The sequence below is a fragment of the Alosa sapidissima genome, chromosome 14, assembly GCF_018492685.1.
Source record: "Alosa sapidissima isolate fAloSap1 chromosome 14, fAloSap1.pri, whole genome shotgun sequence".
NCBI lineage: Eukaryota > Metazoa > Chordata > Actinopteri > Clupeiformes > Clupeidae > Alosa > Alosa sapidissima.
In genome coordinates, this window is record NC_055970.1 from 23,126,783 (window position 1) to 23,270,494 (window position 143,712).

Genomic DNA, 143,712 nt, shown 5'->3' on the forward strand with positions numbered 1-143,712 from the left:
CGTAAAACCCTACACGTTACCTTGACACTTAAAACAAATACAGAAAAATATTAGCTTTGAAAAATAGCACATTGCTATAGGATGCCACGGGACCACAACTCGGCCTTGTTCCTGGATGAGCTCAAAGGAATTTGAGACAGGTTATTTCCTGAATGCTATGTACCCTGCCATGTGGCCTTGGTGCTGCCCTCTGAACAGACTCAAGCTACTGTTTTACCCGGTGGGATTACAGTGCCAGCGGAAAGCTTTTCACTTCTTAACGTTTTCTCCCCTCTAGCTTTCTCTCTTCTATTTTACCGTTTCTGTTTCTCCTCCTGGCTTGCACACACGCCACGCCTTTTGCATTTCAATTATAGATTGGCATCGTGGTTGCCTTTCCCCCCTATAATCCATTTTCCCTCAACAAAGGTCAGAATCTGCTTAGCCTGTGAAATCAGTATGTAGCCTGTGATGGCATAAGGGGCTTGGTGGGGCAGAGCCTGAGTCTGAAGGGTTGGCACGACGTGCCCTCTCTTGCCAGCAGGGCACACCTCACTCTCAGTGAAACCTGGCCCGGACTCTCAGTGAAACTCAGCCGCACCATCAATCCCTTGGGGTCCAGTGTGTGCCAACCAGTGAGCGGGAAGTCTCAAATATGCTCTTCAAGAAATACAGTAAAATGCTATTTTACGAATTATTCAAGTAAACTCTGTGCTGAGGTACTTTGAAGCCTTTTGATCAAAGGCCGTTTTCTTGCTGCATCTGTATTGCTGTCCAAAGCATTCATTGGAAAGTAACATTAGTTAGAGGGGCATGCATCACTTTCTGAAGACCTTAGTTGATCTGTATGGTCCAGATGACATTGGAGTGGAGCCTCTGGACCACTGAGTAAAGCTCAGAGTGACATAACCAAGAACCAAAGATTAAGCTGTCAATTACATGGGTGAGTGGAAAGCACAATAACGAGCAATTACGTCTGAGCAAGTATCGCCCTCCACGAGGCAGAGAGTAGCCCTCCTCCTTACACATGTCCTTTGAAGTCAGTTCAGTTTGACTTTTATTTTGATGCATTGCGGTGAGTAACCATTTCAAACAGTGTCTTTTTTCCCTCTCCCAGCGAGGACACATGTAGGGGTAGATTTATGTCTTTGATGTAATTGAGGCTTTATCTTTGCACAGGACTGAACCTTGATTTATTTCTACGACCTCCAGGTGTCTGAACTGTAAAGAGGAAGGAGGAGCAGGCTTTTGAGATCTACCTTTTTTTTGTCCTCAAACTTTGAATTAAGGAGGCAGAGATGAGATCTTGACTGCTGCTTATTCATCTCTGACCTGTATTTTTTTTTTTTACCCACAAGCTCACATATTCTTTTGGGACTCTGACTTCATGGTTTGATGGCTTTGCAAGTTAAATGAAAGTGTTTTTGTACAGTTCAAATGAAATTTGCAGTGATTTTGTTTTGAACTGTGCCTACTCATCGGAACAGTCAAAGGGAAGGGGTTCTGTCACATGTAATATGAGACTATACATGAAGACCTTCATTTTAAACGTAATTGAACTGCCATTCAGTTATACACAAACATAAATGGACATATGGATATTGCCTATTGGGATCTAGCATTGTTAAGGCCACTTGCAACACATCCATTATGATTTATGGGTCATAAGGGAATTAGGCATGCATATTGGCTCAAAATTATTTGAGTAGCCTCACTTTCTACACAATCAATCATAAATAGCTGATTTAGTCATTACAGTTACATATACATTTCAAATTACTTAACGGTCCAAAACATTGTTTTGTGTTGAGACATGGCAGTCATATGTTTGCCAGTGTCTGTAAAGGGACTGAGATAGCTCTGCCTCTCCCAATGGGAAACTGGCCATGTGTCTACTGATGATAATGAGGCCACTCCATGCTGGAGGAGCCTTCCAAAATGACCCGGGTCCCAAACTCCCTTTATAGCACCAGTAATCAGCCCCACGGGGTGCGGAATATCACCCAGGACATATGGCAGCAGCAGGGGTTGGGTTGTATCGCCATCATGCTGCACCTCTGGGATGGTGACCTCAGGTCTTTGTGACTCCTCTTGAAGTCCTCTGGAGGTCTGATTAATCGCTCCTACATTATTTTGCTTTGTTGGACAAACAATGGAAAAGGTGACAGATCACATCTTTGTTTTTAGAAATTGCCATAATTATCTAGTCCTCCATCTATTTAGGAGAGGTACGATGCAATGATTACAGCCATTACTCGAATCACAGGAGACAGTGCATTTATTTAAATAAATAAATAAACATATATACATGTATGTGTGTGTATCTTCTCTTTGGTTGAGCTAAACTACATTTTGATGTATTTATTTATTCAACAGACAATTCCCCACATATCATTTAAGTTAATGCATGTGCGTTTTGTCTGCTCATAAGCTAGTTGATACTCGCTCAATGCACTGACTGGTACTGATTTACACAATGCACTATTCCAATAGATAACCTCACATAATCGTGTTAAGGTCCCATGAACTGGCTCAACTAATAACTGAATTGTACATCAGTTATAAGTACTTGGCTGGTTTTGATTAGGCTAGATTGTGTAACATTATTTAGGGTTACTAACATGTCGTAACACGGCATATTGTACTTCCTGTTAAATGGGAATGCTGACTTGAGTCTGTATGAATCTTCAGCTGATTTACGTTCTGGTTTTAGAGGCCTTTTGGTGTGCTGCCATGGTCTCTCGAGGCACAGAGGGAAGCTAATGGACCTCCTGGATCTGTGAGATCTAGATATTGACATTTAATCACCAATTAGAGGACACTGTAATTACATCCCATTAACAGGCCCACAGGCTTCACTCACGTCTCCCTCTCCCAGAACAGTTCCACTGGGTGGAGGCAAGAGACCGAACATACTCTGTCATTATAGTATGTGCTGTGTATGTGCGCTATTTCCGTGTTTAATGTGATATCCATGTGTGTGTTACCTTTAATACGGGAGTTGAATGAGAAAGCTGACATTTTGTATGCTAATGATTCTGTTGTAGAACTTCATTATCAACTTCTCCAATCTCTGTGGGAAGCATGAACCTTTCCCCTTTTAAGACCAAAGTAGTTTTTTTTCAGTTGAGTTCAAATGGGAAAAGCTCAGTCAGCTCTACACAAAGCTCATAATTTTCATCCAACGGAAATGGAAGCCAGCTGTTTTTAGAAAAATGTGCCACTGCTGGATTAGCCAGCTCATTAGCTTCATAAACCCGCGAAGCAGCATGAATGAACATACCCCTGCACACCACTGAGGAGGGCTTTAATGCACACATCCAGTAATTGTTTCATAACAGCTCACTCCCACGCAAATAATTATCTAAATTGAAAGTGATTTGGTGCAATTTTCTAACCCCATTTCAGTTTAACGTTAGATGTTGTATGTGTGTTTGTTGTTGTTTGTGTGTTCCTGCACAGGGCCCTCCATGAAGACAGTCTCGTCGCCGAAGCAGGACAGCGGCGAAGAGCCCAAGTCGGACAAGATGCCCGACAAGGGCAGCGAGAGCGGTGCCTCGCTCAACGAGCTCTCCACCTCCAGCTCGGAGACGCACTCGGAGGCCACGTCGCCCCAAGATGCCCCGCTGGCCCTGGCCCAGGTGCTGAGCGTGGGTGGCTCGCCCGCTGCCCCCTGCGGTGCCCTGCACTCCGTCTCGCGGCCACCCAGCACGCTGACGCTTGGCCGCCCGCCCAAGAAGGGCTCGTCCGTGCAGTGGATGGAGCTGCCCAAGGAGGACCTGCAGGACAAGCGGCGCAACAGCGAGCTCTTCCAGTCGATGAGCAGCGGCGTCGGGGGAGCAGGGCTGAGGGAGGGCCGGGGTGGGGGCGGCCTGGGCCGCAGGAGGGCCACCGAGAGACCCAATGCCGAGGAGGAGATGAAGCAGTGCATCAGGGACTTCAACAACATCAAGATCCCACCCACGTTCCCCGAGCGCAAGAGACAGTGGCAGTCGGAGCTGCTGCAGAAGTACGGCCTATAGAACAGAGCCTCAGGACTACAGGGAGAACAGGAAGAGACCTGAATAGAAACAGATAGGAACAAGAGAGAGGAGAACATTGGTGTCTGAGAGTTCCTCTTGTCCAGTGTTCCATTCATGTGACTGGGACTTTTTTCTTTCTTGCTTGTCATGATTTTGAACTTTCTTCTAGGCACAAGTGGAGTTCCGACATGATAACCACTTTTTCAAGTTCCTCTGGTCACGGAGTGGGAGTTTTAGAAAAACGTAGAAAAGTACCCTAGTTCCATTTCACTTATTAAGCTCCAACACTGACAGGACTGTATTGAGCATACTTTTTACAATATTCTGGAGGATTGACCCTTTCAAAGCATAGAGCAGGGAGGGTTTTTTTGTTGAAAGAGTAGAAATTGCCTGAGAGCGAATATCTTCTGACAACTTTTCAGAGAACCCAGAATTATGCCTCGAGGCCTCCCTACTAGCATCAGACAGCTACTGCAGAGAAACCTCAGCTCACAGCACTGCAGACGCCAATGTCTTGGTCCCATCAGACTACCAGAGCCGATGTCTTGAGTTCCACTCAACTTCAAACGGGTGTTTCAACTTCTACAGGGCAGACGGATTGGTCTGTTTCTGTCATAAGATGTAGATCGAGTACAGACCACTCTTAGAACAGGTATAGAACAGGACACCTCAATCACTTTAAAGCACAAAACACGTATGGACTGCATTTTCTAGAGAACTGGGCATGATTTTGAAACCTAGGAGTGTTTTGGCTGTCATGGAAAAAGGTCAGGTTCACATTTCTGTGACAGCAGCATGACAAGCTTAGCTGATGGAGGTGAGATTGTGGAGTGCGTGGAGAAACTGTTGACAATGAGCCAGAGCATCAGTGAGCGCTGTGAGGACTCTTAAGTCTCCAGGCACCTCACAGACTGCTCCTCTTGGTCAGCCACGAGACCGTCAGACATAGCAAAGATAAATAAGTGTTTCTGAGTCACATGCCGTGACTACTAGTGTTATCAGACGTATATGACGACTGTGTGTTTATTTATTAACTTATTATTCATTCATTTATTTATTTATTTATTTCTGCAGAAGTATTTGATGATGTTGAGATAGGTCTGTCCATTAATGGCTGTACATGTTTGTCCATGTTTATTTATCTGTTGAGACAGACATTGTTTTTTATTTTGAGGTGTTTTCATATGTCACAGTAGTGCCCGTGATGTATTACTGAGAATAGAAAGACATATATGATCATGACATTGTGTGATATGATTTATGTAATACTCAATGAGAAAAAGAGAGAAAGGGAGGATGGGAGGGACAGCATTTTATCCAACTTGTCATTTGGTTCTATCCAGTAGCTCTTAGCTTCTTATTCAGATTTGGCTTGGTTTGAAGAATAATCATTGTTAACAACACTGTTACAGTAACAACAGCCATAGCCATTTAGGCCAGTCCCATATTTAAATTCAAGCACACTTCATTAAGCTAATCAAAACAGGACTGATTTGCTGCTTATCTGAATTGTCTGAATGAGGCAGGTCAATAGGAGGCTGCAAGAAAAAAAAAACTCTCCTGTAGTATTGAAGCTATGATTTTAGGAGCTAATCAAACCATATAATAATGCAGTTGCAATCATACTTACGAATATATTGTATAACAGAATCAGCTTAGGTTGACAAAATTGGAAACTATTTTAGGTACCTTGTTGTGCAATATTCATTATTTTATGTTATTTGTAACCATACAATGAAACAATGTGGCATACTTTTACAAGTAATCATTTCATAGACACATTGTTTCTAAATAACATACATAAAATGAAAAATGTGTGCATAAAGTCAGCACAATCTGCAATGAATTTCTTGCTCGACTGCAATGCTGGAGGCAGGGCCAGATCAGGACTGGCAAAGTACCCAAGGAAAAGAGCCATCTGAGAGATGCCTAGAACCCAGACAAGGTGCTCATAGAACCCTGTTAAGACCATAAGCACACATATAGACATTACTGGCCAATGCACAAGCCTAATGTTCCCCATGCTGAATGTGACACGAGTGCTTCTGTTCTGCTGTACGTGTAAAACAGATGCTGAGAGTACGATTTAAGACATGTGCTTCAGTCCGTTGTTATCAGTTGTTTGTTTGTTTGTGTTAGTTTGTTGTTGATTTGATCCTCTGTCCAGTAATAAAAGTGTTGCGTAAACATGATAAAGCTGCCGTTTGAATGCTTGCCATGTAGTGCTATTGGGTGCTATTTAGTGATATAAAGCCTGTGAGGTTAAAACAAATAGTTTTACTTTATGCTCATTGGCTTCAGAGACTCAACAACAATGTCCTGTAGATGAAGCAACACATTTATGTTCAAAAATGTCGAGTGATCTTTACGATGAGAGTTGTGACTTCATGAATGTATTGAACAGTGTGTTCCCATTTTAGTGCAGCATGAGGCATCAGAGAGAAGCAAAGCACGGGCGATTAATTAATCCTGCACTGAGGAGTCACAAGAGGAAACTTTCAAACAATGGAGACAAGGGGCTCTCCATATTATTCTGTCTGACAGCCATTCACAGACACAATTGAGAGCAGGCAGACTTGTTTGGAGTTTGGCATTTAGATGAATGATGGAATGATGGGGCCTCGAGGGGGGAAAGGGCTTGCTTCATTCATCATACGCTCGAGACCCCTATCTGTATTGCGACGGCTTCAAATATCAGTTCAAATATCTCCACAGTGAATTACGAGGCCGCTGTTAAAAAAAAAACACGAAAGATTGAGAGAACGTCCCCCGCTATTCCCCGCGCATACAGTCGGAGTGATGGGGGGCGTTAATCCAAATGGGCGAAATTTGAAAACGCCGCCTGCCACTTTGATTTCATGGCCTCTTAACAAGACCACATGCGCCAGTGTGACAGCTGAGATGGTCCCTAATGAAAAACAGCCCATTTCCTTGGCACTAAAACACAGATCTGGCGGGCGGCTGGAGGAGGAATGTGTGATCGTGTTTGGGTGGAAAACAAACGATGAAGATTCCTGCACCGTTGTTCCCATATTTCCATGGCAACTTCAGAATAAGTAGCTCTCTATGCACAATGAGAGCGGCTCACGCTCTACCTCTTTGTCCCTGTCTCTCTCGTCTCCTACCTCTCTGTCTCTCCATTATGCCCCTCTCTGCTTCTATCTTTTGCCCTCGGTACTTCTCTCTCTCTCTCTCTCTCTCCCTCCCTCTCTTTTTTCCTCTCTCTCCCTGAACACACGCTTGGGCGTTTTTTTAAAACACAAACCCCTCACGTCAACAGTCACGGCAGCCCTGTGTGGCGCAGGGGAAAATGACAGCCATAATTATGAGGTACTCATAAGCTTATCCATCATGCTGCGCAACAGACAGGGGAGGCCATGCAAGCAGTGTGTGAATACATTATGCATCGCCTACAGTAGACCACTCACTGATCTGTAACTGCGATGTGCTGCTCAGCCAACTGTGACATTTGCTCTAAGAATTATGTGCGCTAAATGCGCTCATGCCACGTTTAGGTATAAAATATGGACAAGGGAGTCATCACAAGCAAGCGCATTGACAGGTGCACGCATATAGCTTCTGGATGAGAACGCCTCATTCTTTTCTATAATGGCCAAATTTGCATGAAACTCCAATCAAATGAATTTGAATCAAATGAATTCTTGAGGCATGCAGGAACCCTTAATTTCTCCATCACTCTATGTGAACAACAGATGGGCATATGGGGCATGAAATGCAGTTGCGTGCTGTCAAGACTTTTTATTCTTTGGTTAAGCATCATAGACTGGGTAGCCTCTGCATCGGTGGACACTGATCAAATGTAAACTGAAGTGAAGTGAAGTTGGACAAGAAGCAATTTATTTCTGACAGTTCGTGGAGTACATTTGCAAAAGATTGAACCCAGCTGGTGGTGCAGTCCCCATAATTCATTTTCTTCTAACTAAAGTGTGATGGTGAATTCACATGCACTGGTATTAGCTTAAAGGCTGCTGGTTTTTTCTGTGAAAATGTGGATGGAACACACTTCAGCAGGTAGGGCTGAATAGACCCGCTGCCTTACAGTCGCCTTGCTGAGTGCCCTAGTGAAGGTTGAGGACTGAAGAGCTGTCGCTGGTATTGATCGCGTCTACAGTAAAATAATGTTGAACAGCCTCGGTGGGGTCTGCATTGATCTCAATGGCTCAGATTCTTAAATGAGATGAATTGCTAAAAATGTGTTCAGTTTACCAGGCTTTAAAAACCACTTAGAGGGTACCAATTATTAGAAATTATTGAGGCATTGAATAAATGTCCAGCATAGATAGAAGGTCGGAAATGGTGTGTGTGTGTGTGTGTGTGTGTGTGTGTGTGTGTGTGTGTGTGTGTGTGTGTGTGTGTGTGTGTGTGTGTGTGTGTGTGTGTGTGTGCAGGGGGCGGTAGTACTGTAGGTTCAACCAGTCTGAAATGCTGTGTGCATTTGTGTGCACAATATAAAGAGAACTCAACTATCCCCACAGAAAGCTGGCAATATACCTGTAGCAGACAGATGATGAGCAAAATACACAGATAAACAGATGAGGAAGTAGAGGCCTGTCTGGTTCAAATGAAGACAGCTTAATGGCTTAGCTTCCGCAGCACTTTGCTCTGTGTAGCAGTAAGCAGTAGCACTCCATGCACAAATCACAAAACGGAATTGTCTAGAAAGTGCTTCCCTTATACACAAAGCTTTAATCAAAACTCTATCCTGGGGCCCCATCCAACTTCTCTCCGGTCAGCACTTTTGCATGCGAACCGCTGCTGGGCTGAAGAGGAACAGTCGAGAGACGGGGAGGGAATTAACAGTGAAACGAACACTCCAACAGAACGTCACTGGCTAGATGAATGGTCTGGTAACAGGCGGCGGCGGTGGCAGCTGCCAGATTTGAGTGCGTGCCTCGTCTGGCCCGCGCTCTCAGCCTGGGTGGCAGCCTGCATTAGGTTCTGCGCGGCAGAGATTGGGGGCTTAGGGTGGGATGGTGGGCTCTGCATTGCGCAGTCATACATGTGTCTGCTTGAGTGCAAAATGTTGTATGTATATATGTGTGTGCGTGTGTGTGCGTGTGTGTGTGTGTGTGTGTGTGTGTGTGTGTGTGTGCGTGTGTGTGTGTGTGTGTGTGTGAGAGAGAGAGAGAGAGAGAGAGAGGGAGAGGGAGAGAGAGAGAGAAAGAGAGAAAGCTTTAGGATGTTCAGGTCTGTTTGTGTTTTGCTTCTGTATGTGCGCGTATGCATCTGTGTGTATGTGTGCATGTGTGTGTGTGCATGTGTGTGTATGCATGTGTGTTTGTGCGTGTGTGTGTGTGTGTATGCATGTGTGCGTGTGTGTGTATGTTTGTATGTATGTGTGGTGTGTGCGTCTGCGTGTGTGTGTGTGTGTGTGTGCGTGTATCTGTGTGTATCTTTGTGTGTGTGGTGTGTGTGTGTGTGTGTGTGTATGTCTGTGTGTGTGTGCATGTGTGTGTTTGTGTGTATGTTTGTGTGTGTGCGTGTGTAATGTGCATGCTGAAAAGCTGCACCTCCCTGCTGTACTGCTGTGCTCGTGTTTCCGCCGTGCGCCCTAATTGAGCTCAATGCATCTGAGCACCGAGCCTCCCACTGATTAGTGCCACCAAGAAGATAAGGCTGGCATAATGGACTCCCAATCAGCGTGCCATTCATCTCCAACCAAGCTGGACACAAGACCGTCTAACGCATCCGCATCCTGAGTGCCTGCAGGGGACAGGCTGTGTGTGTGTGTGTGTGTGTGTGGGGCGGGGGGGTTGGTCACTGTATGCGTCTGTGTCCCTCACCACCACTGTTCAGACCACAGGCTTCAGTTGCAGCCTTTCAGTGAGGCAGCAGCTAATCGGCCCCTTACGCAATTAAATTAGCCAGCAGAACTCATTTGCCTTTTCTACGCGGTCCTTCACGGCATTTAGGACGCAGTTCTAATAACACCGTTCTAAATGGAAGGAGAGGGAGTTTGAAGAACTGAAATCAAACACTAAAATTCTCACAGGCCCATTTTAGGTTAAAAGGCAGTAGCTTACTCATGAAAGCATTAGTTGATGTCATTGAAAACAGATGTGAGATTGGTTTGTTTCAGATGCTCAGATGTAGTGTACATACAGTATTTGTTGGCACTCGCAAGCGTACTCCCTGAGCAGACATCCTGCCTCTAGCCAAATGATGTGGGAGAGGGATGTTTAACAAAAAGTTTTATCTACACTATGTTGTAACTGAGTGGCTTTACTAAAATGATATACACACTGGTTTGTGACTGTGTTCTGTCAGACTGTGGCTGAGTCAGACTGACTCATCCAGATCTAAGCCAGATGAAAAGCCTCATGAAAAAGAACTGTAGAAATCTTACTGTATTTGGGGACAAAATGTTATAGTAATGTTACAGAAATACTGTAGATATAATATGAATCGTATAGTATTTTGGGACATACTACATGCTATAGAAGTACTATAAGACTGACAGGAACAGTATAGTTAGTCACAGATATTTCTATTCGCAAAGGATTAGGAATTAATGGCTTATTAATTCATACTGATGTTTTTTTTGTCTGTTTATTTTAATGAAGCACACAAAATTGCAGTCAGTACATACATCCAGAGCCTAACACTAACATTTGTATGCCTTCAGACATTTATTTTATCCATAGGTATAGCTAGTTAGATACTTTTGCTAAGGACGTTATGAAATGTTTAGGTTCAACTTAAGGTATGACTGAGAATGGCACACCATTATGTATGCTTTGGGAAATCCACCCCAGGTTCTTTCCCAATGCTATCTCACACAAGCTTCTAATACTATACAACTGGCACTAAAGTGGCCATCTGTAATACCCGCCTCCGCATGTCTATTCTACCCATGTTTCCACTGCCCATACGATATCATATTCAGTATATGGCCCTGTTTAATGCATCACACCATGGAGATAGATCCTCAGTTACGGGCCCCATCCATCTGTGACCAGCGTAATTGTCATTTCGCATGCCCTTTCCTCCTCCAATGGCCTGTTTATCTTAATTATGCTCATCCATCACCTCAGGTACTGTATCAGGGCGCTTCTCAAGGCCATTTACTGGATTTACTGGTATATTCCTCCGCGGACAGTTAAGTGGCCGGCAGGACCTAATTCTGTGCTGCTCGGAGTGGACTGGAGCATTTTTTCTCTCTCTCACACTCTCTCTGATAGGGTAAACTGCCATCGAAAGGGATTGAATGATGGAGTGTCAGACTATTTTCTCTGACAACATTCATCTCAATAGCCCTGTGGGGCATAATTCAAATGTGTCTGCTTGTACCTCGAGGACATTTTTGATCGGGAGAGGTAGAGAAAATGAATTCAGAGAGAAGGGCAGAGAGAGAGAGAAAGAGGTAGAGAGGGAATGATAGAGAATGATAGAGGGAATGAGAGAGAATTTCAAATGCAACCTCCAGTGTCCTGTCACTCATTTCAACACATAGCCTCAAAAAGTCTGTCCTCAATTTATTTGAAGTTAACCTGCTGTTGTGCGTTTCCTCTGCAAGATACTTGACAGGAACACCCTTTGAACTGAAGTCTGTGTTGTGATGCACAGCTGCCTTAGTGCCTAACTGTTTATTTTCCTGTGAACCATGACAAATATTTAAACACAGTCAGTCTCTTTATGTTATAGAGAAAAAGGAACCCCCCCAAAGCGCTGGCTGCAAAATCTGTTTCCTATTTGGAGAAGTTTAGATAAAAAGAAAAACGCACCTTTCTTCAAAAACCCAAACAATCTTCAGTGAATCAGCAGTCTTCCTCCACAGGACACTATCTTGGGATAAACGTGTGATTTGTTGCTATTGATTAAAGCACCAAGCAGTGGGAAGCCGGCCATTCTCCCACCCACTCATCCAAGAAACACACACACACACACACACACACACACGCAGAGTCTTTAAAGAATATTATGGGATGTGCAAATGAACCATTCCATCACAGGGAATTAAGCACCTAATCACTGAAAACTCCAACACATCCTTAAGGTACTCACTCAGTAAGCATTTTCAATATTTAGCCTTTTTAAATAATGACATGGGTGCCTTCAACTACCCTGAAACTTCACATACAGACTCACATAATAGTTTGATCCTGTCAGTGTGGATTTATGGCACTGCTTAGGAGCAAATGTTATTGTCCATTCTGGAGTTGACATTTATATTGCCAATGATTTCTGTCAGTAGCCATGGTAGATGTTATTTCAGCTCAATCTGAAAAGAGAGGCAGTAAGAGCCGGCTCTATTACTCTTGAGAGCTTATGAAATGTCTTGTTTTTGACCTTGATGCTATCTATGACAAACCTACCGGCCGAACTGATGTGGATTATTACTTAATGTCATCTTGGTTGACTGTGCCATTGTTAAATAGCTACCATTGTTAGGGTTAATACTTGATAGGAAAAACAACAACAAAAAATTTGCATAGTTCAGAGCAAATAGATGCAAGCAACTTAACCTGTTTCGTTTCATGTTTACTAGTTTTGTGTTCCCAAATGACCGCTGCATTATAACTTGTTACAAATCCATAGTAACACATATATTATCATCTAATGTTGTGATAGACCTTTGTATCAACTTAACTTCTATTGGATATTACCAGTTTTGAAGTTCCATTTGCTATTTATGGCCTGCAGGCCTGAGTTCATGCAAGTCAGAAACGGGAAGATACTATTGGGAAAAGGTTCCAGTGGGGGCAGGCATAGAAGCAAAGATGGGGAGTGAAGGTTTGTTTGTGTGTGTGTGTGTGTGTGTGTGAATGTACAGAAGCACACATAAAGAACAGTCCATCTGATCAATGGACATGTGCAATTTTATACACTGAACATTTTTTCACCCATTAATTTCTAATGGCCGGTTTTTTGACTGTGACACAAGGGTGTTCTAAAGTTAAATGGTAACACTTTACTTGACAGTATCGACAAAAGAGTGACCTGTCATGAACACATGACACTGTCATGACACATGAACTCTAACCCTAAAACTAACCCTAATCCTAACCCTAAATCTAACCCTAACCCTAATCCTAAACCTAACCCTAACTTGTTATGACAAAAACTGAATGATATGATAAAAATGATAAAAATTTGTTTTGTGTGTTCAGATGTCCTGTGTTAACAAAATCATGGAGCCTAATGATAGTCAGAATAAATTAACAATATTTTTGAGAGAAAAAAATGTAATTGTATAAACTGTAATACAACTGGAGGATTAAATCATGACAGACACTTTTAAAAAAGAGACACATCTTTGCTTTGTGACAAATGGTAGATAATTAAAGTCTTACGCAAACTGACTTGGCCAGTGCAAATATTGTAGTGTTCCGGTCAAGGACTCTTGCCCTTGTTTGCTTAAGCATCCCCAAACAATCGCCATGGACACCGAAGAAGGGCACCACCAAGAGAGGCTCAATTAGCGCAAGTGGTCCAGGGCCTTGACCTAATGAGAGTTTGAGGGCATAATGGCCTTTCAGACGAAAGTAATGTCCTAACCGTGAATGCAGTCAATGGAAAATGCCAAGCAAGCACAGACAATTAACTGAAGAATCACAGGCACTGCCAGACCAAAGAAAAAAAGAAAAAAGATTGATGACTTATTCAGCTCTCGCACATATTAATAAAAGGAGGATACGAAAAAAAGATTGTAAAAGTCAAACAGCACACAGTACAAAGATTTACATTCCCCCTTCCATCTTTATGTCCTGTTGAGCATTGAAATGCACACTGGGAGAGTTTCCTTTGCATGTGGACTGCTTGGGATTCAATGCACACTCGTGTAATCTGTGCCTGTGGGATGGGAGCCTCCTCAGGAGACGGACGCATTAACAGGGTGGCGTGTAAAAGGAACCGGTCTCAAATGAAAGATCAAAACAAAGGAGCGGGTGTCTGTCGTGTGGAGAATAGCCTTTGGTGGGACCCAATGAATGGAGTCGTTTGAAATGAGGTGTGCTGAGATGCAGTCTAAGACAAGACAAATGTGTTTAAATCAGTGCTACCTTAGCAGGTTTAGTTGCAGATACTGAAATAACAGAAAAATTATCCAATTTGTTTTCAGACATCTACACTGTAACACAGATAGTCAAGTCAAGTCAGGTTTTATTGATATAGCCCATTTCATACACAGAAAGGTAGCCCAATGTGCTTCACATAGTCATAACAATCACATATAAAAAAGCAAAATAAATAATTACACGAAAATTACGAATTAAAAAAAAAAAAAGAAAAAAAAAAAACAGAAACAAAAACCAGCACAGATAAAAACATGAATTCTAACAGACGGGTACAAGAGTGGGTTAGTGGAAGGCATCGTGGAAAAGTTTGGTTTTTAATCTAGATTTAAAAATGGAGATGGTGGGAGAGGACTTGATGTCTATAGGAAGACGGTTCCAGAGACGGACCGCATAGCAGCTAAAGGCAGCCTCTCCCTGCTTGGTGTGGGCGCTGGGTTGTACCAGTTGGAGTTTTTCCACTGATCTGAGTGATCTTGAGGGGCTGTAAGTTTCAAACATCTCTGCTATATAGAGAGGTCCTTGGCCATTTAGACATTTAAAAGCTAGTAAAAGGGTTTTAAAATCAATTCTGTAGGTCACTGGTAGCCAGTGTAGAGATTTTAAAATTGGTGTGATATGATCTCTTCTTTTGGTTCTAGTCAATAGCCTTGCTGCTGCATTTTGGATCATTTGAAGAGGTTTTATTGTTTTTTTAGGGAGACCATAGTGAAAAGACCATTACAGTAATCCACCCTGCTGGTAATGAAAGCATGAATAAGCTTTTCTAGGTCTACCGGTGATATAAAGTTTTTAACCTTCGCAATGTTTTTTAAGTGATAAAAAGCCGATTTGGTGACTGCCTTCATGTGGCTATTGAAGCTTACAGTAGGTCGCTGTCAATAATGACCCCGAGGTTCTTTACGGTTTCCGCTACCTCAAAACCATTCATTCCTAATAGTGTGGCAGTCTTTAGTCTCTGATCCTTTTTCCCAAAGATAATTACTTCAGTTTTGTCTGTATTCAGTTTAAGAAGATTTTTAGACATCCAGTCTTGAACTTGATTGAGGCAATGGAAAAGGGATTCAAGGGGAGCAAACTCATTGGGAGACAGGGATAGGTATAACTGTGTGTCGTCTGCGTAACTATGGTAATTGATGGAATGGTTCTTTATGATTTGGCCAAGAGGGAGCATGTACAGATTAAACAAAAGAGGACCAAGGATTGAACCCTGAGGGACACCACATGTTAGGGGCATAGGAGCTGAGGCATGATGACCAATAGATACATAAAAACTCCTATGCTCTAAATAGGACCTAAGCCAGCAGATGACTGAGCCAGTGAGACCCACACAGCATTCAAGTCTTTCTAATAGTATGCTGTGGTCAACAGTGTCGAATGCCGCACTGAGGTCCAACAGCATAAGAACGGCGGTTTTTCAAGCATAGTTATTTAGCCGAATATCGTTAACTACCTTTACCAGGGCTGTTTCAGTGCTATATATTGTCTAAAGCCTGACTGGTAGGGATCAAGACAGGATTTACACAGAGTGTTTTTGTACAGAGTTGTATTTGTAAAGCGCCTCTTTATGAATCAGATAGTCTGAGTTAACTTTTGATTTGCGCCATTTCCTTTCTGTTCTCCTACATTCTTTCTTTTGCAATTTAACTACTGGGTCATTCGTCCATGGAGCCTTCTGTTTACCGGTGGATTTTTTCCATTTTAGAGGAGCAATGTCATCCATTATATTTGTCATTCTTAAGTTAAAAACTTCCAACAGGTTATCAGCCGTCTTAAGGACTGGGCTTGTGGACTCAAAGAGTGCTTGCTCAAAAAGAACACAAGTGTTATAATTTATAGCTCTCTTTCTGATCATCATGGAGTTATTCTGACGATAGGGGGACATGCAGACTTCCATGAAGATACAGCAATGATCAGATAAAGCTAAATCCACAACAGATGTAGAGACAGTTACACCTTTTGTGATGATAAGATCGAGTGTGTGGCCCTGAGAGTGAGTGGGGCCCTGTATGTGTTGTGTCAGGTTGAAGGCGTCGATCAGAAAGTCTCTTACATGGGGGTTTTCAGGATTATCGCCATGGATGTTGTGAAATAAATTGTGGCTGGAACGGAAAGATTTTGCTTATTCTTTGAAAAACACTTTTTGAAAGAAACTGTCCAAACGGCAGCTGAGCAGACTAGCTGAAGAGGAGGGAGAAGAGTGAGAACTTGAATGCATACGAGTGTCTATCTGAAGACTGAGCCAAAGATTAGGAGGCCGTGAACAAATCTGTCTCCGAAGGTGGCTGCCAACAGGAACTTCTGATTCGATTAGTTTGTATTGACCCCGCGGAAGGCAACAACAAGCTGTATCACTGATTGCTAGCTTTTCTACCTTTCCCTTCATCATTATTAATCTCTCACTTCTGCTCTCTCTCGCCCACAGGTGAAAGCACAGGGGCAGCACAGCAGAGGTGCTGCAGCGATCAGATGCACTGGATAAAGTACAGCTATCGCAATGCAGACGAGGCCATAATTAAAAGCACTTTGTCGCTGCGGCTTCCTCCTGAATTTAAAGATATCGGTTTGATTATGATGAATGACGACTGGCTGCATTGCGATAACACACTTGGGCCCAAGTTTGGTGTGTGTGTATGCGTGTGTGTTTGTGTGTGTGTGTGTGTGTATGTGTGAGTGTGTATGGGGGGGGGGGGGGGGGTCTGCAGAATATCTTGTAAGATTTAATTTGGCAGGTTGATTCTGTCACTGTGTAGTGATTAATTTCGCGCTGAGTCAGTCATTCCTTAGGTTCTTTGATGGAGGAGGGGGGAAATGAGATGTGAAGAGAATATTGAATTCTCTCAACCTGCAGCTGGAGATTTGTGCAGATAGCCTACTACAGAATGATCCATGCTCAATTTAATTACTCTTTCTGCTCACATGATGGCCAATAAGTGTTTTTGCTAACAGGTAGTTAACATGATGGAAAGCATTTGGTTTCCAAACACTCTCAATCATTAAAACGCCATGATGATTTATAGAGAGAGAGAGAAATGGGCTGGTCTTTTCATCCTTTCATGTGTCCATCTGTAAACAGGACCCTGCCAGTCAAAATTCTAGCTGCTAAAGTTTATGAACAACATATAGTCTCCAAAGAGGAAATTCTCACTGAAGACTCAGAGCACACCTGGCTGCCGTAATAAAGTGAGTCTTTTTCAAGGGGTCATTCTTTCATCTGTGCAAAATAATTGGCAAAAAATTGTGTGTGCAGCGTGCGGTATTATTTTTCCTCCATCAAAGAAAAAAAGAGTGCCAGCAATTACGGTGCCCCAATGGCTGGCGTTGAATCGACTCAGAAAGAGGATGAGGAGGAGGGAAAGAGGATGAGGAGGAGGAGGATGGGGAATGAACTGCTCTTTGCACCAGTCTTTCTAGATTCTTCATGCCACTGCAGATTCATTCAGCTTCTACCCGGAGCCACGGTTCTGATGAGCATATTTTATGCATTCCTCTGTCATATACAGGCTTGGCATGTGACACATGGACTAGTGTTAAACACCGGGTTTTGTGGCTTGCCTCCCCCACGACTCCCCATTTGTGGTGGAGTGCTTTGATTAGTCATTCCAAAAGGTCCAGCCCTCAGCATTCATTTGTGTTTATCCACGGGACCATGAACATGTGATTCAGAAGTCGGTGAATAAACAGGATATTTGAAATGTAAAAGTATGGAAAATTCCAACATTCCAGCTCAACTGGGATTTAAAAAGGCATGACACAAATTCTGAGTGAATCTCTGGGGCTGTAACCATGGTTACGGTGGCAATTATGAACTACAACACAGTAATAGATGTGCCGACATAGCTGCATTATAAAACAAATTCTCTGATTGTGTAATTTGAAGTAATTACTCATTCACATGTTGCCAGGCTATATTTCAGATACTATTCTCTGGGGAAATCAGCCATTGACACTCACCAGAGGACTCTTTAGAATTCTTTTAAATCCAAAAAGTTTTCACAAGCAAGGCTTCAGAGTTAGTAAACACAGGCCCTCGTCTGTGTGGCGTGCTGGATCAGAAGGTGGGATTAGGGGTTTTTTCACGGCTAAGGGAGATGGCTAATCTCCTGACGCCAGACTGCGAAAATCTGCCGGTGACTGACAAGGAAAGCTTGTGTACCTCTTCTGCAGCAAATTAAAATTCGCTCCTGCGCTGGCTGGCAAGTCGCTCCATGTGGGGCCTCACGAAGGAAATAGTCTCCTCTCCAGAGAAGCTTCTATCACAATGGTGACATTATTAAGCATTCAGTGCCAGGAGTAATGACTTTGCTTCATAAAAAACATGCAATCATTACAGCGTGAGTCAGAGAGAACTTATTGTCTTTGTACAGTCACTATGCACTGGTAAGAGGATCCATTTTTGTTGTGTCAGAGGTTTTCCCCCTCAGCCTGCAGTCAGCTGTGCTAATGCCTTCACTTCACACTGGAGACCAGTCACTCATCACTACTACACACTACTACATATTCATTCATGAATACATTTGCACTAAACCATGTCAATGTAGTTATTGGCTGAAAGAGTGCAAGAAATGACTGAAATACTATCTGTCATTAAGATGGTCTGTTTGATTTTGATAATCAAGTCATTTCACTTGGGTTTCTGAAAAGGGTTCCCCCTGTTGCCTCATTAAATTTACCCCTGGGCAGCTTTGCACTTTTGAGGAAACACTGGAGGAAGATAACATGCTCATTCTCTGAGCTTTCTTTGCCCAGAGATAATGATTAAATATTTGATATGTCTGCTATGCTAACATTATCGCAGCCAGGAGCCAAATTGATTTGCCTTTTTTTTTTTAATTCGGGGGCATCTGAAGGTCACTCTTGTGTGTTCGCCACAAAGCACCTGCATGGCACAGATAACACAAGTCCATCCCGAAGCCATGGATGACCTGTGCTACGCCAGAGAGGAGTCACCTGCTATAATCCCGCCAATATGAATAATTCAAATCTCTTTTCTCTCGCCACCTTCTCCTTCACTCTCCCCAGGCGTCCCGGCCCTCCTAAGGAATAAATATAAATAGCTGTGCTCTTGAGGTGATTTCACAGCTCGACGGACTGAGCAGCTCTCTCTCTCTCTCTTTGTTGTGGATTAGCATGGGCTGACTGAGTGGCAGGCGCCTTGGTGTGGGGACGACAAGGTTTTTGGCAGGGGGAGCTGCCAGACTCGGGAGTGGCATGTCTCCTGCGTCCTGCTCCCTCACTCCCACTGCGGGCCGAGAGGCACAAGCTCATTTAGCGTGGCTGTCTCAGAGAGCACAGGAGGAAATGGAGGCGCAGGAGTAGTCTGACATTATCAATCCGGGACTCTCACCACGGGTCCTCCACCAACTCGGACTCGACACGTTTCTGTTTGTTAGAGAACTGTATTGCTGTAGAGAAATGGCTTCATGTTAGAGATATGTATGTTTTGGCAGATTGAGGGAAAGAGGGAAGTGGGAGATGTCCCTCAGAGAATACTATGAGAAATTGTGTGTTTTGATGTTCTGCCTTTTTTTCTCAGTGGACGGCTCTTCACCTTTCAAAAAGGATGCTGAAATGTAACAGTTCTTCTGAAATGCAACATTTAAGACGTTCACATTCATCTGTTGGTTCACATTCCTCAGACCTCAATGTGTCTAAAATCAGTGTTTAGCCATTGCATCAGTTCCATTACACACACAAATACTCTGAGGATCTGAGACAATGTTGCACAATGGAGTCTGGTTTAAAGGAAAACAATGAGACTGTAGGTTTCTGATGGCAAGAAATAGGTTACATGAAGCTAATCAATCTTCTTGAATTTCCCCCTGGGATCAATAAAGTATCTATCTATCTATCTTTCTATCTATCTATCTATCTATCTATCTATCTATCTATCTATCTATCTAATCCAATCACTTCAGTTAGTTGTTTGTACTGCCTTTCTTGAGGCAAATTATGCTAGTTTGTTCAATTTAGCAGTCTGTGCACATAGCCTCGCTTTGCATTGATATGGACAGTGTTTGATATGTGATTTGCATAATGCTTATTAGATAGGCTATTAGCCCATTTTGAATCCAGTGGAACAGTCTTAGACTATGATTATTAATGCACAGAATGTTGGTTTGGCAGAGCTCACAGGAAAAACAGCCTTGGGCAGAACTTCACTTGAAGGGGGCCACATCTACGTATTTAGCACTGAACAGATTCTATTCTAGCGTAACTCCTGTTCCCAGTGTCATTTTCACTCTCTACTTCCTTGCCAGAGTGAGCATGATGTGATTCCCCTGCCGGTGTCATCATTCAATAATAAAAAAAAGTGCACCCTTTGATTATAGCAATGGCTGGCAGGATCGCCTGCAGCCTTCACCTCTGATCAATGACCATTAGATGACTTAGCTAATCATCACCCGGCCACCCACGGCGATTAAACTTTGCCTGACGTATTTGAAATATTGAGCGATGCCTCTGACTGAACCCCACCCCAGCACTGATACTCTGAGGAGAGCTGTGACGAACGGGGTTGATGTCCTCCCTAATTTAGAGGCTGATTACTGCTCTGGTTGAGCTTGAATTGAATGCTTTCAAAAAGTTGGGTGAGCGATGTTGTTGTACTTGCCCAGTTGCCCTTAACCTCGAATAACTCCATAGATATGCCACTCTTTCTCTCTCTCTCTATGCAGCTCTCCCTCACTCTTCCCCCTTTTCTCTGGAACTGTGTAGTCTCTTTCTCTCTGCCCCACCCCTTTCTCTCTCTGTGGACCTCTCTCTCTCTCTCTCTCTAACACTTCATCACTGTGTGCGGAGTCAGAGGCGGCGTTTCATTCCACGCGGGCTCTCTGGCATCGGCCCACCACTGGCTGGCATCCAGCGTGGACGAATACGTGTGGAGACGCGCACAGAGCATCCAAGGGCATCAGTGTTGCACTGCTGGACCGACCTTGCAGCAAAAAGAGTCCATGCTGATGTTTCAAGTCAGCAAAAAAAGAATAAAAATGAAAACAGTGTATGACCCTAATGGCTGGTTTTATAGCCCCCTGTTTTTAACAGTGGTGAACATGCAGTGGATTGTGAATACAGATACCCCATCTGACCTAAAATTAATTTACCCAGAACTAATGGCTAAGGGAGGAGCTGAATTTGCCTGTGGCATGAATCAAACCAACTGAAGTCCCTTGTTTAATCCTTTGTTTATTTGTTTTGGCTATTGGCTTTTCTGAATCAATGATTATGTGCTTGGCAAGAGTAACTCAAGTGGAATAAAGAGAGGGGGGGGGGGTAAATATTCTTCCTTTCTGTTTGTCATTTGCTTGACTTGAATTCCTTGAAATGCCCTTCTCCAAGCTTCACAACTACCCCCACCCCCCCCAAGCCTTTGCCCTCCCACATTTATGCAGGGGGGTTAAAGGGGCGAGCATGTGGTGAATTAAGATGCTAAATATTGATCAGCCACAACTACAAAGCCTCAGTCAGCTGTGTTTGCAGGGTGCTTCAAACCCGTCCCTAATGAACTTGGCATTTCCATCTTTCAGCAGGATATATGGTGGCATGGGGAAGTTATTTGTCATCGTGTTCCAGGGTCATACCACGTGCTCTTTATCTCTGAGGAGGAGAAATAAACATCACTGGAACACCCGATGAGTAAATGCTCAACCCAACCGTTCAATGCTAACCGCTAAATGTAGATAATCTCTGCTTTTCATTGTGCACTAGCATGACATGTTGCTGGGTGGGGTATACCCACCAGCTTTAGAACTAGCTAAAGGGGGCTTTATAAAGGGGGGTTAGTATTCTAATTCCTAGCCCTATTGTATTGTGCTGTAGGGAGTGATGATGGTGTGTGTGTATGCCCTGTCCTGTGCTACTGTCTTGGTCAGATGGGGCGGAGATGTATGAGGTGCTAAATGTAACAGAACTCAAAGACAGAATGTTTTCTGTGCTAAAACATTCATTGAGGAAACCACGGAACACTGTCTTTTGCCTTTTGTCCATGAAAAACACGTTAGCAATGTGTCCATAGCAGACTGCACACTGAACAGAACATTTTAATGCACAACATACCAAAATGGATAATTCTTGTCATGAACAGATTTCCCCGTTGCTCTGTACGAAAGGCAGAATGCACATCTCACTCTACAGTTGGCACTCTGTAGAGCAAAAGCAAAGCAAGCAAAATAAAGGTTTGAATAAACCATCCCTTCTTCCAGATATACCTCTTATGACTTAGTCATCATTAGTAGAAAAGCTTTGTGATGTTTTTAATAAGAAGTTGTTTATAGATAGATAGACAGATACTATCTTTATGTTTGTCTGCATGTATCCCACCCTTGGAGTTCATTCAAATGATTACTTCAATTGAAAAAAGCAAGGCTTTTTCTAACCCATAACCCACACTGCATTTGATGACACACGCCAAGACATTTATTTACAGCATCAGGAACAGCGGAATAATGGAACCGTAATTTTACTGCAAAAACATCTTACAATTCATATAATAGTGGCACACAGCATAATTCATACTTCGTGGAGAGAAATGCAGTTCAGCATAATAGAAGAATGTCCATTTTCCACGTGTTGCCACATTGCAGTCATATCTGAGGCTTGCTTCTGTGTATGAAAACTACAACTGCACACTCGTCATTACAACTCAGAGCTCTGTACTTCTAACACATTATCTCCAGCATATGGAAATGGGGCCCATGTACCGCTGGTGATTACAGGGTGTTTGTATTCAAATGAAGGCTTCTGTGTTGGCGTTAACTGGTTATTATGTGCTTCACTAATTCAGTTTCCCCAGACATTGACTCTCTCTCTCTCTGTGTGTGTCTGACAGAGAGAGAGAGAGAGAGAGTATGTGTGGACATTTCTAAAATTAATTCAAATGCCTGTACCCACCCAGTGATGAGTCCCAATGATTTTCATATATTTTCTGTCAAAAATGACAACATGACAGCTATATCTACATCAGACAGTGACCATATCTGATGTCCTCTCCCAACAAGGGACTGCTGTCAGAGAAGAATTCATTTAATGTAAGTCATTGTACATTAGGGAAATGGCTAAGCACAATGCATATTCAATCAAGAGATCAAAGAAATGTCTTCACAGAAACAACCGTGAGCACTGTTGGTCTGAGTGAAGCTGGCAAGGAGTTTGGAGGTCTCCTCGCCTACAACTCCATATGTTTCCACATTCTCTGATTGCAGGAAAGAAAGCGTCTGTGCTGTTACTAATTGTTTGGCAGCCATTTTATTGATTAGCGAAAAGAGCTTCGATCTACTTGACAGAGATGCTGAAAAATCCTCACTGACTCACAGCTTACTTCAGACTACCATCGTTTACTCTTCACAACACATTCGTGGGACATTATCACCATGATGACAATGCACTGCAGGTGCATTTCCATCGTAGCACATCTTATACACATATGGGATATTTAGAGTTAAGTGTTTGATGTTCATTATAAAAAGCACAAAGGCCATTACTCAAAAGGTATAACTGAAAATGGAATAAAAATAGACACTGCTTCATTATAAAGTATGTGCCTATAGAAACTAGGGCCTGTTGTGGATAGCCTAATTGTTTAATGCTATTATCCCCAGTGTTATACACTGTACTAAACAGTTTCTGCATCCAAAAGTTCAGGTCTTAAAATTGTCATAAGCAGGGCCATCTTTATGGCTGGGGCAAGCATTGTGTATTGCCCACACAAAAAAAGTCAAGATTTCTCTCTCTTTTTTTTTGGAGGGTGGTCAGCCCATAGACAGGTTTTTCAGTTGGGCGTCTGCATAGTGTGCAGCCTCAAACCCAGTTTGGATGTAGATGAGTGGGCTTTGAGTGTAATGGTAGCTAGCTGGTACATAGCTGTGCAGTAGGACTATGTGTTAGACACCCCAAAACTCTGACAATTTTTCACATAGATCTCTGTTTCTCAGTCACCGAGTTGGTACAAAAACAACCCAAAACAATTGGTGCTACCTGGCTCAAGTTTCTACAGCCAACAGCTTGAGGAGCCAGGCAATTTGACTGCTTTGCTATGTTGCCCACCTAAAATTTCTACCAGCCCACCCAAATGAAGTAGGCTAGAACCAGCCCTGATCATAAGCATACTGTGGTCAATAATATATACATGTATAGATTACCATAATAGCCCTCAGAGCCAGTCCCAGCATCATGGGGGGCATTGGGGGGCCTGGCCCGTCCCGAAAGTCTCCTGTGCCTGCCCTGGACAAGCTTGGCTGCACCAACCAACCCGACTTCCTAGACCAGGGGTTCCCAATCTTTTTTGGCAGGTGACCCTATTTGGATGTCACAGAACATTGGTGACCCCAATCATTCACAACATGTTGTGAGAGAGAGTGCAGCTCATCTCTGCTGTAACATTCATTTGAGAGTGGTATTTTCCCCAAATGTCCTAGCAAGCTAATTTGTTTGTTTGACTAATTTGCCTGTTTGCTTTGCTACTTTGTGCATTATTACCCATGATAATCTCATGGATGTCTAAGTTTATTTTTACAGAGCTAGATTGTAATGAAGGATCCGATTAGTTACTTAACTTGGATATAATGAGGGTTTTCATATTATTCCTTATGTAATGTATATAAATTGTATGTAATGTACAGGTTGATTGTAAGATACCCAATTGCTCAGTCAACCCCATTTGAATTTCAGGTGACCCCACATGGGGTCCCGACCCCAAGGTGGGTAAACAATGTACTAGACCTTACAATTCTGCTTAAAATTCTACCCTAATCCCTGAACAGAAACGGATTGATTTTGAGCACACATTTAATGTAGGCTATGGGTTGGTCAATATAGCAATTAGCAAATAAAACTTGTAAAATCTGTATAATTCCGTAGCCTATCAGAAACATTAGCTAAGCCTTAATGCAGCTAATGTCTCAAACTCCCGGCCCGCGACGTATGTCAAAATAATAATGTAATCCGGCCCTTGAGGGTATTTTTAATTGCGACAAACAACGATACTGATTAAAATAGACGATAGATCCAAGTACGGTGACAAATCTCATCGTACTCTCCTCCACTATTTGCTAGACATCCAGAGCTTGATTCAAACCCAAAATCGCTGCACAAAGTTTTCAGGAAATACTTGTATTACACGCGAGACGTGCATTTGTAATGACGTGCGATGCAGGCCGTAGTTTTGCACAAATTGAAGCAGAAATAGGCCTACACCAAATGTTGAAAAACGTTCACGTGTGATGAAGTCTTAGGTAGGCTATGTTATTCATCTATTCTGATTTTGAAGGAAAATATCCAGTTCTATACAGTCTATGAGAATATCCTTTTGGAGATTATGATCGATCGTCTATTGACAGTGAGTCTTTGCGTGTATGCGACGGTGTCCACTAAGCATAGGCTACCATGCTTATTTCGACCCTCTGCCCAACATAGCTTGGAGGTTGCAGTGGTAATCGTGATGATAGTGAAAATTTACCCCCTTCATAAACTTTTGTTTATACTCAAAGATTTTGACATTTACAGTAGGACTTTATCTCTGACCACTTTCAAGCCATGGCCTTTTGACATTTTGATATAAAAATCCAATGGTGTTACTCTCCATCTTACTTTCTTAACCCTGACGCCTAGCCAGGTTTAAAAAAAGTTATGAGAGGAAAATATTTTTATTTGGTGTGAAACACACACATAGGCCTGCCTGTTTTGTATGCTTTTTTGTTTGTTTTTATATAATTTGTATTAATATTTATTTTATCATTATTTTATTTATAAGCTAAGGTTGCTAGCACAGGTGTCTAAAAATAGATAAAAAGACTTGCACTTTCTGTTTGTAGTTTTGTGATTGAAAATAAAGTATTTGAAAAAAACATTGCATTTTAGGAAATAGCCATTCTTTTTTGTATTATTCTTTAACACTGACGTGGCCCTCCAATCAGATGACATTGGCAGAAGTGACCCCCAGCTCATTTGAGTTTGAGACCCCTGCCTTAATGGCTTATCACCTTTACGGAGAGGAGGCTAAATGCTTGAAACAGGTTTTAATGGCACAGTTTACTTCACTTCACTTACCACAGTCATCTGATGACAAATATGGGCTTGCAGATAGGCTATGTGTCATATTGCCTAGTTAGTAGGCTAGTAGTAGTTTCTGCCTTTGTTGGATAGCGTTAATCTTTCCTGTTTTTTCTTCTGACCTAGATGGAGAACACAGGGGAGCCGAATTCTCTGTAACTTTGTGGCTAACCCCCTTTCCCTCTATCTGTAAGAAAATGAACAAGGATTTGGCTTTTGTCTGTGGATTTATTTTCTGACACTATTATATCCAGTCATAACAACGTGTCTATTCTCTCCATACGCACCTCAGTTCTAAACATAAACATATCGAGTCAGAGACATTGAAGCAGAGTGGTTAGTAATCAAGGATCTTTACTTCTCTCTCCATATTTGTGCATGGGCCGCACCATTATACAACAATAGGTTATGTTGCTTAGATACAGTTAGGCTACTTGGCTACATTGTAGACGAGTAGACATTGTAGACGAGTAGGGTCTAGACATTGTAGCCCCAGTGTCTAGTAATGGCCTTAAACTAACATGATCAATTTATATTCCGACAACAGTGAACAGTGGATCAATTTCTGCTCCCCTTGGAAAAATATAATGCCCGTCTGTGTATTGGTATCTACTGCCGGGTCTGCTCAGGATCTTCATCAAAAATGGTCACAAAACAATGTTATATCAGGGGTCCACAACAGAAATAGGAGTAGAGCGTCCAAGCCGCTGTTATTGTGTCTCAGACTTCAAGCTCGATATTTCCATAAGCATCTTCCCTGTTCAGCAGACCTCAATATTTACAATGCTGAACTTACAGTGTTACTGGTTGGCAGGCAATTCCATCTTGTGTTTCTTTCCATCAAACAGACTAAATAAGCGCACAGACTCAGAGCGCTTTAGGCCATTATCTTAATAACTTATAAAATGCTCAAAAAGGGAACTCGTCAATTAACAAAACAGTAGGTTGTAGATTAAAACCCTTTTCCATTTTTGGGCAAATGTCATGCCTTCTGTCATACCTTCTCTTTTATCGTAATTGATTTTGGTGTAAAAAAAAATAATAAAAATGTAAAATTCAGTATAATGGTTTAACATGATATATTCAAATTTATATATGCAAGAGTCAGGAATAATTAGTCTCTGTGAGCACTTTAAAGGGAGCTTCTGTAATTGAGTTGTCAGTGTGGCTCTATGGCTCAGCAGGCATAGCCGTGGCCTAATTAAGGCAGAATGTTGAGGGAATACGCTTTATTCAAATGGGCTGCTCTTCTGTGAAGGAAATGAATATTTTTGGAAAATCTCACGGCACGGTGCTATGATTTGAAAAATGTTGATTCTGGTCGGTTCAAAGTGATCATGCTATGCCTTTGAAATCAGAATTTTCTTTTGTTTGTGTTGCTTAGCTTCTTGACATGACCCCCCCCCCCCCCCCCCTCATTTATTCTCTCCTGTCTCCTACTAGTTGTTCTGTACTCTGTCTCATTTATGTAGTGCCAAAACAATATATTTCATGTATATGTAGATGCCTCAATTTGTATGACTGAGTAAAGGGAATGAATAGGGTGAAAAATTGGTGTTTCTACCATCTGGGAAATCATGCTTGACAGCCGTCCCAGCTGAGATGCTGATATGAGTTGCACTTCCGTTATTTGTGTTCAGTTATTATTGGAAAGGTTCTGATGTCTTAAATTAAGTTAGTGCTTCCCCTACAAACTTCACAGCAGATTATCAGAATGACTCAGAGATTTAAATGTGATAACAGTCTTCTTTTCTCTGTTTGCGTTTGTAAATGCGTCAGACTCCATAATGCTATTTTAGAAAATGACTCATCTGAATGGTCACACTCACATGCACCCGCACACACACACAGAAATGTACACACAGTTTTGATAATGATGCATTCAATGAGGTTCCTGGTGGTTAATACTAAAATATCCATAGTAAATAAGACAAAACAACAATTATTGTTAACTATGCTGCTGGCTGTCAATTGAGGCAATCTGGACTAATCTGGACTGCACTACCACAATATCTCAACATACAATGAACAGGATGCACAGTGTGTCATATAGAGCACACATAACAGTCTATGCAGAGGGTCTTCTCATGGTCCTCCTCGGTCTCTATATTATCGTCTCCAAATCACTGCATTGGAACGGCATCAACCAGTTACAGCTGTAAATATGGAACTAATATCTCTAAATGAACCATCTGAACCACCTCCAAATGAACTCAATCTGAATTTTTGATGAATCTGATATGTGTGTGTCTAGAGTGGTTGAATGAAATAATGAGCGAGCTTAAACAGAGAGAACATCAGTTTGCTGAATGGCTAACAACAGGCTTTGGCACTCTTTCAGAACTTGCATTTTCAGGGAGAGTGAGAGTGCATCTCCTTGCGTGGCCATGTTCAGTCACAGCGTCATGGCATGGTGTGGTGCAGTGCTGAGGGGCTTGCATGCGTAAGCTGCGCGTCTGCTGCGGCTGTCCTAAGCTGTTACGATAACTCCACCACCAGCTGCGCCGGTGCCGCGGACCACGAAGACGCCCAGGCCCCTGACGAGCGGGCAGACAGGCGGGCAGGAGCGGGCGCTCTGCGTCAGGGATGACTGTCAGCTGAACTGGTGTGGGAGGGGAAGAGAGTGCCAGCCAACCAGGCTCCCACTTTTTGACTCTTATCTTCCCACACACAGACAGCCAGCCCACCATACTTTGGCTGAGGGGGTAGGGGTGCCTAGCTCCAGATTATATGTTTTAGTAAAGCTTCCATTACCCCCTGGCAGGGGTTCCAGCTACCCCTGACAGATTGTGGAGGTGTTTGAAGTGTCTTGCGGTGGAATGAAGGTGAAGAGAGGTTTAATGTGAATGAAACACTTCACTCAGTTTTCCTTTCTCATTCACGACACTTCAGGTTAAGACTACCTATCCTCTTAACCAAACAGGTAAGTCTCCATTGCATAATCATAAGCTTCTGGACCTTTGGAGTGGGCCAGAGCAAACTCACGGTTCATCACGCCTTGTAAAGACTCAATATTCTCTACATGTAAAACCTTCAAACCATTGCTTAGTGGGAGCCTTGCTAAGTCTCTCCCTCTGTTCTTATCTTCTAACTCGAGTGTGTCAGTGTAGTTCAGAAAAGCTCGGGTTTGAAGGAAAACGCTTCTTAGCAATACTTTGAGAGGCTGTGCAGACAAACGATTTAATTAACTTTATCATTTCCCCACATCTCTGTATGGCCAAACTACATTCAAACACATCAAGATACGCATACAATTACTTCAACAGATGTATCAGAAAATTACTCTTGTCAAAAGTGTATTTATTTAAAATGTTTGATTTGTAGGCTATTTCACCAGATTACACTAAAACACATTAAAACACCCGCAACATGCTGCTGGCTGTGTGCTCAACACTGCCAACTGGGTGATAGTTCTGGGCACTTCAAATTCAGTGAAATCATTAAAATGCTGCTGACATTGTGGGAAACATCAGGCATTTGCAAAAGAACCGCAGGACTGAACTGCTGTAAAAGCACATTTGCAGACCAACTACGTACATGAAAGAGCACATGGAACTGTTCCCTTTAGGATCCACCCCAGGTACCCTATGGGGATGGACTCGGTGAATGTGAATGTAAACATTCCGTCTCCCTGGAAACGCCTCCACACAGCCTCTGGGAGAGAGGGTCCTGTGTGGACAGTCATTAGCACCATTTCAAACAGAAGATGCTACAGGGAAGGATGGGTGCAACTGCAGTGATAATTATACCACATGGGCAAATGTGTGATGAAAATATTACTTTTGCATGGTACTAGAGCCTAACTCGACGAATCTGTGAATAAACTGAAAAAAATATCCATGTCTAAATATTAATAGAGATATCCCAGCTGAGCAATGAGTAAGGTGGGATATTTGCAAGGACAATTATTGATGTTAGGATTTAGATGATTCAAAGAATAGAAAAAAGCCCTACTGTTTACTTTTAATTTCATGTTACGTTACAGCACAAAGAAAAGGTTGTATCTTATTTATAACACTGTAGGACTAATTCCACAGAATTGTCTTCGGCTAGTCAAACCTGATGGTGAGGTCTTCTGTAGATAGTTAGATTAATAGTTAAATTGGACAAATACGGTACATACTTTAAAGGGGAGAACAGCTTAACCAAACAAATACAGGCTTGAATTAAGAATATGGCCTCACCACGATGGCTGGCATATTTGTGGTGGTGATTAGTGAAAATGTCACGTCTTAAAGGAAAACATGCCTGATGTGACAAAATGTGAATACTCAATCAAAAGGTGCAGGATTGGGTCATGATGTCACATCATGCATGTGACTACGTATATAACTCGGCTATAGAGTTTCAGGCTGCAGGCAAGAGCCATATTTGTCACGCTGGTGTACAGTATATAGTGTTAAACAAGGCAGAGCCATATAGATATCACTTTATATGGCTCTGAGACAAGGTACATTGTGTACATAGCACCATCTATAGTGCAGTAGGCCTGCCTAGTAAATCTATATAAAATATACTGTAGCTGTGTAAAGCATAGCTCATAAATTGTCCAGAAACCAAAAGTACTTTTATGGCATTTTTCCCACTGGCGTCAGTTCAAGTGTAGTGTTTGCACCTTATTTTCTTGTTGTCCGTTTTTGTCCACTGGCAAAATATTTATATTTAAAAATATTTATACTTGAACCCCATTAGATGTCAAAGTGAAGTGTCTAAACTAACCAATGTTTTTCTCTGTCCTTGACGTTAGAGTAGTCTGGCTGTCTCGACTCTATCCCACACAACTTCATTTTTCCATTCTATTGAAATTCTACTGTTTCACCCAAGCCTTTATTTCCTCCATTGACACAGAGAGAAGAGAACATCCGACAGTTATGAAAACCTCCTTGGCCTCATTTGATTTTGATTGATAGCAATAGACAGTGTGATTGACCACCTTCTAAAGGTCAGTTTGATTTGCATGATGGAAGTTGATGAGAGTGACAGGTTAAATTCCGCGGCTGGCTAAAAATAAATCAATTGGAGAAAAAAAAAGAAGAAAAAAAAACTCTGGAGCCCAACTGTCCATCAGCAGTGTGATGGCTTCCGTGGTCCTGTTAGCTCCTAATCCCAGGAAGGACTGTTGTTGGCTCCGGCAGGAGTCTGGCAGCGGCAGGACCAAACCCATGGCAGCGTCGGAGCGCTGTGTGCTTCTTCATTCATCATAACTCATTATGGGCCTAACAGCTGGTGACACTAGGAATGCAGCGTCATGGAGATGGAGCTCTTCATCCACCTCCATCTGTTTCAGCCCATTAAACCTCAGATGGGCATCGGGGGCCTGCCGTAAATGCCTTTCAACACAACAGTTTGCAAAGCCCAGATTTCTCCTTATTTTCTTCCTTTCTGTCTTTCTCTCTCTCTCTCTCTTTCTCTGTCTTTCTCTCTCTCTTGCCCCTGTTCCAATCTGTATTTCTCTCTCTCACTCTCTCTATTCCTCTGTTTTGCTTTTTTGGTGTATATACGAGCTGAATATCACCATTTTGACTTGTCTTGGTCAGTGGTGTTACCTTGGTGTTGCAATTTGATGCCTAATACTGTTCATTCCAGCGACAGCCATTTATAACACATTTAAAAAAAAATCACCTTTTTAAACATCATCTGTCTAATTAGTTAATCAAGATGTTCATTGTTATTCTAATCTAATGTTGTTATTCCAATTTTGTTGTATAATATAAATCTGCGTGTATTAGACTGGAGTTAAACCCCAATATTTTATCTCCATTTTCATGAATATTTCAACATATTAGAGTTGACATCATCACGGCTAATCAGTGTTTAAACAGGCAGCTAATGGTAATCGGTCCATTAAGGCTGTGTCTTATCCTCCCTTGCTAATTTATTCATAGGCACACCAGGAATGCATCCTTTGAAATACACAATTGACCTTTAGCTCTGCCCTCTCCAGTGTGGAACCCTGGAAATACCTCCTCCATATGAACAGGGCTCTGGCTCTGGGTGAAAACGCCTTTTAACTGTGGTGGAAAAGGTACTGTCTGGACAGACTGTCTGTCTATTTATCTGCCTGTCCATTGTGTTCTCTTCTGGATCGAAAAAGTGTTTTCTGTATCAGTTCTTCATGGTCTATTATTACTTGAAATTGTCGGAGGAGAAAGAGACATTTCTCATCTGTCTGAGCTTTATCAGGTTTTCTTATTGACAAGCTTTTCTCACACTGACCTGCACATGCCACTGTTTCAATGCCACTATCAGCTACTGCTCAGTACAGGCAGGGAGTGCTTGTGACCCTGAGATCAACTTTGTGCTGCCCATGAGTATAATCAACTCAGGAAATTAAAAAGTTTTTGTATGAAAATAGATTAGCAAGGATACAAGGATACAAGGAAGTTTATTGTCACATGCATATAGTTACTGGAAGTAAGAAATGCAGTGAAATTATGTCTGGTGTCAGCCTATTTGTGCATTAGCATAAATCTTTTCTGCTAAATGTATGACTTCAAATGTTACTGTTCCATTCAGTCTACTTTTCTGCGGGTACATTACAATTAGCTGCTATAATCTAGTCCCTTTTGATTTCAATTCAGCCTGGATAAGCCTGAGTGGCACTCTTGGCCAGAGCACATGCCAATTAGCATTGAAGACAGAAAATAGGAGTCTGGCTGGATCTCAGTTCAGAAAGATGGACTTGAATGGTTTGCCAGGCTGAGCTGATGTTGATGCAGTTTTTGAGACCATGGAAAACTGTGCAAGATGTAGCCTAGTGCAACATGCAGGTGCTAAACCCTAACATGTTTTTTGTTTGTTTGTATGTTTGCTTGCTTATTCCATTCATGATGAGACAAAAATTGACTACAAATTGACTATGCAATCACATCATCATAAGTGTCTTAAAGTGTGACCTGCACTGTGGGAGGGACGTTATTGTTCACTGCACTCAAGGGAGGCATGCATTTGGCTAAAACAGTGAGTCTCTGTTGCGTGTGGGAGGGGTGGGGGTGCACAGCTCTGTGCCCTTTGGAGATACACTATGCATGTGAAAACGGGTGTTATTGATGCAACTCTTTTCATTGTTCATTTTATCATTGTGGGTTTCCCAAAGGTCCAAGACAAATGCAAATGTCCAGAAAGCAGGACAAGCACATGTCAATTCTGATAGCGTCAGATGAAAGAATGCCTGTCCCCTGTCACTTAGCAGTTGTCTCTCCAAGAAGTGTGAGTGCTACAGCCACGCATACGGTCCTCTCGCCTACAGCCTGGGCGAGCAATGGCCGCCGGTGTGACAGCGTTCATCAGAATGAAGAAGATGTCCTCTGGGCCAAGGGTAAGGGTCTACGGTGACAAATCGACTTACACTCATGTCATCTGGCTAGTATCCCTGTCCAATCTCATTGCCATCAGATTAGATTCCACAAGAAGCAAAGTCGAGGAAAAAATTAGATATTTAAAGTGAGATAGAGTGAGGAAATGCGTTCCACTTATTAGTTATGCACATGAGGAGAGGATTCTGGAGGTCAATGGATTCATTGAAAAGGAAATTAATTCATTCAGTTAAATTTTGGGATAGAGCACCATTTGAGGACAAAACAGGTGCATCTGTGGATCTAAAAACGTACAGAAAGTAATAATAATAATAATAATAATAATAATAATAATAATACATTATATTTATAAGCGCCTTTCAAATCACTCAAAGACACTGTACAACTAAAAGGTTGAGGATGTTAAACAGCACAGACAGACATTACAAACACAGGAGACATTGGAGACGCTACACACTACATACAGTACAGAGGCACAGACACAGATGACACTGCACACCAGAGAACAAGAATACACAGACACAGGGCAAAGTGAAGACATTGTAAGAAAATAAGATAAAAAGAAGAAACCAGATAAAGAATAGTTGTGAAACAGTGGAATGGGTTAGGAGGCAGAGGGGAAGGCTATTCTGAACAGATAAATATGTGGTACAGTAAATACATTAAATAATAATGGACAATCCTTTATTAGTTTAAGTAATGTGGAAAGGACTCCGAACCATCACTGGCCTTGAAAGAAAGTCCCCTCCTATGATGAATGTGAGTAAAGCCCTCCCTGATTAACTTAATGCTTTTTATGCTCGCTTTGACATGAAAAACACAGACTATCTTGCACTAGCTGCAGCATGTGAAGCAAATGAGGATGCACCTTTCTGTGTCTCTGAGGTCGATGTGAGCAATGCCTTTAGGAGGGTTAATTGTAGAAAAGCTGCTGGACCGGATGGAATTTCTAACAGGGTTTTGAAATCCTGCGCTGCTCAGTTAGCTCCTGTGTTCACTTATATCTTTAACACATCATTGGCTCAAGAGATAGTTCCTACTTGCCTCAAGCAGTCTGTTATTGTTGCAGTACCGAAAAACAAAAGTCCATCATGTCTGAATGACTACCGCCCAGTAGCCCTGACGTCTACAGTGATGAAGTGTTTTGAGAAGCTTGTGAAAAACATTATCTGCTCATCCCTCCCTGCCTCTTTCGACCCCCTCCAATTTGCTGCAGAGCGAACAGGTCTACAGAGGATGCCATCTCAAACCTCATGCACACCACCTTAACTCACCTGGAGGAGGGGAATGGGAATTATGTGAGGATGCTGTTCATTGACTTTAGTTCAGCATTCAACACGATAGTACCTTTCACCTTGGTCACAAAGATGAAGGCCTTAGGACTGAACACCACCCTGTGTCATCCTGTGTCAGGATATTTGACTTTCTCACCAACCGTTCACAAGTGGTTAGAGTGGGGGGTCTGACATCTGACTCATTAACCATCAGCACTGGTGCTCCCCAAGGCTGTGTTTTGAGTCCACTGCTATACAACATCTACACACATGACTGCAAAGCCAACAGTAGTCATACCTCCATCATCAGTTTTGCAGATGACACAGTGATCTTGGGCCTGATTAGTAACAATAATGAACAGCTCTACTTGGATCAGGTTGATGAGGTGGCACAGTGGTGTCAATCTAACAGCTTGACACTGAATGTCAATAAAACCAAGGAAATGGTAGTGGATTACAGAAGGCAGCAGCAGAAGTACAGTTACACCCCACTAATGATCAGCGGGCAACCTGTAGAGAGTCACAAGTTTTAAATACCTTGGTGTCCACATTACTGAAGACTTAACATGGACTGTTAACACTCAATATGTTCTGAAGAAGTCCAGACAACGACTCTACTTCCTTCATCAGCTAAGGAAATTCAAAGTTTCTACATCCATCATGAAGGCCTTCTACACTTCAGCGGTTGAGAATGTTCTAACTGGTAGCATCATCACCTGGTATGGGAACTCCACAGTTAGAGATTGTAGTACTCTGCAGAGAGTAGTGCGCTCAGCTGAACGTACTATAAGAACTCAACTCCCTGCTCTACAAGATATCTATTCCAGAAGAGTACTCCTAAGAGCCCAAAAGATTCTGAAGGACTCTTCTCATCCTAACAATGGATTATTCCTACCGCTGAAATCAAGAAGACACCTATGTAGTCACAAAGCCAGAACTGAGAGACTCAGGAGAAGTTTTTATCTCCAGGCCATCCGAACTCTGAACTCACACTATACTGACTTTGCACACATTCACGCCTCAGCACTCTCAAACATTTCCCAACCCTGAACTCACACTATACTGACTTTGCACTCATTCACTCCTCAGCACTCATGACCCCCCTCCCACACACACACACACACACCTACATGACTTTTAGCACTTTTACATCCCTCTCCCTATGCTACAGACCTTTTATTTATTTTCTTATTTCATCACACGTCAAAACACACACACACACACACACACACACACACACACATATCTGACTTTCTCCAACTTTTGCACATCTCCATAGAACTTTTTATTTATTATTTTTGATTTATCCTCCATCTATCTACCCATGTCCTTGATTGCCTAGCCTTTCTGCCAACCCCCCACCCCCACCCCCATCCCCAACACACACACACTTACATCATCACTGTCATCACCTCACATACATACAGCACACTGCTTGCTACAGTAAGCCTCCTCTACATACTTGCTGCACACTGCCCCCCCCCCCCCCCCCCCCCCCAACATACACAGCACATTGTCTTCAGGATCTTCTCCAACACACATCCTCTACATACTTACAGCACACTGCCCCCACCTACCCACACACACACACTGCACATACACAGTCACTGCTCCACTCCCCTCCCGCCCACAAACACATCTTCACTGTCATCACTCACATACATCATACATACAGTACTCTGCTTGCAATAGTAAGTCCCTTCACCATACTTGCAGTATACTGCCCTCCCCCTCTCCCCTACATACACAGCACATTATTTCATCAGGAAGCTTCTCCAATACACATCCCCAACATACTTACAGCACACTGCCCCCCCAATACACAGCACATTGTCTCATGAGGAAGCTTCTCCAACACACATATTGCACACTGCCCTCTCCCCACATACACAGCACACTATCCCATCTCCCTTGCCACCCCCCCAACACACACACACCAAGACCCCTGGCAGTTGGGTTAGCCCCTTGAGCCGTGGATCTGCCCAAGGTTTAAGGGAGTTTTCCTTGCCCCGGTTGCTCTTGGGTGCTCCTTGTTGGTGCCCCCCCACCCCAATCCCAATCCTCCCCCACCTTTCTTATGCAGCCCTTGCCACTTAATCTACTAAACCCCTCTTCTACTGCACTTTTTACCCCTCCCCCCCCCATAAATGCTTTGATTGTGTAATAAACATGTTTTTTTCTTGGTATCAACGTTCATCGGTTCTTTCCATTCTGCAGATGGATGGATTTGTTTGAGTTTTGGAAGACTGAAGTAACAAAATAGAAGTCATTATTTCATAACAGCAACTCTGGCTGTCAGTTGCTGAAGTACCGTACTCATGAACTTAGGTTAACAATATAAAATGGCAAGAGGGCAAAGATAGCAAATAGTGCTTTTAGACATATTGACAGGGTCACGCCAGGCAGTAAGGAGAAGCTGAATGCCAGCGTCCATGTTATATGACTGTCTTCGTTGGGGCCAAACGAAGGAAATGTCACTTTTTTTACTTTACTTTTCCTTTGAAAACAGATTCTTCTCTGTATTTATGGAGACACTTGTATGTTTTCTCTTCCAGGAGAAATATGCAATCATATAATCTTCCAAAACACTGACAAAGACTTCTATCAGTCATAAAGCACAGTGGCACCCCTGACTCCTTCTCAGTAAACTAAAGGAATCCATTTTTGCATCTCTATCCCTATCTATCTCTATCTGTATTGGCCACTGGTGACCAAATCTCTACAAGCATCAACAGCATGCACTACAGAAAGGCTAAACATAAGCAGATGAAACTTCCTGAAAGAAGCTCATTTTAGGCATCATTGGTTGCCCACTGAGCCAGCATTCTAGCCTATCACGGTCCAGAGAGCAGGGTCCCTGCCACACTGTCTGCAGTGGCCGATCCAATAGGCTGTCCCTGAGGACTTTTTCCTGACCCAATATTGGCAGCTGCCTTTCGTGACACTTGAGTGCATTTTCCTGTACTTTTGGTCTGTGAAAATGCTACACAGATTTCTACTTTGCGAATGAGTAGATGTTGCGTTTAATATCGCAGTCGTATGCTGCTGTTGATGTAAGCTGCAGTAACACCTCTGTGGCATGGGTGATCTTTTCAGAGACATGAAACATTTTCCTTATCACACAGTAGTTTGCTTGCAATGTTGTTAAAGCGTGCTTTGTTGTTGGAAAGATGCGAAAGCGCTTGACTGCTGGCAAAGCTGTGGACTCAGCAGGTGAATCAGCAACTCTTAATCAGTGTGCAAGAGGCCACATCGAACGAGTGCTTGTTCTTTATCCCTGAGGGACTTTTTTCCTGCCAGTAAGAGTATATAAACACCTGAATCAAGTAATTACCCATGTAATTAAACACTTTGTGCCTGCGCTATCGCTGCATTTCGCTGAAATGGAAAGGTTTTCAATGAGAGCCAGAGAATCCTGGATAGTAAAAAAGCTGCAGAGTTTCTCAGAATTGCTTCATTGCATGTACTCCTGCATTATTTACTGAAAGTTACATTCATACTATCACTATTTATGATATTGAGCTCAAACCATCAGCTCAGATTCAGTTCCATACCACAAAGACAATGATATCCGTTAGGTTGGGCATATCATATCTACATTTTTCTTTGTTGATCCACCTCTGTAAATTTGATATTGCTTTAGCAACACAATATGGTCTGGTTATGTGTGTGTATGTAAGCACACAGCTATTTTTGATAGGCAGCAGATGGTTTGAAACAAGCATGCTATGGCACCAGATTAGGGTGACATTGGGATGGAACAAGGACAGGAGCATCCTAATGTGTCCAGTGTGTTACCAAATAACCGCAGGGTCAGAGGAGTGCAGGTCAGAGGGTATGGGCATTAGGAGAAATGGTGTCTGAAAGTAGAAACATGTTGTGTGAATGCAGAGCTAAAGAGAGAGAGAGAGAGAGAGAGAGAGAGAGAGAGAGGAGGTCATTGATGAGTTATTAGCCAGATAATGGGAAGGCAACCAGACGAGGCGAGGACACCTGCCACATTGTTACACAACATGTGACTCAGTAGCCATAAATGCAGAAGGACATTTCTCATCTGCATGGATGTTTTATAAAAGATGAAGGACAGCACAGCAGCTCTGTTATGTTTCTGACCCAAGCCATTTTTCATTTTTAGCATGATGACTGACTGATTGATTTTAATGGCAAATATGGTAATTAAACTGGGTATGGTCAAAGATACTGGGCAACACACCTAATAAATAGATTTTGAAAGTATACAACTGAAGAAATCCTTCCCTGCCTCCAGTGCCCTTCACCATGCTCTTAACACAACGGGAGCATTCGGCAGAGACAGAGTTGCCAAGTCCCTTTGTTATAAACGACTTTGGGAGTTGCGGGTTGGGCTTGTTTCTAAGATGCAGTTGCTTATTTTGGGGTGGGCCTGTTCCTTTTCTTCTGTTTCACTCCACTATACAAGCTAAACCACCAAAATGGCTCCGTTTGCCCTGTTGTTGGATCCAGAACACTGTTCCCTCAATAGTTTATTTTCCAAATAAATCAAGACTGCAAAAAAAAAAAATCCATTAATTCTGGAGTTTCTTTTGCTGTTTCAATATAAGAGACCGAGTAGGTGAAATACAGGAGAAGGACAAAGACTGAGAGAAAGAGAGTGGATTAAAAATGTAGCCTAACCTCAAGTTCAGTGTTCAGATTTCTGTAGGCCAAGTGTGAAATATGTGCACATTCAGATTTTGTTTAACAAATTGCAGCACCGTTCTCATCAAAAAGTTTTAAACTAGATGTACCGTATAGCGGTACAAAATATGACCGCCGCTCAGTCCTGTACAGCCGTTCCGCGAAAATAAATCACACTTCAATTTGTCTCCATATTTTACTCAATCCCCCACTCTTGAAACTTTTGTGTATGCTTGTTTGGCATGCCTGAGTGTGTGTGTGCGGCTGCACAGAAAGTAGCCTACTGGTGCTGAAAAGGTGAATAGATTGTAGAATAGCCAAAGAAGATGTAGCATTGTTATAAAACCTTTAAAATCTCTAAACAATCACAAGTAGGGCAGTTCATCACAGTTCATCCATTGCAACTGGATTGATGAAAGGTCACTTACACCTGCTACATTGTATTTGGGAAAAGCAAAAGGTATCAGCATAATGTTATTTATTTATTTATTTATTTATAAACAAAAACATCTCTGTCAGTTCCATGCCGTTTTCAACAGCTATCAAAAACAAAGGTCATTTTTGGATGGATGGATTTTTTGTAAATGTTTCTTCTTCTACATAAGATTTTAGTCATCTTTAGTTCATGTAATACTTTATTGTCAATGCACAAATTAAGTAACAGTAGTCTGAAACGTTATTGTTAATGCACAAATTAAGTAACAGTAGTCTGAAACGAAATGCTGTTTTACATCTAACCAGTGGTGCAAATAACTGACATGTCCAAATGGGCCTTGATGAAATGCGTCGCTAGACTGTTAATACACATTTTAACGGGCCAAAGTTGAAGAGCTGTTGTCCGTTATTGTTCGTGCAAATATAGGCTGATTCATGTTCCCTTGCATTGTGTAACTGAGGTCCATGGCTAGTCTGGCTTTACCCAGACCAAGCTCAATCTTTTAAGAAATCAAAAAATAAATAGCGGGCAGATCAGGCTGGGTTCACCCAGCCTAGCCCATAGGCACCCGATATTGTTTAATTTTCCGATTGAGATATCCACGCTCTGGCTATTCTAAATGCAAAAATGCATCAGGGAGTTGTTATGACAAAACTGTAACTAACAAACTAGATCCTAATAGAAAGCTGTTAGCTTCCCTAAGCTACAGGTAGGCTTATAAGGTAGGCCTATTTACAACATAAATTGTCAATAGGCTATGCTGGCGACACAAATAAAATCTCCTTTGGAAACCAATGGCTTACGCCTTACAGTATCAAGCGGACTTAAACTGGCATATCGTGGCGAAAAGTTGTAATAAAATTCACGCAGCTCCATGAGTCAAAAGCGCGAATGAAGTAGCCACTTCTAAATGGGACCCACTACACAGTAGCTTAAGGTATGTTAAAGCAGCCATAATGAAATGAAGGTTTCATTGGATACTTCACACACACGTGCTTTTTAATTTCACAGACTACAACTACCAAGCTGGAATCAAAGCACATCGATTCCCCTCTCACACCCTGCACGCACTTAAAACAAAATAAACAGGCGTCTCAGTCTGTAGGCTATGGCAAAACTGTATCAGACCGGTGTAACGTTGGTAAATCTTCCATTGCACAGAATGATTTTTGTAGCACGTGCAACAAATGACAGTCGAAAGATACAATTACAGTGCTGCTATCAATTTGCTTGGTATAACCGCATTTATAGTTTTCTACAAATGCAATCAATCAAATTGGCCTCCATCAGTGGTGGAATGTAACGAAGTACAAATACTTCGTTACTGTACTTAAGTAAATATTCCACGTATTTGTACTTTACTTAAGAGTATAGTGCATACGTTTGACTTTTACTTCGTTACATTTTACAGCAATTATCTGTACTTTTACTCCGCTACATTTTTACAACACCATCGTTCCTTTTTACGATACATTTTATGATCAGATTTTTTTTCTCTCTGACAAACACGTTTGTTTTACCAGGGGGCGGGGTTGCTACCACAGATTCTGGAGCGCTACGTGCCCAGCTTCTAAATCTTTGAAACATAAGCTTCTAGTCTAGACCAGGCAAAGCGTGAGCTTGTAGCCATCTGCATTCGGTAGGCTATATTCACCAGACCCATGGCTACACTGGACATGCAACTGTGTTCTGTGCCTTTCTCTGTCTGTTATATGCAGCGTTAGGGCGATCCTCTCCGATGAGATTGCTCTCCGCGGATCAGCGAAGTTACAGGCTATGCCCATGCTTCTGTCACACGTCTGATCATTTGCGGCACAAATGAATGAATGGTGCACTATTATAGAACCGCTGGCCGGAAAAAACGTAGCATTTTCCAGATTAGAAAATATTTCTTAATTGTGTGTGATCAAATAAAGATGCATAGCCTACAATTGGGGGGGGGGGGGGGGGGGGGGGGTAGAAATGTGAGCGCTCATTCAATGTCTATGTGCGTCTGCGCAAGTGAAACTGAACCTAATCATAAAGACACCTTTCTCAGCAACTTTTCTGTTCAATCAGCAGAATTGGCATTACGATCCACCCGACGTTTCCCTGGTCTACCCCGTTAAACTTCAGGCTCTCGTGTTTTGCTGAATGATATACTCAGCAGATCACCCTAGTAGATAACCAGAATTACCGTCTCTACAATTGTAGGTCAGAATGTAAACTGGGCCACAGATGGTAAGCACAATTGCATTAGCTTAAAACTATCTAGTCGAATATAGCCTAACCTAAAACTAGCTTAATTAAAATGCCACAGCCCATACTATTTTTTTTTTAGAATATAGATATTAAGAGAATAAATCATTATGCAAATACTTTTACTTTTAATACTTAAAGTACATTTAAAAGCAGATACTTTTTACTTTTACTTGTTGTCATTGTGGTACTTTTACTTTTACTAAAGTAAATATTTCTCTGTGTATTTGTACTTTTACTTAAGTACTGAGATTCAGTACTTCCTCCACCACTGGCCTCCATCACTCAACTAACTCTAATGGTAACATTACCTAGGTCCTTATTGATATTATAAGATTAACGTACCTGCAGTAAAAACCAAGCATGTCCGATAAACATCCTCAGATTTATTTTGGCTTCAAGAAGAGATGGAAATTACATTTCATGTGCACATCATCCTATCCTTATTAGACGTTCTCTGCGGTAAACTACACTCCTTGTATGAAGCGTCTATTGTTTTTCTAACCCACTTTTAACTTCCAACAAAATTACGTCTCACTGCAACGACGCGCCATCTAGTGGACAAACGACTACTTATCGCAAAAAAATGCGAATGGAAATGCAGCCATGATGATGATGATGAATATTTATTTTGGCTTTCTTTTAATCCTACTGAATTTGTAATTATGTATCGGCTGTTCTAATACCGATAGTATGGGGGTGCCTGTGCGTGTGTGTGTATGTGTATATGTGTGCACCGCCATCTATAGGCCAATGAGTGTACCGTCACTAAATGTACACATAACCTAATTTTTTTAGACCCCCCCCATGGATGAAATTCTACGAAACTTGGCATACCCCCAGAGAATGCCAGGGGGGGGGGGGGGTTATTTAGGAAAAACTGCTTTTTTTGCGGTTCGGGGGGCCCAGCACGGGGGGGGGGGGGGGGGGGGAGTGGCCCCCGGGGATGAAACAAAAATTTTCCGTAAAAGTCTAGTGGGGCTACATACCCACCAAATTTCATGTGCCCCGGTGGTTCGGTGTCGCCGGGTATCGTTGACCAAAAATTCAGGAAGTAGATGACGAAAAAAAAAAAAAAAAAAAAAAAAAACTTTGACAATCCCTATATGACCGCTTCGCTAGCGGCGGTCATAATAATTTAGCAAAAAATGCTTCAGAAATAATCTCATATAAAACCTTTGAATGGAAGTGGAGCAGTGTAATCATAGAAACATGCATATTTCCTTGCATATCTTTCATTAGTACATTAACACATTTGAATAAAAACCCAATAGTTCACCAAGGTTATCACCAAGGATCAAGGATATGCATTTTCAATTGAGCAGTATGCCCTACCACATACCCATAAAATGGCTCTGTCCCAAGATCATGAAGTGTCCTAGATGGTTTAGTTTACAGGCACTGTCTGCAGTCCTCGGAGAATCCCCACCTGAGAAAGGGAGAGAGAGAGAGAAAATTCATTCTGTGGACACTGATAATTAGGCCTAGTTGTGAAGAAATTTGGAACATCCAACTGCTGGGAATAAGTGTCACACATGCCCTCTGGTGGCATAAAAAACGCAGACATCCATAAAACATTTAGTGAGCTTCTCCCAATGCAATCCATTTAAAAATCACAGTATATTCAGTTTAAGCTGCATTCAGTGTTGTTCATCAAGCTATACCAGAACTTTGTATCTTAGTGAAAGAGATCAATATGTGAATGACAGCAATATTACCAGGAATATGTTAGAACGAGCTATTCTGCTTTGAGGGGGTTATTATGGTGATGCAGATTCGTTCGTATGGGTTAGGCTTATTGGTCTGCAGTCTGTATGAAACATTTTAGTAGTGGACTGATGGTTTAGCGCAATTTATTACCATACATACAGTAACAGCTAGGCTAGCTGAAGCAGAGCCAAGAAAATCAAGGGGCTATTAATTAGGCCTACATGACTTCCTTGGCTCTGCTAGCTGTTACCAGAGACTTTGTAATGAGGAGAGGACTCAAAAATCCTACATAGTGCATGGGGTTAGTTTGTAACGCCAATATAGGCCTATCCCACCCCTTCAGCGGCAAAAAAGTCGACTTGTGTAGGCCTACATTGTGCCAATCACGTTGCAGGCCTATGTTGTGAAGACATCGTGCCAATCATGTGCTGTGATCTCGCCGCGGTTGGTGTCGTGAACCCTTACGCACGAGCATTTAAATAAGTGCCCAAAAAGCGTTGCAATATGGCCGCCGAATGGAGGGACTAGCCTAAAAGGACTTTGCCTAGGCTATGTACTGTAACATTACTCAGCACCTGCAAACTACCTGACTAAAACAGCCTACCAACACCAAAGCATGCCTTGCTGCCTTAGCCTAAATGACAGGTCAGCTGTCAGATCATTAATTTTGAGTCAGATGGCAGAGCCAGGTTGAACAATAGTTGCCTTTCATACGAAATCAAATCACTGACGGCAGTATAAGGCTATGCCCCCTTGGCTACAGTTGCTCAAATGACACATCATTCAACTTTTTTGCTCATTATGACTGTTAAATTGTTATTTTGTCGTTGTCAGAACTGACAACTTACAACTTTGTAAGAAGACACATTCTGGGAAACTGATTCAGCGAGTAGCCTGTTGAATGTAATATAATGCTTACCCAGACAGTAAAAGATATTACCATGCCATTCTGTTTGCTTGTGTAGGCTATCATGACCGAAGTATGGGTGGCAGGTTTTTACCACTACGATTTCCCGTAGTGCGCAAGTTGTGCGCAACCATTCAGCCAGTGAGCGGGAGCTCTGAGCGAGTCGAGAGCTGTGGAAGATGGCGACGTCCTTAGGAGCTAACACATATAACCGACAGAATTGGGAAGATGCGGTATGCTGTCTTAATTTGACTGTTTATTCTTCTATTTTACATGGGCATATATGTTGGTACTCAAACATCCCTTTAGATTAAATCATTACGAAATGCCAGCTAGCAGTACAACTGTTCCCGACCGTAGGCAAGCATGGGAACTCCTGCTTATTGACTGGTTAGCAAGCTAGCTATACCGAAATGTTTTGAACATGGTTATAGAGAAACATCATTCCTTTAACTATGTAGTCTGTATGGTTGTTAAATAGCTATTGCTGTGCTTGCCTGACTTTACAGTCAACAGAAGTTCAACAGCACAGATATCGTTAAGCTAAATTGCTAGCTGTGCTAAATAGCTAGCCCCGGCTGATTAGTGATAGCCGTGTAGTGCTAATTAGTGCCTGAACTAACAACGGTGATAACGTTAATCAGGTAGAAGCTAGCTAGCTAGCTAGCTAATTATGTCTAGCTCTATGGCTAGTTGTGGTCTGATAAATCTAACACCAAGCTTATAGCTTGCTGGTGCAAACTGGAAATAGATGTCATGTGTGTGTTGAGTTAAATTCAGGTAGCAGCTAACGTTAACGTTAATCATGTCTGAAGGTAACAGGTAAACATGGTAACACTGGCCTTTTAACCCTTAACGTAGTTTTAACGCTTAAATGAGATAATCTGGCAGGTCATATCTCTGATTGGGTGTAACCATGCCTTGATTTAGCTGGCAAGTTTTTGAGGTCTTGTGTACGCCTTGTTTATAAGTTCAGCTGTTCGTGTTTGTCTACACTTGCATTGTTGCCAAGGCCATCTCTGGTAGAAGCTAGACGATAGATTTGCACACCATAGATTTGTCGTCACCAGACCCTTCTCAATCAAGTGTGGTTCTGGAAAAGGTTCATTGCCTTACGACTTCCAGCAGGGGTGTAACTAGCAGTGAAATCTTGTAAAGGAAGGTTTTAAATGCGGTTGTTCACTCAATTCCAAAGAAATACATGTCCATGCCAGATTAGCAATTGTATTTGCGTGCCCGTGTTTTAGGGTAATTGGAAACGGGCTTTAATGCCATCTTGGCCAGGCGGACCTGCATAGCAAATCCCGAATATGCCAAAAATTCGTATGGATATATCCAGGCTAGTAGTCTCTCAGTCTACAGGGAGTTACCCGGTTGCAAAGGGTGAGCGATTTGTAATATCTGCATAGTGAGACTGGAGCCCCAAACTCTTGAGTGCAGAGTGATGTAAGGAGACAGATTATATTTAGTCACACTGATGAGATGGATGTTACTGAAGAACCTACCGGGATAGAACTTGGATTGTAGCCATTCTTGTTACCAGTGTGTATATTGCAGTGTTTCCCATACATTTACTTTTTTGTGGCGGCCCACCACAAAATCAACATTGACCACCACACAATGATTTTCCAGGTTGTACTAAATTGTGCTAAAATCTGGTTAGCATCATAACCATGTTGTGCTAATTTGTTAAAAACTGTTGCATTGAAGTTAATTCTGCAAACCAACCACCACAAATGGAATTCAATTCTCTGGGAAACACTGTATTGAGTGGTTGATTATTGGATGAAACATGCAATGAGCTGTTGAGTTTATTTCTTGTTGAGACCTCTTTGAATGTGGATATCATAGTCAACACTTGATTTATTTATGGATTTATTTATTATTTTTTTCCACACAGGACTTCCCTATCCTCTGTCAGACATGCCTTGGTGAAAACCCATACATTCGAATGGTAAGTGGTTTATGTTTAGGGTTATTCCATGTGAAAACAGCCAATATCGGGGTATCATGTACATGACACCTCTCAGATTTTGCTGCAAAGCGGTAAATATAAGCCTTATGTTACCAAACAAAGGAATCAGTTTCAGGTCAATATCTCAAACGGATTGCCTGTGGCGTCCATTTGAATTTCGGGTGCCACGGCCCTAATTGACACATTGGAATTTCACATTTCATCTTTTGCCATTTTTGGAAGCCCATAACGTCTGTTCTAATAGTGGTAGAGGGCTGGAAACTGGTGTGGTAGTTCATTTTAGCCTGTACTACACAATGCTGGAGGCAGAATCAACATTCCTTACTGTTTGGGTGAGAGGTGGGTCACCAAAGTCCTAAAAAATGTTGAAGGCATGTGTGATTTTTCACTTTTTGGGTGGCCCTAGCACCACAATTAATGATCATATTTATTCTAAACAGGATTATTTGTTATATGTGGGAACCTTGCTCTTGCCAAAATGAATTTGAAGGGTATGGTACCACTGGTGGGGGTTTTATGGGGGTCCAAAAATCCTCTCCGGCAGAGGTTACTCTTTTGGAACCCCATATTTGGACCCCCAAATGACCATGTGGGCACTTGATGAATGGGAACAGGATTTATACCACATAAAGATACATATTTGTATACCTGATCTACATTCCAGACTTCTAGAAACAATGTCCAAAATGGTGCATTATGAAGAATAAAATTCATATTATGGAGCTTCATAGTCAAAAATGTTATTTCATTAAAAGAATGAACAAATATGTATCTTTATGTGGTATAAATCCTGTTCCCATTCATCAAGTGCCCACATGGTCATTTGGGGGTCCAAATATGGGGTTCCAAAAGAGTCTCCTCTGCCAGAGAGGGTTTTTGGACCCCCATAAAACCCCCACCAGTGGTACCATACCCTTCAAATTCATTTTGGCAAGAGCAAGGTTTCCACATATAACAAATAATCCTGTTTAGAATAAATATGATCATTAATTGTGGTGCTAGGGCCACCCAAAAAGTGAAAAATCACACATGCCTTCAACATTTTTTAGGACTTTGGTGACCCACCTCTCACCCAAACAGTAAGGAATGTTGATTCTCCAGAATTGTGTAGTACAGGCTACAATGAACTACCACACCAGTTTCCAGCCCTCTACCACTATTAGAACTGACGTTATAGGCTTCCAAAAATGGCCAAAGATGAATTGTGAAATTCCAATGTGTCAATTAGGGCCGTGGCACCCGAAATTCAAATGGACGCCACAGGCAAACCGTTTGAGATATTGACCTGAAACTTCAGATTCCTTTGTTTGGTAACATAAGGCATATATTCACCGCTTTTCAGCAAAATCTGAGAGGTGTCATATACATGGGCGGCAGAGTTGGCGTGGAATGACCCTTTACTTAAAACAAATGTCTAGACTGAAGAGTATCACGTTTATCCCATGCATGCATGCAGTTTATGTTGTGAATGCAGATTTGTGTTGTCTTTGATACATGTATGGTTGTTAATTTGTGTTGTCGTCTGATAGACCAAAGAGAAGTATGGCAAAGAATGCAAGGTAAGAACCGAAACCTGAACTACCTGCATAACGATCACTGTCCCCATTTGGCATTTTACTTTGTTTTTCTACACAATGGTGGTCTGTACAATAAGTGAGTTTGCTTTCATTGTCCATATTTTGATATTTCTCGTCAGATCTGTGCTCGTCCTTTCACGGTGTTCCGCTGGTGTCCTGGCGTCCGTATGCGCTTCAAGAAGACCGAAGTTTGTCAGACGTGCAGCAAGATGAAAAATGTCTGCCAGACCTGTCTGCTGGACCTGGAGTATGGTAAGAATTCATTGGGAATGACTTTCTTGCAGGGTTCCCACGGGTCATGGAATTTCTGGAATAATTATATGCTTGATGTGTGAATGTGCATTGAAATGTGTGAATAGCTGTCATGGCATACATTTATAAGTTGGGTTTTAGTGCCACCTTGTGGATTATTTTAAATTAGGAAATCCGTCACAAATTTCTATGGTACTTTAATTTGACGTCGGGTCAGTTCAAGTAGAGGTTTGCGCAGGACTGATTTTGCTCCCGTCCGCATCTGTAACATGATGTCCCGCTCCCGCCCGCTAAAGCCCGCATTCAGGAGGGATAGCCTATTCAGTTTTTCTTTCTGTCTCACGAAAGGAGCACACACCTGAGAAAGACTCCAGATGTCTGATTTTAAGTTTCTTGGTTCTGAATGTAGGCTAACAACTAAGGTAGGCCTAGTCTAGTGCCCTCTTCCTCTGTCAAGTTTTCGATTTCAAGTTTTGACAATGAGCAGCAGGAACGAATTGAACCCACGTAAACGACAATATAGGCTAGGCCTGCTATCCGTCAGTTATGCTTAAACCCTATTTTTTAATGCTGCCTAACAGAACATCCAGCTGAACTATAGTTATGTACACTACTTTAATCATTTCCATATTTAATTTTACGCACATATTTAATTTGTGGGAGTGCGGAAGTTTGTCCCGCACCCGCGAACGCGCCTCTCTCATCCCGCCCACCCCCGCAAAGAGCTTTCAAAAGTTGTCCCGCACCCGCGAACGCGCCTCTCTCATCCCCGCGAACGCGCCTCTCTCATCCCCGCGAACGCACCTCTATCATCCCCGCGAACGCGCCTCTCTCATCCCGCCCACCCCCGCAGAGAGCTTTCAAAAGTTGTCCCGCACCTCACTCTTTTGCGTCACGACCCGCGGGTCCAGACCTCGAAGTTCAAGTTTAAAGTAAACAAGGAAGTAGTAGCTGACAATCGTTTGAACCACGTTAACGTTAGAATTGAAAGGACACATTTTAATGTACATTTTCTTTTGCATTTATTTGCTGTTTTACAAATTGAAAATCACTGAACTGAGGATTTTTTTAGAAGCCATATATCTACTTCTGTCTCAGACGTTATGAATATGTTAGCAGTCTGTCTAGTTGGGCAAACGGTCGCGCAATAAGGACAGAACAATAGCCATCATCAGTTATATCACAACACCACTCAGAAACAGTGACCGCAGCCCCCAAAAAACGTTGTTATACTTTTAAAATAAGTTCTGTTTTATGAGCTGCTAATGATGTCATATTCCGAGGCCTTTGACACAGTAAGGAACTTCAGAAGCTCCCACAGAATACCAAGCGTGTCATTAGCGCCCCGGCAGGTCTCATTATCTCTGGGATCGTTTGATGGACCCCATCATGACCTGAAGTCATTTAAACATTCTTCTCTTGATTAACAGGCCTGCCAATTCAGGTTCGAGACACTGGCCTGGCCGTTAAGGACGACATGCCGAAGTCGGACGTGAACAAGGAGTATTACACGCAGAACATGGAGCGAGAGGTAACTTGAAACCAAGTACTACTCACCATGATTGTAATTTTGATACCACAGATGAATGAAGACCCAGTCCTACCAATTGTAGGAAAAATCAGGAACAGAGTTTTATTTACAATTGATAAGCATCAGAGTAGAGACAGAATGACTTCACCTAAAGATCTATCAGCTGCTCTAACTAGACAAACAAACAGTTAGGGTTTAAGTATCCTTCCAGGCTGACGGGAGATGCTGTTGGTCATCCCATCTTACGTGGACTACACTGAATCAGACTACGATTAGTGGCTACCTGGCAGTCCGGAGCAGGCAGCTGCTGACATAGCCATGCAGACATAATATTTCCGCTTATCTCTACTAACACCTATCTCTCTAACACTTAGATATACACAGGAACAGTACAGGAACAGAATGAAATAACAACAGTCATCTCATATGTGGTAGAACACATAGCAGAAACATCAGGACATAAACCACTTATGAATATAAAAATCATAAGTTCTGAATCCGGTAATCTCAACCAGCATGTGGTTCTTTGATGGAGCTTGCCTATGCGGTTCTGTGGATGTTCTAACACTTTTAGAGAGCTATTTTATGTGGTTAAGAATTGTGGAATATTTTTTTATCAGAATACTGCCGTGTGTTCTAGTGCAAGCTACTGTATTGAAGGTGGTATAATTGAGGAATACTCTGTGGAAAATGTAAATGTCTTGATAGTACTGTAGTCAATAGTATCAATGCCAACAGCTTTATTACTTGTAATGGGTGTGTGGTACACCCAAAGCAAGCAGCCACATTGTTGCTAATAGGCATTTGGAATAAGAGGAATACTGCAGTGTCTCTGCAGGCTGCTCCGTTGCCTCTGATGCTTTAACTGGCTCGGCACAGTCCCACGGTCAGTGCTCGGCCATCTCTATTGCAGCTCCACCTGTTCACTGGGATCTGGTTTTATGTGCACGGATTTTCAAGCCTCTCCTCTTGCACCTCTGCAATGTCTTTGATTATTAGCTCTTCAGAAAAGCGGTTTCATTAAGAAGGAGAATGTCTCATGCACTAAGTATAGCACCACTTACAACAAGTCTTGCTGATCCTAGCACTTACCACCCGTCTTGAACTGACACTCAACTGTTTGAAAACAGCACTCACTGATGCACTTGTTCTCACTGTACTCTACCGTTTTTAAATTGTCCTAAAATTGTTGAGAGCATTGCTTTAAAACTTAAACTGTTCACCATGTTGTTAGTTGCTTTGGTTAAAAATGTGTCAGCCTAATGTAATGTAATGTAAAAGTATATCTGTTATGCGTGGGTCAGCTGTTTTTCACTGGACTCAACTTTAGTAGCAGTGTAGGATAGTGTTGACTTTTCAGTAGCCCTTTTTGCCCTGCCTGCTCGAAGTGGGGTTATGGTGAATCTCTATTGCCATGGCATTCCGTAGGAAACATAACATACTCATGCTCGCTCACACTCACTCTCACTCTCACACTCACTTTACTCTCCTTATATTTTTATCAATGTAAATATATTCATTGATATGAGATAATGTAAGTATTCATTACCTATTGGTGCTTCCCTCAGATCCAGGGCTCTGATGGCACCCGTCCGGTGGGCTTGCTGGGCAAGGCCCCGGGCCACAGTGACATGCTGCTGAAGTTGGCGCGCACCACGCCCTACTACAAGAGGAATCGGCCACACATCTGCTCCTTCTGGGTGAAGGGAGAGTGCAAGAGAGGAGAGGAGTGCCCCTACAGGTCAGAGAGGGGAACACTTGGCCCCGCTACAAAATCTGTGTTTTTTTTTTTTTTTTTTTTTTTTTTTTTTTTTTTTTTTTACGCCTAGAGTTACTGACACTGAAGATCTGAAATGTTGGGGGCCCCTGTGTCAAAATGAGCCATTTGAGATGAAAGTTAAACGATTGTGTTGTGTTACATGTATATTCAGTAATCCTAGCTGTGAGTTTTATTGAGGTTGTTCAGAAGCACATGTATTCTCTTACACAAACATACGTCACAGACCACTTGAAGGTGCAAACAATATCAGAGTTTTGGTTGATTTGACCATCGGTTAACTTTGCACCAGGCATTTTAATTTGGATAGACAATAGCAATACATCATAGGAGTAATTAACGTCAAAAAATCTAGACTGGAGTAACTCAACATTTGACACCTCCGATATGTTTAGTGTTCTAAAGATGTCAAATAACCGCTATAGTTACCAAATTCATAGCCAAGGAGCCAGAAGTGAACACGCATGGATGACTATAAAAACTGTGCTTTCATTATACAACTAAACACAACAAATTACTTGTATAACCCTTGAGCCAGCTCCTTATAAACGCCCTTAAAGGCCCACAAATACCCGTATGTTTGTGTGAAAGAATATTTGGCCTGTTGAGTTGTAGTTTCCTGGAACATGAGCTAGGTGGCAGACTTGAACAAGATTTGACAGGACTCATAGGGCTATACAGACACAAGTACTATATCAGTATCCTGATTTTCACTGTTACACACAGTATTTACCTCTCACACACCTTACACAGTATTTACCTCTCACACAACTTGCATTTTTGTAAGTATGGTATGGTGCCCCACAATCACCCATAAACCCCCTTGTAGGCTACTGCTGTGATTCATCTGTATTTTTGTAAAAAATAATCTCATATTTGTCCTATGTATACCAAGTGTCATATTTGTCCTATGTATACCAAGTGTCATATTTGTCCTATGTATACCAAGTGTTGCACATTTAAATGGTTGCTGGTTCTCATGGGTTTCTGATGTGCTGATGTGTCCTTAGGCACGAGAAACCCACAGATCCAGATGACCCCCTGGCGGATCAGAACATCAAGGACCGCTACTATGGGTTAAACGACCCGGTGGCAGACAAACTCCTGAAGCGAGCGTCTGCCATGCCGAGGCTAGACACGCCAGACGACAAGTCCATCACCACCCTCTACATAGGAGGCCTGGGAGACAACATCACCGACTCCGAGCTCAGGTGGGGAAATTGTTTTGAATTTAATTTTTTCAATATTTATGCCTTGAGGTAATGCATTATGTACAAAGTGATGTATTGAAGGCATATTCTTTATTCTTGTATATTTCTTCTGCATGGGCTTTTGAGGATTTAGGTCTTCAATATTCAGAGGGAGATTGATATGCTTACATATTAAGTTTAAAAACAAATCAATTCAGAGTGTTGTTGGTCAGATATATAACTCTCTGCACAGAACATGGCGACATGTGTAGAATGAATAATATATTTATTGGCTCATTTTGTAGGAATTCTGTATTCTTGGCTTGCAAAATTGTGTTTGGGAAGAAAGAGTGAGCAGATGTGTTTTTTATGTTGAGATTATCTACAAAAATGTAATACCCTCATCTGTATAATGCTATCTCTCTCTCCTATCTCTTTTTATCTCTATCTATCTATCTATCTATCTCTATCTATATATCTCTCTCTGTCTCTATCTCTTTCTTGCTCTCTCTATCTATCTATCTATCTATCTATCTCTTTCTCTATCTCTTTCTATCTCTATCTATCTCTTTCTCTATCTCTTTCTGTCTCTCTCTCTCTATATATAAAATGTTGTGAATCACTCATTCTCTTCCATTGGCCTCCTGCAGGAACCATTTCTACCAGTTTGGCGAGATCCGCACCATCACAGTGGTGCAGAGGCAGCAGTGTGCCTTCATCCAGTTTGCCGCGCGGCAGGCAGCAGAGCTCGCTGCGGAGAAGTCCTTCAACAAGCTCATCATTGGTGGACGCAGGCTCACCGTCAAATGGGGCAGGTCAGTTCGGAGCAGCAGAGCAGCCTGTTATGTGCGTTAAATGTGGTGCTTTGTGATGAGTGGAGCCACTATGCTTGTTGATGTGCTTTAAATGTGCTACTTTCTGGGAGTCAATGTGCTGGGGTTGTTTTAATGCGCTATAAATGTGGTGTTTTGTGGAAATAAATCAGTCGGCTTATGTGGCGCGTGCCAGTGGGGAGTTCTGCCTCTTAACTGTGTGTGTCACTGTGTGGGTGTGTGTGTCTGTGGGTGTGTGTGTGTGTGTGTGTGTGTGTGTCGTGCTGCTTATTCAGGTCCCAGGGAGCCAGAGGGAGAGAGAAGGACCAAGATGGGGTCAGCGAGATGGGAAACAGGCTCGAGCCCGTACCAGGACTCCCTGGAGGTAATTGTGTGTTTTTGAGAGAGAGGGAGACCACAAAACAGAGTGTGTGTGTGTCTGTCTGTTTGAGAGAGAGGGAGACAACATGTGTGTGTGTTTGGTGTGTGTCTGTTTGAGAGTGAGGGAGACAACGAAACTGCGTGTGTGCGCACCACTGCATCTGTATGAGGATGTTTATATATTTATGTACAGTATGTGTGTTTGTACATTTGTGAGGGCAAGGGTAGAAAAATCATAGTCAAAGTTCAATCAAAGGTTGAATTGCATGTTTGTTTTTGTGTGATCTTTGGAAAACACTTATAAACACAAATAAAAGTGCCTTGCTCTGATTATGACTCACTCGTGGCTGTGCGTGCTCGTGATCAGTTCCACTCTGAGTCTTGAGAGGAAGCACAGAAGCAGTGTCGGATAAGGACACTGACCTCCATATGCATTGGTATTAATGGGGTATTTTGTGCCTCCTCAGCCCTTCCCCCACCCCCTGCCCAGGAGGAGGAGGTGCCTACCAACTACTTCAACCTGGACCCAAATACCTCATCGGCAGTCATGAACATGGCCATGCCCCCTCCCCCTGGCATACCCAACCCCCCACCTCCCGGTGCGCAGCTCCGTCCAGCCTACTATTACCTTTTTATCAGATTTGATCTGCATTTAGATGTGGACAGGGCTGATTTGACCTATTGCTTTGTGTGTGTGTCTGTCTGTCTGTCTAGGTTTCGGACCGCCATTATTCCATCCCATGGGGCCGCCCCCGCCTCCACCCATGGGCCTCAGACCTCCAGGCCACATCCACTACCCTTCCCAGGATCCTCAGCGCATGGGCACCCATGCCACTCGCCACGCGGCAGAGTAACGCCCTGCTCCATCTACCTCAGCCAGCTCGCTAAGTGCCAGCTTCGCACCGACCTGATCAAAGGAGTGTTCTCAGTCTGGTGCCATTTCTTCGGCTTCGTAGCACTTTCTCTGAGAGTGGAACACTTGGTGAGGGGAAAAATGCTCATCAAAGACTGAGTGGGTTGAGGTGAATCCTCACACTCGTAGTCTCTACTTGCCATATAGTCCATGGATGTGAGCAACATTGGCCAAATGGCTGCTGAATAGACTTCCATAGTAATAACTGTTGCTTACCCGACAGTTATAATGTATTGGTTTAACAAGAGATATCTGTTTTCACTTCTGCCACTGTCATCTTTGGACTGTTATTATTAGTATTAGTATTTTATGTATTATGATTTATTTTTATTTTTTTTATGTTTACTTAAGTTTTTAGTGGTATGTGCAGCTGCTATAAGTTGCTGTATGGATAACCTATGAGTAATTTTTCTTCTCAAATCACATCATGAATTAATACTCAAAATTGAGCAGTTGATCTTTGATGATTTGACCTTCAAATCAGCTCAGAATTGTTTAAGGTCCAAACCATTTTGATCTGTTTTTTTAAGCGAACACAGTACCAACATGTTTCAGCTGATTCACAACATGGATTTCCCCACTGTAAGTCAGGACAACAATTCACAAATGTAGACTCAGATCACACCAGTTACAGTCCATTTTAAACAATAAAATATTCCTTTCTATTTGGCAATCCAGCATATTTTTGGTGTCTCTATTTGGCAATCCATATGTTTGGTGTCTCTTTATCAGGATACTGATATGATATTCTGACAGAATACCATATTTCACAAAAATAAATAATGTAAAATTAAAGTGCCTTATATTCGTGTCGATGACCTGTAATGCATAGCATCAGTCCAGTGTGTCACACTTGCTGCCTCCTTGCTAACAATAAATTATCTCTTGAAACGCAACACAAAGGAAGCTTTAGGCGTCCACCTTGCACGGTAGTCCCAGATAGTGGTAGAGTCCGGAGCAGAACTGGGCATCTGAGCCAAGTGGGAATTCCAAGTGTATGGTTTAGTGACAAATGTGGGTAAGATAAATTTATTAGCTTATTTGCCGTCTACCCCGGAGTTGGATAAGGGTATGCATATCGTTCTGTTCTGTAGGTGCAATAATCAGTCTGTCCGCATTAGCTTACTGTATGCATCCTCATATCATACTCTGAGGATGACGGCAAATAAGCTTCTCAACAAGTTGTTGTGTTAACTTACCCAGCTTTGCCACTAAACCACTTGGAAATGCCCCCCAGATCCGCCCCCGAGTCACATGCTATCTGGTTGGCCTAAACTGATTGCATAGGCCCAGTCTCATCCAACTCACACACATCCAACACATCAGTGGCCAGTAGTGAGAAAATGCAAGCGCAGGTACGAGCCAATCTCAGTCTCTCTCGCCCCAGGACAGACGCCCCCTGGGGGTTGGCTGGCGTATTGTGACTGCTGTCTGGCCCGTCACAGATCTGAGGACTCCGGGGTGTAGTCCATGCCCCATCCCCGGGGCGCCCGGTTGAAGTTGGGCCGCGAGGCCATGCGTTCCAGCACGGAGCCTGGCAGGTTCTGAGAGTCGACCTGCTCGAAGTTGATCACGGGGATGACCCGCTTGCTCGCCATTTGGCCGCCAAATGGCATCGCCGCTCTGCAAGAGTGAAAGACAGAGAGAAGATGGAAAACGGAAAAAACCCAAGCTACTGTAAGTTTGCATGCCAATACATGTCTTTAATGCCTGTTGCCATGAGCCTACTCCTGGAGGCACAGGCCTCATTGTCAAAGCAAAGACCCTTTGCTTTTCCTTGAGACAATAGCAATGAATGTAGATGCTATGTAAAAAAATAGCATTGACCATTATTTCATAAGAGAAAAATATAGCTTGAGGGTGATATAAGTTGTGTTATGAGTCAATAATATATGTGTCACAGCACAAGGCCCTTGGTCAGTTGGACTTGAGAAGCCCATCCTCATCCCCAAGTAGCCTATATTGCTTAATATGCTATGCAGAGGAAAAACGGAATGAGTCTCCAAGGCTTCGTTTTATGAATCTCAAAAAAAAATTGTCAGGGTCTCCTTTTGTGTGGCTGTATTGGGTCACTGGAGTGACGCAATTCGGCGTGTCAGGGAAACTGGATCTGTGTACGCAACCAGACTTGAGGGGCTGACAGGCATGCGATGGGGGCTCCTATGGGTCATCTTTCCACAGTGGCCCCTTGCATAGCTGTGGATGACGCTAGTTGCCAGGGCCCAGATCTGCTTTCAAGCAGGAAGAGGGAATGGAAACAGGGCGCGATGCCACAATGCTAATTTAAGAGATAATGGTGATTATAATATGATAGTCGTATTCGGTCATCATCAGATCTATTTCAGGGGGATGGCCATGAGTGTGTCTTAATATGCCCAGAGCCTGTACTTGAACCATGGCCACGGCACTTAGACCACGACCAGTCTGGCTTTTGTTACTGGAGAGAAGACCCATGCAACTGTGATCATTAGCACTTGTTTTATTATTAGGCTGTCTTCTGAAGCTGATATTAAATGCTTTGACCTTAAATGTCCTTTGCCTTGATCTCCATACTAATGTATTATCAAAGCACTCAAAGGGATTCATGAGTTGGCAAGAAAGGAGGTGCAGGCCATAGCCACTGCTGTTTAATTTAGCCATCAAGTACAGTACCTTCCCTGAGGACCTCCAGAGCAGCAACTGGACACATCTAAAAGTGTGTCTAAAGCTTTAGCTTTGTTGGCTACACTATTTATCGGATACTAAAATTTTAGTAGTAGGTCATCTAATATTATGCTATGTTATGTATTCTATTGGGTTCATTACTTTTGGAATACTTTTGGAAATTGATGGTTTTAACTTTTGAACAGCACGTCTAATGTTTTAATGACATGTCTGTTGGCAGTTGCTCTTACCTGTTGAAACACCTGTAGTTGGAGGGTGGGAGTTTCTGTGGGGGCTCTGGGAGCTGGGAGCTTAGGGAGGCCACCAGGTTGTCGGTGCTCCCCAGGGCTTCCCTCCATGGGGAACAGTAGGACTTTGGGATCACAGTGGCGTTGAACTTCTCAGTGGGGATTTCCCTCAGAGGGCCAGAATATCCTGTAGGTAGCACAGTGAAGGTTGGAAAGCTCAGCTTGAGAAGGCGATAAAAAAAAATCCCTTTTAAATGTACTGTTGATTTTAATGATGGGGAATGTTGACAGGTTAAGGGAACGTAGAACTTCACTGAATGTGTGTCTATTTCCAACTCTCTGTGGAAAACATGCTCTCCATTATAGGATTCCTCGAGCACACGGTCCAGTACCTGGAGCAAGGACGTTTGGACATCCTTTCTTGGCCACCGTCATCTTGAGGGTGTTGACAAGGCTGGTTTTGCCAGGTATGATGTAGGTGAGGTTCTCCTTCCCCATCTCTGGCGGGTTCTGTGTCTGGTTCTCTGCGGGGGTCATTTCAGGCTGGTCCTGCAGAATCAGACAGCTAATGTTGATGAGTCATGTATCTAGTCAGCCTTGCATAGTGTTGCCGGCACTGAGGTGTGTCCTACAGAGAAATATAGAGACGTCTTCATCTCGACACTATATTGACAGTTTCTTCTTAATGAAATGTGTGTGTTCTTTAAAATATTAAATATTTGTGTTCAGTTGCAATGTGAGAAGCTTTAGCAGAATGCTAAGCTCCTGCTTCCTAGCCACTGTGCTACTGTTATCCATAGGTTTCAGCTCATAAATACATAGTAGGAAAACAGTGAGGGAGGATGGATGTGGAGAGTCTCTCCGCCATTAGTCCCATAAACTGAGGCTGTCATTTCTCCCGTGTGTCCTCTCATTCAGTCCCCCTGAAGGCCCCTACTGTGCTCAGCCATGCAGAGCAGCAGCTCACAGCAGAAAGTGAGAGCACAGGAGTCAGGATTTCATAGCTCGTCACGAGCCATAAAGCCAGTCCTCATAAATCTGGCTGACGTGCTAAGTAGGGGTTACGCAATATGTTCTGACAGGAGTTGACTGGATATCTGTAAGTCATGGTCCAAAAGAGTAATCTGATGAAAATCTACTGCATGTTGTGTCGTTTGCATTGTGTTTATTGTTGTATCAGTAGGATGAAAAAAACCAGCAGGTGCCACACCACAGCTACTCTGTTCATTCTCAGAATTATTAAGAGTGTGAATTCTAAATTCTCTTTATTAGTGCATACGCAAACTTATTTTTGATTGGCTCTCATTGACATGAGCAAACAGCAAGTCTGTGAAGGGAAATGTGATATAATGTCATATCTTACGTATGTGAAGGGGTTGCTGTTGACAGTATTCTCCAGAGTGAATTTCTCAACTCGTTTTAGTCTCTCTTGAAACATTCGGGATCCTCTGTTTGAATTCAAATGCAGTTCTTCCATCTGAACATCCTTAGGGGTACTAATTTTCTTCCCTAGGTTCAGCCTCTCTGACACACACACACACACACACACACACAGATGTGAAAGTAATTTAAGGTCACAGCATCAGACAGTTTTATTGAGAAGACACTGATATAGATAATGGAGACCACCCAACATGGAGGGCTGTCTCTCTCCTCACCCCTGAGACCACTTATTAGCGGACACTCCTGATATACTCTACCCCTTAAAAAGATCAAAAGTTCATAGCATGTTAAGTGGTGTCCCCCTTGGGTCAGCCCACAGGACTCCTTAAATTTAAAACTGTATGTGTGTTGTAATATTTGGATTAAGAGGTTCAACACTCTGGCACTCTGTTGAAATGAGAGGATGCGGCTGAGTGCTCTTCGAGGTTTGTTGTGGACATCCTACCGCATGGATGACAGACGTGCTTATAAATAGGTTGTTTAGGGAAAAAAACAACATCTGAGGAGGAGCTGTCCAGTCCCTGTCTGTAAGTTCCAGTGTCATGCCAGCGCACGTGGCGGGATGGGCCCTGAACTCAGCTGGATAAAATTCCCCCTCCCTTGGGAGAGCGGTCATATTTAGCTGAGTTCGGGTCGCCTCAGTATAACATACACACACACACACACACACACACACACACACACACACACACACACACACACACACACACTGGCCACCACATGGCTGAGGTCATTGGAAAATAAACATACAAATAAACAAACACACAAACAAAAAGCCTTGGACGCCATCCGAAGGGAATGCTCAGACGGTGGGCGGTGAGTATGGTCTCTGCTCGCTCGGACAGGACGATCCCGGGGTTTTACAGCCTCAGCTGGCAACAGGGGAGAAAGCCTTTGATGTGTCTCCCACGGCTCATGTCACAGGTAATTTTAGACACTCACGGTGGGTGCCAACAAAACCGCTTCAGACCACTACACCACACTGGGAGAAAGGAGCATTCCTTGGACTGATCTCTTCATCAAACATGCTGTGTGTGACTTAGCTAAGGCTATTGTGGGTTTAGTTGTGTATTATGTGTCTTTACTACAGTGGAAGTTGGTAGTGATATGATATTTTCATCACTGAAGTACTGGTAGTTACAATTTCTAAACTTTACTGACTTAAATCCTCACGAATGAAGTAGAATGGCATTCCATTAACAGCTTGCATGCATTAAAATAAGAAGCCGTTTGAAGACCGCAGTTAAAAGCAAATTGCACTTTAAACACACTTAATAAAAGTGATATCCAAGGCAAAGAAGACTTTTTTTCATCACATTTGTTTTTGACAGAATTATCTTGGTATAGCTAATGCCTACTCCAAGCATTTCAACACTACTCATCACTGTTCTTTACTGATATTGCAGCACCATTACCACCAAGTTAGCATGCTGCCTCTATGTCTTTATTATTGAGCCAATAATCATCTGTTGCTATAAAACGTTTGGACCTCCAGTCGTTCTCTCTTCACCAAAGCTACTCTGGTGTTCTTTCTCACACACACACAAACATTTGATTTTAATGTTTGAGTTATTATTATAATTATTTTATTTGTGTTGCTGCCAATACATGAAATGTGACACACCATGACTGTGTAAAAGTGCAAAGCTTAGCAAATATAAAGACATTTTTGACTGTAGATGAGAGTTAGTCATGTAGGATCTAGTCACATTTGTGTGGCTTGTTTAGTCACGTTCGTGTGGCTTGTCCTTACCTCCTCGGACCTCACGGCTCAACGCCATGGCCTGCTGCTGCCGCTGCTTGGCCCAGTCGTCAGGCACTCCGTGCATCATCATCATCATCATGTTCCTCTGTCAAAACACATTAACACACAAAATGTTAATTTACCATTTCTGCCCCATATAACGACATATAGATAAAAAGAAGTTCTAGGCTAACTGGTGTATCAACTTCCAGTGAGTTATGCTAAGCTCGCTAATGGTCTACAGTCTATATAATGGTTATTGCACACATGATATAAATGGCTTTCCACTATGCATTTGTTGGACACAGCTGCATTCAAACAAGTAAAAAATGTTTGTTTGGGTTCTTCGAGAGGCATTTAAGGTATATGGAGGGACAAACATCCCTTCTGATATTAATTACAGATAAAGAATACTGGCTCATTGTTTCATATTTTTACTGACTCTGCTTTTGTAATTGACATGACCATACACCTCTGAGTAGTCTGTCACGGTCCCTCACATTTTCCTCTAATCCGTCAGAAATAAACAAGACATATCAGGTCAAGACCAAAGCCCTGGTCTGATGGATTACAGGGGAACAGATACCCCCAACCCTCAACCTCTCCTCTGTGCATAGTCTGTCAACATCCACCCTGGATTAAGTGACTGTCACGTTCACACACTTCCCTCACACAGAAACTCAACTCTGCGCTGTACAGCACTCACCTGTGTGGGAGTCCTGTGGAGCTGATCAACGGGCTGTGGGTCTGGCTGAATCTCTGTGCTTTATCCTGGACGTGTGTCTCACTGAGCTGTCCCAGAGCCCGTGTCAGAGGTGGTGCTCATCTGCAGCTTGTATAGACAGAGCCTCAGCTCGCCTCTCTTACATCACAAGGGTAATTTTAGCCAAGGGGTGAGGAGGATGACTATGGGGGCTGTGTGTGTGTGTGTGGGGGGAGGTTGGATTTACACCCCTGACCCTCCCCTTCATTCCTGATAATAAAAATCTGATCCTGTCACTCTGTGATCTGGCGTGTGTGAATTGCTGAGAACAGCTGCATGCCCAAGCAGGAGTGCAAGACTTTGGGCATCTTGTGTGTGTGTGTGTGTGTGTTGAGCGTGGAGGAGTGTCTGAGACAGTATGTGCCCAAGAAATCCAAGCAGACAAATGGCAACAGCCATGCACCTTGGCACAGAAGAATGTGTGGAGTGATGTCATGACAAGGTCAAAGGTCTAAACTGGGGTCAGGGGTCACCCATTCCTGTCAATAAGCTCTATCTGAGCCCCACAGCTATAAATTACCTCTAGCCTGAGAGCTATAAACTCGTGCATGCATGCATGCAGTCTTTACAGCAGTCTTGATGCGTGATCTGTTAAAGCCTGTTTTGTTTTCATAGAGGCAAAACAAACATCATTTCAAAATCTATTTCCAACCAGGATGTTTTGCAGACAGACAGATGTATGTCTGTCTCAGTAGCATCTTGAGACAGAATCAGTGCTCTAGCAACAGCAAAACACTCTATAGCAGTGGTACTTAAACCCTTCAAGCTCAGGGCACCCCTATACATAATTATTTTATCCACTGAAGTTAAATTCTTCCTTTTTCACTCTCAGCATCTTAATATACTGTATATCTGCCATATTGAAAATAATTTTGGACTTGACATTTAAACTGATATACAATTGTTTTTCTAAGTGACACTGATGAATTCAAAATATGATGAAAAGACTTCCACAGCACCCCTAGACTGGCGTCACAGCACCCACTTTGAGAAACCCTACTCTATAGATCCAGCAGAGTAGATGATAGATTTATAGTGTAGATTCCTTATATAGTTTTATTTAGTTTATTTAGTTTTGCCGATGATCAAAATTACTGCCTAGTCACCATTTGGGTAATACGTCTATGCAAGGCAGCGCTGCGACCATCGACTTCAGGGCACCTAACCCTAACCTTAAGCCTTCCATGCAGCGCTGCCTGGAAGACGACATTGGGGACTTAAAACACCATTGTGCTGAAAGATCATGAAAAGGGGAAAAGTATTATACTTGGCCAGAGAACATTGAACACAAAAGTGGGAGTTCAGTCTTCAAGATGCTTTACTCCAGTTGTCAATATTTAATTTCCCTGTATGATACCCATAAAGGTTATCTTTATTTAGATGCCTATCAGCATGAAACAGGGCATAATACACATTGTATTTTTGGTGTATTATAGCTGCAGCCCTGCATCTTCCTGTGCCATAGAATTTTACTGTCACACAGTATACATACTTTAGATACAAACAGTACACACACAGACACACAGAGAGAGAGAGAGAGAGAAAGAGAGAGAGAGAGAAAGTACAGGACTATCTTTGAGGGCTGTCTGGATGAATCCAACGGTGATTGTGGCACAGCCTCTTGCATGTTCTGATTATTGGGTAAGCCTACCAAAAGTACCAAATGATCTGCAAGACAAAAGCACATCCCAGCACACAAACCTAAATGGCAGCTGTGTGTGATGAGTCTGGAACATTATGGAACTGGAACTTTATTGTCGTCATGCAGAGTACAAGTACAAAGACAACGAAATGCAGTAGAAGACGAGTCCCAAAACAGGTTAATTCCTGAGACCGCCAGGTCTCACCTCAACGATCGGTCTCTGCCCGGGTCTCGCAGGAAGGAAGCTCTCACCTGGTGAGCATGTGCGTCTGAGAGCTGACCAGCGCTGGTCTGTTCCTGTCACCTCTGGGCTTCTTCAGCGCGGGGCCAGTCTCTCAGTCACCTGGCCTTGACAGGTGTCAGCAGGACAATAGCTCCCCTCTGATGCTCAAGGGTTTGTGTAAGTAGAGGGCCTTTTAAAAAAACAGTGTAGGGTCACTCTAGAGAAGTCACCACTCTGTCACACGGGGGCAAGGAAGGTAGAGGCTGGAACCGGTCAGGCAAAATGGGTTTTTCCTTTGCTCTTTACATGGCTGTCTTTTCACTTCTAGCATCAAATGGTCTGTCTGTCCGCTGTTTATGTCTGTCTGTTTTGTCCTATGTGTATCTGAATGTCTGTTCTGTTTATGTCTGTTCTGTCTAATGTGTGTCTAAATGTCTGTTCTGTTTATGTCTGTCTGTTTTGTCTTATATGTGTCTAAATGTACTGCACTCCATGTAGTGCCTGCATTTTATGTATATTTGTTTAAAATGTGTGTGCACTTTACTGTTGTCCTGTCAGCACTTTGTTTTCTATATAGCACCATGTCATGGTCCCGGTGACATATGCTGTTTCATTTTTACCGTGTACAGTGTATGGTCGAAATGACAATAACACCTTCTTGACTTGACTTGAAATTGCTGCTCTTGAGTGAATTCACTGCTCTTGTTCACAATCTTCATCTTAGCTCTGCCTTTATCAAACAGCTTGACCTGACCCTGAGTGCACCTCAGAGGACCATTGTGTGCGACCCAGCCACGCATTGACCTGGACGTCTGCTGGTCCTGCTTCTGAGGAAGAGGAAGAGGGAGAGGAAGCGAGATGTACGGGCTGCTGTGCGAGAGCCTGCACGACTTCATCAAGGAGTCGTATGGGGACGACGTGTGGAAGCTGGTGCGCGAGCGCGCCGACGTGCGCCTCCACTCTTTCGTCACACACCAGGTGAGAGAGATTAGGTGGGCATTAATGCCCCCTGCCCTCCCACATCTGATCTGCACTTCGCTAACAGACCCCCATGGACAGATTAGCAGCTCCTGTCAACAGCCTGAGGTGTGGAGCGCGCTCAGTTAACACCACCATTAATGTGAACTGAGGGTGTTCCAGGGCTCTTCAGTTTTCAGCTCAGGTCTCTATAATCCCTTCTTGACGTATTTATAGCCAATGCAGTCAGGGACAAATATTGTAATGAAATGTAATAATGAAAAGTAAACAGATATCTGCCGGATTGGGGCCAGAGTAAGTTAGTGTGTGTGCGTGTGTGTGTTTGGCGGCTGTGTGTGTGTGTGTGTGTGTGTGTGTGTGTGTGTGTGTGTGTGTGTGTGTTTGTGTGTGTGTTTGGCTGTGTGTGTTGCAGGTCTACAGTGAGAGCGTGATCCCCCGGATTGCCAAAGCTGCCAGTGGAGTGACAGGGACACCCTACAATGAGCTCATGAACTCCTGGGGCGTCTACTTCCTGGGCTTCGTCGGGAAGTACGGCTATGACAGAATCTTAAAGGTGTGACAGACAGTAAATATAAACAGCTTTCTTCTAACTCTACCAAGGATGTCTGAGGACATTTTAAATTGCTACACTATTTGTACACTATATTAACATAGTTTCTGCTTATCTGTATGAATCCTACTTGTGATGTCTTACAAATTGTCAGGACTGGTAATGGCAGCTTGGTGTGTGTGTATGTGTGTGTGTGTGTGTGTGTGTGTGTGTGTGTGTGTGCGTGTGTGTGTGCGTGTGTGTGTGCAGGTGCTGGGTCGGCATGTGCGTGACTTTGTGAATGGTTTGGATAATCTCCATGAGTATCTGCGCTTCAGCTACCCCAAAGTGCAGCCTCCCACCTTCTTCTGTCAGGAGGAGTCGGCCACAGGGGTCACCCTGCACTACAGGTCAGAGAAGCCCAGCGCACTAGAGGGGAAAATAGCACACAGGGCATTCAGAGAGCGGTTAACTCTGGAACTGACCAGAGAGCGGTCAACTCTGGAACTGACCTGGCCCTGATCAGAGTCCAGTCAGGGTGGCATTCCAGAATCCTCTAGTGTTTATAAATATATGTTTTACCTACCTCATTTTCAGTTTGTTTTTTAGATACTATGTGTGTTTTGTGATTTATGTGAATTGTTCATGCAGCACTGAAATTTCCCATTGGGGATCATCAATCAATCAATCAATCAATCAATCCGTCCATCCATCTACAGTTGTGCTCATAAGTTTACATACCCTTAGCATACATATGCTAAAGTTGACTAAAACAAGGAATAAAAAATCATCTTTTGAAAATTGATCTTAATGCCTTAATTAAAAAAAATGAAAAATCCAACCTTTAAGGACACCAATTTTCTTTTCATTATTCATACATTCTTTTGTGAATGAATAATGTATCGTAAATAAATCAATGTTCTTCCTTAAAATACAGGTGCTCATAAGTATACATACTGTACCTCTATGTTAAATTCCCATAGAGGCAGGCAGATTTCTACCTTTTTTTCTTTTTTCTCAAACCAGCTAACTGAAATAAAACAATGTCAATCTCTAGGTATGGTGAAGGGTATGCGATGATGTGGGGCTATTGTAATTCCAAAGGCCAAGGGAACTTCAATTCAGCAATGCAATTCAGGATGCAATTTCCAAAAGATGATTTTTTATTTCTCTTTTTGGTCAACTTTAGCATGTGTATGCTAAGGGTATGTAAACTTCTGGTTTCAACTGTATCCATCTATCTATCTCTCTATCCATCCATCCATCCATCCATCTAAAGTGTAGGTGCTGATCCATAGAAGGTACAATTATTGAGTTACTGACACTGTGTTACTGATGTTTCCTTTTGGCTCCTCTCTCTGCAGGAGCAAAAGAAAGGGCTACCTTCACTACGCCATGGGTCAGCTGAGGCAGATGGGCAAGCAATTCTATGACACAGACATTCATGTGGAGGTGCTGTCCGAGCAGCTGGTGGGAGACTACTCCCACGTCACCATGAGGTCCGGCCCACTGTTTATACGCAATGCTATACCAAATTCACTGCTTGTTTGTTTTATTTGTTGTTGTTGTTCCATGCTAGAAAAGCCGTGAGCTGAAATTTGTTTGTGGTTGTTTGTTTGTATGTTTGTCACAGGTTGAACTTTGACAACTCTGCCTACCGCTACATCCAGAAAGAAGATGAGGAAGAGCAGGAGATCTTACCGATAACCAGCGATTTCTTTTTTGAAGTGTTCCCCTTCAACATTGTTTTCAGACAGGTATTATAGACTCTTCTTCTCTTCTTCTCTCTTTTTCCTCTCTTGTCGCATTGTTGTTTAGCAGCCCTGCACGTCACTCACACATTCTACCCACCACAGGACATGGTGGTGCACAATGTGGGTTCTGGCCTGGCCACAGTCTTCCCTGACCTGGATGGGAAGAAGATCAATGATGCCTTCCTGCTGGCTCGCCCCCTGGTGGAGTTTACCTGGAACATGGCAAGTCATGCAGGGACACGAGTGACCAGAGCATAGAGTGCAGAGAGAAGGGTGTTATGACCAGGCGCACTGGCCACAACATGAAATGACAGAAAAGTAAATTGGGCTCATTTGTCTAGAGGTTTATTAAACAATTTGATAAATAACAAAATGGGAGATAAACAGCAAAGTAAGGAAAACGCAGGAAGGCCAACAACAGGCACGGTAGCCAGAACCAAAGTGGCCCCTGAAGCCATGGGCTGGCGTGCTTTTAAAGTGCCGGCTCTGCCCACCCACAACAGGTCTCACCTGTACACAATTAAAGAACAAAACATACTGCCCAGCAGCCACACATCGAAAGGGGGAAACAGCACCACCAAAGGTAGTGGAGGACATAACAAAGGGTTACGTTTGAGATGGACAATTAAGGCTACAGTAGTTACTGCATTAAGTAACGTTAAATCAGCTGTATAACAGACCTCAACAATTTTTTTTTTTTAAATTTGAAATAGTCTGACATAAAGTATCAATATAGTATAATGATTTTTCAGTGACAAAAATGTAACTCAATTTATGCGGGGCAATGGTGCTGTTGTGAAATGCCATGCCAGAAAGGTAACTGTCTTTCAAATGGGTCTGACACTCATTATGCTTTTACAGTATAGAGGGTGAATAAATCTGAACAGGCCATGTCTGGATGTTATTTTCTGTTGTTAACACAGTAGTGGGCCGGTCAAGAAATGGGTTTTGACCCCATACTCTTCTCTTTACACAGATCATCTCTCATCCAAACAATCTGTTTGAGATCATGTCCAAAGAGCCAGTAAAGAGAGAGAGAAACCTGCACAACCGCGTTCAGAGTGAGTGCTGTCTCTGACTCTGCAATGAGCTCACTCACATACCATTCGCCCTTTTAAAAGAAGACCTTTACTGTTATTTAAAGAACTAATAAGTGTGTGTGTGTGTGTGTGTGTGTTGTGTGTGTGTGTGTGTAGATTCGGACTATGAGAATGCCAACCGCACAGCCGATGTGGATGTGGAGCTCATGGCCTTCCAGTCCATCATTGGTGACGACTACAAAGGTCACTAACCCCTGCTTTGACCCTCTCTCCTCTCCTTGATACTTTCCAATGTGTTTAACTTAGCAGAGCTCAGGGGAAGCCCTCTTATTAGGAAACTGTGATATAACCTGCTGTGCCCTATTTTTAGTTGTTGCTAGGTCCAGTTTCCCTCTCACAGTAGCCTTACCAGTGGACAGCTACCAGAGAAGCACATTGTCCCATTACGTTCAGGCCCACACTCAGAGTAGAGGAGCTGTGACAGTGTTTGCTGTCCTCTGGCTGTGTTGATCTGCCTTTGTTCCCCCTCCATACTGTGCTGGGTTGGGGCACACTGGCCTGTTATTAATGCCCGCTGTGTGTGTGTGTGTGTGTGTGTGTGTGTGTGTTTGTGTGTGAGTGTGTGTGTGTGTGTGTGTGTGTGTGGGGGGGGGGTTGATTTGCCCTCTGCCAGATGGGAACAGTGCGAACGCCATGGAGAGCTGGGGCGACGGCAGTCGCTGCCTCAAACTGAAGGGCCAGATGAGATACATGCCCGAGTGGGAGTCCATCATCTTCCTCGGCACGCCTGTGTAAGAGTCACGCTGCAGGAACAGAGCCTCATTATCCGTCTGCCAAAACAAATCTATTTCTCATTTCCTTTCATTTCCATCTCCATCTCTCTGGGCCACTTCAGCAATCCCTTCTGAGTCACAGTCACCTTTCATATTTTACACAGATAACATGCCATGTGCTCACAGACAGACTGCCCTTTACATATCTTCAATACATACACATGTACATGAACATAAAATAAGAAATCATATACAAACATATACACGAAATATTGACCTTTTATCACTATTACAGGCATCTGTCCTCTTGGTAGAATCTCATTCTATTTAAGCTGGATTTGCGTCATGCCATCCATAACACATGTAATGTCCTGCATTGTGGTCTATGTGTGAGTGGGGCCATCCAAAACACATTTAATGTCCTGCATTGTGGTCTATGTGTGAGTGGGGCCATCCATAACATATGTAATGTCCTGCAATGTGGTCTATGTGTGAGTGGAGCCATCCATAACACATGTAATGTCCTGCATTGGGGTCTATGTGTGAGTGGGGCCATCCATAACACATGTAATGTCCTGCATTGTGGTCTATGTGTGAGTGGGCCATCCAAAACACATGTAATGTCCTGCATTGTGGTCTGTGTGTGAGTGGGGCCTGTGTGTCCTGTGCTGTGTGTTCAGGATGGAGAGCCTGAGCGCCATGTTTAAGACAGGTCTGTACATCAATGACCTGAGCATGCACGACTCCAGCAGAGACCTGGTGCTGGCAGGCACTCAGCAGTCAGAGGAGCTGAAGAGAGCTCTCATTCAGGTGCAGTGATCTGTGTGTGTGTGTGTTAGTGTGTGTGTGTGTGTGTGTGCAGATACAATTCTGCTTGACTTTGTCTATTAAGAGCAGAAGAAAAGTAATAGTTCAACTGAAGGATTCAGCTCTAATCAAATATGTTCTTATTAGCACAATGTGTTCTCACCAGGAACGATAACTATAAAAATGACTATAACTATAAGAATAGAAGCATTCACACTGACCAATGATAAGGAAAGTCTCTTCTCGTGTTGATGAATGTGATGGCTAAAATTGGATTGATTGGCTGTTAGCTTTTAACCGTTCTCTAAATCGCTCAGAAAGTGATCCCCAACGATATTGTTCTTTATATCGTTGTTGTTTATGAGTGGATGTCGACATTTATAATTAGCTAGAACAAACTTTTTTAAACAACTTTTTTGCCGTGTTTTTGGTGTTCGTGGCTTTATGAATCTTTTCAGTTCATTCTGTCAACATGGAAGGCAGAGACACCATTCTACTTCTGTAGACCTTTTTTGTTTTGTGAACAGCTGCTCTTTTATGAGTATTTCTAGCAATCCTCCTCTTCTAATTTGCTCCTCCTCTCCCCTATGTCTTTCAGGAGCAAAAGAAGTCCAGTAAGCTGGAGGAGAGCATGAAGATGCTGGACTACGAGATGAAGAAGACAGATGACCTTCTCTACAGGATGATACCTAAGCCTGTGGCCAAGAGACTGCGCAAAGGAGAGCCAGCCGTCAATACCTGTGAGGTCAGCATGCTACAACCATGTCGGAATGCTCACAGTAATCAAAACTCTGATTGGCTCTCTTGCGACATATTTTAGTAATGACTGAATATTTGTATACACTTAAGAAAAACTCCATAACTGTGTGTCCACAAAACTCCAAAAGAATGCAAACAATTGTCTGTGTGCAACTGCCAACAACTTGTAGCTCAGCATTATCTTAAGAAGGTGAAATAGGTAGTCCTGAAGGGCAGTGTTTGTGAAGGTGCATTCTGTTATCAACTCCAAGGATACCATACATACTAAACATATCATACCAGCCACATGCCTAGGGCTCACCCATTTTAGTAAGGAATATCATGAGAGGCTTGAGTTGAAGTGACCAGTTGACTTTGCCCGTGTGCCAGGTGTTTCCTGACGTGACCATCTTGTTCAGCGATGTGGTGGGCTTTACACGAATCTGCAGTCACATCACACCCATGCAGGTGGTGTCCATGCTCAACACCATGTACACGCTCTTCGACACGCTCAGCGAGAAGCACCGTGTCTTCAAGGTCTGACACCACGCACACACACACACACCCATGCACACAAACACACACACACACAATCCAATTCAAGACATAAGTGATGAAGATATAAAAGAGCCCCCTGCTCTGTGTATTCATTGCAGGTGGAGACTATTGGTGATGCTTACATGGTTGTAGCTGGGGCCCCTGAGAAGACCAAGTACCATGCCCACAACATCTGTGACATGGCTCTGGACATGGTGCGCTCCATCGACCACCTGAAGGACCCATCCAATGGAAACAACATTCAGATCAGAGTGGGTGAGTAGGCTAGTCTCACTGAAGAGAAGCTCATTGAGCAATAGGAAGGTCTCACCCTTAATGGTATCCAAAGCAGTTTTGGGTAATCTGGTGACTCATGAGCTCCTCCTAGAGAGAATATTTATAATTTACTTTGCCGTTGAAAATACTTCTGTTGGCTTGAGCACTTCCTCCTAAACACCTGCACAATACATGTGCATTTATTTTGGAGCCAAAGGACTAGCAACAGGTGAAGACAATCTCCAAAGAGCTATATCTACTGACCAGTTAATATTTCACGATTCTCGCGAGATGTTTCCGTCTTGCCATCAGCCAAACTGCATGGCTGGTTTTCCGCCTGCAGGGTGCTGCCAGCTATGCTAGGTGCACGATTCTCCCTTTTACAAGTTTGTTTACCATCAGAATGACTGATTAAAAAACTTCCATAGTGCTGCTTTAAAACTGTAGAGTTACAGCATACCCAGTAACACATCTAACCAACAACAGCTAACACAGTGTACCAGTGTATGTGGTGAGTGAGCAGATCTGTTTGTATAGCAGAAATGTTACCTACAGTTTTTACACTATAGTCCTAATAAATTATATATAATTTCCTATATCATATCTTGATGTGGACAGGAGAGAAGAAATGCACCAATACATGATGGACTGTCATGAGAAGACTGCCCGAAAACCACACTGAGGGGAAAGCCTCTCCTCTGTGAGGCTGGGGGAAAAAATGTGACTTTGTTGTAATTTCAGGCATCCACTCTGGGATGGTGGTGGCTGGTGTTGTTGGTCATAAGATGCCGCGGTATGGTCTCCATGGTGATACGGTTCACACTGCGTCTGCTATGGAGAGTAATGGAAAGGTGTGGTGCGAGCTCCATGCACAACAATGAAATGATAGATAAATAGATAGATAGATAGATAGATAGATAGATAGATACTATAATTGGTCACCAGGGAAATTCCATCTCTGCATTTTACCCATCTGTGGTGATCACACACACACACACACACACAGCACACAGGGAGCAGTGAACATACACAGACCCAGTGCAATGGGCACTGACTGCCGTTGTGTCCTTGGCCCTCAGGAGATGCACATCCAGCTGAGTAGCGCCACCTACGAGCACCTCAAGGGCAGCCACTTCATCTTCGAGAGGCGCGGCACCATCACCATCAAGGTCAGTCTGTCACAGTTACAAAAATCACCCTCAGCCACCAACCACAGTCAAGGGCCACACATGTCTTTTAAAGGAACAGGCCAAAACAGGATATACTTATCTTTTCTTTGTGTTCAATAACCCAGTCTGGCACTGTTAGCCTAGCGTAGCATAATTAACTGGAAGTGGGTTAGAGAGCAGTTAGCCTATAGCTAGCTAGTGTAACCCACTTCCAGTGAAGTGGGCAAATGGTGAAGCAGACTGGGTTACGTTAATGATGTCACACTGGGTTATTCTTATTTGCTGGGTAGACTGGAAATAAGATTATTTCGAAAGGAATTGGTGTGTTCACTGGTCACTGTAGCCTCTAGACAAATAACAGAGAATATCTCAGTGGCCATTTTCTCCCTTTTTGAGTGTCACAACCCACATCTTTAGCAAATCCTCAGCACTGGCTGTTTCAACCCAGTGCTGACGTTCCCGGGTCATTTCCTGTTCTGAATGCCCCACAGTCTCTGCTTTGCTGGGAAAAAAAAAAAAAAAACTTCTGTGTGACAAAACCCTCAGTCAAGCTTACTGCAGCATGTGCCAGCTTTGACAGCCAAAATGACACCATAGGGTTGTTTGTTGGAGTAGCATGACATCCATGTGGTCCATGGCAGTCCTTCTGAACTCATGCTCCGTCTGTGGCATTCTGCCAGTGGGTGTGAGATGAGTAGGTCTGCCACTCACATGGTCATTACGGGACATTCTTTGCCGCATCTCGCTATTAATTTCCACAACATTAACCTTTGCAGACCTGCAGGGAGTCATGCATCAGGGATAGACTTTGATCCACTAATGATCCCGGAGATATTTCCGTGGCTAATAGTACTCCTTGATATACAGACTATAGAGAATATTGTGGCACCTGATCGGGATTAGTGTGTGTCAATACCTGGATGAGTACATTTTTGTTTTCTGTCTTGTTTGTGTGTTTGTAAAGTTAATACAACTACAAAAGCACTGCATAACAGTATGCTTGGACTGTATGCAAAATCACTTGAATCAACGGGACTGTGTGTGTGTATATGTGTGTGTGTATATGTGTGTGTGTGTGTGTGTGTGTGTGTGTGTGTGTGTGTGTGTGTCTGTCTGTCTGTCTGTCTGTCTGGTGTGTTCCTACAGGGCAATGTGGAGATTGAGACATACTGGCTGAAGGGGAAGAGAGACAAAGACGGGAATGCTCAGGCAGCCTGCCCCCAGTTTGAGACACAGACCATCAGCAAGGCCACAATTTCTGCCTCAGATCCTCCTATTAGCGAGGAGGTGCTGGTACGTACTAGGATAAGCTTTTATGTTTGTGTTTGTAGATGACATAACAGTAAGCCGGTATGGTATTTCCGATCAAGTGCTACACATGTTGCTACCCCATTTCTGTCAACCCACACTCTAGCAGTTGAAGTTCAATACATAAAACATACTGCATAAAAGTCATGGCAAAGCAGATCCTTTGCAAGACAGCAATGTTTCTTAAAAGTATCCAATACAGTTTTGGGGGTTTGTTTTTTTTGCTACTGGGCTCCCCCTATGTTAATGGAGTATTTGTATTTTACACAACTGTCGTAAATACTACCCATGGCTTACAACCTTCCCCCCTGGGCACAGTACATGTGGATTTTGTTAACAAACTGGCAAAGACAATCTCCAAAAAGCCATTTCGACTGGCAAGGTAATATTACACAATTTCATACTAATAGTAGGCTATTGCACAATTTCCGTAAAGCAATTTGTGATTATCCGGGTCGGGGGAGAGCAAGTTGCAAGGCTGTTTTTCCGTAGACGGGTAGACTGGGAAGGCGCACCATTCTCCCTATTAGTTTACAGGCAGTCAGTTAGTTAGTTTACCATTAAATTGACTTAGAAACTAGCCCCAGCAGTGGTGCGACTGGCTGGGGCACCTGCACTGTACACCGGCGACCCGAGTTCGATTCCCGCCCCGTGGTCCTTTCCGGATCCCACCCCGACTCTCACTTCCTGTCAATCTCTACTATCCTATCTGATTAAAGGCATAAAAAGCCCAAAAAATATATATAAAAAAAAATTGATTTTGAAACTGTTGTATTAACTGAACTGAACTGAAGAAATTCAAGTGCTCATCAAAATGATATAAAGGAACGGTGACAGACATACACCTTGATATTATTGGTTTCCACTAAATATGCATCTGTAAGCGTCACCTATGCTACTGCACTAGAGATTGTGAGTTAGAGATCTTACCGCATTAGAGTTTGTTTTTTGTATTCTCCTCACAGCTGTCTTCTACTGAGCTGGTCTTTGCAATAGGTCAGTGGCTAACCTGTTTGTATAAGAGGTCAGTCCAGCTGCTTCAGTCGTTTCTACGGTGACCGCACGGAAAGGGCTCATCGATCCCTCTCCTCGTCTCCTACAGGTTTTCCCCTCTGTGGCCGGCGAGGATGAGGAGGAGGTCAAGTCCATCCGCTCGCACCGCATCAAAATGGAAGCCTCTGGAAACTCTCTGGAGGAGTCCATGGAAGAGTGCAGGGTGGAGGAGATGTCCATGAGTAAGGTGAGAGTAGATGCCCTTTAGATGCCCTTTAGCCAGGTGAGAGTAGATGCCCTTTAGCCAGGTGAGAGAAGATGCCCTTTAGCCAGGTGAGAGTAGATGCCGTTTAGCCAGGTGAGAGTAGATGCCCTTTAGCCAGGTGAGAGCAGCTGCCTTTTAGTCAGGTGAGAGTAGATGCCCTTTAGCCAGGTGAGAGTACTGTAGCTGTGTACTAGTACAAGTGGATACTTTGATCTCCGGCACACTATGATTTTTGCTACCCCAGAGCTAACTTTCAATGCAACTTGCCATTAAAGAAGCCCTATGCAACAATTTTAGCAAAAATGACCTTAATTATGCAGGTTGAGAATCATTCTGATGGTTCTACAACACTTTCTGGGTTGTTTGGTGGGTGCTTCGTCTCCCCCTATCTCTTAACCGCAGAAAAAACAAATATGCAACTTTCTGAACCCGGTCCGGGTAAATCCGGATGTGACTCAGCGGAAGTATCCAATCGCGCCTCGAAAATGTAGTCAGATTGTAGTTTCTAAGAAGACTGCAAAACAGACGCCGACTTGGCTTTGTTGCTGTTGAAATTGTAAGTAGCCGACCCTTGGGTGAACTTCGTTTTTGTAATGTGGTTTGATAGTCTCTTGAACAATGTGTTTGCTCGACCGTTTTATTGTGAGCCCTGTATGTGTTTAGCTTGGTTTCTTGATGGCTAGCTCGCTAGCTAGTGGGGTTTAGCATAGCAGTCACTTGCTACCGAAGCTATGTCGTGAAAAATGCGAGCCCAAATCTGGCGAAAACCCGGAAACAGCGAAGGAATAATCAGACCAGCATAGGGCTTCTTTAAGTTAGTTAGCAAGTTAGCTCTGGGGTAGCAAAAATCTAAGTTTGCCATCTTAACGCACCAATGATCACAGGAGCCACTTGAAGGCAGAGGACAAGAGTGTGTTCAGGAAAACGTACATTTCAGACTTTTTCGTTGCCGCGAGAATTAAACAGGTGTGACAATTTAAAATCCCCATGTTATTTTCCCATAGGAAAAATCGCCAGATCCCGGATCTCAAAAAATTGTAGCTTTTTTGTAGGCGAACCTCAGAGGTCTAACGGTGGCCGACAGGTGAAAACGACGTCCAATTTATGACAACAGATGCAAATCAACAAAACACGTGCAAATAGACAAAACACATGCAAATAGACAAAACACAAACAACTTAAGAAAACATTTTCATCTTCATTTGACAACACATGCATCATTTAGAAAACGTGCTGCAAATTCAGAAAACATTTACATTTCAGAAACGAGCTGCCAATTCACAACAAGTGTAACGGAGGTAGACTGAGCTAGCGTGCTAGTTGCCCATGTAAATCCTCACAGCCCTAACCTTAAGAACGCTTCTAACCGCTGAGTTGTGTGTCAAGTGTGTGTGTGTCAAGGTGGCGGGTTCGAGGCCTGTGAGCGGCGAACGAACCGACCTTGTGACACAAGCAATTAAGAAACGTGCTGCAAGAAATCATAACACAACGGAAGTGTTTCCGGAGGGCACATAAAAGTGATTAACACCTCTGAATAGGTGGCGAATTATATACGTACAGACAGTAAAGGAGAGGTGTTCATCACATTTAAGGGCCATTAAAATGTTAGATAAACCCAAATACGTACATTTCAAGCCAGATTTCTTTAAACAGGAGCTGTCGTTGTCACACCCATTCGCCACCTGTTCAGAGGTGTTCATCACTTTTAAATGTCCCCCGGAAACACATCCGTTGTGTTATGAATTTCATAGCGCATTTTTGAAATGTAAATGTCTGAATTTGCAACGCGTTTTCTAAACGCTGTGCACGTGTGGTCAAATGAAGATGAAGATGTTTTCTTAAGTTGGTTGTGTTTTATCTATTTGCACGTGTTTTGTTGATTTGCATCTGTTGACATAAGTTGCACGTTGTTTGCACCTGTCAGCCACCGTAGAGGTCTATTTGGAGAGAGTGTTTGTTAGTAAGGTTAAATGTATTGTGTGAGTGAGTAAGGTGAAAGTCATCGTCCTTGAGTAAGGTGAAGGAAGATGTCATTGGGTAAAATATATAGTGTTGTTCGTGAGTAGGGTTAAAGGAAACGTGTGACATTAACATGAAAAACTTTGTCTTAGGGTAAAGTGATGAATGTGTCTAATGTGAGTAAAATAAACAGTGATCTGGATGATAAAAGAAAGATTGCTGTGAGTGTACTTTTATAGGAGATTTCTTTTGGAAAGTTGTGAGGAAATGTCAGTGAGTAAGATAAGATGTGTGCAAGTAAGGTAAGATGATGGTGCAGTGTTATCGTTTGGTTGTGTGTGGTTTTGTGTGTGTGTGTGTGTGTGTGTGTGTGACTACTTTTTAGATATCTTTTTCCTTCCTCCTTTTAGTGTTGATGTGAGGCAAGAGATGAAATATGGAACATGTCTGGTCTGGCTTTCGTGTCATGTGAGAAAGGCTTTATGAGTGTGACAGTTTGGCCTTTCCATGACATTCAACTCTAACCGTGATAAGAGAACCTTTGAGAGGTTTTACTTTACTTTTTGCTCTCTAAACCATAAGCACACTTCCGCTCTCTTTCTCATTCTCTTTCCCTCCCCCTCTTTCTCCTCTCCTCCGCCTCAGTCTCATTATAAAGATGCGCTTCAGGACGGCAGTCAACAAGACCCTCGCATAGAGCTCGACTCCCCTGACTTCGACGGGAGGGATTCCATCTTGGAGTCTCCCGACGGTTCGTGTGACTCCTGCAGCTCGGAGAAGAGTGCCATGTGCACGGTGTCATGAACCGCAGACCTGACGTCAATTTGAAGCTATCGCCGCGCAGCGCAGACCTGCAGTCAATTTGAAGCTAATGCTACAGCTTTTGTGCACAGCTTTAACTGAACTTTCTAACCTGTGTGTGGATACAAGCTTTTTGTATGTCATCACCTCTGGCTGACTGCTGTTCTCAAGGCTTGATTGTGCATATTAAATGTATACAATAACAGTTATTTCTAAGACATAAATGTAGTTCTAATTGAATTAATATTAAATGTATACACTAACAGTTATTTCTAAGACATATAGTAGTTTTCTTACTCGAAAGCATGAATACAATCCCAGCTGCTATAGCGAGTAAGTTATTGTTTTGTAAATGTCCAGAGTGCGTTGCACATGTCTGGTGTTTCGGTGAATCCATCATTATCTTTTTGTTCTATTCCTTTGTATGTTTTGTTCCATGTTATTCGACTCATAATCATGAGTAGTAGAATATCTGTGGGATTACAAGTGAAGGGTCCTTTGCGGTAGAAATCTCCACTTAAAGCCACTTGTTAGCCTTCAGTCAATACGTATTGATTCATTCCACTGCTGCTTTCAGAACGAATGTTTGTCCTGTGCTCACCAATCTGACCCTATTGAATGGAAACAGCACGACTTGCACCCACACTTGTGTTGTTGTTGATTGCTGTCACCCATATGAAGCACTTAGTGCTGTTGTTTTGTTTTGGAGTGTTTACACACTTTTGGACCTGCATGATTCTATGAAGCTGCTTGTGTGTGCTGTGTTCTCACTGGTTGGACAATGTGTGTGTGTGTGTGTGTGTGTGTGTGTGTGTGTGTGCGCGTGCATGCGTGTGTGTGTGTGTGCTCGTGGTCATGTGCTTGTGTGCGTGTGTGTGTGTGTGTGTGAGTGTGTGCATGTGGGTGTATGATTATATGGTCAGCGTGCCGTGATAATAAATTAAGATGACGGAACAGCTGGAGCAGATCATTTGATTGTTTTTCAGAAACACACGGGTGAGCAATTACACCATAGCAGAAAACAACACCATGCAATCACACGAAACAAGACCACTGGAAACATGCTTTTGCTCACCACACCAGAACTAGTCGAACATCTGTGAAGGAAAGATCAATCACCAGCTACTGACAACATAATGCACATCCAACAACTTGATGATTATTTATGATTAGGCTTATTAAAATGCACAGTTGTTTATGTTGTTCTTGTATTAGTTATAAAGACACAATACTGACAATATTATGCTGTAGCAGCCCCGTGAGGGCAGTGGAATGGTTTACAAAACTCACTATTCTACTCACAATACTATTGTATACAATACTGTATGTAGTACATACTGTACATTGGTCATTGCAAGTTACTGCATAATTCTCATAACCTTTACTGACATATGACCCTTACTGACTGAAAGATATGGAAATCCTCATTTGAAAGAAAACTCAGATTAACATGGTTAGCTGGTTAAATAGAGCCTGCATACCTGCACAAGTAATCGCTTAAATGACCAAACCAGTTATAAAGACAACTCTCTAAAAGGTTCAGTCTGAAGAGACCCCCAGTGGGTTCATGTACTTATGTTAACTTAAAAGGTTCAGTCTGAATTGCCCCCCATGTGGGTTCTTGAGTTTGATTTGTGAGTGTTCATAAGCGTTGCTAGATGAGTATGTCAGTGCCTGTGGTCCACAGTAACATGTCTCTCCCTCATGTGCTCATATGGTGTTGCCTAGCGAGGGGCAGGAGGAAGTGCGTCTGAAGGTAGCGTCCTCGCGCTCCAGGGTGAAGGCCGCTCCCTGGCTGCCATCTTTGGGAGAATCCCTGAGCGTGCAGTGGAAACAGAAGGCGTAGAAGAAGGCCACCAGAAGCAGGAAGCAGACGGTGCAGAAGATGATGACGATGAGGATGGTGTGTATGTGCAGGTAGACATCACCTAAGGAGATGTCAGCGGAGACGCTCGGAGCCGGAGGGGGCACGGTGACAGGTGCCCTGCTGGAGTGGAGATATGGGACAACCGTCATGGGTGTGGACCTTCTGCGGATCTTCTCTCTTGCCTGTTACTTCTTCAGACTCTTCAGAGGTTATTAATGTTTACCTGAAGTAGGACAAAAACACAAACATCATAGTGTACTTGTGTTTTTCAGACCAAATTGCTACTCACATACTACCAAATACTGCCTTACTCATATTTTTTTTTATTATTTAACCTTTATTTTGCCAGGAAGGTCCCATTGAGACACAATGTCTCTTCTGCCAGGGAGTCCTGGTCGAGACGGCAGCAATGATTTAATTTAGAAAGACAGTAAATGGACAACATGGGACATGGACACAGTCCAAAGACACCAATAACTAACATTAACACTAACACAGAAGACATAGAGACAAAGGCTAAGGAGAACTAAAAGACTAAATTAAAATAAAATAGAACTCTATGAGCAGTGACACTGGTCACTGTAAGCTAACTTTAAAGAATTTTTAAAAACATTTAAAGAAAGGAGTCCAAGTTGAGCGTGTGTTGAAGCTCATTCCAGGCATGTGGATGAGTTTTATTTGTGATATTGAAGACTGTAGGAGGAGCTTGTTTGAAGAACGGGTGCTATATGTAGTAGGGCGAAAAACAGAAGACTGCAAATATAACAGGGAAGTTTGCCCATTAAGGCCTTTGCTATAAAGATTAAAATATGAATTTTACGAAGCTTGTCAAAGTGACACTTCAGCCACTATCTGCAACAGGTGTTTATACAGTATGTCATGTTTGCTTAAAGGTGCAACCAACCCCAGAAATGCTGACAGAAGAAGAAACCCAGCACTTGATTTAAAAACACAAATGTTAACAACTTTGTTCTCTTATACTGTAAATGGAAGCACTGACAGCTAAAGTTTCATCAGGACCGTTTAAAAACAACAACAACAACAACAAATATAGTTGCAAGCAGCAATGAGGAAGCAGAAAAGCTAGAGTTGCCATGCCAACAACAACAACAACAACAACAACATATGAAGCAAGAAAAAAACCCAGCTGACCTTCGATCGTCTCACGCTTGTCTCACAGTGGAGTCTGTCCCTGAGCCTTTTGAAAAGAGTCTTCAGCGTCTTCTTTGTGACAGAGAGAATGCAGTGGAATAACGGACTAGGTATGAGAGGAGAAGACGGGAGAGGAGGGGAGGGGAGAGGGGAAGGGAGGGGAGAGAGGGATGGAGTACTGTCTTAAACAGGGACAGGTTTCCATGACAACCTTCTCTAGAAGCATACACAGGAGCAGCATCACTTGGGTGGTTAGTGGTGATAGGAGGAGGAGAATAAAAAGAGTACAAAACAATAGGTGTAGACTAATCACAGAGTGTAGGCCCACTATGTATGCTATAATTATCAATGGATTTTCAGGCTTGAGTGGGTCTTAGATCGTGGGTTTCCATATGATGAATCGACTGCAGTATGGTATAGGCTACATTTCGTCTTTTGTCTGTGTCATTATGTTTTATATTATGTTTGTTTGAAAATGTGCATGTTATTGTATAGCATATTATTGTTTAGGCTCTTCACAACCCAGTATGTTGCCAGTACTGTAAAAACTCCACATCACTGAGCACGAGCAGGAGGATTGTTAACAAAACTATCCCGCTATCGTCTCATGACCATGGCTGCGACTGTGGAGTCAGCTATGGACTAAGATGCTCAATCCAGTGTTCTTTTAGAATGGAATATCAATGCTGGAATATGAATGTGAAACTAATTTTCACAGTTTTATTGCAGGTGATCCACTGCTTGTGAATAAAACCATCTTTATCTTTAAGGAGGAAAGCAGTGTCAGGTTAGCCTGACGAGCCAGACCCACATTAAAATGTAGGGTCTGGGCACTCACCGTTCGCAGTGCTCAGTCCGAGGGGCGGGATAATCAGTTGTCTTTCAAATTCCCTCTGCACACAATAGGACAACGGCAGCGCTATGAGTCCCATGCGTTTCCCACCAGCGGAGCTAGTTGGCTAGTTCAAACGTTTGCCAACTTAATAAAAGCTTAACTCGTGTCACACTGTTCGCCAGCAGCAACATCCATCTTATTTGTTTTCAAGTAGCAGGGAATTCAAGCCAAACCGTTGCAACTCTGCCATCAATCATTATGTTAAGCCCACCTAACGACTCTATACACGATTTCATTGGCCTGATTAAGTTTCGATTTCTGGAGCTCACAAGCCAACGGAGAGTTGCTAGACTAGCCCTGGCAGCCGCTAGGGGCGTGTCTAGATTTCTAGGCTAGTGTCAGGTTCTATTTGGTCATGGTTTAGGAGCAGAGAATACACCCAATAAACACTAATATAACCAGCACTACTTGAACCATAGACTGTAAATAATATAAAAAAATGTTCTTCCTCTTTTGTCTCTATTCTTCCACACACAACATATAATACATCAAAATAATATTTTATTTTATTTCTTTTGTAGAATTCTGGGGTATTCTCACTGTATTCTTATGTAATCATATGTTACTTCTGTGTGTAGTATACAGTACAATGGAGACAGGCCCATACCATTGTACATGATGTCTTCAATACAGACATTAGAACTAAAACACAACGCAACAACACTTTTCTTCTTTTTCTAAAGAGCCTATTGGCAGGGAATATAATACAGGTGGGTTCTATGAGCGATTACATGATTGTAATCTATGAGGGCACGATGAGGTAGCTTTAGAGACTCTCCTGCCATCTGCTGGATCTGAGTGGGGAAACAAAGAAGATGATGTAATTTGGAATACTGGAGGTATGCAAACAACCTTTTGTTACATCAACAACTGAAGTGTTTGTTGCCTTGGTAATAGGGAATGTTTACAGTTGTGGAATTAGATCTGAACAATTGAAACAAAGATAAGAATGTGAGTGTTGTTTCATCATAGATCATGTGGAAACCTCTGTTCTAGAATCTTTGGTGGAAACTGCCTGATCCAAGAGCAAAAGAATAGATCTGTCTCATGTCAACTGCAATATTGCTGTATGTTGTCCTAGTTTTCATGTCAATCATTAAATTGTACCTAATTCTCTTTGTTCTAGCGATAGTTTGGGGATTTTTTTTTTTTTAAGTTTAAAACATTTTAAGTCTCCTTACAGAGTCATGGTTTGCATTTGTTTATGGTTACTGGTATTATGATTATAGTAAATTGTAATGATGTTTAGTGATTATTGTACATCACTTTAGAAAAAAGTGTCAGTTCAGAACCATCAACCTAATCTAACTGCCAAGAAGACTCTGGTTCATAAATCATGCTATTCTGTTTTATTTTCTAATTTAACTAATGAAATAATTGTTTTTTGTTTTTTAATTCAGTGGGATGTCAGACTGGGCAGATTATATCAAAGCCATCCTTAAGGACAAGCTGACAGAGGATGCAGCTTTGGTTGGTTTTTACAACAAAGCAGTGTTGGCCTCCAAGCCTGGAGGCTTCATGGCAGCTATCTCCCCCCCAGAGCTGGAGGCCCTGATGGGAAGAGATCGAGGGAATCTGCTGGAGATGGGAACTACCATCGGAGGACAGAAGGTCCTGGTCATCCGAGACGGCATGATCAGCGGCGATACGGAACTTCGCTTCATGGACCTCCGAACGAAAGGCGTTGATGGGAAGGCCATCACAGTGGTGAAGACGCACAAGATTCTGGTGTTTTTGATGGGGAAGAGAGGAGTGCATGCTGGATTTATACACAAGAGGGCCTGTGCTATTGCCTCTTATCTAAAGGAGCATGGGGTATGACAAGCTTGAGACAAATGGAGTTAAAGTTAGAGAAGCAAAAACTCTCTGAAATCCTACAACATTACTTGTGTGTTCATTGACTAGTTTGGTGTTACTTAAAACAGTCTACGTTATGGTTTTATTTAAACTATCCAGAATCGTATCACAGGCGATCAGGATCAACTCTAGATTCATCTGGATCCTGGGTTGACCTCTTCCTTTATTAGCTCCCGTCTGTAATTGGACTCCCTTGCAGCAAGCAATTTCTACAGACATCAATGACTACAAGTTTTTATAATGTCAAAAGTTTAATACACCACAGAAGACCAGTCACTTGCTGTACATTATTACAGTAGCCTACTGCATCTACCTCTATGTGAAGACAGTAATGACAAAGACATATGAAAGGTCTAACGGAGATCCTTTCTGCTTTTCGTCCTCCTCTGCCCTGGGTTAACGTTAGACACTGGCAGGAACCATTCTCAGTCAAGGGAAAGAGGATTGTATGTTTGTATCAAATACATTTACATTTACATACATTTTCCTTTACCCTTCAATCAGTTACAAAGCTCCCTTTCATTTCAAGATTCACAACCACCATCTCATTGGGTGTTGAAAGTTGTTCTAAGATGACACATACAAAAAAAAAACCCCACATACACAAATACATGGTGCAAAATGTAAATAGCTCATGTTATATGCAAATCAAGGGAGGATAACCACATGTTAAGGACTGGGCATTAGAGGGTTTGAACTTCTCTTCTCCAGAACTCGTTAAACAACTCAGCAGGCTCATTTTTTCCGATTGACAAGGTTATTACAGATCCAATTCATGCCATCCTGTGGAGGAGAAGGAAGGGAACAGCAAGCTGACATTAAACCAAACAATTCCACCCCAAACAACCTCTCAGTATGACCATAAGATGTACACTCTTCAAAACGAATGTGTTGAAAACAACACAACTTGTCTTTTTTTAACACATCTCTGTGTCCAGATAGGGACAACACAGTTTGTGTTGTTTCCTTTTTTTATTTGTTACACAATATGTGTTGTAAATAACACAACTCGCATTGTTTGTTAACACATCTCTGTGTCCAGATAGGGACAACAGATTCATTTTAAGAGTGTAGCTCTGTATTTTCTTTCAAATTAACAAACTGCCTTCTCAAGCAATCACACATGAGAACCAAATAGTTTGAGATCTGACATATTTCTGCATGTATCAGGTGGAAGTTCACCATTGTCTTTATCATCTCTGTTCATTATGCCCTGTATAACATCAACAACAAGAAGACATTTAAGGTTTGTCCACAGCATCCAGATAGCACACACATACCTCATGGCACTTTACATTTAATCATTTAGCAGACATTTTTATCCCCAAGCGACTTACATGTCTACTATATTACAAGCACTATTCTCCCCAGAGCAACTCGGGGATAAGTGCCTTGCTCAAGGGCACAACAGTGGAAGCCGGAAATAGAACCTACAACTTTTCAGGCTACTGCAATCTGGTCCTAAGAGTGGGGCCAGAACTGAGCGGTTAGCTGCTATCTTAGCAGTCCTAGATCAGTGTATTCATTCAGTCCGAGAGGTGGAGAAGTGACCTAACGGGTTTAGTTTCTGATCCCTCTTAGGTCACAAAACGCAGTAACACAAACATCCTCAGCTGCCCTGGACTAGTTCTACATCTGTCACATGCCTCGGTCCGTAGCACTTGTGGAATTTATCATTCTCCAGCAACTTTTTTGTGTCAAAGAAACATTCCACATTTAGTGATTATAGTTATACCGACTATAATGTATGTGTACATGTGCACTGGGAGCTGGTGTATTCACTTCTATATTCCATGTGTCTAATTATTTGTGATTTGTGATGTGTACCTGCACTCCTTCTCCAGACACCGCCGAGCAGGCCTGGATCTGCCAGACCCGGTCCCGGTACGTGTGCAGGTTTAGCCCCTCAGCTATCTCACTGGCAGGGGACGCAGTGGCCAGGTCCTGCTTGTTGGCAAAGATAAGTACTGGAACTCCCTTCAGGTTCTCCTCATCGATCAGCTCAGCTAGCTCCTGTAAATGCAAATAGAGAATTAAGTGTGTGTGCGCACACACACACACACACACACACACACACACAAAGCGAGAGAAAGAGAGAGAGAAAACATCATTAAAAGACCCATAAAACACCCATACAAAATCAGATAAAAATGGGTGTGACAATTCACCTTCTGTTACCCTGGCTGTTGTTTTCTCATTGTCAGTGTACAATCATGCAAATGAAAAGCACACAGCCAACACAGTTAATGTCTAGGTGTGCTGTCCTAAACAAATACCGACAAAAGCAGCCTGACACATTTGCCAAATGAAAACATCTTGTTTACAGTCTTACCAGTCCTGTCTCCTCAAATCGCTTTTTGTCAGCACTATCTATGACGTAGATCTAAAGAAAACAAAAGAAATTTTAAGATAATCCATGTCATATTTCTCATGCATTAACTGAGAGACACAGCATCAAGTAAACATGTTTATGCAATTGTTTATATATATATATATATATATATATATACTGTATATAGCAAAACTCTTGTAGAGAGCTGCATACAAAGTCAAGATATACAAGTTGACATCCAGGAAAAGACAAATCAAGATTAAGACAAGCTTCTAACCAGTAAATCTGTGTTCTCTAGGTATTTTTTCCAGAAGGTCCTGATTTTTCTTTGCCCTCCGATGTCCCAGACATTCAGTTTCATTCCATGAGAGGCCACACTCTTTATGTTGAAACCCTGAGGATAATACATAGGCCACAGCATATCCCACTTTGATTTTAATGCGCTAATAACAAACATACATTTTGACAGGGAAAAAGAGAATTTATGAACAGAGTATTATTGTAGGACTGTTCTCATATGCATCTCACAGAAGTTTGATGTGATCAAAAACTATATGTGAGAATAATAGCATCAAGTTGGTGGATTTTGTTGATCTGAATCTGAGCCAACAAAATGATCAAGGACTAATTATTTATGCATGTAAAACAATGCACACACACACACACACACACACACACACACACACACACACACACACACACACACACACACACACACACACTTAGATAGCTAGATAGTATCATTAATTCATTTTGTTCAGATCACTGGTAGACCATGATGTGCTGGTCTATTTTAAGAATCTGTAATCTGCTTGTCAATGTACTTCCCTGACTTGATAAATATTTAATCTCCAAAAGACCCTTGGATTATAATTCACACCCCATCTGAGCCAATACTGCTTCCTCCTTTTACAATGTTACAAGTCAATGGTGGTAACAGATAAATCATATGTGTAAGTCTATGTTGAGAGGATCTTGCATCAGTGCGATGAGGCAAAGCATGAGACTTTGGGTGAGCTTCTGCTTCCTGTCATGCTCGTCATGGTAATGGGCATATGGGCATGTGGCAGGGTGCACAGATGTCATGTAGTGTACAGCTTTAAAACACATCTACTCAGAGCCCGGCAGGCAATGAAATTCACAGCTCTTAGTCCCATGCAATCAGTAAAAGCAACTAGTAAGTAACTAAGGTTAACTAAGGCCTTCTATACATGCTTTACTAGTTTACCCACATGCTCAAAATAAATGCCATTCTAGCCTCCACACCTTCAGCGTATCCATACCTATTACAACAATTCTGGTCCAAATGTCATTTTGTGCCGCTAACATATAAAGTTGGTGTCTGCTTATAGAAGGATTAATCATAGAAAAAACATGAAATGTTTATATTGGTAGGCCTACTCTGCATGATTCAGTGATGACCTCAGATGAACCTCAACAGTTTGACATATTATGTCCTTTTGGGCCCCTGCCGTCGACTTCAAGGGAGTGCTGCCTGGAAGGCACTAGAGTTAGGCGAGGGTTAGGGTTAGGGTTAACGTTAGGGTTAGGGTTACCGTAATTTACCAACTATTAGCCGCAGTTAATACATTGATTTTGCTAAATTTATTCAGCTATGAGGTTAATACATGGGGGCAGTTAATATGGTATTAATATGGTTTTGTTTGTTTTTTTAACAGGCATAAAACACTGTCCTGCGGCTTATACACAATGCAGCTAATACACAGGAAATTACTGTAGGTGTCTTAAAGTCGACGGCTGCAGCGCTGCCTTGAAGTCGACGGTGGGGGCCCAAAAGACCATCAAGCCAACAGTTTCATTCACAATCATGGTGATAACCCTACTCCTTACATGTTCATTCAGGTTGGCTGAAAGTGTGGTTGAAATAAGCGCTAATGTGCATTGTTTTCTCTCTCTCTCTCTTATCTGCATGGATGTAATGGTACTAACCTATGTGGGTGTAATGGTACTAACCTGCATGTGTGTGTAATGGTACTAACCTGCATGTGTGTAATGGTACTAACCTGTGTGTGTGTGTAATGGTACTAACCTGCTGATTTTAAGAGTCTGTAAAGATTATAATACTAACCTATCAAAAAGCAAGTCAATACTCGAATTAACATAAATTACAAGAATGAGCCCAGTAGGGGAGTCTCTTAATGAAAATGATGCTACAGGATGGATACATCATTGAGTCACACTTAAGAATTTTTGGTTAGGCGGTTGTGATTTTTGGTTAGACGCTCCGGACACCAACTGGAACTACCAAAGAATGACACAAGTGCGACTGCCCAGGGGCAGTAGTGCAAACGACCAAACTTTGCGTCCTTGTTTGCGATTGAGAGTTCAAACTACAATTTCTAGAAACACCAAATCCAAGAACGACGGAGCGACCTACCAAGGTTGTGACGCAAGTTATCCCCCCCTGCTTGGGTGTAATGGTACTAACCTGTGTGGGTATAATGGTACTAACCTGTGTGGGTGTAATGGTACTGACGTCCTCAGATGCGAGGCTCTTGAGTAAGGTGGTTTTACCAGCATTGTCCAAACCCAGAAGAACTATCCTCAGCTCCTGCTCTGTGCTCCCCTTCAGTTTCTGTAGAACTGAGAGCAAGCCCTGGAATGAAGGGAGATTTGTCTGGATAAATAACAAATGAAATCCTATCCTTTCTCCAAATAAACGATTTTGATTTATTTGGCCGTTTGGATCGGTTGGTAATCTGTGCAGGAGCACATCCATTTTCCATGATAAAGGGGCACGAGAGAAAACCAGGGAGTGAATTAGCCCACAAACAGACTTGCCTTTTTGCCTTTTTCCTAACATAATCTACACTGCAACTGGCAATGGCAATAAACAGCTAGTCATCGTTGCTAACTGATCTACTTTAGCAACTTATTCAGCCACTGGTGTTATAAAAGTGGGTCTGGAGCAAAATACTGCACAATCAACAGGCAAAGCAGTTAGAATGCACGTGTGTGACTTGATCATGTATCAAAAAATCGGTTTGAGGATGTTGAGAAACTAGTTATCTACACACACAGGCCTCACATAAAAAAGATAAAAGAATGTTTTAAAAACTTCCTTTCTTTAAAAGTTCCTTCCCTTGCGTGCCAAGAATTGTAGGTCTGTTTATCTCCAAGTGACTACCAGGACAGTCTTTCTGAAAAGGGCAAAATGGCAGCTATTTTACAGTAGCTTTCAGTGTTTACAGAGGTCAAGCTTCAGACTGTTTTTCTCTGTCATTCAGTAACTCGGTGACCCAGTCATATATGTTCAAGTAGAGGTATCTATTTCCTTCAAAATGGGCTCTGTGGCTTGTTCCGGGTCCTTCATTGCCAACAGTGGACATGGATGTTCACCTTCTTTGTCTGAGTTGTTGAGTAACTGAGTCTGCCTGTCCTTTATAAGGCTTAACCGGCCTTCATTTGGAATAGCACTGGCACCTATTCATGCCTCATTCATGTAACAACTGATTACAGTAATTAGATTAATGGCAAGGCACAAGCCATTCTGTCTTCAACTGGTCCCTTTTCCTTTATATAATGTAACATCCACACATTTTGCAGAGTCCAACAAGTAACAGAAACTGCACACAGTTTAGAGAAAAGGGCTGACTTGGATGGATTCACAGTGCTTCGTCACCACTATTTTCAGTTTGTCTAGTTTTTAGTTGATATACATTTCATAATATGGTATACAGATTTTACAAGAACACTGTGAATGTCAAGTCAATGAACTCAGTACCCGCAGTACCAGTGCTAGAACAGAGTTATGAACATATACACAAGTGAAGGCCAGATGGTTGAAAATATAGGCTTGTACAGTTGGGATGTTTAAGAAAAACACAGTATCATCAAGCTCAAGGAATGAACCAGAGGGATATGTAAACGTACCTTTGGAGCTTCTCCCATGGTGTTGTCTGGTCTGCCGTGAATTCTAGAACGGGGCAGCTACATTCTCATGCAAACCCCACAGGTGAGAGGGACTGTGTGCTCGCGAGGTTACCAGTGAATGAGGCTAAACAGCACTACAGCACCGATGACGAACACCTCAAGACTGTTGTGTATGTGTGTGTGAGGGAATCTGTAGGTGTGTATGGTTGTGCCTAATGAGTACTCCACGTTGTGATCAGGTTTGGTTGTTCCTTCTTTCGGTCATGGAATGGGCATGATGGCGGGGGTGGAGCGTGCCAGGATTAAGGGTCCAGAATTAGCCATAGTCTTCCTCTCTCTGTGTAGCCTATGCTGGGGCTTTACCTGGATTATCCTTACACCAGCTGCTACTGAGCAGAAGCACGCACTACACTGCACCAGCACCGTGGAGTGTCATGGAGCGTGTGTTGTGGTGCTGTTTGTTTGTGGATTAGACCAGAATAAGGGCTACATGACAAATGTACTTCTGCTTTTCTTAATTATGCAACAATGCAATAAAACAGTGCAATAAAACAGTACTACAAACATTATGCAATAAAAAAGAGGTCTCTATATTGTTATGCAGTACATGAATGTCTTAGTATATCATATTTTGCCCAGTCTATTTGTGTATGAAAAATCATTTTTAAGCCTGTCAACTGAGACATCCTGTTGTAATGTGGGGCTCTGAAAGTCTGTGAAATCTTTCCATGTCCCCAGATTTGCCATGTTTCATGTTTCATGTTTCAAACTTCATGCCAGCGATGAGCATTTACATGGTCTGACCTGCATGAGCATTTTAAGCGTTACTTCTCAAAATCTTTGAGTGAGACTGTCCCATATAGTATAGTTTTTTTTTAGAGAAAAGGTTTACTTTTCACACTGCAAAAACTGTGTATCTAACCAAGTCTTATTAATCTTATATTAAGATCAAAAATGTAGCTGGTACTGTTTTTTGTATAAAGAGACTAACCTAGCATTTTTTCGTCATTTTTACGTAATATTATAATCGAATTTGACTTATTTTAAGACGTCTTATCAAATTTGCTTAATGCACTGGTAGCCAAATTTCTAAATCAATTGTATGCACCACATTGCTATGTAGCATAGTAATGTTATACACCATTTCAAAGCTTTGGCTCTTGGGAATCCAAACATGACCATTTTGTTCATGTACAATCTGTATAGTGCTTTACATTCTCAGATTAATTTGATTATGTCTCAATTCAATTTTATCCAAAATGCCCCCCTCCCCCTCCTTCGCTTTTGGTGCTACCCTGACTTCTGGCTGCAGTGTAGCTGCAGCACAATAAGTAGATGCAACATATTGGGTACTGAAATATATTCACAAGAATCCATAGAAATTGAATCTTCATGTTGTATTATCCAATATTAGTTGTACAGATCACTCACTGAACCAACAAAGTAAATGCAAAAATAGAGACTTTTTGTAATTATTCCATATTTTGTGTAGCCAGTCTATATCAGAACACCTGACATACCATCTAAATAGTCCACAAGAACCCTCAAAGTGTTACATTTCATTTGAGACCAGGATTATGCTTCTACACAAAGGGGTTCATGTGCAGTAAGCATTTGAGTATCAGTATGCATTTTGGATAACAACAAGTCCTATGGGGAGTTTCCATAGGCATTTTACAAAACGTAAATACCTTGGCAAATAATGGTCTAAAGCACTCATATTTTCATTCTGTATTGATCTACTTTTGCACACAACTTCACAAGACCTGGTGCTAGGGCTCAGTTGTCTAAGGGATATCAAGTGACCTAGAGGGCTGAAATGTGGTCAGTTCAGAGATGCTGGTAATCCGGCAGAAAGAAAAAACTATATTCTAGCCTCTGTAACCAGAGACTTTCTAATGAGGAGACACAGCACTCAAAAAATCTCCATAGAAATGCATGGGGCTAGTTTGTAACGTACATACTGTATCACACCCCTTCCTCGGCAAAACGTCGACATGTGAATACATTGAGCCAATCATGTGGTGTGATGTGAATACATTGAGCCAATCATATGGTGTGCTGAGAAGACATCGTGCCAATCATGTGTTGTGAACTCGCAGCTGGAGCAAGATTGGTGTCGTGAAGCCTTGCTCACGCGCATTTCTGCCGAAGAGGATGCCCGATGAGTGCCCAAAAAGCGTTGCAATATGGCCGCCGAGTGGAGGGACTTGCCTAAAAGGACTTTGCTGTAACTCTGTGTTAGTACATTACACTGTATTTTACAGGTTCTCAGCTTTCTATAGAGGTCCAACATTTCATGGTAGGCCCCAAAAGAGATGGGAACAATGCCCTTGTAAATAGGCACAGTGCAATTTGTATTGAGATTCATGTGTAAAAACAATCAGCCACTACCATAATGTCAACCACCATAGCAACCAACATTATTACCCTAGCAACTAGCATAGCAACCGCTTTATTTACCAAATCTACCCTAGAAACCCCCTAGCAACTATCTTTGTGCTAGCATTATCTGTAACTATAACTGATATTTTTAATAGCAATAAAATATAATAATATTTTGTTTGCATGCACTAATAATTCCTTGGAATTGCATTTCTAGTTAATTTTGTCAAACAATTAATGGTACTGTACATTACATGACAGAACATTAAGTAGCCTAAATAACAAGACTGAAGATGAACAGAAGATAGAAAATAAGAGAATATAAGATAAGAAGATAAAGGCAAATATATGTGAGGCATACTGGTATATCAAAATTACATATTTACACGGGAGATCAAATACATAATGAGGAGGAATACACTGTCAGTCTCAACAGTAATGAATGTGTTCAGACATGAACATAAATAACAAAGCAAGGCACATGAACGCCCACAGCCTCTACTGACTTGTTTTTGCTGGAAGAGCTTGGGTTTGAACTGTGATATCTCTTCAACATCTGAAAGTCAAAGGACATTCTATGAAGAGTTCCTGATTCATTCTAAATTAGGGACAATGCACAAAATAAGGGGATATTCAAAACATACAAAAATAAAAGAGGAAATAATGCTATAGGATGCATGCAATGTGGTATTGTGGGGCAATTTTGCACAAAACTGTCTCATCCATAATGCCAACACAATTGCCCTGTGATAGGATTAGAAGTACTGTGGGGGCAGCTGTGGCCTACTGGTTAAGGCTTCGGACTTGGAACCAAAGGGGAAGTAGTTGAGCACTGCTCTCCCATGGCCACATCCACGGCTGAAGTGCCCTTGAGCAAGGCACCTAACCCCTCACTGTTCCCAGAGTGCCGCTGTAGCAAGGCAGCTCACTGCTCCGGGTTAATGTGTGCTTCACTTCACTGTGTACTCTGTGTGTTCACTAATTCACGGATGGGATAAATGCAGAGACCAAATTCCTTATATACGCAAGTATACTTGGCCTATACACTTGATTTACATTTACTGTGGTGAAATCTGAAAGATTATTTCAGAAATGATTAAACTTATTAAATTTACCAATCTATGTTTCATCCAGCAGTACACTCTGGTGCACATTTATCTTATGTTTATAGTTCTTAGCAGACACTTTTGACCAAAGCGACATTAATATAAACATAACATCAAAATTAACAGTTTAAAGTAAAGTCATATAGCATTAATTAAAAAAATACCAATATTAGTAATAGACTAAATCAAATTTAACAGATAATAACGATGACAATACTAATAATAACAATAAACCTTTACAAACCATAACTCATAAAGAACATAAAGAATGAATTACTTAGATACAAAGTAAACAGAGTGTGTCTTTCAACGCTTTTCGAAGATCCAAAAACTGCTCCACTAGAATGAAGAGCATCAGGTAAATATTGATATGTGTTACACGTGGTAAGCAGACCTTTCATTCAGACGTGCTAGTAGTTGTAGTAGTAGCGTGGTTTGTGACATTGTTTTGCCTCTTTCTGGTCTGCCTCTGAGCTGGAAAGAAGAAAGAAATGTAAACTATGACAAATATTCACTCCTGACATGAAATGTGATAGCTTGGTAGCCAGCCCGAATTTATTTCGCCCACCAAATTTGAGTTCAGGAAATTTGGTCTATAGTCACTCCATGGAGAAGTCTAAATGCCGGGCCAAAATGGCATTCAGACTTCTCAAGGCATTTTCAGGCCAATCAAATCATTTGGGACGGACAGATGAGCAACATTGATGTACAGTAGTCATCCACGTCACCTGAGTGCACTTTGTTGATTTGTTGATTTTGATTACAACAAAAAGGTTGCTGCTGGAGAAGCAAGATGTTTAGATTTTGCTATCACATCTGTTATACAAGATATTGACAACCGATAACTGTAAAAGATAAAGTAAAAACAGCATAAGGCATTTGTCCAGAAGAAGGGTGTTTTTGCTGTTCTCCCTGATGGATTCACATATTGCATTGCTCTGATTGGTTAGGTCTATCCAATTGTATGCAGAGGTATTTTTCCCCTGTATAGGCTATCTGTTGAATCAAACTGATTCAACCATAATAAAATTGAAATGGCATGTTACCACCAGACTCAATTTCTGATAAGAATTTGACTCTGGCTACGCCAGGCTAAAAATGTGATTGATTGGGGAAAAAAGGTGGGGCGTGGAGACATGGTTGTATTAATTCATTACTGTGACCAAGCTGAAAGTGTTTATGCTTTTTGACTCTGTTATTGAACTGCATTGTGAGATGGATTTGTGATGAAACTTGGGTTTTTAGCGAATGACATTCACTGTATTAAAACAAAATGCTCAAACAATGTTTTAGGCTTTCTTGCTTGCTATATTTGTTAATTACTGCATAAAAGCAATCAACTACTTCGTTTGATAAGTAATTTTCTTTGCGCTTATACACTCTAGACCATGTCATATTATTTAAGTAACAGATTAAAGCTGACTAGTTGCTTGTTGACCTAAACTTCAGAAGATTTTAGAGACTACACAACAGATCACTATGATCGCCTAGTCTGAAACAAAAGAATATGATCTTTACCGATATCCCTCTTGAGAAGAAGCTTCATGCCCAAAGTGAAAATAAGAATAAGGAAAACAGCAGCCCCTCCGCAAATAAACAGGATCCACAGGCTGTTGTCTGGAGTTCCCAGCGATCCATATTGGGAAACAAGAAAGGCAGACATAACAGACATGATAGTTTTCACATACTGTACATGTTTTTGTATAACATGGACAGACATACTACAAGATACACTGTTAACTTGAATGTAGAGTTGAACCACTCGTGGCAATAATAAGTGACAATGCTAACCTGTAACAGTGATATTCAGGGTGTCCGAGGTGAAGTTACCACATCGACTGTGTATTTTGCAGGTGATGTTGAAATCACTGAATTGGTCGTCAAGGGTCAGCTGGCTTGCTTTTTTACAAGGAAAACTGTCCTTAAGGTTCACCTGGGTTGTGATTTCGCAAGGTAAAGTTTTATTGTCCTGAAGCCAAATAAATTCTTTGATGTTGTCTAGAGTGAGGTTGTGCTCACAGCTGACATTGACAGGGTCCCCCGCATTGATCTTCATTGAAGAGGCTTTCAACTGCAGTGGAAAATCTGATGAAGATTGAGATAAGACAAATGTATTTCTCCAAAAAAGGCGAACAATGTACTGTGGTCAGACGACATGTACGCACTTGTGTGCTTCATTGCTCTGATATCCTTGTAGGAAAAAAAAAACTTGAGTAAAAGATTGTAAACTACATATGAATTCCTAATAAACCAAGTTCATTTAATGAAGGTTCTGGGATTGCTGAATGACTATTTGATAGGTGGATGCAATGCAAAATGCAGAAGGCATTCATTTATTTATTATCAGGAAGCATTGAGTGATATAAACAGTCACAATCTGACCCCATGGTTTGAATGGTTGCTAATGTGTTGTTGATGTAAACATTTGTTTGGTAATTTGCATCAGAGTCACATGGCCCCAACCCGCCCCTCCCAGTCTCCTTCTCAACTTCTTTTTAGTACATAAATAAAGTAAGTAAAACTTTTGTGTAAAGCACATTTAAAATACAGTTTACACTGACCAAATTGCTGTAGTGCAATAAGCAAATAAAAGATATTATGTCCACACATTGTAGCTAAGTTACAGAAAAGGACAATACATGAGTACAGATCTAACAATATCAACAATGAATAAAAGGGCGGGAAAAACCAGGGAGAAGCGATGGGTTTTGAGCCTAGATTTAAAACTAGTGATGGATGAATGGCTTGTTCATGAGTGATATCATGATACAAAAATGGTGTTCATAATCCTACAAGGGCTTCTACTGATTTGACAGCCTACAATTAAATGAAGTTGATTCTAGAACATTTGATCAAGCAGGAAGACGCATAACTGAAACAGATTGGTTTACCTTTTATGCAGGTTGAATTAGGCCTTAATCCTGAAAGAGAAACACTACAGCATGTCAGTTTTGAGAAAGAAAGTACTGACAAAGTAACTATCGATAAAATAAAGTTGAGGATCACCTACCGCTGATGCATGTATTGGTACTCTTACACTCCCCAAGACAAGCCTCTGAAAAATCAATAAAATCACATGCACACAAACACACACACGCACACACACTGTACTCTATCCATACATAAAAATTCAAAGTAATTTCTGGCGATACTTTGTTCATAAAATAAATGGAAAAATAACAACTAAATGGGTCTCTTACTATCTAAGCTGTCCTTTTGAATGTGGCTGCTGTTACAGTTCAAACACGTCACTGGCATGCAATCCTGTGCCATGGCAACCAACCCTATATCAAAACAAATACCCATCAAATATAATCAGGCCATGACAAGGTCCCTCCATACATGAACTCAGATATTGAATGGTTTCTTACCCAGCAGTGACATGCTGCTAATGAGATAATGACAGATGTCCATGACAAGCATGCACCTATGAAAAGAGACTCATGAAATAACACAGCAATTTCACAATTACATGAAAGCAGCACAAGGAAGTTCTTTTACCTTACAATAAAGGCTTCCAACTCATTTTGATAGTACAATTACTTATTCATGAATTCATGCATTAATTAATTCATAATTTATGTATTACTTCATTCCTTACTGTAATATCTCATGAATCATCAGGAATTCACATGAGTTTGTAGTCTTTCATTCGTGACCTCATACATGAACAGCACATCACCTAAAGCATTAGGTATTGTGGGCATATCATTATGAATTATGATTTATTAAGCATGATAATGATTATTTCTTTTTCTGCCAAAAAGGTGGTCCTCATTGCTCAAATTCTGATTTGAACACAACTTTGCAGTTCTCTAAACACATGTTATTATTCAACACTTTAGTTTAGGGGCCACAGACATGATGAGCTCATGAGTAATTAACCTTAAATTCATGTAATCATGATGATCATGTTGGCACAGAATTCTTGATAATTCATGTACCCTACCGTAAAGTGTTACCTGAATGTTGATGGGGCATAAGTATAAATTCTTCCATGATGTTGCTTTAATTCACATTTATCTAAACATTCTTTCCTGTTCTGTTCCTTTTTACACTCCTCTCATCCAAAAGTAGATTGGTCCCTTGGTCATATATAAGTAGCCTATATGTCCCCTATAACTCTATTTGGCAATGGCACTTCATCCACTGTGCACCACAAAGGTTCAATAAAAAAAGTTCATCAATAATTGTAATGTTTCTTTAGACTTAACATCTCGATATACTGAAGGCCTATGTATGTGAGAATACAGATTTTTTTAAGTCATCATAACACCAAAGCTCTTAAATATTCAACACATATATTATTCACACACATACATTACATCTTCAGAGGAAGTATTTGCTATCATTGTATTCATAACATATAGTATACATTACATCTTATAGGGAGTATTTGCTATCATTGTATTTAATTAGAAGCATGTTACCTGTTCTAAGTGTTTCCCCGAGGCCTTTCCAGTTGAACAGAAAAAAGAAAGTTAACCAGGAGCCAGCTTAAGCAAGCCCTCAGCACAGGAAGCAGAGAGAGAACAGAGTAGAGTGTGACAGTGGGATATACAACACAGATAAGAATGCAAATGATGATCCAAATAGGGGCCTTGATGAAGAGGGAAATTCTTGGAATCCATCAGTGATGTTCTATTATTCCATATACAGTAGTGTGCAGCAGCAGCAGCTTTATTGACCTGGGTGGGCACTGGACAGAGTGAGCTGTACTGTAAATCACCATTTTCTAAAGCTGCAAACGTCTAAATGATACAGATAGATGGCTCACTTTACACATCATTGGTTTAAATGTATCTCATAAAATTATATTTTTCTGTTATATATTATGTTAATGTCTTCCTTTCTGTTTGTACAATTGTTGTTGGTGTTTTGTTGCTGCTGTTGTTTTTTTTTTAAGAGTGATGTAGCGGCTACATTATAGCCTATACATAAGGGAAATAGCACCTTTTGAGCTACATTGCTACAAAGCTATATTCCCAAAGGATTTCTCTTCAAACAATCCTTTAAATATTTTATTTTAGGCTAGAGTTTACATCTCTTCTGCAAAGTGGGTTGAAAAGTGTTTGCCCTTTTGATTTGACAGTTCATTCCGATACATACAGGCAATTAATCTATGGCCACCAGGTGACACTTTTGAGTCTGTTGAATTTAACATCTTCAAAAAACATTCTGGTTTTCTCGTCAGCCATAAGTGAAATAAGGAAACTATAGAACCATATTGTAAAGTAGGCTAAAATCCTCGTACTAGGCCTACAGCAGATATTCATGTTGGCCTATAGTTAGTGCGCCCGAAGAAGAATAATTAATCTACATTGCCATTTACCATTCTCAAACATTGGCACAACTGGCCAGTCGGTAAAGCCCAACCCCCTGACTGACGAACGGTTTACCTGCATGACGTGTGGTGGAAATGAGGTGTGACATTAGTATTAGTAATAGCCTAGGTGAGCACGAGTTGGTGCCTAAAGAAAAATTGCATGATGTACGCTTATGTTATTGTACAGTTTGGTCTTACATATTTTGTTTACTATGCTTGTTCGTGTTTTTAACAGAATGGTTGCTCTGCAAGGCGTCAGCAAACTCTTACCTCGCTTGAAACTGCTGTATCGAAAATTTGGTGAATGCAGACCAAACACTTGTGTCCGAAAAAGATCCACAGCTTCTGACTCCAGGGTAAGAGAAATTGCGTTTTAGACATACTTCAGAGACGTTGGTTGGTGCTTGTTGAGCGGTTAGCGTTGGTTTAATTTTAACTGGGACAGCAGTTTGGGTTAAATTGTGCACATGTTGAGGCATGCGTGCATCTGACCCTCAACGGGTATAGGCATGTTTAATAGCCTACTAAAGAAATCGGTCATGCGAAAAATGGCACTAAACTACATTTATTTATTGGCAATCCAAATCCAAAGTGCAATAGCCTATCTGATGTTTTCAAGAAGAATCTCAAGACAGGCTACCTTTTAACGTAGTTTTCTCCTGATATACTTTATTTTCCCTATTCTTAATCCCTTGTTATTTCAATTACTGAAATGAGCTCATTACTAACAAAATCATTGTCATTCTATTGATATGCTTATATGAGTGCTTCATGTATGTATGTATGTGTGTGTGTGTGTGTGTATGTATGTATGTATGTATGTATGTATGTTTGATAATTGTATGTAGACTTTGCTTGCACTTGTGTAACTACCTCCACCACCCTACTCAGCCAGCCCCAGGCAGGGAACCTTCCCCACCTCCTATGAGCCGAGACTCTGCTCAGGGTTTCTTCCTAAAAGGGAAGAGTGTTTTTCCTTGCCCCTGTCACGTTAATGTTTGTCCTAGGGGGCTGTGGTCTCAGGGCTCTGTTAAGTGCCCCAAAACACTGGTTTATTGCACTGCAACAATGATATTGAATGAGATGAACTGAACTGATCGGAACATCACTGTGATGTACCTTGTATTACAACCTTGTACAAAAGGTGCTATACAAATAAAGCTTGATTGATTGATTGATTGATTGATTGATTGATTGATTGATTGATTGATCTGTAAGAAATCAAAAATATTCATTTCATATTATATAATGAACAAAATATATCAGTAGCACAACAGCTGTCGGCTAATATTTTCAATCTTAATTGATCAATTTTAATTTACACAAAAAGAAAAGAGATGTCCATCAGCTGTAGCACAGCTTTTCTTTGGTCTCTTTAGCATAGCTTTTCTTTGGTTTCTTTGGCATTTTAACACTTTTAACACTACATGCGTTGATTGTGAAATTTTGGGCCGATATTGGTACCAATGTATAAATCAACAATTTGGCTGATAGCCGATGCTGGTTTCTTTGTTTACTTAGTTTTGTTGTTAATTATACATTTTAAAATATTAATTAAAACCAATCAATTAGCTTAGGTACAGACCATTATGCTGGAAGGGCATTACCACACTTAATGTGACCAGTAGTTGGACTCGACTGGGCTGGGCTGGGTTGGGTTGGGTTGGGTTGGGTTGGGTTGGGTTGGGTAGGGTTGGGTTGGGTTGGGTAGTCATTTAGGGTTCTTGCTCTTTTTTCCCCTGGATGTGGCTCTACATTTGGGAACCACTGAAATATTGTAATAAACTGATGAGGGAGACAGGCAAGCTACTGCTCTACCTTGAGCCTGGTTCAGAGCACAGGTGTGTATGTGTGTACCACTTTGATAGAGCTGGAGTCGGGCATGAATGTGTCCCACATCAGGTATGGGTCTGTTGTGTGCTAGGCTGCCAACCAGAACCGAGCCATCCCTGGGCCCACTGCCAACTGCACAGGGAAACTGGCGATGGACGATCCGTATACCCATTGTGATGTCGCTGAATGCTGTCCTCAAAATAATCAATTTATTGGCTAATAAAAACAACGTCCCGGGGTATAAGGACCGTCTACCGACGGACGCCATACATAGCTGCTGTGCTGCTCCGATTCCCTCTGAAAACTCAGGCGAGTGGGTTTCTGCCAGAGTAACCGCACTTCCTCTTGTGTGTTGCAAACAGGAAGTCAGGCAGGAAGTGACTTGAGATGATCTCTGCGAGGGTGTGAGAGCATATTGATACAGGGTGTGTCTCGGCTGGAGTTAGTGTTTGGATACTTCATGTGATACAGCTGGTATGTCAAAGACCATGAAAAGCCTTGAAGTTCCACCTGGGAATATGGTGAGTTCAACATTCCTTTGAGGGGATGTTTAGATGGGTGCCAGAGTGTACCAGAGGTACCAGAGGTACCAGAGTGGCTCTGGTATACTGTAGTAATTTGATCAGCAGCACTTAGTCCCTAGTGGGAAAACATGTGAACTATCTGCTTTTCATTTATCTGCCACTGATGAAATGTAAAGCTCTGCTATTTCAATATCAAATGAAAAAAAGAGATATGTGACAGGAAATCAATGATGTGGAGTTGACAGGCTGTGACAGCTCATCTGCATATATGGGAGCTGTAGTAGAATCCTAGTGGTCTATATACAAAGAGGTATAATGATTTCCCCTTTGGCGTGTCATTAGTCTGCTGTTTGTCCTTGGTTGTTCTACTTTAAGATACTGCATTGGCTGCCACCTTTCCAGCAGAGTCTTTGTTTAAATTGTTTACGTTGGGCAACTTGGCAAAGTTCAGCATCAGAAGTAAAATGTGAAGTTAGCCAAAATGATGTAAAAAATAAAAATAAAAATCCATCCCTCCAAATCCATCATATGTGGCCAATACCTTTGAAGTGAATTTGCAACAGTCTTATTCATGCACACTGTCTGGTCACTGTACAGTACCGTTGCGGAGATACTGCCATGTACCACAGGATGCATTGTGGCCACAGTTACTGTATTTATGGTAATGGTTTGATGAATGGCCCTTGTGTAATGCAGTAGTCTTTGCTTCATAATACATCAAATGTGTTATCGTCCTGGTCATGTCTATCAGCATGTGTTTTCTGTAATATATTAATAGCAGAACTAACTGTGTAATTGTAAACAAAATGCATTTTCTCATTAAGTTGGTTAAAAACCATATGGCTAATGGCATATGCAGCTGTTTAACAAAACACACCACCTTCAAAGATGCAATGTCTCCAAACCTGAATGAAACATGTTTGCAGAAGCACACCTGTTTCCTGTGTTCAACAGTCACTCTTACTTGAACGTGTCAATTGTGTAGCGGTTTTAAAAAAAAAAGTCCTCTCAATCAAAATATCATGCTGCTAGTAAGCACAAATCATCTGTGTGGACCCTTGCTCTAATGTGATTTTCTGCTGTCTTTGTGATGGTGGCTTTGGGCGTGTGCTGTGGGGTATGATGCCTGTCTCTGTTTTATTTTGGCAGACCCAGGCTGTGTCGGATGGAGGTAAGACCACAGCTGTGTGTGTGTGTGTGTGTGTGTGAGAGAAAGAGAGGGGGGGTGGGGTGGGGGGGGTGGGGGGGTGGGGGGGGTGACCGTTACAGCCACCACAAACGGTTACTACATAACAGGATGACCAAAACAACATACTTTGTGGAGATGTTAAAAGCCAGATGTCATGTAAGGTGAACATTGACACAGGTGGCAGTTGACTGGGTTTTACCTCTGCTTTTAGACATGCCTTATCTCTAACCAGTGGATAAAAACTTCAGTCAGCATACATGATCATGCATCACAACATACATATGACAATACACTGTACTGTACATCCTTTTTCTTATACTTTTGAGGGAGGAGGGAGAGGGGGAGACAGAGAGAGACTGACTGTACGTATGTGTTTACTGGGGGACGCTGAAATCGGTTACTCTGGACCATATGAAAATAATGAAATAATGTGAATGTATTATGAAATAATGTGAATGTATTATGTACAGTATAGGGAAGCCCCTCTATGTCTCTCATGCTGTCTCTCTCTCTCTTTGGCTGTATCTCTCTCTCTCTCTCTCTCTCTCTCTCTCTCTCTCTCTCTCTCTCTCTCTCTCTCTCTCTCTCTCTCTCTCTCTGTTCATGTCTGACCCTCTCGGCCTCATAAGAGCTGAACATGTCGAAGTTGTCAAGCAGAGGCAGCAGCCACAGCCTCGGCACCTCGGGGGTTCAGAGCAGTGACGGGTCTGCCAGCCAAGTGGTCAGCTGGGCCGTGGGCTTTGAGAAGCTCCTGGAGGACCCGACGGGGATCGAGTACTTCACGGTAAGGAAGCTACTTTAGGCTATCATATATGTGTGTTTGTGTGTGTGTGTGTGTGTGTGTGTGTGTGCACATTGGTTACACATACATGTGTGTTTGTAGAATGATCCCTTGTCACATGACTCCCATGAATCCCATGTTACAAATTCTAAATACATTTAGGTTTATTCATTCATCAAAAACAACTTACACACACACACACACATGTGTATAAACTGGTGTTCAGGATCACCCTCAAGACATACCGGAACCTCACACTTCACCATCAGCTAATGGTGACTAAGAGGGATGTCACTGTGACTCAATTCTGGGGATTGTACAACTCCCATGTTACTCACAGTCTGTGTGTTCCAGCTCAGCGTTTTGCCCTGTCAGTGGTGCAATAGTGGGCTGATAAGGGACATGTGCAAGCAGCGTTGACTTCAAATTAAACTCATGACTGCCCATGATTTGGCCTGCTTTGTCTCACACACGTGTCATTGTCTCCGGCAGGCTTTTCTGAAGTCTGAAGTGAGTGCAGAGAACATCCTGTTTTGGCAAGCCTGCGAGAAGTTCCGGCTAATCCCACAGAGCCAGGTGGATGAGGTAGGGGACTGGAAATGCACCTCAAAAACAGCACGTATCAAGAAGAAAGGTGATCCAGGCACACATGGATAATTTTTATATAGAAAAAAAGATGTTACTGGCTGCACAGCATCATGCTTTTATGTATGGTCATAAATCAGTTTTTTTTTTTTGTGGTGGTACGCATGTGTACAGTATTCTATATAAATGCCTATCAGATGAAAAGTGATATGGTGGAGTGTTGGTGGACAAGTGTACTGGTAAGCCTGAGAGTTCCTCAGATTTGATTTAAAGTTTAGCAAAATGAACAGAGACTGTAAGATTAAACTAATGCGGTAAGGTAAAAAACAGAGACTGGCCTGTGGAGAAATGTGTCATTTGGGAGACTGGCCTTTGTCACAGCAGGGAAGGGAGAAGTTAGTGCATTTTGACATTGTCAATGCGTCTGTCACCAGTGCACAGACATCAGTGTTTTTTCCACTCATCTATGGTTCTGCACAATTTGGTTTGACAGTGCCGTATCACACTGTGTGAACATCTTGGAAAGGATTAACCCTTGTAAGGTGTTCATATGTTTGTTACGCAACCAATGTTCCCGGGTCTGGTGGACCCACCACATTATTAGGCTTTTAAATCAATACAGCCATTTATGTAAAAACAACAATTACAACAATTTATGTAAAATTACTTAGCAGATGTTTACTTGCTCAATTAGCAATGATATAGACATCATTAATGGTTCATATTTGCCATTTACCCCTGTGAGATCACATTTATGATTATATGATCATTTTTGTTTTTTTTTTGTGAGAAAACAAGGACATTCCATTATAGAAAAGGTAAAACAATATTTTTGATCATTATTGGTGCTTATTTCTTATAACTTAATCAGAACAGGTGAATGTGCTTGAAATGTAACAATTTTGTAACTTTGTGTGGCAATAGCAGGTGCAGAAAGACAATATTCCGGCACACAGACACCTACACTCAGACAAGCACACATACAGACTCACAGACACACACAGAGACGCACAGACACACACACACACACACACACACACACACACACAGCAGGCTCAGTTAGGAGGAGGACACAGTTAAGGTACATAGCACCTACAATTATTACATTCGGGTCCAGTAGACCTGAACACCTCATATAATTATGTGAAAAGGGGTGTGCCGTGTGCAGTCATTGAAAATAAGTTATTTGTTATGTTCTACACAGAAAATGAGCTAAGGCCAATGAATTTGAGTTAGAAGAAATAATACATTTTTCTTTTATTTTAGAAAACATTGAAAATGGGTCCAACTGACCCAAACACCTTACAATGATTAAAGGAAAACCTAATCACAAACCATATCTTATTGGTCTTATAAGCATTTGCACAAATTATGCTCTGCCTTCACATTGGTGTCTTCTTGAGCAATACAGAACCAGATGAACATAACCATATAACTTTATGATCCATTTGAAGGCCCCATATGCCCATAATTGGTGTCCGCGCATCAGTAATGGGCCATTTTAAAGCCTGAAAAACAGACCAGTTGCATAAAAAACATATTCCCACGTCACTCAAATTTATATCCGTCAAACCTACTTAGGAGTGCAACGCAAACAGGATTCTGAAAATGTGAGCTTGCTGTTCATGTGAGAACTGTAAGTGGGTTAACCTCCACAATGATGGTGCCTGCTGCTTTTGACCCTGTGTTTCCTCTTTTCTGCAGCTGAAAAAGGAAGCCCGTTTGATCTACGACACCTATCTCGTAGACACTTCCTTTCATGCTGTCAACATCGATGACACGGCCCGCGTAGACGAGAGTGCCTTGGACTGCCCAACAACAGCCATGTTTCAAAAAGCCCAAGACCAGGTGCACACATGTCGATCACCTGAAAATAACATAATACAGTATGAGACTCCGTAGGCACTTTACACTTTGGCCGTCATTCAAATTAGGATTTCTTATCAGCAAAGTCATGAATAGACAAGTTCATGTGTGGTGAAAGTGGGAATCCCATCAGCTACTTGTTCATGGCGGTATCACAGTGTGTGTTTGTGTGTGTGAGCATGCTTGTGCATGTGTTGGAATGTCATTCTACGGCTCTCTCTCTCTTGCTCTCTCACTCACCTCTCTCTCTCTGTCTCTCTCTCTCGCTCTCTGTCTCTCTCTCTGTCTCTCTCACTGTCTCTTTTTTTCTCTCACTGTGTACGTGCTTGTCTGTGTGCATGTGTGTCACTGGCCTTGTTTTCGTTGGAGAGTTTACCGTAAGCACTGCTCTTTTTGGTTCCTTTCTTGGTCAGATTTTTAAGCTGATGAAGATGGATAGCTATGCACGGTTCGTCCGCTCGCCGCTCTACCAGGGCTGCATGCTGGCCTGTGTTGAGGGGAAACCGCTGCCTTCATTGGACAACAGCAAGGGTTCCCGAGAGTGCATCACACCAATCAGCAACAGGAAGAAGGTAAACACCCAAGGCCCTGCAGATGACCCAGCGGACACACTATGCAGTGGACACCCTATGTCTATGTGTTTCTGCAGGTCTACCAGTGTTTTTGTCATGTGTGATTTGTTGTGCGGGCTTGAACTCTCCATATTGTGACACGGACAGTTTAACACCAGATGTGTCATGTACGCTGCTTTTTTACCAAGAGCTCATTAGTAAAGCAGGTTAAATCAGGAGACAGACAGACAGATTTAGCCCACTGTGAACAATGTGACTTTGTGTGCAGGAGCTGGACACGCGACTGACCTCCTCGGACAGTAAGGCCAACAGGAGGAAGAGGCTGGAGAAAAGAGGATCATGGGGAGGTACACACTACAGTGGGGACATGAATGTGCTTTTGTGCTGCCATTTGTTCCTATAAATCTTACCACAGGTAGCCAAAAGCTAACAGTGTGGTATGTGTAGTAGTGTGTGGTGGCTAGCCATTTCACTGATTTAGGTCCCACAGCTGTCAGTTTTTATGTCATTAGTCTAGTTTAGTAGAAAATGTCACACTACTTGTCTGGTCTTTTAAATACTGCTACATCCTCCTGCATTTTTCATATTCATTTAAATAGTGTGTCCATGAGAGGACCAGGCGGGGGTGACACATGCTACGTCACCGATTTTGATGAAACTTGGACAGTTTGAAGGGTCCACCTAAAAACTCAAAAAGCCAAAATAGTACAAAATTTGAAACAACCCAGGGGGAGTTAGGCCCCCGTCCTTGTTTTAGGCCAAAAAACCTCAAAAAAAGGCCCAAAATTGCATAAAATGGAGATTTAAACACAGCAAAGTAACAATCCATGCCATCAAAGGTCCATCCAAGGTTAGTTTAAAACTGGAGTTACGAGGCGTAAGGTGTGACTGGTGTCAGTCCAGGACTGCACATATCCACTATGTCACATGCCTTTTGGCGAATACCCAAAAAATAGCAATATTCAGACCTGAATATCTCCGATGAGCAGCCTCCTTTTTTCAAAATTCTTTCTGCACATGAAAGGGCCATCTGTGGACTTCATAAATCAAAAGAAAAATGCTCGGCCTTTTTATTATTTTTGTCGTTGTAACCGCCTAAATAGTGTGATCCAGCCAGTGATTTCAAATACATATCTATTTTAATTATTGGTTGAACCATAATGTTTAGGTCATTTATGGTGGACAAATGGAGATATATTATCATCAATCATGTCTACTGATCAAATCCAAGCTAGATTTAATGTCCTAAGTGAAATATATTCCTTAAGGTAGCTCAAAATGACATCATTGGGTGACATACACCAGTATACCCGTAGGTCCAATATTTGCAAATGTGATATCTCCAACATATCTCAGGGCTAGAAACAGTCACTTGGATTCAAATAATAACTTGTAACATTTTGGTAGCCAAAGGTCAAGGTCAATGTATATCCCTTTGTGGTGGATAAATCTCAAAAAATCCCTGACATAATTTCATATGTGATACAAATATTCACTTTGACTCACAGATAACAAATATTTGAATCTGGTGGTCAAAGGTCATTCTTGAGAAAATTGTATATCATAAATGCCTGTAGGGATGTTTTTTCAAATTTGGTACAAATATTCACTTGCACTTTTGTCTTCGTCATTCATCGGTGACCTCCAGAAGGCTCAACAGTGGTATCTGGCATCTCAGACCCAGCTCCCTCCACACTCATGATAGGTTGTCTACCAACCAATGCCGACACATTTTTTGGTAATTTGTCTTCTTTGCTGTGGCCGTTTATGATCCGATCAGCAACACAACCAAGCAAACTGCAGTCCCTTGATGTGGGCACCCACAAATACCAACAAATTCTTCAGTTAATCATCTTTTTTGCTGTGGCCATTTATGATCCCATCAGCAACTATACAACAAACAAAACACCAACCCTTAATGAGGGCACCAAGAAGTACCACCAAAGTCTTTGGTCATTCCTCTTCTTTGCTCCCACAGTTTCTGATCCAATCAGCAACATAACCAGACCAACTGTAAGCCCTTGATGTGGGCACCCACAAATACCTACACATTCTTCAGTCAATCCTCTTCATTGCTTTGGTGGTTTATTATCTGATCATTAACATACCCAGTCAAACCGCAAGCCTTTGATGCAGACACCAACAAATACCAACAGATATTTAGATACCAACTACCAACCATTGTCACAAATTCTTCAGTCTTTCCTGTTTTTTGCTATGGCCATTTATGATCCGATCAGCAACATACCAACATACCAAGCAATATCATAAATTCTCCAGTCATTCCTCTTCATTACTGTGGACACTTATGATCTGATCAACAACATACACAGCCGACACGCAAGCCCTTGATGTAGGCACCAACAACTACCACTCCAGAAACACAGCAGCAGCGTCTCAGAGTCAATTCAGGTTACAACATGACCCCAAATAGCATGTGAGTGCCATAGCCATTGGCTTGCCTTTTCAGCAGCCTCCAATATTTGTTACAGCTCCTTTCAATGACCGTCCTTAAAAAAAGTCTAACAGAAGTTTTGTGGCTGATTATATTTGTGAACTATTTCACTATTCACTAAAAAATATTTTTACAACTTGAACATGATATCCTGGAAACACATAGTATTGTTATTATTGTTATTATCACATGATAATAACATTGTTATTTTTCATGTGATAAATGGTTTTAACATTGGAAAATGTTAATCTAGCTTGGCATTACTCCATTAGCACTGTTCCATTAGCCCAACACAGCAGACAGCGGTCATATGCAGGAATTAAAGTGGGAGGAACGCAGTTCCGCCACCTCGGATAATTTAATAATAAATATATTCTTTCATACCAACGATACAGTGCGATTATATTGTTAAAATAATTGGGGAGTTAATTTTCGTGTTTACAGAGGTGACCCGAAAAGCTATCAATTCTTGTCTAAAAAGTATTGCTACACCACGATACTCAATATGTTGTCCAACGGTGAGTCATTTTTCCCCGTTGCACCGACACTGGATTTTAGGGTTCCCCCACCTGCCAAATCCCACTTTAACCACTGGTCATGTGGCATGCAATGGAAACAGATTCACAAGTAATGTACATTATCATGTTTTCAATGTTTCAGACAGATTTCCTTGTGGGACCCTAACATGAAGCTAGGTGGTTATACCATATCAGAGTCTCTGCTTTAAAACAACTTGTACTAATAAGCAGGGTCTACAGACATGTTTTTACGATGGATGGACATCGAGGTACAGTACTGTAGGCTACAAAACAAGTAAAGCCCAGGAGAGTACTGACTGACTTGCTATATACGAACACCCAATACCCATCCATAGTAATCATCATGTCCTTGTCCACGGGGTAACCATCATGTCCTTGTCCACGGGGGCAGCCGTGGCCTACTGGTTAGTGCTTCGGCCAAAGGGTTGCCGGTTCGAACCCCGATCAGTAGGAACGGCTGAAGTGCCCTTGAGCAAGACACCTAACCCCTCACTGCTCCCCGAGCGCCGCTGTAGCAGGCAGCCCACTGCGTCGGGATTAGTGTGTGCTTCACCTCACTGTTATGTGTGTTCACTGTGTGCTGTGTGTGTGTTTCACTAATTCACAGATTGGGATAAATGCAGAGACCAAATTTCCCTCACGGGATCAAAAGAGTATATATACGTATATACTTGTTAGTAAAAATCTCCATTTTGGATGTCCACAGATCCAAGTAAACCAGCATTCTCTTTAGAAGGTTTTAAAAAAAATATCTGTGTGGGCTAAAACACTGTTTATGTGTGGACAAAAGACCCAAACATATAAAATATCTGGTTATGTGTGTACAGGGCCTTAGTTGTGCTAAATTTGAAATAACTCCCTCAAGGTGTTTTCAGGATATTGTAAAAATACAGTAGGCCCATGTTGTTTTTTTGAGAGGTCACAGTAACATTGACCACTCAAATCTAATCAGTTCATCTTTGAGTGTAAGTGACTGTGTGTGCCGAATTTGAAAGAAAAAAAAAACTTCCTATAGGCATTCCTCACAAGAATGTGAGGTCACAATGACCCTGACCTATGACCTTTGACCATCAAATTCAAATTAATTTGTTATCTGTGAGTGAAAGGCCCTTTCCGAAACTAGCTACACTCTCTCCCTAGCCACTTGCACTCCTAACCAAGTGTTAAAGGAACACGCCAACATTTTGGGAAATTATCTTATTGTCTCTGCCAGAGTTAGATAAGATGATACATACCCTTCTCATCTGTGTGTGTGCAGTACCTCAGTCTGAAGCACCCACTGTTAGCATAGCTTATCATAGTTCATTGAGGTGAGCAGTTCCAACTAGCCTATAGCACCCAAAAGTGATAAAAGAACGCGAACATTTTCCCATTTACATGGAGAACTCGATTTACTTGTAAGGGTGATTCCCACCTGAGTGCACACCGCAACTTAGGGGAGTTGGTAGGGATTGGTTTCAGAAAGGGCCAGTGTGAATGTTTGTATCACATTTGCAATTATGTCAGGGATTTTTAGAGGTTTATTCACCACAATGGGATGTACATAAGGTCACAGTGACCTTGACCTTTGACTATCAAAATGTTACAAGTTATTATTTGAGTCCCAGTGACTGTTTCTAGCCCAGAGATATGTTGAAGATATCACATTTGCAAAAATTAGACCTACGGGTCTACTGGTGTATGTCACCCGATGATATCATTTTGAGCTACCTTAAGGAATATATTACACTCAGGACATTAAATGTAGCTTGAATTTGATCAGCAGACATGATTGATGATAATATATCTCCATTTATCCACCATAAATGACCTAAGCATTATTTTCAACCAATCATTGAAGTAGATATGTATTTGAAATCACTGGCTGGATCCAACTATTCAGGCGGTTACCACGAAAAAAATAATAAAAAGGCCAAGCATTTTTCTTTTGATTTATGAAGTCCACAGATGGCCCTTTCATGTGCAGAAAGAATTTTGAAAAAAGGAGGTTGCTCATCGGAGATATTCAGGTCTGAATATTGCTATTTTTTGGGTATTCGCCAAAAAGCATGTGACATAGTGGACATGTGCAGTCCTGGACTGACACCCGTCACACCTTACGCCTTGTAACTCCAGTTTTAAACTAACCTTGGATTGACCTTTGATGGCATGGATTGTTACTTTGCTGTGTTTATATCTGACAGCAGGAGGGATGTCAACATTTTATGCAATTTCGGGCCTTTTTTTGAGGTTTTTTGCCCTAAAACAAGGAGGCGGTCCTAACTCCCCCTGGGTTGTTTCAAATTTTGTACTATGTTGGCTTTTTGAGTTTTTAGGTGGACCCTTCAAACTGTCCAAGTTTCATCAAAATCGGTGACATAGCATGTGCCACCCCCACCTGGTCCTCTCATGGACACACTCTAATCATGTTTAAATTCTTTGTAAATTTCAGCAGATGTAACCTTCCAACGTGTTGCCCTGAACCGGAACGAGTCCCAGATCTCGGTGAAGTCGACCAGTAGTGTGGAGCTTGGGTACATGCACTGTAAATCCGAGGTGAGATGTCTTCCTCAATCCAAAAACAAACCACACCACTTGTTCATCTTCAAAAAATATTCGTTGTACTGTATGATGGCGCTACCACTGAAGATATTGGTTGATATCTAATGTGTCCTCTATGTTCATGTAAAGAATGGGCGAGCCAGTTTGTGGGATGCGGACCTGATTTCTAGTGGTGGCTCCGGTGTGGGGCGTCCAGAGAAGTACTGCTACGTGCACCTCCCGGATGGCACGGGGAGCCTGGTGCCCACCAAACCGGGCCACCCGCTACGGGATATGCTGGGTGGACTCTGTGACAAACGGGGTTTCCCTCTCAAAGATGTGATCATCTACCTGCACGGCAAAGACAAGGTCAGTGGCAGCTAAGGCAATGGATGCTGTGGCTGTGGCTAGTTTGACTGATGTACTGGTGGAGTTCATAAACATAGACATTTACTCTTTTATTGTGTGTTGAAAAGGGCTGAAACATTCTTAACTTTAGGTTTTACATTTGTCTGATGTACTTCAGTCTTCATACTCAGGGTGTCACTGTAGTTGCTACAACTAGTCATGTTTTGCTCTCTGAGTGGATATTAATGGTTTGAAATACTATATATCTGTACTCCAGTCATGTTAAAGTTTAGCCAAAACAGAGCATCACAATGTTAAGCATTGAATGTTTATGTGGTTATCAGTTCAGAGATCTTGATATTAGATGACACACAGTTGTCCATCCTCAGGTTCTTTGAAGACTTATGAATGATATAATGGCATTTACTTTGGTGTGTGTGTGTGTGTGTTTACATTAAAAAGAACCAAACCTCTATTTCCAGTGAACATTTGAGGCAATATCATATTTTTCTTGTTGCCATAGCAACCCCTGTCACTGGAACAGGACAGCTCGGTGCTGAACGATCAGCAGGTGTCTCTGGAAGTCCGGGTGACGCTTGCGTAAGTGTGTCCCACACACACACACACACACACACACACACAAAGGTGTCATCATAAAACTGAAATAGCGTTGTGTGGGTTGTTGTTGTTTGTGTTACCAGGGTAGAGGTGAAATCCACTGGTAAAACGGTGGGTATCATTGTAAAGTCCAGCAAAACCTTGCGGGATGCTCTCGCTACACTGTTACAGAAACATGACATCCCCCCCCAGGATGCTCTCGTCACCATGGTGAGATTGTGTGTGTGTGTGTGAGAGAGAGAGAATGGTGGCATGTAGTTGTCAGAGACTGATGTGTAATCATGTGCACAAAATATGCCTGTAAGGAAATGGCTATTCTGAATTACTTCAGAGAGAGTGTTTGTAATCAGCATTTGAGTGTGGGATAAAACTGTATCAAATGTCCTCTGCTAAGATTGTTTTGTCCATGGTTCTGCTGAATTATACTATGTAAATCCTCATGTCCATCCCAACATTTTTTCCTTCACTTCACTTTACTTCAGAGTGGATCACAGCAACCACTGAAGCTAAACACCAGTGTCTTCCGCCTGGCCAACAAGACGATATGTCTGGACCGAGTCAAAGGTGAACAAAGCCTTCACCCTCCTGTTCTCTTGTGGGCTGTGAATCTACAGTATATCTCTGCATCGTAACCGTACAGAAAATGTTCTGACCGCTTCAGCTTATTCCAATGGGAAAATGTTGTGCTGTTTACATTTGGTCTTTTTCTTTTTTTTTTTATAACATGGCAACCACTAGTCCAAGTGAATGAAGGGGCATTAAACGGTACCGTTTAGCGAAGCGCGAGTGCCTTAGCACTCCCTCTCTGGGCATGTACTGTAGCTGTGTGCCCGCGCCTGTGTCCTGCCTCCTGGGCAGCCTGTCTGAGTGCGTTTGGGTTGTTGTTGTGCCGTGTCACTATGACTTCAGCGCTCCCAGAGTCCTACTCGCCACGCTGTGACAAAACACCCACTTCGCTTCGGATCAGACTCGGAGCGATCTGAGCTGTTGCGAGCCCGGCCAGGACCTGGCGTCCAGTTCTTCTCTCTGCTCTGAGAAGAGGACATGAAGTCAAAGCCCTCTTTGTCCACTAGTGGTTTAGCAATTTGGTTTCAAGCAGAACGGATTGTTTCAGATCTACTTTTGTTTGTGTGTTGGTTGTTCAGGGAGTGTTGAAGGCCAGAGAGGTCCACAGGCTACTGGCCCGAAAGGCTCCCCGAGAACCAGGAAACCCTACGACATGGACGGTGAGACAGTCTGATGTTTATGATCTTATGTGAATGACATTCAGCTAACTGCTGATAAGTGAGCTGTGTGAATGATGTCCAGCTAACTGCTGATAAGTGAGCTGTGTGAATGATGTTCAGCTAACTGCATTTTCCTCAGAGTCTTTTCTTCCTCTCTCTTCTTTCACACTTCACAAATCATCCTGCTTTCTTCACTCATCCCTCACCCTTCCTCTCTTTCAGTCTCCCTCTTTCTCTTCTCTTTTTCGTCTGTTTTTCCATCTCCATCTTTTCCTCTATCTCTATCAACACTGCTCTACCCTGTCCTATTCCACTATATTCCTATCCCCTTCGTGCTTACACACACACACACACACACACACACACACACACACACACACAATGAAAATGAAAAATACAGTAAGGAATTAATTTTCTCGAAACTCTCTCTTCCTCCCCTGCCCCTCTACCCCTGCCCCCTACCCCTCTACCCCTTCCCCTACCCCTCTTCCCCTGCCCCTGGCCCTGTCCCCCTCTGCCCCAGGTCTGATGGAGGTGCTGTCTCGTGTTCAGAGCAGCCGTGTGGAGGACCAGCGCGGCCTGCTGAGGGCGGAGCACCTGGAGCTGCCTCAGTTCCTGCAGCTCTCCGAGCAGGAGGAGGGCCAGAGACAAGGGCCTGGAGGGGGCGAGGGAGAGGGTGAGGACTGTAAGGTGCCCAGCAAGCCTGCTGACAATGCAGTTTAGTCCACTGCTGACCCTTCAGGGTCATCTGAGTCTTAATAAAAGCAAGAAGGGTATGTGTGGAGGGCGAGGTGGATGATTGGGGGGGTTGTTGAGTGATTGAATGAGGCAGGGCCTTGCCAGTATGTCAGTGTTATGAATTTACACCGCAATCACCTAACTCTAACACTTCAAATGATATGAATAAGTTGTACATTTATGTTTCTATGAAGATGGAAGAGCTTCAAGATGCATAGAAATGCAGGATGTATTTTCTACAATCTATATTTATTGTCCATATGCTGTACAGTTGCATTTGAGGTGACATAGTATTTATTTTGAATATATTTGATGGTTTACATCACTACCAGCTTTGTGTTTAAGCATGTAAAAAATGTAATTATACAATTGATCGTAGTACTTTTTCCCCTTCAGAAGATGGGATAAAGTTTTCATTATTTTTTGATTTATGTACTGTATGTGTAATGGTTGTCAAATCAAGTGTGTGTGTGTGTGTGTGTGTGTGTGTGTGTGTGTGTGTGTGTGTGTGTGCTGTGTGCCATCTGTTTTGAGGCAATATGGTCATTGATGTTCTTTCACCACATTTCCATCATGTCCTGCACTTTGTGTTGTCATGTTCAGTCAGTCAGAAGCACTTCATCTGTCAGAGCTGGGACGAGACCTAGTCTGTGTGTGTGATTGTTATGGGAAAGTGACACTTAATTCTATAAAATGTTAAAAAATTTTAATCAATGGTCTTGAAAACTAAATATATATGATTGCCACTTGGTTGAGATTTAATGTGTGTGTTTAACTGATGCAGTCCTTTTGTATTTGCACTGCTGAGTGCCTTAGTATTTCTGTCTCATTCCGTCTCTGGGCAGATTTAGAATTGTTACTGTCCTCAAGCACAGAACATGCAACAGAAATCAGGACTAATAAAGATGCACATAATCCCTCTGCTTACAGTGTTTTGTGTTCTCCTCGGCCACCTGTCGCTTCTCTGTGATGTCATGAAGAGGTGACCACCTCTGTGTTAGTGAAGGAGAACATGTCATCTTTTCTTGAAAATGATTGGTTCTTTCAGTGGATCTTGGATCAATCTGCCAATTGCAATCAGCGTCATGGGGTAGGACGGTGTGAAGACGTATTGCTGATGCTTCTTGCACAGGACACAATGTTTCAGCTATCCAGAAGGGTTCCTCCTGTTTCTCTCAGTGGTTTATTATTTTACCTCTGCACCAAAGGTTTGTTTATACAATACATTTATGTAGAGGTAATTTAACATATTCTTTTATCCAGTATCCAGATGGGATAACTAAGAGTGATGTGTGTTAATGGTTTAGAGAGGTTGCCTTGTAGAAGGACTTCAGTTATTCTTGCCCTGTGAGATACAGAGCCTTGCCCTGTCCATTTATCAAACATTTGTCATGTCAGAGCAGAGAAAACATACCGAGGACCGTCTGATCAGTCACAAGTCCCTAGTCCACATCAGAATTCAAGGTATCTGTCACTTTAGATATGTGTGTGTGTGTGCGTGTTCGTGTGTGCATACAGCAGCAGAGAAGGAATCTATGTTTGTGTGAGATTGTGTGAATGCACGAAATGGTGAGCGAGAGCTAGACTCTGTGTGTGTGTGTAGGCAAGCATGCTGGCAGCATTAAATGAGGTCTGCGTCTGTGGGTGTGTCACGTCTGTGAATTTATGAATGGGCAGACGATGTGTGGTACGTGTGGCCGTGGATGTGACGGAGAGACTGTGAGAGGGAGAGAGAGAGAGGGAGGGAGAAAGAGGGAGGTAGAGAGAGAGCGACACGGAGGACAAGAGCACACACCAGCAGCTCATCCCCATCAAAGCAGAGAGAGGAGAGAGGAGATCGCTAGAATAAAAACAGAGGTAAGTTCCACCTGCTTTTCCTTCCTCTGCGTCTCTGTTGTATTAATGCTTACAGACATTCAGCGGCATGCTTGTTGTCTGCCTCACAATTGCCAGGTGGTGTGGGATGGCGAGCCTCACTGAGCCCATAAACAAATGCCAGTTTTTAGTGCAAAGATGCAGTGAGGGTGCCAGTGTTTATGTACCGTGGGGGATCTGAACCATGCAGAAGTCGCTTGTCCCCACCCATGTAGGCACTGGTGGTCTGAGACAATGAGAGACTCCGAATGCAGTGGGGAAATGTCACTCTCAGCACATGAGGCTGCCCACGGGAGTTCCCTCTTCCTGCCTGATGCTTTGTCCTTGCAGTGCATTCACCTGCTGTGAGGGCTTACCTGTCTGTGACACGTGTTTGTATCCTGTCAAGAGGGATGCTGTTGAGGGTATGATGAGGATTTTGAGGACTGATACATACTCTCAAGGGGGTACTGTCTGAACAAGACTCACTGCCAGAGCTTGCATGTGGCTGTGATTGTGTGATCACTCAAATTTGCCTATTAAGTGCAGTGTATTTCATTGCGATGATTTATGTGTGTAGGTGTTTGATGGACTGCTGTCTATGATGCACTGTGACTATGCTCTGAGCAGTGGATGAGAGCATTGAAAAGAAATGCATTTGACTTAATAGGCCAGTTTAGCGCAGGACGTGGTTACATGACTAGGCGGGCGGGTCTCGTAGGCCTATGGGCACTTTGTGGCAGCTTCTCTTTGCAAACTGAGTCTAATGTCTAATTTGTCCTCCCTAACTGCACTTCAAATGGCTCTGATGTTGGGTCTTGTCCTTCATCATTGAAGCATTTAAATGGAATTGATTGCTTTAGTCTTGGCATGAACATGACATTTAGGAATGTCCCAGCTTGCCAGGTATGCCAGTGTAGTAAGTCATCCAAATGATTGTCCCAATGACTAATTCCTACGGTGTTAAAAACAAGGTGAGATTGACACCATCTTAGCTATCCACGCCTACGTGTCTCCGTTATGCGTTTATAGGGAACTGACTCGGTATGTGTTGCCTGGGGATATATTAAGCTTTCTCTGGAGATGCGAACCATATATGTCAAGTATGAGCCAGCCAAGACTTAATGCCCTGTGACATGACATTCATATAATCATCTTAGCATTCAGTCAGTTATCCCAGGGGTCATCCCATCTTACCTGACCCATACTATACTCATATGAAAAGAGATGGAGAGATAGACAAAGAAGGAAAAGATAAATGGATAGAATAGAACCTGTGACCATGGATGCCAATGGCCTCTTCATATGAACACACAATTAGATTAGATAAACATATCAGACTTCAGGACCCCTTTTTAGGATGTTAATAGTGTAGTTGGACCTGCATTTGAGTTAAGCAAAGACTATTGCTCATTCAACTGAGAGACCCCCTTCACTTTGGCAGAGGCTTGTGAAGTTGTGTAAGAAGGGAATGGATGGAGGCCGAGGTTATATCACAGGGCTTCTTCGGATGACGCTTTGCAATTACTCCACTGATGTGTGTACTGTACCTCATTTTAATACTTTCCCCTCCTTAAGGGAGAATAAAACCTTATTAACCAACCGTTATACATGATGAGTGTAATAATATTTCATGCATTAGTGATTCTGCTGACTTAGCCTTCCTAAAAGGATTGCCTAAAAGCTAGATGGGCCCATCTCTATTGTGTGCATAGCTGAATAGTGGTGTACCTGCCTGGGGAGGGAATCTGGGAAACAGAGCCGGGACAAAGCCACACACGCTCTCTCCACTCTCTCATGGGACACTCCTGCTGCATAATGCAGAGTGCCATCTTTTCACTGGAGCAGGTCTAGCGTGACCAGGGTCTGGACGGTGTTTGGGCCAGATGCACACCAGATGTGGGGCAAACCTATTTCAGTGTCGTCAGGACATCTATTCATTTAGCAGACATTTTTATCCCAATGAGGAATAACATTCAAGCTACAATGCAAAGGAGCTCATAGGGAGCAATTTAATACTACATCAGTCAATACTGTTACCAGAGGATGGATGAGAGTGTGGAAGTGTTAAGTACTTAACAGAGTGTAGTTGAAGTAGTTCATGAACACATACACAAAAAATAACACTCTATAGACAGGGAAGACATATTGTGAAATATTATTAAGTCATATGTCTACACTCAATGAATTTCATGGACATTGATTAAACCTAGTTAAAAGCTGTTTTACAGTGGCAATTCTAAAGTTTTGAATCCGTTGAAGGCTTAGTCCATGTCAGAGAAACTGACCCATGATGTTGGTATGCTCTCCTGCACTCCCATCTCCCTGCCTGTAAAGGTAGGAGGTGTCTGCCCTATACGCAGTATCCAGCATATCCTCTTACGCAATCCTGTCCATGAGCAAAATTAGCTCATTTTCAATCTCCATATCAAAGACTGTGTCTGCAGTCATTGTTCCATACACATGGAAATAATTGAGCTGTGATGGGGCCATTCGTTTGCATGTGAAGGGGCAAGGCGTCTATTCTTGCTGGGGTATCCAGCGTGTCCTGGTATGCCACCTTGGTGGTTGTTGCGCTCAGTCATGTGGACTGAATCGATGGGAAGGGTTTTTTCCCGAGCCAAGGGGAGCTCTCTGAAGTTGTCAGCCAGTACTGTCCCACGGAGGAACAAAGTGACGCACATCTCTCTCTCCTCTTATAGTGAAGAGAAAACAAAGCAGAAGAAAAGAAAACAAGGGTGTTTTCTAAGGATGCTGGGATCTATCTGTCCCTGAATCAGGCTTTGAGTTGCTTTTAGCGCAGACAGGCAGAACTTACCAAGCCGTCTCTGGGCGGAATCAACTGGTAGTGTTAGAAAATCATCACAAAACCCACTGTAAACTGTCAGTTATGTCATGTACAGTACACACAGAGACTGTGTGTGTGTGTGTGTGTGTGTGTGTGTGTGTGTGTGTACACCAGTAAATGGAGAGAGAGGGTGAGTGTGTGTGTGTGTGTGAGAGAGAGAGAGAGAGAGAGAGAGAGAGGCTTTGGTGTGTGTGTGTGTACCAGTAAATGGACTGTCAACTTCACTTATCTCCTGTGGGTGTCCCTATCGTTTCCATGGTGACATGATCTCTATGTGTTTGTCCTCTGGGTAGAGCATCCTCCCATGCCAGCCCATGCCATGTTCTGTGCCACCCGTGGTGCTTCTGCCAGACGGTCTCAGAATCCATTAGAGACTGGGCACTGCCACAGCCCTTATGAAATCCTCCCAAAAATCCATTCTCTCTTAAACAGTATCAGTTTTAGTCACATCACTGTGCCTAATTCACAATGAAAATTACTATTTTATTCCTCTTTAGTTCGGTGTTGATTATATTTTACATCATAACTGTCTTAGTGGCTGGTAAGGTTCCCCCTTCGCTGTAAAGCGCTTTGGTTGCCTTGATAAAAGTGCTATATACACACTCTTAAAACGAATGTGTTGAAAACAACACAACTTGCGTTGTTTCTAACACATCTCTGTGTCCAGATAGGGACAACACAGTTTGTGTTGTTTCCCACACATTGCTTTTGTTATTTGTTACACAATATGCGTTGACAACAACACAACAGCATTGTTTTTTTAACACATCTCTGTTGTCCAGATAGAGAACACGTTTTAAGAGTGCATGCAAGTTGTTGTGGTTGTTTTCATCCCAAATATTTACACTCTGTTACAGATAGATTCTACTCTCCTGTTAAGTCATAATGGTACAGTGTCTAACTGTGGTCGAGCCGTTCCAGTGCAATGAAGGTCATGGCAGATGGAGTCTTCATCCTAAGCATCCACTCCTAATGCCTAATGCCATTGTCTATGACCAGAGAGCATCACATTAAAGACTGAAATGTTTCTCTTCAACATCATCTCAGACTTGATTAAATCCTACTTTCAGTCTCATACTGTATGACCAACCTGTTATGAAACAGTGTGCCTTCCACGGCACACCTACCCCCTCTCCCACCTCCCCCCAAAACATTCTAAATCAATTGTATGCACCATATTGCTATGTAACATAACGGTAGTAATGTAACTTATACACCATTTGAAGCTTGGACTCTTGGGAATCCATACATGTCAACCCATGTACAATCTGTGCTTTACATTGTCAGATTAATCTTGCTATGTCTCAATTAAATGTAATCAAAAATGCCCTCATCCGCCTTTGGTGCTTCCCTACCTTCTAGCTGCAGTGTGTATCCTTAGCAATAAGTAGATGCAGAATATTGGGTATTAAAAATATTCACAGGAATCCATAGAAATTGAATATTCATGTTGTTTTATTCAATATTAGTTGTGCAAATGTATAGTCCATCTTATACAGTACACACCTATTGAACCAACAAAGAAAGTGCAAATACAGACTTTTGTGTAATTATTCCATATTTTGTGTAGTCAGTCTATATCAAAACACCTGACATACAATCCAAATAGTCTACAAGAAACCTCAGAGTGTTACCTTTGAGGATTAGCAGCTATGCTTCTACAGCAAGAGGTTGATCTACTATCTACTAGAGGGCTGAAATGTGGTCAGTTCAGAGATGCTTGTTATCCGGCAGAAAGAAAAAGACAATATTCTAGCCTCTGTAACTCTGTGCCAGTGCTTCACACAAGCATTTGATGGTAGGGCAAAAGAGGTGGGAACAGTGCTATCTGAAGACTCAGTGCCATTTCGAGGGAATAAGACAAAAATGTCACATTCCATAGGAAGTTAAAGAACCTATAGAAAATAAATTTTCCATGTAAGTAATGTCGGGGTGGGCTGAATCGAGCTGTAGTCTCATCCCATGCCCACGCTGATGCATATTGCATGGCTAGACTGCTGGCAGCAGGTGTGAGAGAGAGAGGAGAGAGGGCAGCCTCCAACGCAGAACAGCAGGCCAAGCCTGCTGACATCACTCCTCATCCACAAGGTTTCCCCTAAGGGACTATTCCAGATCAGGAAACGTGGGGTCATCCCCAAGATAGCATAACAGATCGAGTAAGAAAAAAAACCCTTGCATAGAGGTTCCAAGATAAAATTATCTCTCAGCCTCAGCACAATGTATATTGATTTAAATTGAATAGATTTTTTAATTATTAACATTTAATTATTGATTTCTACAGTGGTTTCGACATGATGTTGTACTGTTATAAATATTCAAACACGCCATGGCATATTGTTGCTTAATCAGGATACTGTATTTTACCTTATAGATCAAAGCTGCCATCTAGTGGTCAGTTGTGGACATTGACATGAGATCGTGCTTCTTCTGACTTAACGGAATAACTTTTTAATGTATTCACTTTTTACCAAACTAGACCAGACCACTGACCTCACACCAACCCTTTGAACATCACCATCAAACACTCCAGCGCAGCCATGGAACAGAAGGTACTCCACATCTCTCTTCTGCACTCATAGCGACGCCATGTTCTATGAGCTCTGTTAAACAGGTCTGTCTTCCTCTCCAGTCCAGCTCCCCCCAGAGGCATCCTGTGAAGAGCAGATCCAAGTCCACAGAGGAGATCCAGCAAGCCAAGAAGGTAAACACCCCCAACAGCCAGCGACGACACACAGTACACTACTATAATGGCCTTACTGCACAGATACACAGTGACATGCCGTTATGGACAAAATAGACAGATGCATATTATAGTGATTTGGATAAGCTCTCTGAAATTGTTCTGACACTTGAATTGCTGGGGGTTATGATATGTCAGGGCTGATGATGAACACATAAGGTGTTATGCAATGCCTATACAGACTCAGAATCGGAACCAGAAATAGGTCGATTGCCAAGAAGGTTTCCTTGTATAAAAAGTGTGCCTTGGTTGTGTGGCGTATTCTGCTGATAGGTCAATAGAGTGTTATGTAATGGCTTGTGCTGAGAGTCGTTTGCATTTTTATCCTCGTCTGTACATTCCAGGCCTTCCACACTCCTCAGAAGTCCCTTCCTGGACGGTCGGACCTAGAAAAAGTGAAGGTGAGAGTTTGGACCGATGACCTGACCATGAAGCTTTATAGGCCAAATGAAAACTGCCTATAAAAAGTATTACCCCTCTTGGATATTTCCCCTTTTATTGCTTAAATAAATGGAATCTTTGTCAATTGAATTAGGCCTTTTTTTAGAATAATTAGCAAAAATACCCTCTTTAATGTCAAAGTGAAGGCAAATTACTAAAATGTAATGTGAAATAATCAAAAATATATAATGCAAAAAAGGGATTTCAAAAACGAAAACTGAAAATGAACACAATTTTTGGATGAATGTAACTGAAAACGGGAACAAAACCAACTTCAACACTATTTTCAATTTTAGATAATCGGTTAACAATAGTATTTATCATTCCAATGAACCTTTCTTTGAAAGTTAAAAGTCCAAAGGCAAAGTCACCTGCCCACACAGTGTTTCCCAGACCCCTTATAGGATACTGTACATTTAGTCAGAGTTTATGAATTGGTGTCTTCCCTGTATAATAGGCTAGGCCTACTATGAATTCATAAAATGGATTTTCATATCCAACATTCCTATCCAGCCTTTTCCAAATGTATAGCCTAAATTACTGAGGCACTGTGTGAAACAACATATCAGAGACGCTAAAAAAATATCTAGGTCTAGTGTCATGCTCATGCAGTTGGCAGCATAGGTCAAAGCTCTATGGGTGAATGGCAAAGCTCTTATTAAATCTGGACTGAAGTACTAAAGTAAAGACATGTGGGAGACTCCAAGGTCAAAAGGAAGAAGGTTTGTTGGTCTGATGAGACCAATAGGGCAGCCGTGGCCTACTGGTTAGCACTTCGGACCTATAACCGGAGGGTTGCCGGTTCGAACCCCGACCAGTAGGCACGGCTGAAGTGCCCTTGAGCAAGGCACCTAACCCCTCACTGCTCCCCGAGCGCCGCTGTTGATGCAGGCAGTGTGCTGTGTGTGCTGTGTCTGTTTCACTAATTTACGGATTGGGATAAATGCAGAGACCAAATTTCCCTCACGGGATCAAAAGAGTATATATACTTATACTTATATTTAGCTTTTTGGCCATCAGACTAGATGCTATTTTTGGCGGACACTAAACACTGCACATCACCAGTGTGATTTCTTGAATTTCCCCTGGGGATCAATAAAGTATCTATCTATCTATCTATCTACCAAAAACGCACCATCCCTTATTTGAAGCATGGTTGTGGTAGCATCATGCTGTGGGGATATTACTTGTAAAGGTAAAAGCCTTGTAAAGGTAAAAGTAAAATTAATTCAGTAAAATATATGGAAATCCAGGATGACAATCTGATTCAGTACAAGAGAGCTACGACTGAAGAAGGTTTACTTTTCAATGAGCCGAAGCATACAGCGAAAACTACACAGAAATGGTTTAAAGACAAGGTGAATGTTCTGGAGAGGCTGAAAGGCTCAAAGCCCAGACCTCAATCCTATTGCAAATCTGTGGCTGGACTTGAAAGGGGTTCACACCTTATCCCCTTCCAACCTGACAGAGCTGGAGCAGTTTTGCAAAGAAAAATGGAGTAAAATTGCTGGAAACAGGCTGGTCAGGAGAGCCAGCTGGTAAGAAAAGCTGGCTCTGTTGTTGGCATTGAGCTGGAGTCACTCACAACAACTGCAGAGAAACGGCCCATGAGCAGGATGCTGGCGATCATGGACAATGACCGCCACACACTACACAGCACACTCAATAAACAGAGCATGTTCAGTGGCAGACTTCTGTCAGTGTCATGCTCAACAGATAGGTTGAGGAGGTCCTTTGTCCCCATGTCCATCTAACTTTTAAATGCCACAAAAGGGGAGGGGAGAAATAGACTTTTCAGCATGAGTCTGTCTCTCTGTCAGCCCCTACCATCATATCACTTTGTCTGCTGCCCACCTGATTGTTTTACAGGCTACATTAGCCCTCCTACACAATCTGCACTGTGGTCATAATATACATCTGTAATGTACATGATGTATTTCCTGTTTTATATTGTTCTTAATTGTCACAGCTAAACCTAGCTTCTGTAATCTTCAACCAAGGTTAGGAGCAGGGGTGTCTCTAGACCCTTTTTACTGGGACACATGCCCTACTGCTGTGCCCCAGTAAAATCTCAAGTCCAGATTCAACTAAATTGCTCGTGGAGTACTCATCACACAGCTATCATACAGCACATCACCTGAACAAGCGGAATCAACGCTTTCCAATGATATTAGCGCCAAGTTGCTGTGATAAATAGTTAGCGAGAACATTACCATTGAACTTACATGAAATTTAATACGGAGTGTCTATTTACACCCCTGGTACAAATAGCCTTGGCCACACAGCTGAGCTATTCACACCCTGTGACATAACAACAAAAAGACATTGCTCACGTACACAAAAATCATGGCGGACATTCGTTTTTTCGTCAGCAGAAAGTGAAGAATTCTGAAAGGTTTCGGCACTAATATCTGTTCAGATTAAGTTTTAGATTGAAAAGTTGTGTTTTATTTTCATAATCTTGGTTCAGTGAACACATACAACCGTCAGTTTGTTAGTTAACAGAAATTTTGTGAATATGATGTTTAGGGGTGGGCAATATGGACAAAAAATAATATCTCGATATTTTTTGTGATTTTGACGATAACAATAATTAGTCGATATCCTTTAAAAAATTGTTTTTGTTAAAGTCTGAGTTACTTTACAGCTTATTATTTATGAATAGCATCATTACAATAATAACCAATAACCTAACCTGTGACTTTTTAACCAAATCAACCAATGCATTGTCACTCTGACACATTTCCAATTCTGCCCCCACTTATGTGTGTGGCAATGACATGGTCTAGCCAGCTACATTAGAGAAGATAAATAGGCCTAACAGTTTCCCAAGAGAAAGTCTGAAGCTGAAGTTCCTTTCAAACCTTTACATAGGATTCAATGTAAAACTAAGAGCAGACCAACAGAGTAGCCTACATCTCAGTTATTCTAATGCGTTAGCTTATGGCTAATGTAAATGAGAAATCCCATAGAGATGCTAACGGTTAGCATAATCGGTAAACGTAGATATTTAGAGCGAACTTCAGTCCATTTACAAAAGAGTTACATGAGAATAGTTATTTGTTTACAACTGACTATTAAAATACTCAAAGGCTAATGTTTTCTCTACATATAATACCGTGTAGGAAAAAACGTGACTGTCTCATCAGTGCTACTTGAACAGAAGTAGCCGCATAAAATCCCAAGTAGGCTACTCTTGCTGCAGAAAATAAACATTAGGCTGCGTGGGACAACGTTGTGACCCACTAGTGATCACGTGACACTTGCTCTGCTGCACTTCTCCCGCATAGCCTACCTGCTAGGAATGTATGAGTCTTCAGTGCGTGATTTCGTGTGTTTTTTCCCCATAAGTAATTTAAATACTCGATAATGTCAATTTGCACATCGTTAAAACAACAATCACGATATTATCGCAGACGATATATATCGCCCACCCCTAATGACGTTCATAGATAGTGTAGTGGCCACAGACATGTGGGAGACTGATGTTCAATTCCCTTGTGATGCATTTTGGCAGAGTGAGTGTGCATGTGTACCAACGTCTCTGGAGAGAAGCCGCGCAATTTGAACAAGACATCGGTTCTCAAACGGAAGTTTTGATTGCAACAATTAGCTAGTTCATGCACCAGGGTGTAAATAGCATACAGTACTATATACACCAGGGTACGAATAGCATCCACTTCTAACTATACATTGATGCAAACAGCATACCTTATTCAGAGTGTCTATAACACAGCTGAGCTATTCACGCCCTGTTACATAACAACAAAAAAACATGTTGCTTGTTTTTTTTTTAATTATTATTACATTGTGTGATCAATATGCCAGAATAAATGCACAGGGGTGCAAATAGCATACACTGATATTTGTACCAGACAGGGTATTAATAGAACACATTGCTGTGTGCACCGGGGTACGAATAGCATACATTGATATTTGTACCAGACAGGGTACTAATAGGACACATTGCTGTGTGCACCGGGGTACAAATAGAATTCAATTCTAATTGCACCAGGGTACGAATAGCATACACTGCTAATTGTACCAGGGGTACAAATAGCCTTACCCAATTTAATATTTGCATTCTGCACACCGCTCTGCACACCCATTACTCTCTGTGAAATATCTCACCAAGTCTTTACTCAACACATGGCAAACCGTATAGCAATAAACAGCAGACCTTACCAAATTGTAAATTGCTTAGCCAGTATTCCACCATCATGGTTCTTATATTGCCAGATTCCAGACAATCCCACTTACACATATGAATATATATTTCTACTGGCATGCTTCCTAGTGACATTAATGCAAAAATATGAAGAAAAAAATCGCAGAGATGCAAATAATTTCTTCCTTGATATAAAGGCTGACATAACACATGCAAATATTATCATATCGTATTTTCCCAGATATGGGTAGCCCAGACTCCTGAAAAAGGAAGATATAGTGTGTATAGATGGCCATTTCCATGACCAAGATAACTTAGATTAATTTATTATCTTAGATTAATTTATTAACTCATTATCTGTGATTAACTAGCTGAACAACACAGGTGACAACTACTGCATAATTTCATTAAGTGCTGAAATGTATACTATTTTTCACCATTTCTGAACTGTGAAACTCAGCAAATATGCTTTGTGGTTATGAACTTATTGCAGTATCATAACTATTCCACCTGTGTGGGCATGGTTAAAATCCTGAAATGCAAAATAGTTTAGGCTACAGCACAAATATTTCCATCCATAGATAAAAACTAGATGTACCGCATAGCGGTACAAAATATGACCACCGCTCAGTCCTGTACACACTTCAATTTGTCCTGAAGTTCACACTTCAATTTGTCTCCATATTTTACTCCATCCCCCACTCTTGAAACTTTTGTGTATGCTTGTTTGGCATGCCTGAGTGTGTGTGTGCGTCTGCACAGAAAGTAGCCAACTGGTGCTGAAAAGGTGAATAGATTGTAGAATAGCCAAAGAAGATGTAGCATTGTTATAAAACCTTTAAAATCTCTAAACAATCACAAGTAGGGCAGTTCATCACAGTTCATCCATTGCAACTGGATTGATGAAAGGTCACTTACACCTGTAGGCTACATTGTATTTGGGAAAAGCAAAAGGTATCAGCATAATTTTATTTATTTATTTATTTATTTATAAACAAAAACATCTGTCAGTTCCATGCCGTTTTCAACAGCTATCAAAAACAAAGGTCATTTTTGGATGGATGGATTTTTTGTGAATGTTTCTTCTTCTACATAAGATTTTAGTCATCTTTAGTTCATGTTGTGGAAATTGCAGTAAATAGCAAGAGACAATTTCTCACGTTGAGCACACAAATGCGTGTGTCGTTTATTTTGATAGGAAAAACACTGAAAACTAAAATGGCGCTGTCCAGCAACAAAACAGGCATGGGGCTACACGTCATCACACATTCATAACATTTAAAGGGACCACGATCCCTGAACAGTTATACTTACATGAAGTAACTACAGACAGAACAAAGTGCTGTGTTTAATATGAACGGTGTGTAGAACCACACTTAATAACAAAGGTGAATTATGCCGGTCACATTCACTACAATGTAATACTTTATTGTCAATGCACAAATTAAGTAACAGTAGTCGGAAACGTTATTGTTAATGCATAAATTAAGTAACAGTAGTCTGAAACGAAATGCTGTTTTACATCTAACCAGTGGTGCAAATAACTGACATGTCCAAATGGGCCTTGATGAAATGCGTCGCTAGACTGTTCATACACATTTTAACGGGCCAAAGTTGAAGAGCTGTTGTCCGTTATTGTTCGTGCAAATATAGGCTGATTCATGTTCCCTTGCATTGTGTAACTGAGGTCCATGGCTAGTCTGGCTTTCACCAGACCAAGCTCAATCTTTTAAGAAATCAAAAAATAAATAGCGGGCAGACCACAGGCACCCGATATTGTTTAATTTTCCGATTGAGATATCCACGCTCTGGCTATTCTAAATGCAAAAAATGCATCAGGGAGTTATGACAACTGTAACTAACAAACTAGATCCTAACAGAAAGCCAGAGAGGGTTAGAGCGGAGCTAGTAATCAAGGATCTTTGAGAAAGCTGTTATCTTCCCTAAGCTACAGGTAGGCTTATAAGGTAGGCCTATTTACAACATAAATTGTCAATAGGCTATGCTGGCGACACAAATAAAATCTCCTTTGGAAACCAATGGCTTACGCCTTGTATCAAGCGGACTTAAACTGCCATATCGTGGCGAAAAGTTGTAATAAAATTACGCATCTCCATGAGTCAAGGAAAGCGCGAATGAAGTAGCCACTTCTAAATGGGACCCACTACACAGTAGCTTAAGGTGTGTTGCTAAAGCAGCCATAAAGAAATGAAGGTGTCATTGTTTGGATACTTCACAAACACGTGCTTTTGAATTTCACAGACTACAACTACTAAACTGGAATCAAAGCACATCATCGATTCCCCTCTCACACCCTGCACGCACTTAACAAAACTAGATGTACCGCATAGCGGTACAAAATATGACCGCCGCTCAGTCCTGTACATCCGTTCCGCGAAAATAAATCACACTTCAATTTGTCTCCATATTTTACTCCATCCCCCACTCTTAAAACTTTTGTGTATGCTTGTTTGGCATGCCTGAGTGTGTGTGTGCGGCTGCACAGAAAGTAGCCTACTGGTGCTGAAAAGGTGAATAGATTGTAGAATAGCCAAAGAAGATGTAGCATTGTTATAAAACCTTTAAAATCTCTAAACAATCACAAGTAGGGCAGTTCATCACAGTTCATCCATTGCAACTGGATTGATGAAAGGTCACTTACACCTGTAGGCTACATTGTATTTGGGAAAAGCAAAAGGTATCAGCATAATGTTATTTATTTATTTATTTATTTTTTGTGTATTTATAAACAAAAACATCTCTGTCAGTTCCATGCCGTTTTCAACAGCTATCAAAAACAAAGGTCATTTTTGGATGGATGGATTTTTTGTGAATGTTTCTTCTTCTACATAAGATTTTAGTCATCTTTAGTTCATGTAGGCCTAATACTTTATTGTCAATGCACAAATTAAGTAACAGTAGTCTGAAACGTTATTGTTAATGCACAAATTAAGTAACAGTAGCCTAGTCTGAAACGAAATGCTGTTTTACATCTAACCAGTGGTGCAAATAACTGACATGTCCAAATGGGCCTTGATGAAATGCGTCGCTAGACTGTTCATACACATTTTAACGGGCCAAAGTTGAAGAGCTTTTGTCCGTTATTGTTCGTGCAAATATAGGCTGATTCATGTTCCCTTGCATTGTGTAACTGAGGTCCATGGCTAGTCTGGCTTTCATCAGACCAAGCTCAATCTTTTAAGAAATCAAAAAATAAATAGCGGGCAGATGCCTAGTCCATAGGCACCCGATATTGTTTAATTTTCCGATTGAGATATACACGCTCTGGCTATTCTAAATGCAAAAATGCATCAGGGAGTTATGACAAAACGGTAACTAACACACTAGATCCTAATAGGAAGCTGTTAGCTTCCCTAAGCTACAGGTAGGATTATAAGGTAGGCCTATTTACAACATAAATTGTCAATAGGCTATGCTGGCGACACAAATAAAATCTCCTTTGGAAACCAATGGCTTACGCCTTACAGTATCAAGCGGACTTAAACTGCCATATCGTGGCGAAAAATTGTAATAACATTCAAGCAGCTCCATGAGTCAAGGAAAGCGCGAATGAAGTAGCCACTTCTAGATGGGACCCACTACACAGTAGCTTCAGGTGTGTTGCTAAAGCAGCCATAATGAAATGAAGGTGTCATTGTTTGGATACTTCACACACACGTGCTTTTTAATTTCACAAGACTACAACTACCAAGCTGTAATCAAAGCACATCGATTCCCCTCTCACACCATGCACGCACTTTAAACAAAATAAACAGGCGTCTCAGTCTCACGCATGTAGCCTATAGGCAAAACTGTATCAGACCGGTGTAACGTTGGTAAATCTTCCATTGCACAGAATGATTTTGTAGCACGTGCAATAAATGACAGTCGAAAGATACAATTACAGTGCTGCTATCAATTTGCTTGGTATAACCGCATTTATAGTTTTCTACAAATGCAATCAATCAAATGCCTCCATCACTCAACTAACGCTAATGGTAACATTACCTAGGTCCTTATTGATATTACAAGATTAACGTACCTGCAGTAAAAACCAAGCATGTCCGATAAACATCCTCAGATTTATTTCGGCTTCAAGAAGAAATGGGAATTACACTTCATGTGAACATCGTCCTATCCTTATTAGATGTCCGCTGCGGTAAATTACAGTCCTTGTAGGAAGCGTCCATTGTTTTTTCCAACCCACGATGCGCCATCTAGTGGACAAACGACTACTTATCACCAATACTGAAAATGCAGCCATGATGATGATGATGAATATTTATTTTGGCTTTCTTTTAATCCTACTGAATTTGTAATTATGTATCGGCCGTTCTAATACCGATAGTATGTGGGTGCCTGTGTGTGTGCATGTGTATATGTGTGCACCGCCATTTACAGGCCAATGAGTGTACAGTCACTAAATGTACACATAACCTAATTTTTTTAGACCCCCCCATGGATGAAATTCTACGAAACTTGGCATACCCCCAGAGAATGCCAGGTCAATCATACACATAACATTTGGTGCAGTTCTGAACATCTTAACTGAAGATAGGGGCAATTAAAGCAGAATAATATTGCATTTTCATTTTTTACCGGGGGGTGGGGGTGCAAATCACAAATGAGTGATTTTTTTGCGGTTCGGGGGGCCCAGCCCGGGGGGGCTGGTGGTGGTCCCCGGGGACGAAATTAAATTTTTCCGTAAAAGTCTAGTGGGGCTACATACCCACCAAATTTCATGTACCCCGGTGGTTCGGTGTCCCGGGTATCAATGACCAAAAATTCAGGGAGTAGATGACGGGAAAAATTCTTGAATTATGTGCATGTGTGCGTGTACAAATTTATGTTTATGTGTGTGGGTGTGTGTGTGTGTGTGTATGTGCGTGCTTGTGTGTTTGCCTGCGTATGTGTGTTTGTGCATGTGCATGCATGCGTACATATGTCTACTGTGTGAGTATGTGTCATACGTATGATTACTGTAAATGTATGTGTGTGCGTGTGTATCTGTTTATGCACATGTGTGCACATGGAATGGGTTAACATGACCCCTGGAGGCAAACATACGGAAAAAATTGGTCATCCTAGGCCCTACAGTTCTCAAGATATTCACAGAGAACTGTGTCTGCCCTACCCTCCTTTCGGGGGGTCCAGTCCAGCGGGGGGGCTACAGATCAAAACGAAGAATGACGGTTCCATGCTATCCATGTGGGGGTACATGCCCACCAAGTTTTGTGTACCCCGGTCTTTCAGTGTCCCAGGAATCCTTGTTGGTGTACGTCACTAAATGTACACATAAATTATTTTATTGTAAGGCCCCCCCATGAACGAAAGTACACAAAACTTGGCATGCATTCGGAGGGTGTCATAATGATCCTACACTTTTAATTTTGTGCAGTTTTGACCTTGTCAGCCAGAGATATTGTGATGAAAACACCTAATTTTTTGCTTTTTAATTTTTAACTAGGTGGCGCTATACATGAAATAAGTGGTAATGGGATGGGTTGACATGCCCCCTTAAGACCAACATACATAAAAAAGGTGGACCTCCTAGGCCCTACGGTTCTCGAGATATTCACAGAAAACTGTCTCCGGCCACCTACAGGCCAGTTGGTGTATAGTAACATAAATTAATTTATTGTGTGGCCCCCCATGAACGGAATTCCACAAAACTTGGCATGCATACAGAGGGTGTCATAATGATCCTACAATTCCAATTTCGTGCAGTTTTGACTATGTTAGGTCACAGATACCTTCAATTACAACACCTCATTTTTACTTTTTTGTGTTTAACTAGGTGGCGCTATACATGAAATGAGTGGTTATGGAATGGGTTGACATGGCCCCTTGAGATCAACATACAAAAAAAAAATGGTCCTCCTAAACCCTACGGTTTTCGAGATATTCACAGAAAACTGTGTCTGCCCTACCCTCCTTTCGGGGGGTCCAGTCCAGCGGGGGGGCTACAGATCAAAACGAAAAACGATGGTTCCATGCTATCCATGTGGGGTTACATGCCCACCAAGTTTCGTGTACCCCGGTCTTTCAGTGTCCCGGGAATCATTGACGGAAATTTGGGCATGCGAAAAAGAAAAAAAAAAAAAAAATCTGACTAAACCTATATGGCCGCCGCTTCGCTGCGCGGCGGTCATAATAAACAGGCGTCTCACGCATGTATAGGCAAAACTGTATCAGACCGGTGTAACGTTGGTAAATCTTCCATTGCACAGAATGATTTTTGTAGCACGTGCAACAAATGACAGTCGAAAGATACAATTACAGTGCTGCTATCAATGTGCTTGGTATAACCGCATTTATAGTTTTCTACAAATGCAATCAATCAAATTGGCCTCCATCACTCAACCAACGCTAACGGTAACATTATAGGTCCTTATTGATATTATAAGATTAACGTACCTGCAGTAAAAACCAAGCATGTCCGATTAACATCCTCAGATTTATTTCGGCTTCAAGAAGAAATGGGAATTACATTTCATGTGAACATCGTCCTATCCTTATTAGACGTTCTCTGCGGTACAGTCCTTGTAGGAAGCGTCCATTGTTTTTCCAACCCACTTTTAACTTCCAACAAAATTACGTCTCACTGCAACGATGCGCCATCTAGTGGACAAACGACTACTTATCGCCAATACTGGAAATGCAGCCATGATGATGATGAATATTTATTTTGGCTTTCTTTTAATCCTACTGAATTTGTAATTATGTATCGGCCGTTCTAATACCGATAGTATGTGGGTGCCTGTGTGTGTGTGCATGTGTATATGTGTGCACCGCCATTTACAGGCCAATGAGTGTACAGTCACTAAATGTACACATAACCTAATTTTTTTATTAACCTATTTTTTAGACCCCCCCATGGATGAAATTCTAAGAAACTTGGCATACCCCCAGAGAATGCCAGGTCAATCATACACATAAAATTTGGTGGGGGGTGTGGGGGGAGTGGCCCCCAGGGACGAAACGAAATTTTTCCGTAAAAGTCTAGTGGGGCTACATACCCACCAAATTTCATGTGCCCCGGTGGTTCGTTGTCCCGGGTATCGTTGACCAAAAATTCAGGAAGTAGATGACGGGGGAAAAAAAAAAAAAAAAACTTGGTGGGGGCAAGGTGGGGCAGTAACATAAATAATAGATTTTATATAACCCGGGTAAATTTAACATATGCTATGCTTAGCTTCTGTTATCTGATGGACAACATTGGAATCTAGTGATCGAACAATGGGTAGGCCACAACATAATTATGTTTGTCTGCACACATTTCTCTCTACCATAGCACCTTAACATGGTCAATGCATCACATGGTCAGTCCATACCAGACCTTTGTAATCAATTCACATGCTCCTTAAATGTATACATTGATGTGAGTGATTTTTATGTATGTGAAATATATGTGTGTGTGTGTTTGTTGTGTTATGGTTGTATATATTATTATGACCGCCGCTTCGGTCATATAGGTTTAGTCAGATTATTTTTTTTTTTTTCTTTTTCGCATGCCCAAATTTCCGTCAATGATTCCCGGGACACTGAAAGCCCGTGGTACACGAAACTTGGTGGACATGTAACCCCACATGGATAGCATGGAACCATCGTTTTTCGTTTTGATCTGTAGCCCCCCCGCTGAATTGGACCCCCCGAAAGGAGGGTAGGGCAGACACAGTTTTCTGTGAATATCTCGAAAACCGTAGGGTTTAGGAGGACCATTTTTTTTTTGTATGTTGATCTCAAGGGGCCATGTCAACCCATTCCATAACCACTCATTTCATGTATAGCGCCACCTAGTTAAACACAAAAAAGTAAAAATGAGGTGGTGTAATTGAAGGTATCTGTGACCTAACATAGTCAAAACTGCACGAAATTGGAAGTGTAGGATCATTATGACACCCTCTGTATGCACGCCAAGTTTTGTGGAATTCCGTTCATGGGGGGCCACACAATAAATTAATTTATGTTACTATACACCAACTGGCCTGTAGGTGGCCGGAGACAGTTTTCTGTGAATATCTCGAGAACCGTAGGGCCTAGGAGGTCCACCTTTTTTTTGTATGTTGGTCTTAAGGGGGCATGTCAACCCATCCCATTACCACTTATTTCATGTATAGCGCCACCTAGTTAAAAATTAAAAAGCAAAAAATTAGGTGTTTTCATCTCAATATCTCTGGCTGACAAGGTCAAAACTACACGAAATTAAAAGTGTAGGATCATTATGACACCCTCTGAATGCATGCCAAGTTTTGTGTACTTTCGTTCATGGGGGGCCTTACAATAAAATAATTTATGTGTACATTTAGTGACGTACACCAACAAGGATTCCCGGGACACTGAAAGACCGGGGTACACAAAACTTGGTGGGCATGTACCCCCACATGGATAGCATGGAACCGTCATTTTTCGTTTTCATCTGCAGCCCCCCCGCTGGACTGGACCCCCCGAAAGGAGGGTAGGGCAGACACAGTTCTCTGTGAATCTTTTATGGTATGTTGTTCTCAAGGGCCCACATCAACCTGGCTCATAATCACTCATTTGTGATTTGCCCCCCCGGTAAAAAATGAAAATCAGTAGGATTAAAAGAAAGCCAAAATAAATATTCATCATCATCATGGCTGCATTTTCAGTATTGGCGAGAAGTAGTCGTTTGTCCACTAGATGGCGCATCGTTGCAGTGAGACGTAATTTTGTTGGAAGTTAAAAGTGGATTGGAAAAAACAATGGACGCTTCATACAAGGACTGTAATTTACCGCAGCGAACATCTAATAAGGATAGGACGATGTTCACATGAAGTGTAATTCCCATTTCTTCTTGAAGCCGAAATAAATCTGAGGATGTTTATCGGACATGCTTGGTTTTTACTGCAGGTACGTTAATCTTGTAATATCAATAAGGACCTAGGTAATGTTACCGTTAGCGTTGGTTGAGTGATGGAGGCATTTGATTTATTGCATTTGTAGAAAACTATAAATGCGGTTATACCAAGCAAATGTATAGCAGCACTGTTTGTATCTTTCGACTGTCATTTATTGCACGTGCTACAAAATCATTCTGTGCAATGGAAGATTTACCAACGTTACACCGGTCTGATACAGTTTTGCCTATACATGCGTGAGACGGAGACGCCTGTTTATTTTGTTTTAAGTGCGTGCATGGTGTGAGAGGGGAATCGATGTGCTTTGATTACAGCTTGGTAGTTGTAGTCTGTGAAATTAAAAAGCACGTGTGTGTGAAGTATCCAAACAATGACACCTTCATTTCATTATGGCTGCTTTAGCAAAACACCTTAAGCTACTGTGTAGTGGGTCCCATTTAGAAGTGGCTACTTCATTCGCGCTTTCCTTGACTCATGGAGCTGCGTGAATGTTATTACAACTTTTCGCCACAATATGACAGTTTAAGTCCGCTTGATACTGTAAGGCGTAAGCCATTGGTTTCCAAAGGAGATTTTATTTGTGTCGCCAGCATAGCCTATTGACAATTTATGTTGTAAATAGGCCTACCTTATAATCCTACCTGTAGCTTAGGGAAGCTAACAGCTTTCTATTAGGATCTAGTTTGTTAGTTACCGTTTTGTCATAACTCCCTGATGCATTTTTGCATTTAGAATAGCCAGAGCGTGTATATCTCAATCGGAAAATTAAACAATATCGGGTGCCTAAGGACTAGGCTGGGTGAACCCAGCCTGATCTGCCCGCTATTTATTTTTTGATTTCTTAAAAGATTGAGCTTGGTCTGATGAAAGCCAGACTAGCCATGGACCTCAGTTAAACAATGCAAGGGAACATGAATCAGCCTATATTTGCACTAACAATAACGGACAAAAGCTCTTCAACTTTGGCCCGTTAAAATGTGTATGAACAGTCTAGCGACGCATTTCATCAAGGCCCATTTGGACATGTCAGTTATTTGCACCACTGGTTAGATGTAAAACAGCATTTCGTTTCAGACTAGGCTACTGTTACTTAATTTGTGCATTAACAATAACGTTTCAGACTACTGTTACTTAATTTGTGCATTGACAATAAAGTATTACATGAACTAAAGATGACTAAAATCTTATGTAGAAGAAGAAACATTCACAAAAAATCCATCCATCCAAAAATGACCTTTGTTTTTGATAGCTGTTGAAAACGGCATGGAACTGACAGAGATGTTTTTGTTTATAAATACATAAAAAAAAAAAAAAAAAATAACATTATGCTGATACCTTTTGCTTTTCCCAAATACAATGTAGCCTACAGGTGTAAGTGACCTTTCATCAATCCAGTTGCAATGGATGAACTGTGATGAACTGCCCTACTTGTGATTGTTTAGAGATTTTAAAGGTTTTATAACAATGCTACATCTTCTTTGGCTATTCTACAATCTATTCACCTTTTCAGCACCAGTAGGCTACTTTCTGTGCAGCCGCACACACACACTCAGGCATGCCAAACAAGCATACACAAAAGTTTCAAGAGTGGGGGATGGAGTAAAATATGGAGACAAATTGACGTGTGATTTATTTTCGCGGAACGGATGTACAGGACTGAGCGGCGGTCATATTTTGTACCGCTATGCGGTACATCTAGTTATATTATCTATCTATCAATCAGTCTGTCTGTCTGTCTGTCTGTCTGTCAAGCCTAACTGAGACCACACAGATGCCATGCTTTAATTGTGGCCAAAGGTGCATCTGCTAAATGTTTACTTTAAGGGGGTGAATATTTACGCAATTGCTTATTTTGCATTATATGTTTGTAATTAATTAACTTTGTAGTATTACTTTGTAGAAATCTGCTTTCACTTTGACATTGAAGAGGGGATTTTTGTTAAGTATTGTAAAAAATGGCAAATTAATTTGATCAAGATTCCATTTATAAAAGTAGCAAAAGTGGAAATATCAAAGGGGGGTGAAATGTTGAATATGTTTTATAGGTGCTGTAGTTGGTGAAAAAATACTTGTATATTAGAGCACTCTAACAATTGAATGGTAAAAAAATGCATGATGTTGACTGAGGTGTTTGTTTCTTTCTGACTTTAGGAAGGCCCAGAGGAGTCTGAGACCCCGTCCTCGTCCACTGAGGAGTTTAAGTGACGGGAGCATGATGGCTATAGCGGAAAGCACACTCATATCTCCTACTTCTCCCTGTCCAAACATGCTCAAAACACACACAACACATAACGTATTAGGTAGTTTTTGCAAAGAAAGATTTCTACGATGATAGAGGGCTGTTGGAATCTTGAAAGTATGATAAAAAAAATCCCCTTCCACAGCACACCTGCATATTCATGTGTTGCCATACTATGCTGAGAGGCACATGCCAGCTGAATGTCCATTCATAATAAAGTAGTTATGCTGAGATTGATGCCTCTTTTCTTTTTCAACATTTTATTTTTTAAAAAGATCTCAATCTTTCAACAGCCTTTTTAGTGTCTGATTGAACAGATAATTATGTGACTAATGTTTAATACAAGTAATACTGTAATACTTTTATCTTTAACCATTAGCTACAATGCAGAGTAGTGAAGTAAGATGAGAGACATGAAAACTATGGATATAATGTTATGCCTTTTGTTTTTTCTCTGTAGAAATGTGCCGTCAGGATGTAACCATTACTTCCAGAACAATATTTACATTGTGGCTTACTGAACTGCAACCATATTGACTCATGTAATGAATCTCAGATGCATGTTTAATGAGAGTGCCCTTACAGATTCCTGATCTATATCACCTGCCTTGTCATTTTCCTCTCCCTTTTGTATTTGGATCTTTTCTAAACATCATTCTTTCTTTCTTACTTCCTTTCTTGCTTCCTTCCTTCCTCCTTCCCTGTCTTTCTGTCTCTCTCCTCTTCTAAGTCTGCCTCTCTCTGTGTCTCTCCATTTCTCCCCCTAGTCTGCAAGACCTCCATCAACCCAGACCTGGATCACACACACACACACACACACACACACACACACATCCTGTTGTACATGTATACCATGCAGACAGTGGAATTTGGCAGCTCATTTAGCATGAAAATTAAACTCTTTATCGGTTATTTGAGACGCAGGCGACGCTGGCTTAATCCACGACTTAGCACGCATGCTGTACTGTATGTCCACACATGCACTGCAGTGTTTGTTTGTCTTTGGAAGCAGCCGTGGCAACGGAACAGAGGCCAGAGCAAACAGCTGGAGAGCCTTGTCTGCATTATCACAGACTTAAAAGGGATTTTGGGCACTCTCCAGCCTCCACTGACGGCCTGCCATGGCTACTGCTGCTGTGGCCACGGGCATTTTTCTGTGTGTGTGTGTGTGTGTGTGTGTGTGTGTGTGTGTGTGTGTGTGTCTGCGTGCGCGTGTGCATGAAGACTATCAATGCAGAAGACTATCAAATATTATTCATTGCAATGCTGGAAGAATGTGTTCCAGGACTGAAATAGCATAAAACAGCAAACAGCCCCCTTCACACAACAAGGACAGAGGTGTCTTTTGGTAACACTTTACTTGACGGGTGAGTTCATAACACATTCATAGCAGCTGTCATAAACTGCACATAAAGCATTCATGACTATTTCATGAGACATGACTCAATATTCATACCAAACCTTTCATGAATGTGGAAGACAGAATGACGACAACTTGTCAAAATAAAAGTCCAACAATCGCAAAGCAGCATTGCTGTTTTTGTTCCAAACCTCTTACTGTTCACATCACTTCTGAGTCAATGGGCTAAATATTTCATTAATATCTTAATACTTAATACTTACTTATCTTAGTCTGTTAACTACTCATTGCCGTCATCGTGAAGTGCTGTCTCGCGGTTATGGAAATACCATGCACTATGCCGTTTAGGCTAAATAGCTAGAAAAATATATGTATCCAATGATATAATTTTTCTATACAAAATGTTATTTCACTCTGTTTTACGTGGTTAAGGCCACTGCACATCCAAATAACTGCCCTTCATGACCCACAGGCCGTCACTCTCCAGGATAACATGGCAAAACTCATTTTTCTAAAACTGCTTTTCCATGTCTCACCTGCAATACGTATAGGAGGCTAGAAACACAGGTATAGCCTAAGCATATATACTATTTTGATCCCGTGAGAGAATATGTGTGCATGCACTTTATTTATGCACTTTGTGTGCATATGTGTGCATGTAGGCTACTAGCCTACATGGGGTGGTCGGGAGGACAGCTTCATTCGTCCCTCCATAGACATTCAGCAATAGGCTGTTTTGCATCCATTACAAACAAGCAACGTGAAAGTCTAGGATTGGGGAGAGCGCCTATGCCTCTAGTGCATAAGCATGAAGTTGAACCTTTAGATGAAAAACAAGACTTTAATAATAGGCCTACAATAAATAAATAAACCGCTATGACGTTTAGGCTACTTTTGACCATCGCATTTATCGCCTGTAACTCTGTGATAAGGACCTAACAGCAAAGTATTTGGCTGTAGCCTGGCGGGCCATCCTATATCATTGAAATGTATAGTCTGGCATCAAACCATTCATCTCGCTTAATCCAAGGGGCGGGCAGAGAATTGTCTTTCAAACTGCCTAGGCATGCAATAGGCCAGCGCTACGACCATATCCGTATCCGGTCGGCAAAACGGCAAATACATCCTTCTTCGAAAGGAATGACTTAAGTGCATTGTGTTGCTCAACTTTCAAAGAAAAGCACAAGTCCAACTTCTCCAAAGTTGACGCCAACGCCGATTCAAACAACCGCTCTTCGTTCGCCATAGCCACCTTCCTTGTTGTTCACCGTCGCAGGACTGTCGTTATCCTGTTAAGCCCGCCTTAAGACTTTCTAACAAAATAGAGCGCTGTAATTGGATGAGGTCCACGGCGTCAGCCAATAGAAATCCCTATGGTTTGATACTAGACGTACAGGCTGAGCAAATTAATTTGCCGCCGCTAGGGTGCGTCTAGATTTCTAGGCTAATTTGGCTGAGCAACGTAGGTTAATTTGTTCTATGTTTTGTCCACATGATATAGGCCTATGTCTAATCATTATTGCACTCGAACACTCTGAATCATTGTTGCACTTGTTGCATTGTTTCATTCGTCCTCCCTTTCAATCGTCTCGAGCGGTCGTTCTCTCTCCAAACTAACTTCTAACTAACTCCAAACTAACTTCTCAAAATGTTGAGTTTAATGTCGACACGTCGAGATTAAAGTAGACATGATATTTCAACTTTATTCTCGAAATGTTGAGTTTAATGTCGACGTGGCGACATTAAAGTCGAAACGTCGAGATTAAAGTCGATATTACATTTCAACTTTATTCTCGAAATGTCGAGTTTAATGTTGACATGGTGACTTTAAAAGTCGACATGTCGAGTTTAATCTCGTCATGGCAAAAATATTTTTTCCTTCATGTGTGGCCCTAATACTCCGTCGTAGGAGTGGCCCATTGACTGAGATGTGACGTGATCAGCTAAGAGGTTTGGAACAAAAACGGCAATTCTGCTTTGCGATTGTTGGACTTTTATTTTGACAAGTTGTTGTTGTTCTGTCTTCAGGTTCCACATTCATGAAAGGCATGTTTGTTTCACCCAAGCCTTTGAAGATCTCCATATGGATAAAACTTAGGCTACAACCAGGTAAGGAGTTTAGCACGTATCCAGAAATATTTTTGATAAGAAATGATTTATAGGCATAGGTTAGGCCTACAGTAAGTCTGTAGGCTATGGGATGGATAGCCCATCTGAATGTTTTTGGATGCCGCCTGTGATTTATTATTTTTGGGCATAGCTACGGTATAGGCTAAATCAAGGGGAAATAATGAGTACGTCTATTCTAAAGTCCACAAAAATAGACTTGATAGGCTCGCCAAACACTGCCGGAACTTTAAGAACGAACGATATTTTGCGTTCCGAACCGGTTCAGGACCGATATGTTGGTGGCGGAACGCATGCAAGAACGAAAACGTTAAACATAGGCCTACCTGAACCGTTCGGAACGGAATGTTTGAAAAATAATTTCGTTTTCAAGCCCTGATGTGCAGGGGAAGAAGGTGAGGTGTGTGTGTGTGTGTGTGTGTGTGTGTGTGTGTTTGTGTCTGTCTGTGTGTCTGTGCATGTATGCATGTGTGTGTGTGTGTGTGTGTGTGTGTCTGTGTCTGTGTGTCTGTGCATGTATGCATGTGAGTTTGTGTGTGTGTGTGTGAGAGAGAGAGAGAGAAACTGAGAGAGAGGTGTGTGTGTAAGTGTGTGCAGAGGTCAGGGTTTGTCTAGGGTGAGCTGGTACACTGTGGCCTGGGTGAGAAGGGTGCTGATGATGCTGAAGACTCAGCAACTATTAACAGCTGACCTCCCTCACCCCAGTGACTCAGCAGCAGAGCGCGACTAATATCAATCATTACTGGACCAACTCATATCACACCTGTGCATCATGTGCAAGCACACACACACACACACACACACACACACACACACACACACACACACACACAAATACACAGGTGCGTACTGTATACACTCACACAAACAGAGACACATCAAAAGATGCAAACAGCAATGGAGTTCATCATCACTGAGATTAATAGGACAGGAACTGTCATCTCCCTATGAATGTAGATTAAATATTTGCTTCATTTGTACTCATACAGTATAATACCCAGTAGTGGTCTCTATGCTCCCACAACACTAATAAAGCAGGTATGATGTCAGAAGGCTAGCCTATATCTCCCTATTCTAAACTTTTCTTGGATTTTTTTTCAATTGAGTGGAAAAAGAAAAAAAAAGAAAGAAAGAACACACACACACACACACACACACACACACACACACACATACACACACAAACACACAAGCACACACACTGTCTTACCTCATTAGTGTCATAGTCCCATATAAACCATAAGGGGGGTGTAAATAGTAAATTCTCACATATTTGCTCAGTGATGTTTTGGGACCATCTTGCAGAACACATTACTTATTAACCACCAGTGGCGAACTGTGGTTGAGCACAGGCAAAAGAAATAGAGTGGTTGGACAGAAATATGAATAATTCTGCTTCCTCCTGTCCCATGTGGGATGTTGTTATGACCACAGGATTTTATTAGAGTTTGTTTTGAGGCTGGGTCAAAGCTAACATTCTGGAGGAAGAATAGTCTTAACATTCACCAGAGACAGAAACAGCACAGACAGAACAGACAGAAACTGGTTGTGGTGCTACACCATAAGTCCACTAGGGGTCACATTACTACTGCTATGCAACAGCAGGAGGCATATGAATGTAAAAATGAAATAAATACTGTCCAAATTCAGCATTTTATCCTTAAGAATGAACTATTGCTTTTTACTATTGCTTTTTAAAAGTCTAATCTAAATTTTTACCTTCAGATTTCCCTCTATGCGTCACCAATTAGGTATTAAGTATTATCAGTCACCTTGTTGTTAATTAACAGTGAGAGTGTCCTAATGGTGAATGGTGAAGGTTATTTAATGAGGACACTTATTTTTCAGACTTTAAACTCTGTTAGGTAGCACACTATAAAACAACAGACCTTGATGCATTATGTTTAACACACAGCTGAAAACTTAAAGTCCATCAGAGCACACCATTCTATGTGGACAAGGTGAGATGAGATAATTTTTACTTAGAGACTGTGTACTGTGTACATGAGGTAATTTTTACTTAAAGACTGTAATTCTCTAGGATCGTTAATGATGAGTCGATCGATGAGTGCCATGCACTTTCTTTTGCAACATAAACGTTCAGTCTAGTTGACGTGTACGTTGACATTTAGTAACTAAAAGTGTTTAGTTGTGTTAAGCCCGTTAAGGTCATGCAATACCGTAAGTGTATCTTGAAAAGTACTCCCACTCCATGGACTTGCATCCTATCAATATGAGGCTGTTACAAGCTTAGAAACAGGGAGAGAGAGAGAGAGAGAGAGAGAGAGAGAGAGAGAAAGGGTGTACAATGAAGGTTTATTTACTTATTATATTCTGCTCTGCTTGCCCTTACAGTTAGCAACAGACTCTCTGGCCGATGTTAGGGTGTCAGTTTATTTATTTATTTTCTTAAAAGAAAAGAAAAGAAAAAGAAAAAAATATATTTATCCTGATGTCCTTGCTGACCACTGAATATGAGGTGACTGTATAACCGGTCGTAATATTACGTTTTGATTTAAAAAGCCACAGAATGTATTGAATGGAAATGTTTGTGAAGGGCCTAAGGGAATTCTTTCAGAATTACAGTAATTGTGACAACCTTCATTCTGTGAGGAAGAAACTGGCGTTGACAGAGGCTCATCATCATCCTTCAGCTGTAACTATTCTGTCGTCCAGGGTTATTTTCCGTGAAGGTTTCATTAGCCAGCCTTCTCCTCTCAGGGTTAGCTAAGTAAAATGTCAGCTTTGGCGTAGAAAAATGCATTTACTTGTTGGAACAAGATGCAT

At 41.9% G+C, this 143,712-nt stretch overlaps 9 protein-coding genes and 2 long non-coding RNA genes across 16 annotated transcripts in view; 6 read left to right on the top strand and 5 right to left on the bottom strand.

Annotated features, from left to right (window-relative positions):
- The window catches only part of kctd8 (potassium channel tetramerization domain containing 8), a 17,549-nt gene extending 11,372 nt beyond the window's left edge, over positions 1 to 6,177 (top strand). Inside the window, exon 2 of the mRNA XM_042061182.1 lies at positions 3,442 to 6,177. Within this exon, the coding sequence (XP_041917116.1) occupies positions 3,442 to 4,001 (560 nt within the window). The 3' untranslated portion in view covers positions 4,002 to 6,177. The remainder of the gene's footprint in view (positions 1 to 3,441) is intronic.
- A 15,269-nt stretch (positions 6,178 to 21,446) lies between these two features.
- Positions 21,447 to 44,688, bottom strand: LOC121681462. The gene is made up of 4 exons (XR_006022145.1): positions 44,630 to 44,688; positions 43,343 to 43,429; positions 22,091 to 22,176; positions 21,447 to 21,631 (listed from the first exon to the last, which is right to left on the bottom strand). It is a non-coding gene; the product is annotated as an uncharacterized LOC121681462 (long non-coding RNA).
- Positions 44,689 to 44,703: 15 nt separating this feature from the next.
- Positions 44,704 to 55,702, top strand: LOC121681438 (pre-mRNA-splicing factor RBM22-like). Its single transcript, XM_042061185.1, has 11 exons — positions 44,704 to 44,850; positions 46,518 to 46,571; positions 48,122 to 48,151; positions 48,289 to 48,421; positions 49,852 to 49,952; positions 51,521 to 51,693; positions 52,740 to 52,940; positions 53,570 to 53,734; positions 54,028 to 54,116; positions 54,580 to 54,711; positions 54,827 to 55,702. The coding sequence occupies exons 1-11, from the start codon at positions 44,797 to 44,799 to the stop codon at positions 54,964 to 54,966; spliced, it is 1,272 nt and encodes a 423-aa protein (XP_041917119.1). The 5' UTR covers positions 44,704 to 44,796; the 3' UTR covers positions 54,967 to 55,702.
- On the bottom strand, positions 55,645 to 61,979 carry myoz3a (myozenin 3a). The gene is made up of 6 exons (XM_042061201.1): positions 61,810 to 61,979; positions 61,113 to 61,209; positions 59,280 to 59,440; positions 58,309 to 58,465; positions 57,920 to 58,103; positions 55,645 to 56,648 (listed from the first exon to the last, which is right to left on the bottom strand). Exons 2-6 carry the CDS (start codon positions 61,201 to 61,203, stop codon positions 56,465 to 56,467), a joined length of 777 nt encoding a protein of 258 aa, XP_041917135.1. The 5' UTR covers positions 61,204 to 61,209; positions 61,810 to 61,979; the 3' UTR covers positions 55,645 to 56,464.
- Positions 61,980 to 63,946: 1,967 nt separating this feature from the next.
- Positions 63,947 to 78,599, top strand: LOC121681431 (soluble guanylate cyclase 88E-like). 2 transcript variants are annotated; one of them, XM_042061174.1, is made up of 19 exons: positions 63,947 to 64,003; positions 64,475 to 64,709; positions 65,122 to 65,262; positions 65,509 to 65,648; positions 66,603 to 66,737; positions 66,872 to 66,995; positions 67,095 to 67,214; positions 67,969 to 68,053; positions 68,189 to 68,275; positions 68,706 to 68,823; positions 69,486 to 69,615; positions 70,211 to 70,357; positions 70,741 to 70,887; positions 71,007 to 71,163; positions 71,905 to 72,014; positions 72,243 to 72,332; positions 73,479 to 73,625; positions 74,743 to 74,880; positions 77,503 to 78,599. In XM_042061174.1, exons 2-19 carry the CDS (start codon positions 64,590 to 64,592, stop codon positions 77,659 to 77,661), a joined length of 2,295 nt encoding a protein of 764 aa, XP_041917108.1. In that variant the 5' UTR covers positions 63,947 to 64,003; positions 64,475 to 64,589; the 3' UTR covers positions 77,662 to 78,599. The 2 variants fall into 2 exon arrangements, with proteins under 2 accessions (XP_041917108.1, XP_041917109.1); XM_042061175.1 differs by lacking the exons at positions 63,947 to 64,003; positions 64,475 to 64,709 and adding an exon at positions 64,761 to 64,893.
- LOC121681461 lies at positions 70,799 to 71,898 on the bottom strand. Its single transcript, XR_006022144.1, has 3 exons — positions 71,219 to 71,898; positions 71,031 to 71,120; positions 70,799 to 70,889 (listed from the first exon to the last, which is right to left on the bottom strand). It is a non-coding gene; the product is annotated as an uncharacterized LOC121681461 (long non-coding RNA).
- A 3,883-nt stretch (positions 78,600 to 82,482) lies between the features above and the next one.
- Positions 82,483 to 83,449, top strand: LOC121681456 (profilin-3-like). The gene is made up of 2 exons (XM_042061209.1): positions 82,483 to 82,639; positions 82,973 to 83,449. The coding sequence occupies exons 1-2, from the start codon at positions 82,620 to 82,622 to the stop codon at positions 83,391 to 83,393; spliced, it is 441 nt and encodes a 146-aa protein (XP_041917143.1). The 5' UTR covers positions 82,483 to 82,619; the 3' UTR covers positions 83,394 to 83,449.
- A 243-nt stretch (positions 83,450 to 83,692) lies between these two features.
- arl3l2 (ADP ribosylation factor like GTPase 3, like 2) lies at positions 83,693 to 90,065 on the bottom strand. Its single transcript, XM_042061205.1, has 6 exons — positions 89,656 to 90,065; positions 88,235 to 88,378; positions 86,039 to 86,155; positions 85,762 to 85,812; positions 85,257 to 85,442; positions 83,693 to 84,212 (listed from the first exon to the last, which is right to left on the bottom strand). Exons 1-6 carry the CDS (start codon positions 89,671 to 89,673, stop codon positions 84,165 to 84,167), a joined length of 564 nt encoding a protein of 187 aa, XP_041917139.1. The 5' UTR covers positions 89,674 to 90,065; the 3' UTR covers positions 83,693 to 84,164.
- A 2,946-nt stretch (positions 90,066 to 93,011) lies between these two features.
- On the bottom strand, positions 93,012 to 98,818 carry LOC121681449. Its single transcript, XM_042061202.1, has 9 exons — positions 98,743 to 98,818; positions 97,577 to 97,600; positions 96,518 to 96,586; positions 96,347 to 96,430; positions 96,157 to 96,201; positions 96,038 to 96,067; positions 94,938 to 95,231; positions 94,665 to 94,763; positions 93,012 to 93,620 (listed from the first exon to the last, which is right to left on the bottom strand). The coding sequence occupies exons 3-9, from the start codon at positions 96,567 to 96,569 to the stop codon at positions 93,544 to 93,546; spliced, it is 681 nt and encodes a 226-aa protein (XP_041917136.1). The 5' UTR covers positions 96,570 to 96,586; positions 97,577 to 97,600; positions 98,743 to 98,818; the 3' UTR covers positions 93,012 to 93,543.
- Positions 98,243 to 115,183, top strand: rgs14a (regulator of G protein signaling 14a). Of its 5 annotated transcripts, none has more exons than XM_042061180.1 (15): positions 98,243 to 98,599; positions 98,708 to 98,828; positions 101,979 to 102,000; positions 102,648 to 102,802; positions 103,292 to 103,384; positions 105,089 to 105,232; positions 105,664 to 105,822; positions 106,091 to 106,169; positions 111,248 to 111,351; positions 111,487 to 111,705; positions 112,208 to 112,284; positions 112,386 to 112,512; positions 112,785 to 112,866; positions 113,448 to 113,528; positions 114,052 to 115,183. In XM_042061180.1, exons 2-15 carry the CDS (start codon positions 98,709 to 98,711, stop codon positions 114,249 to 114,251), a joined length of 1,662 nt encoding a protein of 553 aa, XP_041917114.1. In that variant the 5' UTR covers positions 98,243 to 98,599; position 98,708; the 3' UTR covers positions 114,252 to 115,183. The 5 variants fall into 5 exon arrangements, with proteins under 5 accessions (XP_041917114.1, XP_041917113.1, XP_041917112.1 ...); XM_042061179.1 differs by having other exon boundaries at positions 98,243 to 98,570; XM_042061181.1 differs by lacking the exon at positions 98,243 to 98,599 and adding an exon at positions 100,668 to 100,826 and having other exon boundaries at positions 98,607 to 98,828.
- Positions 115,184 to 142,848: 27,665 nt separating this feature from the next.
- Positions 142,849 to 143,712, top strand: part of slc34a1a (solute carrier family 34 member 1a) — a 10,799-nt gene continuing 9,935 nt past the window's right edge. The window contains exon 1 of the mRNA XM_042061176.1: positions 142,849 to 142,886. The gene's annotated coding sequence lies outside the window, so the exon portion shown is untranslated. The remainder of the gene's footprint in view (positions 142,887 to 143,712) is intronic.

Excerpts from the sequence above, each read along its gene's own strand:
- LOC121681438 (XM_042061185.1), top strand. The coding sequence starts at position 44,797 with ATGGCGACGTCCTTAGGAGCTAACACATATAACCGACAGAATTGGGAA. Across the intron at positions 52,941-53,569 it reads ATCACCGACTCCGAGCTCAG|GAACCATTTCTACCAGTTTG; the intron begins GTGGGGAAATTG and ends GGCCTCCTGCAG. Across the intron at positions 54,712-54,826 it reads ACCCAACCCCCCACCTCCCG|GTTTCGGACCGCCATTATTC; the intron begins GTGCGCAGCTCC and ends CTGTCTGTCTAG.
- myoz3a (XM_042061201.1), bottom strand. The coding sequence starts at position 61,203 with ATGATGATGATGATGATGCACGGAGTGCCTGACGACTGGGCCAAGCAG. Across the intron at positions 58,466-59,279 it reads ACAGCAACCCCTTCACATAC|GACCAGCCTGAAATGACCCC; the intron begins GTAAGATATGAC and ends CTGATTCTGCAG. Across the intron at positions 58,104-58,308 it reads TCCAAACGTCCTTGCTCCAG|GATATTCTGGCCCTCTGAGG; the intron begins GTACTGGACCGT and ends TGCTACCTACAG.
- LOC121681431 (XM_042061174.1), top strand. The coding sequence starts at position 64,590 with ATGTACGGGCTGCTGTGCGAGAGCCTGCACGACTTCATCAAGGAGTCG. Across the intron at positions 67,215-67,968 it reads TGGAGTTTACCTGGAACATG|ATCATCTCTCATCCAAACAA; the intron begins GCAAGTCATGCA and ends CTCTTTACACAG. Across the intron at positions 68,824-69,485 it reads ATCTTCCTCGGCACGCCTGT|GATGGAGAGCCTGAGCGCCA; the intron begins GTAAGAGTCACG and ends CTGTGTGTTCAG.
- LOC121681456 (XM_042061209.1), top strand. The coding sequence starts at position 82,620 with ATGTCAACTGCAATATTGCT. Across the intron at positions 82,640-82,972 it reads ATGTCAACTGCAATATTGCT|TGGGATGTCAGACTGGGCAG; the intron begins GTATGTTGTCCT and ends TTTTTAATTCAG.
- arl3l2 (XM_042061205.1), bottom strand. Across the intron at positions 86,156-88,234 it reads GTACCATTACACCCACACAG|GGTTTCAACATAAAGAGTGT; the intron begins GTTAGTACCATT and ends TATTATCCTCAG. Across the intron at positions 84,213-85,256 it reads TGTCTGGAGAAGGAGTGCAG|GATGGCATGAATTGGATCTG; the intron begins GTACACATCACA and ends TCTCCTCCACAG.
- LOC121681449 (XM_042061202.1), bottom strand. The coding sequence starts at position 96,569 with ATGCTTGTCATGGACATCTGTCATTATCTCATTAGCAGCATGTCACTG. Across the intron at positions 96,202-96,346 it reads TCAAAAGGACAGCTTAGATA|AGGCTTGTCTTGGGGAGTGT; the intron begins GTAAGAGACCCA and ends TTGATTTTTCAG. Across the intron at positions 95,232-96,037 it reads TAATTCAACCTGCATAAAAG|ATTTTCCACTGCAGTTGAAA; the intron begins GTAAACCAATCT and ends AATCTTCATCAG.
- rgs14a (XM_042061177.1), top strand. The coding sequence starts at position 98,646 with ATGTTATTGTACAGTTTGGTCTTACATATTTTGTTTACTATGCTTGTT. Across the intron at positions 111,706-112,207 it reads ACCTGCACGGCAAAGACAAG|CAACCCCTGTCACTGGAACA; the intron begins GTCAGTGGCAGC and ends TTGTTGCCATAG. Across the intron at positions 112,285-112,385 it reads GAAGTCCGGGTGACGCTTGC|GGTAGAGGTGAAATCCACTG; the intron begins GTAAGTGTGTCC and ends TTGTGTTACCAG.